The sequence below is a fragment of the Geotrypetes seraphini genome, chromosome 4, assembly GCF_902459505.1.
Source record: "Geotrypetes seraphini chromosome 4, aGeoSer1.1, whole genome shotgun sequence".
NCBI classification, from domain to species: Eukaryota; Metazoa; Chordata; class Amphibia; order Gymnophiona; family Dermophiidae; genus Geotrypetes; species Geotrypetes seraphini.
Genome location: NC_047087.1, coordinates 214,305,791 through 214,449,969, shown reverse-complemented (window position 1 = coordinate 214,449,969; position 144,179 = coordinate 214,305,791).

Genomic DNA, 144,179 nt, shown 5'->3' with positions numbered 1-144,179 from the left:
GGGGGAGTTTGATTATTATTATTATTATTTTTAGTAGTGCTGAAACCTTGCAGGGAGGAGGGAGTTCTTTGATGAATTTATGGGCTGAAGGGATAGTAATTATGGGGGATTGTGTAGTGAAAGTTCAGTTCTCATTGTTATTGGGGTGCATTGTGTTCTGTTGGATCTTTTGATTATGATGAGTAAATTAATTATAAATAAAATACAAAAATGGCAGCTGTGGAATAAAGCTGCAACGTACCTAAAAATGTGTCACTTCAAGGTCATTTGCAAGAAAGACCCAGAAAAAAAATACCCTTATCTGTGACATGAGGTATATCCAATTCAAGTTAACTTATAAAAAAATGAACAGGAACAGGGAAGACCTGATCATAGATTTAAATGGATATAAACATTTTAGGTAGAGATTGATGAAACAAGATTATAGTTCCCTCATTCCTAATACAGCACTGCAGTACCTATCTAGTCTTAGGCTTTACTTTCACAACTAAATATCCTTTTTGAATTATATTCAAACATAAAAAATATATAGCATTTGTTCCGACATGAAAATAAACTTGATTTTATAAATCTAATTTCTACAAAAAATAGTTTGATATATATACAATACTGTATATATATATATATATATATATATATATATATATATATATATATATATATTAAAGGAAACACAGACTAAGGTAATTACTAATTACTAACATATGGAAAGTGAAAAAGGGAGGCCTGTCTCCATAGATGAATAACAAACCAAGAGCTCCTTTTAGTGACCAGAATGGAAACCAAATCTCTGAAGTCCAACATGGTAGAAAAGGCTCTATTAGAATCTCTCAGTGATTAAAATGTAATAGTATCAACTTGACACAGCCACTTTTCAGCAAATCATGCCTACATCAGTGGTCTGTGTGGATGCCAAAGTATTTGCCAGTTTCATCTATGTGATCCTTCGCAGTGTACGTACAGTAGCAGAATCCAAGGTTGACAGACTGGATTAACAAAAAAAATATGAAGTTGGATGACTAGGTATAACTGTTGTATGAAGGCCAAGATCTGTCCTCTGCAGTGTTCCCCAGCACTAGTTTACACAATGAGCAAAAATCAAGCTCAGAAATTGTGCTGAAAGCAAAACAGGAATAAATTATATGTAAAACATGGTCTAAGTCACAAAATCCCACCTAAAGTCACCAGATGAATACTGCAAACACATAAAACAGACCCCCCCACACACTACCCTAGTGATCACTGACCCCCCAACCCCATAAAAATCATAATCACACCTTTAAAATTCATCCTCCAGACCATCAGCCTATGAAAGCCTAGTCATTCAGCACAGAGGCGGCTTAAGCTGTCTTGGGGTGGGTTAGGGACCCGTAAGCCCCTGTAATCACTGCATTGATACTTAAACATGTGCACTCCTCTATACACCCCCAAAACCCTTTTTTACTGGCATATAAGTGACTCCTGCAGCCATAAGGGCTATTAGGGTGGTAGATAAGTGGGTCTAGGGGATTCTGGAGGTGGTTTGGGGGGCTCACTATGACCTATAAGGGAGCTGTAGTGAGGAGAAGACATGGCACCCTTTTTGTGAAGTTCACAGCAGTGCCCTGTAAGGTATCCCACTATTTAGGTGCCATGTCTGGGTGTTCAGTCCATCACTTTGCAGACCCCTCCCACATCCAACAGTGCTTGTTCTAGGCTTTTTTGACTTGGATGGAAAGTTGGACGAAAATGTGGTATAAAGATGGACGATTTAGCGACTTAGATGATCAGATCGGCAGGACGTATAGTTAGACGATTATCGAAACAAAAAAAATTTTGGACGTATTTTTCGAAAATGTGTCCTAGGCTGTTTTTTATTTTGAATGACTTGCGACTTAGATGAAAACGGACCTAGATGTTCCTTTCGATATGTCCAAAATAAGACAGTTGTAACTTCATCATTTGGGCTTCGAGTGACATAACCAGTTTGATCTCTTCCAGAATTGATTTGTTAGTTCTTCAGACGGTCCACAGAATGCATAAAATCCAGCAACAAAACTTCAATCTTCTTTCTGTCTTGTTTCCATCGTGTTCAGCTTTTGCATCCATAATTGACCACTGAGGAAATGACAAGTCTGATCTTCGTTTGAAATGTTATCTCCTTGCCTTTGAATACTTTGTCAAGAGTCTTCATTGCAGAGTGACTCAGGGCTATTCTGCAGAGTATTTATTCTCTGCTAGTTGTTTCTTTGTTTACAAAAGAGCCCAAGTGATTAAAATCATTTACAACTTCTATTCTATTCTATCGCCTTTAAACTCAAAATCTTCATCATTTTCCGTGCTCATGATCTTTATTTTTTTTATGTTCAGTTCTAATCCCATGTTACTCGTCCATATTTTTCTGGATAAAGATCCATATATATAGTTTTGCAAAAACTATGAATAGAACAGTAACAATCTAATTTATGATTGGAGATTATTCCAAATTCTAGCACCAAGAAAAATAAATGATTTTTCCACTTTTAAAATTTTATAAATATTTTTCACTGAAGGAAAACCCAGCTTTAGCTTTTGACCAAATGACCAAATGTGGAAGTCCACATTTGATAATAAGATGCATTCACTAAGACTTTCTGGAATAACACCAGAAAAAAACTTTAAATTTCATATAAACAATTTTAAATTACATTCTCTTATGAACTGGGAACAAAGGCATCTTCAATAGCAATGGAGAAGTTTCTGGAATCCAGTGGTTTACAGGACCTAAATTAACATGATTTAACTAGAGACAGGTCTTGTCAGACAAATCTGATCAATGTCTTTGATTGAGTGGCCAAATAGGTTAACTAAATGTGATGTATTTAGATTTTAGCATTGCCTTTGACACTGTTCCACATAGGTATCTAATAAATAAACAGAATAGCTTGTTATGGGTCCCAAAGTGACAGACTGGGTTAGTAATAAATGAAACTCACTCTGAGGTCAAGGATGTTACCAGTGGTGTGCCATAAGGTTCAGTTCCTGGGCCTCTTCTTTTTAACATTTTTGTAAGTGATATCATTCAAAGGCTATCAAGTAAGTTTTGCCTCTTTGCAAATGATACCAAAATCTGCAATAGGGTAATGTTATGGTTCTCATGAGGAAAGACCTGACAAAGCTTGAAGAATGTTCTGGAATTTGGCAGCTAAAGTTTTATATTAAAAAAATGCAAGATAATGCATATGGGCTGCAAAGTCCCAAAGGAATGGTTCAATTTAGGGGATAAGGAACCTTTGCGCATGAAAGAGGAGTGTAACTTGAGTGTAATAGTATGTGATGATCTTAAGGTAGCCAAACATGTAGAAGAGGGTGATGGCAAAAGCTAGAAGGATGCTTGTGTACATAGGGAGAGGAATAGCCAGAAGGAAAAAGGAGGTAATGATTCTGGTGAGACCACATTTAGAATATTGTGTATAATTCTGGAGACTGCACCTTCAAAAAGATATAAACAGGATGGGGTCAGTCCAGAGGAAGACTACTAAAATGATTGGTGATCTTCATCATAAAGCATATGGACAGACATAAAGATCTTAATATGTATACTTTGGAGGAAAGGCAGGAGAGGGAATATATGATAAAATATTTAAATACCTACAAGTCATAAATGTGCATGAGGCAAGTCTCTTTCATTTGAAAGGAAACTCTGGAATGAGGGGGCATTGGATGAAGATAAAATGGGACAGACTGAGAAGTAACCTTAGAAAATACTTTTTCCTGGAAAGGATGCTGAATGTTTGGAATGGCCTACCCCTGAAGGTGGTGGAGGTGGAAATGTATCTGAATTCAAAAAGTTTGGGATAAATACTGTACAATGGATCTCTGAGAGAGAAGAAAGGATTGTAGATGTCATGGATAGGATGACTAGATAGGCCACATGGTTGTTATCTGCCTTCATTTTTCTCTGTTTCTATGTTTGGGTGAACTTCAGAGGATGGATAATGGCCTCCACTCAACAATGACAGCTAGTTATTTGACTTCATGTTGTTTATATAACTCCCTCTGATACCTGGACCTGTGCCTCTAGATGCAAATAGCTGAGCCACCCAGAACTGTGAAGAAGGTTAAAGACAGGAAATATCACAACATTGTACTTATGAAGGATCATGCACCATAATTTCAGACTGAGCAGAAAACTCACCAAAGGCACAGAAGAGAATTGCCAGCTACACCCTAGCAATTCCAAAAAAGAGAATTAAGAAGCACCTGCACCTATTGTATGTGAAATTAGGATTGCTTAAATGTAGATTAAGCTACAGCAAAACAAACAAACAAAAAAAATGACTGAATAGGATTTAAAAACTACTTATTTTGTTAATTTGAGGTTATGCAAAAACAAATTAAGTACTTATGGTATTTAAAAACATCTGCTAAACAACGACAAAATTGATGATAAACAAAAGTATTCCCTCTGTAGTTAATTTCCAGCCAGAGGCATTTAAGTGTAACAGAGCTATCAAACACAATTATTCTTTTGCTGTCAATCCAGGAAGCCTTCAGAAAGCCAAATCGTGGCAGGAAATGATATCTTTCTACCAACCTGCTAATCTGTTCTTGTTTCTTGGTAAAAGCTGCATTAATCCAGTCTGTCATCCTTGGATTCTGCTACTGTAACTCAAAGAGCTGTACATTGCCAAGCATCACACAGATGAAACTGGCTTTAAAAACGCATCCCAAGAGAAATTTTATGAGATAAATATAATCCATTGTGGAGATGTACTGCATTCATGATCTTTTTACAGAGTAGATGTTAGAGATGGATCAGCAAGAAATTTATATTTCAGAAGTGTCCAAGGGAAAGTACACCATTATAAACAGGCAGTGCATACAGATGGCACTTCTCTTTAGCAAAATGCAAGATAACAGATGTTTAGCTCTTAAACATGAGTTCAGTTGATAGCTAGGAATGAGCATACATATTGAGGTAGATATCAACAGGACGTAGGGGCATGGGGAGATTCTGTATAGGTTGCTTAATTTTGCACATGTATAATAATCAATTGATATTAAACACTTAGGGCTCCTTTTATGAAGCCGCGTTAGCGGTTTAACGCACGTGATAGCATGCAATAATTTGCCGGCTGCGCCAGCCGCTACCGCCTCCTCTTGAGCAGGCGGTAGTTTTTCGGCTAGCGTGGGGGTTAGCGTGTGCTAAAAATATGCGTGCGATAAAGCCGCTAACGCGGCTTCGTAAAAGGAGCCCTTAGGCCCCATTTTATCAAGCTGCTTTAGGATTTTTTTAAAAAAAATCGCAGGCTGCTGTGGTAACAACTCCATCACTCATCAAATTCCTTTGAGTGTTGGAGCGTTTACCGCAGTGACCAACAATTTAAAAAAAAACCCTAACACAGCTTGATGAAAAGGGGCCTTAACTGGCAGTCATTAGGAGATTACATGTGGATTTGCCTTTTGCCCTAATCTATAATATGTGCACCTAATTTTCATAGCGTGCAACTCCAAAGGGGGCACACTAGAATTTGCATGCACCACTTTATAGAATACGCTTAGAAAATCATGTGCACAAATTTTTAGTGCCAATTCTTACTTGTTAATTGCCAATTATCAGCACTAATTAGCTTGTTAAACAATGAAGTTGCACTTGCAAATCAGCAATGCATTCAGATTTACGTGTGCAACTTTAGTTGCACTATACAGAATCAGGTCCATAATTTTAAACATAAGGTCAGTTAAATTCGCAATGTAATATAATAATTGGCTGTTAATTGGCACCAATTAGCAGTTGCAATGACTTCACTAGCTAATCTAGAGGTTCTGCATGCTAATTCTGTCGTGTGGGAGGGGCATGAGCATGGCTAGTAGTGAGGCTATAAAATTCTAGAAGTTACGTGCCTAACTACCATAAGTTGGACATAAGCACTTACAACATTTTTTAACATGAAGCAAGTGCCCGTGTCTAAAGTTGGGCAGGATACTGCAGACATACACTTGTATTCTAACCCTCAAATATTCAGACTGCAGAAGATTGACAGCAATCTCCCACACTCCATAGCGACAATGGAAATTTAATCCGGCAATGAGTATTACATTTCCGGTCTATCTACTGTATGGGAGTCTATCCCAACAGTGGTGTAATGAGGATGGGAGGTGCCCAGGGCAAAGGCACCCCCTGTGCCCTTCTCTTCACCCCTACTACTTTTGCACCAACCCCCACACCCTCCTCTCTACCCCTTGCTCCTTCCATGCCCCCATGCCATACCCACGACCTCCCTTCTCACCCTTGTTCCTCTTTATATCTTCACCAGCACTAGCAGCTTCTTAGGCCTGCTGATAATGCTGGCATTGGCTTTCCCTCTGATGTCACTTCCTGGTCCTGCGACCTGAAAGTGATTTCAGAGGGAGCCAGGCTGGCGCAAGTAGGGCCAGATAGATAAAGGCATAAAGGGCCAGATGGATGTTTTTCTTGCCAAACCTTTCCAATTTGCTCATTTCAAAACCTATATTAAGTTAGTTGCTTGCTATGGTGAAGATATTGAAGAGGTACATGGGCAGGGAAGGGAGGGCATGAGCATGGCATGGGGCAGAGAGGTGCCACTTGGGGCGGTCCGCTCCCTTACTACACCACTGTACCCCAACTAGAGCTACTATTGAACAGTGAGCTATATCCAATTAAGTTTGCAATCATTAATATTATGATTTATTTCCATGTCTATTAATAAATACTATTCACTACTGAATAGTACAGAGTACTGTGAAATGAGGCAAATAAATAATGAAAATTCTAGAAAATGAAGATATAAAACAGAGCAACAACTGAAATTAAGAAAGAAGAGAGAAAAAAGAGTTAGCAAATGAAATATGTTTATGTTTATTAGTATTAATATACCGTTCTTTATTGCAACATCAGTGCGGTATACATCAATTAAAAAGGAAAAGAACGCCAATAATTATAATACAAGTATAAAGACCAAAAAAAATAGGTTACTCTATGATCCAATGCCCAACTAAAGGTTAAAAACCCTATCATAAAAGAAAATTAAAAAGGAAATGCCAGTCCAAATATATATGTTTTTAAAGAAGCTCTACATTTAGTATAGGTAGACTCAAAGCGAAGTTCATTAGGAAGAGAATTCCATAAATATGGCACCGATGCAAAGAAGGTAGAGTTTTGAGTCAATTTTAATCTAACCAAATGGGTAGATGGTAGTGTTAATCTATTTAGAGTCGATGATCACAGTGATCAGGGAGGTTTGTAAAGAACCAGTAATTCTGTGAGATAATCAGGCTGCCTAGGTCTGGCTTTTTGGGGTGCAACATAAGCTATTTTTTAACCCCTTATGCTACAGGGGCACACAAGCTTCCCTCAAGTGAAAGGAAATATAGCTAGGCCAAAATTCAGTGGCTGTCTGGCTAAGTCTTAATGGCCAAAGATAGAACACCCTTTTTAGGTGGCTTTATCTGGCTGCTGAAGTTAGATGGAGAGCCGCTGAATATTGGCGGTGACTGGCTTTGCTACGTGGCATAGCCAGTTACTAGCCAATCTGCTGAACCAGATATTCAGTGGGAGATAGCTATCTATCTCCCACTGAATATCATGGGATAGTCAGCAAGGTGAGGAGAAGAGTCAGGAACATCGCCCGTTCTCACCCACTGGCCAGATCCTTGCAGCGGGAAACCCCACCCACATGCAGCTCCTGGCAGCATGGCCTCCTCTCCAGTCCTTTAAAGGGTTGCTGAAGAGGTAGGCCTCTTCCGCCAGTGGTGCCCAATTGAAGGACCCCCACCAAAGGTCCCTTTGTGTGGACCAAGTGGACCAAGCAGACAGTGAGTAAAACTTTCCAAGATTTTAATATTACCACAGTAGTGTCGGCTAGGAAAAATTTCATGTAGTACAGGCCGAGAGCTGTTATTTTCATAAGTATACACTGGAATAGATAACATGTAGATCACATACTCAAAAGTTATGAGCATCTGCGTATGTAAGGATACAACCAGCCAGACAAGCCGCATTCTTTGATGTGACTGGTCCTTGAAAACTAATAGCAAGTAATTTTATTTTTATTTTGTATGCAGTAGTTAACCTAACTTGAGCAATAAAGCAATCAAGGCTTTGTTACCGTTTATATCTATTTTTTCTTTGCAAACTTGGATTTTCATCTCTGACAGAAATTAAATTGGAAAAAAAATGAGAAGGACTTTAGATGGTGGATGATGAAATGCGTGTTTATTTGTTGACTGTTGAGTCGCGTTTTGAGTTAATTTGCACTCAAAAAGAAGCACATCCTTCGCATTGATTAGCAATTCTATTCTATCTACTTTACCCCTTCCTTTACAAAGCCGCACTAGCGTTTTTAGTGCCGCCACCGCGGTAACAGCTCCGACGCTCATAAAATTCCTATGAGTGTCCAAGCTGTGATCGGTGCTAAAAACACTAGCATGGCTTTGTAAAGGAGGTGGTTTGTTTCACCATTGTTACAATTACCTATACATAGCTCTCAAATTTAATTTTTTGTTGGTTTTGTAGTCTTATAATTTCAATTATAATGTGCCATGAAAACATTTGCTCCGTTTAGTGTGCCAGAGCTAAAAAAGTTTGAGAGACACTGATCTAGATGGACCCAACTTGGAAGGAAAAACTTCCTTCAACTGAAACAAGCAGCAATTTCTAATGAAGTTACCCATCAGCTGAGATTTTCTTGTGAATGTGTCATTTCTTATTAGAATGTTTGTTATATATATACTTTTTATGATGTATCTCAACTTAGATTTTTCTTGGAAGGCAAGGGGTGTACACATTGGCTAGTATTGTCCTGGATTCCCAGTTATTTTTGGTCAAGTTAAAGAGAGAAATATTATGCTCCTATTTCTAATCTTGTGATAATGCCAGCTTCCTATAGTGTTTATTTGATTCTTCCTCTCCATGTTTCTCTTGTGGACTATATTAAGTGATTATGGGACTCATTTCTTAAAAAGAAAAACATCCAAAAAAATAGCATAAAGGGCCAGATGGATGTTTTTCTTGCCAAACCTTTCCAATTTGCTCATTTCAAAACCTATTTTCTAGACAAATGTCTATGCTGTTTATCCAGAGTTTAAATCTCAAGGGGGCATGTTAGAGATGTAGTTTTGGCAAGACTAGGGCAGGCTTATGACCTGGACATTTTTCTGCCATAATTGAATATTTAAGAAAATGCCTAGGGCACAATTTGGACGTTTGGGGCTAGAAATGTTCTAAGCACAAATAAGTGCCCAAACTGACCAGATGACTACTGGAAGGATGTAGACATGACTCCCCCAGTGGTCACTGACCTTTTGCCACCCCCTAAAGATGTAAATAAGACAGTACATACCTGCCTGTATGATAGCTTCAGATGTTATGGGTAGTTCTATTAGAGCAGCAAGCAGGTTCCTGGAGTAGCCTAGTGGTCAGTGCAGTGAACTGCAGAGAAGGAGGTCCTTATCTCACTCTAACTAGTACACTTGTGGTGGAAGTGGAAATGCAACAAAACTCACAAAAAACCTATTGTACTAACATATAGGTGATACTTGCAGGTATAAGGGCTATTGATGTGGTGTACAGTTAGGTCCAGTAGGTTATATGTGGATTTTTGAGGGATCATTACACAATATAAGGGGGTTATGGTGAGAAGTGTACCTGGGACCTTTTATGTGAAGTTGTCCCCAGTGCCCCCTGAGGTACCCCCACTGCTCTGCTGCAATGTTTTGTGACTACTAAAAATACTGGCCCCTCCTATAACCCAATGGATTGTGCACATTTTTCTGAAAATGGTTCAAAAAGATAAATGAACGTCTGAAAAATTACATTTTCTAAAAAATAAGATAGACATTTTGAAGTTTTTAAAAAAATAGTCATGTTTGCTACTGGATTTTTGTGCGTCTTCCACAAAATATACATACTCAAATTTGCATGTCATATTGAGAATGCCCCTCTATTTCTCTCCAATTGAAGTATTTGTTATTTGTCCTTTTTGAAAATTTCCTTTTACAAAGTTATATGCTGGGATTAAGCACTATTGTGCCTAACTTTAGATCCTATTTATAGAATAGCCCTTAGGTGAGTTTTATAAGTGTAATATATAGAATTCAGTCCTCTATTACAAGCTAAATGACCTTAGTATATATATGTGAATAACAGTTCTATAAGATGCACCTATAGCAAGGCATCAATTGAGTACCAATGTTTAGAGAATGCTAGCATTTTCATGCAGGATTGGAGCCTTTAATGGGCAATACAGTATGTGCAACAGTGCTAGGTGCTGTTCTATAAAAATGGTGTGCATAGTCACAATGAGGGTGAGAAGCACCTAGAGTGGAGGCACTCCTTCCCCACCCTCTTCTCTGCCCCCTATCCTTCCCTGACCTCCCCCACCACGTGCTCACACCTTCCCTTCCCCCGTACCTCTAACTTTCCCTGCACCAGCAGCATCACAAACTTGCTGCCCACATTGGTGTCGGCTCTCCCTCTGATGTCACTTCCTAGACACGGGACAAGGAAGTGATGTCAGAGGGAGAGCCGAGGCTGGCATGAGGAGCAGGTTGGCATTAATGCTTGTGCTGGTTAAGTATGACTTAATGCCATTATTGAATTGACGTTAACTGAGCCTCTTTGTGGTACCTATATTTTGACGTGACTTTATAGAATTACCACCTAAGCTTTACAGTTTGTAATCCCTATGTGGCGTTCAATTTAATTTTATGCAACTAATGTGTGCACTAATAACATTTTTCAGTCTACTAAAATGATTAACATTATTCTCAGTGCTAAATTTCTATCTATCAATTGAGAGCAGCCAAGTTAATAGACCCCCCCCCCCCCCTTTTACTAAATAGCAAAAGCGGTTATTAGCACAGGGAGCTGTGCTGAATGCTCTGCACTGCTCTGGACACTCATAGGAATTCTATGAGCATCGGGAGCAGCACGGAGCATTCAGTGCGGCTTCCTGCATTAATAACTGCTATCCCGGTTTAGTAAAAGGGGGGAGGAGGAAGTTAACCTTGCTGTTAATATCTGAGTTTGAAAACAAGTTATTTAAAAGTTTCCACTTAAAGACAATGATAGTTTCTATTAAAACTAAACAAGAGTTCATGCTCCAAAGGTCAGAAATTAAATGGCATGCATGCAGAGAATTCTGAGATTCTCATCAGCACTTCTAGAGATGAAATAGAAACAGGAAAATGGAAGGCAGACATCTCAGAAAGAATTCAAGATTGAGATTTTGTTCTCTTGCCAAGAAAAAAAAAGTGAAGGTCAGGGTATGTATTGGATCCTTCCTTAACTTATGGAGCATCTTACAGACCGGCTAATATTAGAATGTCAATTCATATCCCCATTACAATTGTGTCATATTTTGATATTTTGAGTATCAAGTTTCCTAGAATTTATAAGGACAATAGAATTTTATTTTCCACCTATTGGTTTTAAAAGTACTTCCATGTAACTTCATTGAGTGTCCCCTAGTCTTTGTAATTTTTGACGGAGTGAAAAATTGATCCACTTGTACCTGTTCTACTCCATTCAGGATTTTGTTGACTTCAATCATATTTCCCTTCAGCTGTCTCTTTTCCAAGCTGAAGAGCCCCAACCTTTTTAGTTTTTCCTCATATGAGAGGAACAAGTCGATGTGTAGAAGAATTACTTATCTGTCACTTTGACACAATCAGCTTTTCCTATTTTGAAATGAAGAACAAATTGTATGCAGGATAACTTAATAGTAGTCATAGAAAAGAACATCAAATTAGACCCTCAGCCCCCTCAAAATGCCTTTTGGCTACACTATAATCTTGATTTTGTTCTTGTCTTTTTCTCTGTCATCACTTGGTATATAATATTTGATTATCCAATATTTTTGATGTATGAACCTAAAAATATGATCCTCAAGCAGTGCATGAAAGTTGTAGCTGGGCTAATGTGAATAAAATAATTTATGTAAAGCATACTTCTGTTTTTCTAACCTGCTGGTTTTTAGCAAAGTATTTGTCATAGACATTCAGCCCTTTTCAGTTTCAGTTCTAAGGGTCTTCTAAGAGCTTATTCAAACCACAGAATTAACCGCACAAGTAATTCACTTCAAAATAATTTTGATTCCTATTTTAAAAGCTAAAAATGTCATTCTTGCACCCAAAGGATACACAGCTAGTGTTTTGCTTTTTTTTTTTAAGTTGTTTCAGGGTAGCCTCATGGATAGCCCAGTAAACTGGGGAACTGGGTTCAATTCTCACTGTAGCGCTGTGAGGGGGTGCTGAAAAGTTCTCAACCCAACCCAAGTCCAATTGGCACTTAACAAAATAAGATAACACTCTTTTCAGCTACAGGGGCAAAATGACACTCAGAATTTAGAAAGTTGGTTGGGCTGAGAACTTTTCAGCCCCCCTTCATAACTCATCAATCTTTTTTCAATACCATCATATTTCTCTGATTTATCGATTGTGCCACCTTGTCTCTTCAGCTGTACTGGACGCACACATCCATTACCTCTCATTCTCCTTTCAAATGCCACTAACTTCCCTTAACTGCACTTCCTCCCTTTTAGCAACAGGGCATTTTATTCCCAACACCAGTTCCTCCTCCCTTCAGTCATGGAACTGCTGCAGCAATGGTTAGCCTAGTGGTTAGAAGAACATCAGTTTCATAATTAGCATAACCAGGTCAAAGTCAAACTACTGCCCCTTTTGATCTTGTTCAGGTCATTTAACCCTTAATTGCCTCAGGTACTTAATCACACTATAAGCTTTCTAGCTACTTACCCCCTCTTTAGTAAGGTGCACTATGCTTTTTAGCGTGCACTAAATATTAGCACGCTCTAAACGCTAATGTGTGCCTGTTATCCTATGGACACGTTAGTGTTTAGCATGCGCGTTGATTTAGCATGTGATAAACGCACGCTAAAACACTTAGCACACCTTAATAAAAAAGGGCCTTAGTGTTTCTCAGCTTGTGCAACTGAAATGGTGTGAACTTAATTGAAATAAATTTATGACCATGAATGCAGTATGCCTGTGAAAAGTTGTACACATACCATGAGCTAAGCGGAGGTACCAAACGGCATTATCTGAAAGGTAGACATGGTTATGGGCAGAGAACAGGCATTGCTAGGTATGTGAGACAGGCACTGGTATATTAAGCTTAATGAAGCAGTGCCTACCCCTTTGGTACCTAGTGACATCTAAGCCAGTGGTTCCCAACCCTGTCCTGGAGGACCAACAGGGCAATCGGGTTTTCAAACTAGCCCTAATAAATATGCATGAAAGAGATTTGCATATAATGGAAGTGACAGGCATGCAAATCTGCTCCATGCATATTCATTAGGGCTATCCTGAAAACCCGATTGGCCTGGTGGTCCACCAGAACAGGGTTGGGATCCACTGATCTAAGCAATGTCTAGTGCGGAGCGGTGCCTACAATGTAGGCATGCTTCGATGCTGTTTATAGAAGCTGACCCTTAGGCTTGGATTCTCTATAGCAGTGTTCTTCAACCTTTTTACACCCGTGGACTGGCAGAAAAAAAAGAATTATTTTGTGGACCGGCAAACTACTAGGACTAAAATTAAAAAACCCCGTTTCCGCCCCATCTCCACGAGCTTTGTCCCCACAAATCATCTGATCCCATCCACACAAGCCTCAGTTATGATTTTATATTGAATGTATTTTATTAAAGTATAAAAAGAAACAATATTCTGTACAATTGTCATTTTATAAATACAAATAATTCAGAGCAAGGACCAACAAAACCCCTGTCTCCCCTCCCCTCTACTATCAAGAAAACTGAACAAGCCAAATTATTGCAGAATGCTACACAGAAATATCATGCTAACAGAATACTGCAGTCTCACATGACAGGAATAGTTTTAGGGGAGTGCAACTAGGGCAACTGCCCCCTGGTCAGAGAGCGCCCTAAGCCAGCTGGAAGCTAAAGAAGCACTTCCTGGGTTTTGCAGTCCCCAGTTATGTCTAACACCAGCTCTAGCAGGATATATATTTCAAATCTGATATATTCTAATCACAAAATAGAAATAAAATTATTTTTTTCTACCTTTTGTTGTCTATGGTTTCTGCTTTCAATCTTCTTTTCACTCTCTTCCTTCCAGCGTCTGCCCTCTCTGTCTCTTCAATCTAGCATCTTCCCCTTCGATCCACTGTCTGTCCTCTCCCCCTTCCATATGGTATCTGTCTTCTTTCTATGCCCCTCTCCCCTTTCCATCCAGCTTGTACCCCTCTCTCCTTTTTACATGATTCATTCCAGCTTCATTGCTCTCTTCATTTTTATCTCTCCTACACCAGATCTATCATCGTTGTCCCTCTCTGCTTATTTTTCTGCTGACCCCTTCCTATCATCAATATCTCTACTTTCTCATGCCTGTGTCTCCCCTTCCCCTCCTCTAATCTCTCTGCCAGCTGTTTCCTTCCTTTTTTCATTTTCCCTTCCCTCCTCCTCCTGTCCAGCAGTAACTCTCTTCTCTTCCTCCCATCCCAGCAGCATCTCTCCTTCTCCTTCCCTCCAGGTCCAGTAGCAGCTGTCCTTTTTTTTCCCTTGCCCAGCAGCTTCCCAGATTCATTTCCCTCCTCCCCTCCCAGAAGCATCTCTCTTTCTCCCTCTCCAGTAGCAGCTGTCCCTTTTTTTCCCTTGCCCAGCAGCTTCCCAGATTCCTTTCCCTCCTCCCCTCCCAGAAGCATCTCTCCTTCTCCCTCTCCAGTAGCAGCTGTCCCTTTTTTACCTTGCCCAGCAGCATCCCAGATTCCTTTCCCTCCTCCCCTCCCAGAAGCATCTCTCCTTCTCCCTCTCCAGTAGCAACCCTTTTTTTCCCTTGCCCAGCAGCTTCTGATAGTGGCTTTCTCCCCTCCCAGCAGCTCTTCTTACTTCCCAGCGCAGCGATTCAGGAAGGCAGCCTCAGGTCCTTTGTTGGATCGCACCACCTCTGAGGAAAGAGGAAGTTGTGCTGTGCTGCAACTGGGGCGGACCGCCCCCCTTCGTTGGTACGCCACTCGAGCCGCGAGACTACACTTCTTCTCCTTTCCTGCCCTGTCAGCAGCACAGAGCCGAACGGAAATCTTCCCGACATCAGCGCTGACGTCGGAGGGAGGGAGGGAGGGCTTTGTTTAAGCCCTCCCTCCCCTCCGACGTTAGCGCTGACGTGGGAAGACTTCCGTTCGACTCTGTGTTGCAAGTAGAGTAGGTAGGGAGAAGAGCCACGCGACTGAGTACATCCAGCCCCGCAGGAACCACGCGACCCTCGGAGGTGTCCCCACGGGATTTCCGTCGTCCTCGTGCAGCTCTCTAGCGCAGACTTCAGATGTTGATCTTGCCGGCCCTGCACGGACCAGCAGGAAGTTGAAGTAAGTTAATCTTGCCGGCCCTGCGCGGACCGGCAAAAATTTCCTGCGGACCGGCGGTTGAAGAACTGTGCTCTATAGGTCACCGATATTAGCAGTTTAAATGCGCATGCATAATCTTCAAGCTTCTCTATGAAATATTTGAACCTTTTGTCCCCTTATGTTGGAATACCCTTAGACTTTGCCATTTGAGAAACACACAAAGATATAAGTTAGCCTTCCCTTCCTTTAAGGGAATTAAATCTGCTGGGAAGCTCAGTCGATCTTTTGTTTTCAAGTTTGTAGAGACCTGGAATGAACTTCCTGACTCCATTAGGCTTTTAGGCAAGCTGCAATTATTTCGTAAATTCCTGAAAACTTTGTTGTTCTCGCAATTTTTAAATGGTTTAACTATAGCCTCAACAAAATAATAATATTATAGTTATTTTTCTTATGCTTTTCTTATGTACTTTAGTTTTTAATTAGTTCTTCCTTCTCTCATGTTTTTTGCTATGTACTCTAGTCTTAATTATATGTGAACCGAGTCAAGCTCCACTGGGAGATGACCCGGTATATAAACCAAAGATTAGATTAGCCACCCAAGAAAGCGGTTGTCGATTGCATGTCAATCACACAATGGCACCCTATAGAGAACCGTGCCTCCACAAAATATAGGCACTGGAAATGTAGGCTAGGGTTTTATGGGCTTACATTTCCAGCACCTATCTTTTGTTCAATTGTGTATTATACTCCCAATAAACTATTTTGTTTTCCCTTTCCCTTTGTATATTACCCTTAAATGTTCTTCCTTTCCTATCATAAAATGTATTTCGTTCCCTTCTATCCTAGTGTTTCCTGTTGTAATTTGTCTATTTTTAAAAGATTTTTATATATTCTTGTTATTGTTTACCTTATATTTATAGTTTATGTACATCGCTTAGTAACTGTGATAGGCGATCAATCAAATAACGAATAAACTTGAAACTTGAAACTTTGTTGTGAATGACACCTACATAGGTGCTTCAAGGCACCTAACACCACTTCCGACGTTAGCCACATCTATTGTGGCGTTAAGCGCTATAAAGTGCCTATGTAGGTGTGAATCCGGCGTTTTTTATTTAGGCACCGGTAGGCACTTTAATTTTACCGTTTTTCAATTAACTTACCCCCCCCCCCTTCACAAAACCATAAAAGTGGTTTTTAGCGCCAGCTGGTGCGCTGAATACTCTACACTGCTTTCAACATTCATAGAGTTCCTATGAGTGTTGGTAGCAGCGCAGATCATTCACTAAAAACCACTTCAGCAGTTTTGTAAAGGGGGAGGGGTTAGGCACCTAAGTTTTGGTGCTGTTTATAGAATATCCCACTAACTGCCTACAAAATAAGTGGTAGTAGAGGATCACACACTAATGGACACATGCAAATGGAAAAATTAGTGTGTGGGCATTAATAGAAAAACTCAAAAATTCAGTCATTTTACCCTTGTGGTAAATATGGCCTTAGCACACAAGAAAGACCCACATAAGCACACCCTAAGGCAGGGGTGGGCAACTCCAATCCTCAAGGGCCAGAATCCAGTTGGGTTTTCAGGATTTCCCCAATGAATATTCATGAGATCTATTTGTATGCACTGCTTTCAATGTATATTCATTGGAGAAATCCTGAAAACCTGACTGGATTCTCGCCCTCGAGGACCGGAGTTGCCCACCCCTGTCCTAAGGCCTCTTCTTACCATAGCTTTATAAAAGAGTCCTTAAAAGATTTGTCTTCTGGAGTTATATACTTTAAAAATTGACCCACCAAGATCAAATCTTCAGATCCATAAGCAGCCATTATGATGTCATATCCTTGGATTAATAGGCAATATTAGAAATTAAAAAAATAAAATAAAATTGGAGAGTATAGAAAGGTAATAACAACAACTACATAAAGTAGTTTTACTTAAGCTTCTTAAACAAATTTGGGGGGTGTATTTTTAGTGTAAGTCATGTGCTTTATAAGGGATACAATCTATGAATGAATAAGTAAATAACCCTCCTTTTACTAAGCTGCGGTAGAGGTTTCTACTATGGCCTGGAGCACTAAATACTCAGACGCTGCTCCGACACTCATAGAATTCCTATGAGCGTCGGAGCAGTGTCAGATCATTTAGCGCCCCTTGCTGCGGTAGAAACCTCTACCTTGGCTTAGTAAAAGAGGGCCTAAACAACAGAGAAAAACTACTTAATGAGATTTATATGAGTCTTTGTTGCAACATTGAGACATGGTGAAAAATATCTGCACTTAAGTATTTAGCTCTTGTTATCTCAACCACAATAATTATTTCCCACAGAACAATATTTACATGAGTCTCAAGTCCGCCAAGTTATATTGCCACCTCAAGAGTTAGTGGATCATTTCATTAAAAAAAAACCGAGTACTTTTTCTTTGAAAAAAAAGTAAATGTCAAGAAAAGAGAAAGGTGGGGTCCATTTTGACAGTGGAGGAATCAACTTCATTGTTTAATTTTATTTGAAGTTAGGGATGTTTGCAAGTTTCCAAGACGTACACGTTATTTTTAAAAATTTGGGACCCTTATATTCAAAATCTTTCCTCTAGAGCACAAAGTATGATTGTTAATATTTTACACTGAAGCTTTGGAAACATTTATAACTTTGTAGTACTTGGTAATATGTGTCATCTTCCATTCAGAAGAAAGGGGGGGGGGGGAATTGAGTGGTATAGGGGTAGGATGAAATAGGTCATATTGAAATGTATATTGAATGAATGATAAATTTCATTTTATATTATAGCTTTATTAAATACTTCAATACAATGTGAATTGAAGGAGGAAAAAGAAGGGGGTAGGCGAGGAGGAAAGTGGGTGGAAGGGAGGTGGCAGGTAGTAGGAGGTTGTTTTGGGTCATATGGAAATATATTTTGAAGGGATGATAGAAATTTGTATGTAAATATCATAATTGTGAATCTATTTGAAATGAAATCTATTTGTATTATATTATATTATTTCCTTCAATAAAATGTTATAAATTAAAAATATTTTAAATTTTAGGTGATAAGGAGTACATAGGGTCCCAGGGTAGTGAGTCCTGGCACAGAAAATGTGACAGAGCCAATAGAAATTGAATGGGCTGCATCACATTTACTGCATGGGAATTGCTACTGTGGCTTTTTAAAAGGGATCCATAGTTTGTTAATTGTTGTAATGTCTAAGAGCTCCTTTTACAAAGCTGATGTTGCTGTGGTAATTGTTCGCTCCAACGCCTTTATTTAATGGTCATTGGAGTTTTTGCTGTGCAACAGCCACCATCACAGTTTAGTGAAAGGGGATAAGTAATTTGGGGCTGATTCTATAAATGGGCGTCCTGATTGTAGGCAGCAGTAGGTGTCCTAGCACTATCTAGCAGCCAACTGGGATGCACATTTTTGGAAAAAATAAACTACCCGAGGCAGGTGGCCTTCACTGTAGACATTTTCATGGGTCTAAGGAGATGCGTAGGGACACCTAAACTTGTTTAAGGTTGGTCATGGGTGTGGTTTCACATAGAAGTGGCCTTTGGCAAGTTTAAGCAGCCCTAGGTGTCTCCCTAGAGATGCGACAGACATTTGAAACGTAGGCCAGCAGAAGGGATGCCCACTCCCTCCCACTTGAAACCCTGAACCCCCACCTGTGAAATAAAATGGGCAGGAGGGATGCCCACTCCTTCATGCACCGGACCCCCTCCAGCGCCCCCCAAAGCAAGCCAGAGAGGAGGGATGCACACTCCCTCCTGCTCCGGAAATCCCCAGAACCAATCCCCAGAGCTTCTGCCCACCCCCAAGGGATATCCACTTCCTCATGCTGCTGCCCACCACCCACCACCATGCACTCCTAACTCTATCCCCAACCCCCACCTTTCAGTACAATGTCAATTTTCATGTGGAGGGATTCTGGATGCCGCAGTCATCGGGGTCATTGGAGAAGGCCATCATCAACGGTGAGAGACCTTTTTACATTTTTTTAAAAATGGGATAGATATTTTGCGTGTGTAACACACATGCAAAATATCTGTGCCATTGGAAAAAAAATGAAAAAATAAACAGGCAGACCTGTCAGTTTTTTCCGATAACTAAAACCCCTGAGTTTTTCTTTTTTTTTTTTTTTTTGCATAGCCAAGCGATGTTAGTTCATCAATTGCGTGGCTTCTTTGCATGGGTTTTAGCTAATTTCCATGGCTGGATCAGAAAATGGGCGATCGAGGTAAAAAACATGCGATGAGCAGTTTTGTGCATCGAGTTGGTAAAAGCGATTGTCGCTAAAGCTGTGAAAACAGGTTTAGCGATGATCGCTGATTTTAGTGCATCTAGCTCATAGTCTCCATCGAGGGCTATACACTTAGGGCTCCTTTTACTAAGGTGCATTATGCTTTTTAGCGCACGCTAACCACATGCTAAACGCTAATGCGTGCATGTCAGTCTATGGATGCGTTAGCAGTTAGTGCGTATACTAAACACGTGCTAAAACGCTTAGCGCACCTTAGTAAAACAGAGGTATAGTCCAGCAAATTTCCAGGGTTTTTTTTTTTGTTAAGCTGTTTTTCTATAGTACAAAAAACTGGAAACTCGCTGGACTAAGTGGAAACTACATTGTTTAACTTGTTCATTTACCAAACGTTTCAAACCACCCTCGTAATTCCAGCTGGTTAAACTGGCTGTTTCATTTGTGTCATTATATAATAGCCTTTTTTTTTTTCTATGTTACAATAAATTATATAAGATCCAAGAACTGACTTATTTCAGATATCATTTTCTTCTGATTGGATGGATCAGATGCTAAAAAGTAGAATGAACTAATGGCATTTCCAAAGAAAAGGTCAGAATTCAAGTATTACATCTCTAAGATATAATACTGGAGCTTTGATATGCACATGCAGAAGCAGCGACAACTCTTATTTATAATACAAGATGGAAAGCTTTCAGGCAATAGAGATTATATTTTCAAATTAGATTGCTCCAGAGTTTCAAAACAAGTTAATACCTTACATATTATATGTGAACAAATGTGACCTAAATATTCAAGATGCACTTGCAGTCTTTCTGCTATAGCTCTGTAATTATTTACAAAGTTCTACTGCTGGAAATAAGAAAAAATATTAAAATAAAATTTAATGTAGTAGAGCTGGGTTCCTCTTCACTTCTTCAAAGGTATTTTCACTTATAGGAGGGCCCTTTTGCTGAGCACTCTAGATGCTGGGATTTAGGTTTTGATACTAGGATCAACTATGGCCGAGAGCTATTGATTAGTGGATACACTTGTCCAATGGCTCCTTTTATATACTTATCGAGTAAATGTACTTTGGCCAATCTGATAACCTGGGTCTCTTGGTTATGGTGATTATTTTAGAAGTGCCATTCTTGTTTTGGACTTCTGAAAAATGACATTTTGACAATCATATTGCATGGACATCTAAATCACAAATTTTCAAAAGCAGCAAATGGATTTTTACTATTGCAGTGGTGTATATTTTGGGGAGGACTAGGGAGGTCCCAAAAATAAGGGCATCCGACTCCAATCATAGAAGAAGAAGGGACGTCCAGGTCTAAAATGATGGGCATTGCTATTGAGTCCTGATATTTGTTATACAGGTAATAGAAAAGTGTTCTGAATGAGCATCTGTCCACTGGAGGGATGAAAGTATGTTGTCTTCTTAATCCCCCAGTGTTTGCTGTCTCCCTCCCCCTCCCCTGAATATGAACACAGCATGAGATATGTTTATGTTTATTAAAATGCTTAATAATAATAATAATAACTTTATTTTTGTATACCGCAGTACCAGAATAGTTCAGAGCGGTTTACATGACAAGAGACTGTACATCTACAGCGAAATTTACAAATAAGTCAATCAATCAATATAACTTAGCGAGTCGGGAGCAGGCAAGAAGGAGATAGAGAGGTTATAAACAAGTCAATCGGCGTGGCTTAGGAAGTCGGGTGCAGGTAGGTGGGAGGTGCAGGTAGGGAGAAGGCAGGTAGGTGGGAGAGGCAGGAAGGTGGGAGGTACAAGGCATAGTTAAAAGTAGAGTTACAAGGAGGGCGGGAGTCAGAGATATTTGTCAAAGAGATAAGTTTTGATTGACTTCCTGAAAGTTTGGTAGGAGGGAGAATTAGAGATGAGAGTGGATAGGCATTTGTTCCATTTGCATGCCTGGAACGCCAGGGATCTGTCGAGGAATCTCTTGTAGATGCAGCACTTTAGGGCTTAGGCTACAAATGGAATCAAAGCGGTTTACAATATAATCATAAAGTAATGAAAATAACTCTATTAGAAAAAAAAAACAAAAAAAAAGAAGTAAAAGGAGAAAAGCAAAGATTAAAATGCACATTTACATTCAATATAAATACTGATACAAATTATAACAAAGGAACAAGGGAAGGCTAATCAAAAGTAATGGGCCTTTAGCAGGGCAGGATTAATTCATCGAGGGCCCCTAGGCACACAAGTACACTGGGCCCCCTGCCCCACTCCACCCCACCCCACCATGTGCCCAGACGGAAACAGGAAACTGCGTCAGAGGGAAGCCTTGGGCAAGCAGTACCACTTGCACAATTACAGGTTCCTATTGCCTTTCTTACCCACGTTGTTTGTTTGTCTTACTTTCCGTCGATGGGGGGGGGGGGGGCACATTGCCAATCGACGCTGGAGGGGCCCATCGCCGTTTGGAAAAAACTATGTTGAGGGCCTCCTTCATCGGGCCCCCCCTGACCATTTTGGACCCTAGGCACATGCCTACTTGGCCTATTGGTTAATCCTGCCCTGGCCTTTAGATGTCTTTTAAAGTTTATTAAGGATTCTTTTTCCTCAGCTCTAATGGCAAACTGTTCCATAAAACAGGAACCAAATTTTTTTTTTTTTTTTTTAATTCCATTCAGAGTTGATACCAAATGGGCCTTAGAAATATGAGGTAGGGCTACTCTATTGCCATCTAATGATCCTAATAATTGACAGGGAACATAAAATAATACCAAAGTCGAAAGATATGGAGGTTGCAGTTCAAATACTGGCCTGTTTGACAACTTTAAGTATTATGGGCATTCTTAACAAATTAATCTGCAGCTCTGAAGATAGCCTAATCATTAATGCAGTGGATTAAGCATCAAGAGACCCAGTTTCAAATCCCACTTCAGTTGTTTTTTTTTTTTTTTTAAATTGGGACTTATTGAAGTGGTATATATTCAGATGCAATAGGCATTTTTTCTATTTCTGGAGGGCTCACAATTTAAAAAAAATATAAACCATAAGCAGCTGAAGCACAATTTGAACCCGGATCCCTTGAGTCATAATCATCTGCTCTAACATTAGGCTACTCCTCTACTTTGCATTAATATCTGTGTGGCCACTTTGTAAAGGCGAGATTCCTATACTGCCACATTGATGTCCATATCCCTTGCTTTCTGGTTCATAATTTGAATGTTTCATTTTGTAAAATGGATGTTCATGCTGGACGTTTCCAGCAGATGGACATCTGTCGTTAATGATTTTTAGAATAGACTATATCCTTTTTTGAGAAAAACAAATGCAAAATGGACGTCTATTTGTTACATTCATATTCTGAATTGAATATCCTTTCTTAAATGCTGCTTCACACCACCAGTCACAGCTCTCTGTAGACACAATTTACCCACAAAGATAAACATTACTGAACTGCTATTTCTTAAATGTTATAAACGTTGGTAGTAAAATGATGTACTTAAAAAGGAAATTATATTACAAAAAGCAAATTCATTGCAAACTCTGGTCATTTTTATTAGCAATTTTTTTTAGCTTTTCTGCCTGGTTTCTTAAGAAAAAAAGGGGTGATTTTTAAATTGTTGTAATGTTATATTGTTGGGATTGTTTTGGGCTGGTTTTTTTTTTTTTTTAAGGAGCTTATTTTCTTGCTGTAGGGCTGTCTTTATTTTACTTCCAAGTCAGAGGGAAAGTCAAGTAAATAATGCTCTTTGATGTCTTAGGATTTCTGAGTTATTAGCTGTACTTTCAAGTGTCACATTTTCAGAGTTTTATAATGCTGTATAGACTTCTTAAATCTGTGCCATTAAGGTGGTCCATTGACGAATGCAAAAAAAAAAAAAAAAAATCAAAATTGTCAGATCTTGTCTCCACAAGGCTTATTTTGGTCCTCTTGGTATGTCTTACTCATGTGTCACATTTCAAATGAATTAGACCAGTGTTCTTCAACCACCGGTCCATGGACCAGTGCCGGTCCACAGAAATTTCTTGCCGGTCCACAGGGCCAGCACGTACATCAGGCTCAAAACAGTGTTCTTCAACCGCCAGTCCACAGTGCAATCGATGCGGCATTATCTTCGAGCTAGCTCCCTCTTCCTAACTGATTCAGTGCACAAAGCCACGGGCAGTGGATCCTACGGGCATCCTGTGCCTGAACCGGAAGCCTTCTCTCTGACGTTGCAACATCAGAGGGAAGGCTTCCAGATGAGGCACGGGATGTACAAGGTGCAATTAGTACTATTATGGGGGCGGGGTCTGGGGTGGACATTGTGTAGAGATGGGCGGGGTCTGGCCCACGACTTAGCCCCGTGTTCTTCAACCGCCGGTCCACGGACCGATGCCGGTCCACAGAATAATTATTTTATGTCTGCCGGTCCATAGGTGTAAAAAGGTTGAAAAACACTGAATTAGACAATATTTAGAGGTCACCCTGGCATGCACAGTTTGCTTGTATGTTGTCTATGTAGGTGATTGTGCATAATTCGTTTTTATGTTGTCATCTAGTTTGCGATCTGCACCATCCTGGGATGCCCTGGGGAGGGGCTTAAGTCCCTGATTGACCCAGATGTCTAAGGCCCCCTCCCATAATCATCCACATTTAACAAACCATATATTAATGGAATTTTATTTCTAACTTACCTAGCATAAATATACCCACACTTCCAGCCAACACTATAAATATTATCCATATTCACAGTGTGTATCTGTAGCAAACAATTGCTTGCTCCCAGTATTTCCCATCTACAGATTTTCACTGTATCAAGTCTACTATAACTCCCATTTCCCAAAACTACCTCTATATTTGAGCTTATAACTTATCCCACTAAAATACACATTCAAAGTGCCAGGTTTTGAAAAGCCATCCAGACGCCCAGACATGTCCTCTAAAAAAAGGACATGCAGGTACAGTAAATCCGGACATCTGGTAGCCCTAACTATCCTCATTCTCCTTTCCTCCACCCTCAGTGTAATTTGCAGGTCCGTGGGTACTTTGTAAGTAACCTCCTTTAGTCAGAGAAATAAGTGACTTCCTCTTGAAAAGGAGTTGAAATTCAACCTAGCAAATCAATAGAAGTCACTGCATGCTAGTAAGCATAGCAGCTGTTCTCAGAACAGTGAGGCAAAAGTGAAAGCAACTGTCTGCCTGCTGTCTTTTTTTACAAGCAAGTTGCACTTGAAATGTTTTCAGTGCTGGATATTCTGATTTGCATGTTAGAATTCAGAGCCTGGATATATACTTATTGCAGCCATGGCACATATGGACGCAGGCCCATATGTGAGCACAATTGGATGCAGGCCCACCCAACAGTGGCACACCCTTGCTGTGGCTAGCTGGTATGCCCAACTCCTGGCATCTCTCCCGCCCCTCCTCTGCTGGTAATCTGGCTTCTCTCCCAGTCTTTTAATTTTATAACCCCTCCCATTTTTTTTTTTTAAGTGTTGCTTCAGGATGCTTCAGGAGGTCTCTGGCAGTTAGCAGTGACTCACACACTGTTCACACTAGCTTCAAATAACTCTCTCTGATGTGGTACCATTTATGTGTAAATAGGAGGCTGAGACAGAGGATGGAGCAAACCTTTGTGTGTAAGTTGCTACTTGCCTCTGGCAACATCCAAAAATGAAGTTTTTAAAAGGTTCATTGGGATGTGAGGTTGAGACGAGTCTGATACAGATGCCAAAGTGTGTGTGTGTGTGTGTGTGTCCCATTCAGAATTGACTTTATGGATATGCCACTGTATTACAGACTGAACATTAAGAATTTCTAGATCTACAGAGATAAGAGTGAAGACAACTGTCTCAACCATAAAAATTCCGTTAGTACCTCTAAAAATATCCAACTAAAGATATCAGATATTTTATTTTTATTTTTTTATAAATCTTTATTCATTTTTTAAACTCACAATAAGTATAACACAAATACAATCATTTTATACTTTAACATTACTTATTATATCATCAAATTGTAGCTTTCATCAAATATCCCTCCTCCCTTATATCCAACAATTAATCATAAGCTGAAGAAATCATAAAATATTCCCACCCCCCACCCCACCCTATACGTATATGAACAAAAGGGAATTAATATTTATTCTATGCAATAATTTCAATCTTTACAGTATCTTGTTAATGGCTCCCATATAACCTAATTTTTTTTTAAAATTTCCTTGCTGCACGGCAATTATCCTTTCCATTTTGAAAATGTGACACAAAGAGTTCCACCAAAAGCCATAATTCAGCCTATCCCAATTTTTCCAATTATTTGTAATCTATTGTATGGCAACCTCTGTCATAATGAGTAGAAGGTTATTGTTAATAGAGGATATTTGGCTTTTTGCCCTCATTGACATGCCAAACAATACGGTATCATAGGATAATGCCACCGGATTATCTAACAAATTATTTACAGTGGTACCTCGGTTTACGAGTGCACTGGTTTGCGAGTGTTTTGCAAGACGAACAAAACATTTGCAAACTTGGTGCCTCGTAAACCGAGCTTGCCTCGCTGTACGAGCCCCCCCCCCCCCCGCGATCCAACAGCCCCCCCCGCGATCCGGCATCCCACCCACTCGCATCTGCCCCCCCCCCCGGCGCGATCCTACATCCCCCCCGAGCATGGCAATGATATCCCTTACCCCGACTGGGCACCAGTGCCGGTGCCCGAAGATCTTCCCTCTTCTGGCGCGGCCTGGGCTGGGCGGTGCGTCGGAGATCCTCCCTCTTCTGGTCTGGGCTTGGCAGGACTGGCTTTGAGCATTTGCACATGCTCAAAGCCTTCTGGTCTTGCTTTCTCCGAGATTCTCAGATTCAGAATCTCGGAGAGAGTGAGACCAGAAGGCTTTGAGCATGCGCAAATGCTCAAAGCCAGTCCAGCCCAGCCCAGACCAGAAGAGGGAGGATCTCCAACGCACCGCCCAGCCCAGGCTGCTGCCAGAAGAGGAAGGATCTTCGGGCACCGGCACTGGTGCCCAGTTGGGGTAAGGGATGACAATGCTGTGCTTGGAAGGGGGGGATGTAGGATCGCGGTGGAGGGGGGCAACGCGAGCGGGGGGAGGATGCTGGTTCGCAGGGGGGATGGCGGATCGCGGAGAGTGGTATGGAGCAGCGTCGGTGGCCTCAAGGGGGGGGGGGAATTGAGCAGTGCCGGTAGCCTCGGAGGGGGGGGGAAGGAGGTGGAACCAATCAAAGCGAATTTCCCTTACTTCCTATGGGGAAACTTGCTTTGATATACGAGCAATTTGGTTTACGAGTATGCTTCTGGAACAAATTATGCTCGTAAACCAATGTTCCACTGTATTTGACTCCATATTGATTTCCAAAAAGCAAGTATTAATGGACAATAGAATAACAAATGATCCAAGGTCCCAGCTTCAAGATGACAGTTCCAACATTTAAAGCTATCTAACTTCTGTAAACAAACCGGGGTCCAAATGCTCTATGTCAGTGTTCTTTAACCTTTTTACACCCGTGGACCGGCAGAAATAAAAGAATTATTTTGTGGACCGGCAAACTATTAAGACCGAAATAAAAAAACAACACATTTTCGCCCCGTCTCCGCAAGCTCGGTCCCCACAAACCATCTGATCCCATCTGCACAAGCCTCAGTTATGATTTTATATTGAACGTATTTTATTAAAGTATAAAAAGAAACAATATTCTGTACAATTGTCATTTTATAAATATAAATATTCAGAGCAAGGACCAACACAACCCCTGTCTCCCCTCCCCTCTACTATCAAGAAAACTGAACAAGCCAAATTATTACAGAATGCTACACAGAAATATCATGCTAACAGAATACTGCAGTCACACATGATAGGAATAGTGTTAGGCTTTGCAGTCCCCAGTTATGTCTCTAGCAGGATATATATATTTCAAATCTGATATATTGTAATGATAAAATAGAAATAAAATGATTTTTTTCTACCTTTTGTGGTCTCTGCTTTCATCTTCTTTCCACTCTTCCTTCCAGCGTCTGCCCTTTCCATCCACTGTCTGGCCTCTCCCCCTTCCATATGTATCTGACTTCTTTCTATGCCCCTCTCCCCTTTCCATCCAGCCTGTGCCTCCTCTCTCCTTTTTACATCATTCATTCCAGCTTCACTGCTTTCTTCATTTTTATCTCTCCTACACCAGATCTAGCATCTTTATCCCTCTCTCATTTCTCTGCTGACCCCCTTTCCAGCATCAATCTCTCTCTACTTTCTCATTCCTGTCTCTCCCCTTCCCTCCTCTAATCTCCCTGCCAGCTGTTTCCTTCCTTTTTTCCTTCTCCCTTCCCCCTATCCAACAGTAGCTCTCTTCCCATCCCTTTCCCTCTTCCCCTCCCAGCAGCATCTCTCTTTCTACCTCCCTCCAGGTGCAGTAGCAGCTCTCCCTTTATCCAGCAGCTTCCCAGCCTCCAACAGTAGCTTCCTCTCCTTCCAGTAGCTCTCAGTACTTGCATGCAGCAGTGATTTCCTTAGGCAGCCTTGGTCCGTTGCAGCCTCTGAGGAAAGGGGAAGTTGCCAAAGTGAATCACTGCCCTGGTAAGTACAGAGCTGCTAGGAAAGGAGACAGCCACTGTTGAAGGCTCCCTATGATCTTACTCCTGCTGTGCCCTGCACATTCGCGACCCCCCCCCCAAGCTGGCAAAAACAGCTTTGCACTGCAGGCCCTGCCGCCCAAGACGAGCCGGAGGCATTCTACCCGCCGCATCATGCACGTGGGCAGACTCTCAGCACAGACGGTGCTGATGGCCCCAATCCACACGCTGACCCCCTCCCTTCTACCTGCACCTTCCCCGGGGCCCTCTTCGGCGACTCGGCAGGGGCAGCAATCAAGACAGGCTGCCGACGTCGGGCATTCCCTCTCTGAGTCCCGCCTATTTTGTTTCAACTTCCTGTTTCCGCATAGGCGAGACTCACAGAGGGAATGCCCGACGTCAGGAGCCTGTCTTGATCGCCCGAGGCTGGAAGGAACAGAAGATTTCCGCCAACACCACCGGGGCAGGAAATTTAACAGCGTCCATCTTGCTGGCCCTGCGCGGACCGGCAGGAATTTTCTGTGGACTGGCGGTTGAAGAACTGTGCTCTATGTAACAGAAAAAAACAAGTTTGTCTCATAGATGCAGACACTGTACATCTCAATCTCCAAGCCCACATGTGTGGCCATTGAGATGCAGTAATTTGATGCTTGATCTCAATGCTCCAAATGTTCCCTTTTAAGACAAAAACGTTCAGAAAAATTCCAAAGTCAATATTCAGCTGAAAGATTTCCAGATACAGATATCCAGATACAGTTGTCTAGATATCTTTAATACAAGTTAGTACCTCTAAAAATATCCAATTAAAGATATCAGATATTTTAGACATGCTATACTGTGGCTGACAGTAGAGAAAATGTCCATTTTTGAAACTGCAAGTTGTTTATCTTTTTTTAAAAAAAATAACTTATCTAGACGTTTTGGCCCTTAGTGCATCACTTTTGACCATTTTTTAATATAAAAATGACCAAATAAAAAATATATACAAACAAGCCATTGGGACCTAAAAGCAGCTAGCATTCTTAGCAAATTAGCCACAGACATCTGAGCAGAACAGAGGGACATTCTAGGGCAGGGGTAGAGAACTCTGGTCCTCGAGAGCCGTATTCCAGTCGGGTTTTCAGGATTTCCCCAATTAATATGCATTGAAAGCAGTGCATGCAAATAGATCTCATGCATATTCATTGGGGAAATCCTGAAAACCCGACTGGAATACGGCTCTCGAGGACCGGAGTTCCCTACCCCTGTTCTAGGGGGTACTGCAGTGAACATCACAGTAAAAAGTTCCAGGTATGCATTTCACTATAACCTGCTTATACTGTACATGAGCCCTCCAAAACCCACCCAAATCTTACTGTACCCTCCTGTACCACAACAATACTCCTTATGTCTGTAGGTGTTATCTTTATATAGGTACAGTAGGTTATGGGTACGTTTTGGAGGGCTCATCATATAAGCAGATTATGGTGAAATGTGTGCCAGGATATTCACTGCAGTGGCCCCTAGAATGCCTGCCTGCTCTGCTGAGCTGTGTCTGTGTGACCATCTGAAGCTGCAATGCAAATGCACTGTTTCTTTCACATCTTTGGGTGGTAGGAAGGGGTTGGTGAACACTGGGGGAGTAGGAAAGGGGGTCATGCCTTAATCCCAATAGCGGCCATCTGCTCTGTGCACCTTTTTGACCCTTATTCAATTTTATAACAAGCATAGCCCCAGTCGTCTAAATGAAGCTCTGGACATTTTGTTAAATATTTGATTATCACTGCAAACCATTGAAGTCCTCAGCCTGTCCAAAACATAATAATGTTATAATGCCTATGTATTGCTCAATGATGCGACCTCACCTGGAGTATTGCATTCAATTCTGGCCTCCTTATCTTTATAGCAGCACTAGAAAAGGTTCAAAGAAGAACGACCAAGATGGTAAAGGGGATGGAACTCCTCTCATATGAGGAAAGACTAAAAAGTTTAGGGCTCCTCAGCTTGGAAAAGAGACGGCTAAGGGGAGACACGATTGAAGTCTACAACATCCTGAGTGGAGTAGAACGGGTACAAGTGGATCGATTTTTCACTCCATCAAAAATTACAAAAACTAGGGGACAATCAATGAAGCTACAGGGAAATACTTTTAAAACCAATAGGAGGAAATATTTATTCACTCAGAGAATAGTTAATTGCCAGAGGTTGTGGTAAGAGCGGACAGTGTAGCTGGTTTTAAGAAGGGTTTGGACAATTTCCTGGAGGAAAAGTCAATAGTCTGTTTTTGAGAAAAACATGGAGCAAGCTATTGCTTGCCCTGGATTGGTAGCATGTAACGTTGCTACTCCTTGGGTTTTGGCCAGGTACTAGTGGCTTGGATTTGAGAATGGGCTACTAGGCTTGATGGACCTTTGGTCTGACCCAGTAAGGCTATTCATATGTTCTTATGTTCTTACACCTTCAACACATCGCCTTGGAATTTAGATGAACAATAGTCAACCAGCCTAGAAAAACATCTAAAATATGGGTTTTGAAAATACTGTAGTGATCTGGATATTTTAGCAAGAAAAATATCCAAATGCCACTTTATGCCATTTTTAAAAATGTTTTTCTCTATTTTAAAAATGAGCTCCATTATCTTTAACACTGCATCTAGAGTGCATACTAAATTGAGTGATAGTATTCAATTGTACAATAGAGCACTCCAGTGCCATCAAAGGGGGAAAATAAAAGCAAGCACAATCTTGTCAAATCGGGCGCTCAGCACTTGTTGCTCTAGCCCCACCTCACCCGCTGTCAATCACATCACACCACTCAAGTGTTCGTCAACAAATGTGGAATTTATTTTGGCTGCAGCCATAACTGCACAATACAACAGATCATGTACACCAATCAGTGTAACATCAATACTGAACATTTGAACAGAACATACTACTTCATGTACATATCACTTACTACTATGCAACATAACACCCCCTTGATCAGGTATGCCTCTCAATCAGCTCACATTGTGGGGTGCTGTATAAGCTTCCCACTTCTTGCCCATTCAAGGATGGGTCCTTTCCATGTGCTGTACTTTGCAAGGCCTGGCCTCCCTACCGTCCAAGGAAAGAGACATGCCCTTTTCCCTAACATATGTGAAGGTGTTTGTTATTCATATGCTGTGCCTGTGACCCCTATCTGGTACCCTCTAACTCAGTACCTGCGACAGACATTATCGCTGCGACAGTAACCGCGGGTGGATGGGAAGGAAGTCGCTGCTGCCGCTTGCGTGTGCCGGAGCTAAAAGGTTGATTTTCCTCACTTCTTCACTCCCTCCGCTATCCCTTTCTCCCTTCCCGTCCCTCTCTATTCTCTGATTGGTCTTCCCAAACCTAACCCACACCCATCCCTGCCTTGCCTACCCTACCCCTCTCCGCTGCTCCTCCTCCCCTTACTCTAGCCTTGCCTAGTCCTCCTTTCCCACCCATCCTAGCAATGGCTTTGACCCATTTGGCCGCACTCCCCCTAAGCTGGATGGGAGCTTGTTTTTTTCACTCTGTCATTATGAGTTAAATTAAAACTAACCAAAACAACAATGCTGTTGCCATTTTCCATATTGTTTCAAATGAATTCATATCCCTAGCTGAATATCACCGGATTCTACATATACCTGTATATGGAGCCCAGAATTGCACCCTCAAATTTGTGCATGCACAAATTAATTAATGTAAGCCCGGTCTCTCTTTCAGTAGAAGTTCTCTGACACTTTCACAGTGTTGTGATAACACTGAGGGTTCTTCAGTGAGAATTAAGATTAACATCAAGGTTTACTTTACCCAAACAATTGCTTATGAGGGTGAAATAAAATTAAAGAGTCAGATCTCAGTCAGGTAAGTATCAGCAATTAGCACAGTTTTATTTGCACTGAAATAGTGAGCTTAGATGGCAACTTCAGCAGTTGGAACCCAGGACAATTTCAGGTGCCCAGAAATATCAAAGAAGAGACAAGTACATTTAATCATGTATTTTAATGAGAATAACTAATGGTCAGACTGGATGGACCATTCAGGTCTTTATCTGCTGTCGCTTGTTATGTTACTATGGGGTCCTTTTACTAAGGTATGCTAACCGTTTTAGCACGCGCTAAACGCTAACGCATCCATTATAGTCTATGGACTCGTTAGCATTTAGCGTGCGCTAAAGCGGCTAATGCGCCTTTGCAAAACGATCCCAAAGCTATGTACTTTTATAAGACAAATAAATTTTAATTTATTTTCCTAATAACGTGGTTTAACTTAAATTTGTTTCTCAATTTTTTATTTTTACAAAGACCATGGAGCCTATGAAAATTAACCAATTAACTATCCCCCTTCTTTACAAAGCTGCGCTTGCGTTTTTAGCGCCAGCCACGGTGGTAACAGCTCGGATGCTCAGGAATTCTATAAGTGTCGGAGCTGTTACTGCGCCAGCCGGCGTTAAAAATGCTAGTGCAGCTTTGTAAAGGAGGAAGTATGTTATTTTTTTTGTTCTTCTCAACAGAAATATTTTACTATCCCTCCACTTTTGCAAAACAATAAAAGTGTTTTGTTTTGTTTTCGCTGCTCTGACACTCATACAATTCCAATGAGTGTCAAGAGCAGCACAGAGCACTCAGCGCACCAGCAGGTGTTAAAAAAATGCTTTCACAGTTTTATAAAAGGAGGGATACATTTGGTTACCCCAGGAAGCCTTCTAGAGCAGTGCTCTTGAACCACCGGTCCATGGACCAGTGCCGGTCCACAGGGCCAGCACGTGCATCAGGCCCAAAACAGTGTTCTTCAACAGCTGGTCCACAATGCGATCGATGCAGCGTTATCTTCGAGACAGCTCCCTCTTCCACACTGATTCAGTGCACAAAACCACAGGCAGTGGCTCCTAAGGGTATCCTGAGCCTGAACTGGAAGCCTTATCTACGACATTGCAATGTCAGAGGAAAGGCTTCTAGATGAGGCACGGGAGTGCAAGGTGCAATTAGTACTATTATGGGATCGGGGTCTGGGGTGGAGATTGGGTAGAGATGGGCAGGGTACGGCCCACGACTTAGCCCAATGTTCTTCAACCGCCGGTCCACAGACTGATGCCGGTCCACAGAATAATTCTTTTATTTCTGTAAAAAGGTTGAAAAACACTGTCCTAGAGGACTTATCAAATTATTGCTTATATGGGTGAAATAAATCTTGATGTTAACCTGCCCCCTCTTTTACTAAGGTGTGCAAACCGATTAGCGCATGTTAATCGAATTAACGCACACTAAATGCTAACGTGTCCATAGACTAACATGCATGTGTTGGCGTTTAGCGCACGCTAATCGGTTAGCGTACCTTAGTATAAGTAGGCCCTGGTCTTCTCTTAAGGGGGAATTTTTACTGAAGAACCATTGGTGTTATCACAACTACCTAGAGAAAGTGTCAGAGAAGTTCTACTGAAAGAGAGACCTGATTTACATTAAGTAATGATCTGATTAATATCAGTAATTGGGTGCACTCATTAAATTTTGTGCACACATCTGTCATATTTTATAATGCACGGTGCCTAATTCAGCACATAACTTAAAAAGGGGGAGGCCCATGGGCAAGTCAGAGGTGTTTGGGGCATATACCCTTTATAGAACAGAGCATAGCATTTATTTTTTCTGGCGTTGAATTTTGAGCAGCATTTATTGAATATGGCTAAAATGTCAGCCTCTCCTTATGCCTCCCTGAAAAATGCTTTTTGGCTGGACATCAAAATATCAGCTTAGTCAACATCGTTGACTACTATATCTGGTAGTTTGAGGCATAATGTTCTAGCTTATAGGGAAAGATATGCAGCCAAGGAGCAAACATGGAATGGAAGGAAAAGGGAAAGCCTTTCTTCTACTGAAAGTAAGTCACGCTATAGTTTGAGTACATGTACTGGTAGGGACCTTTGATAGAGCAGTTTAGCTCTTCCAGCTATCATACTTTTGCTCGTCCATACTCTACATTACCTTCTACATTGCATCCAGACTAACAGAAAGATGCAAGGAATGAAAAGGAATCTAGAAGGATCCTTTTCTCAATGAGTGCTATTCTTAGGAACCAAAACAACAACAAAAAAATCTAACAAATTGGTCCACAGTGGTTAAGGAGAAGCCAGAAAACAAAAGCCACTGTGGAGACAATGATCTTGAAGTAAATGTAATGCAAACGAATATTGAATCTATATAACACACAGGAAAATATGTGGTGTGGACCTGATATGGTCCATGTTTCAGTTGTGAATAATCTTCTTCTGGGTTATATGTTACCACTAAGATATAGTATGCAAGAATGCATCCAACCCTATAGCCAAACATAGAACCGGACCCCAAAAGAAGGTTATTCACAACTGACACACAAACCGTGTCTGGTCCACATCACATATTTTCCTGTGTGTAATATGAATTCAATATTCAGCTGCATTGCTTTTATTTGTGAAGATTTTCAATAAACTTTTACATCTAGATCATTGTCTCCACAGTTGCGTTTGCTATTCTTAGGAGACAGGAAACCTAAGGTAGTAACCTGTGTATGCAATTCTATATAATAGGATCCTCTCTTTACATTACTCAAGACTCCTGGGTGTTCCAGGAAACGCCTAGCCTAGCCTTATGAAGTCTCAAGTGTCCCAGCTGTGCTGTCCTTTTATCAGGTGGTTTCAGCTGTACGAGTTCAATATAAAGTAACCCTGTTCTAAATAGAAAGCACATAATAACAATGTAGGTGAGCCATTGCGTAAGGGCATCTCAGCTTCTCTCCATTCTAACCCAGACTATTACTAAGCAAAAAGAATATGGATCATATAACCCCAGTTCTTGAAGACCTGCATTGGCTGCATATGAAAAAAATGGATCCAATTTTAGATTATTTATTTAGGGCCTCTTCTATCACACTGCTCTAGCAGCATTTAGCATAGAGAGCCACGCTGAATGGCCCATGAAGCTCCCAAGGTTCATAGGAACTCTATGAGCATCTGGAGTAGCGCGGGCCATTCCGCGCGGCTCTCTGCGCTAAAAACTGCTAGCGTAGTTTGATAGAAGAGGCCCTTTACGTTACGATTTATATATATATATATATATATATTATTATTATTTATTTAAATTTTTTGTATACTGCCTAAACTCTAAGCGGTTTCCAAGTATAAAACATTCATAATATTACATTATCAACATAAAATCCTAACCACTGTTTCAATCATGCTAAACAAAATATCTAAATATCACATATGTCTTTCTCTGCTGTCTAGATAAAGGCAATTACAGACAACTGGATTAGTAATAATTTCTTAAAATATTCTCTGCAGCATCTACAGGTAGACATCAACGAACAGCTAGGTTTTTAATAATTTCTTAAAATTAATGCAGTCAGTACATAATCTTAAATTTTCCGACAATGCATTCCACATGGACTCCCCAGCCACCGAAAACATTATGTATTTTGTAGCCACAGGAAGGACTCCCCTTTCCATGTTCACTATTAATTTCATGCCTCCCTCTGTAGAGGGGGGCACGTCATGGCCAAAGACAGGATGTCCTGTACTATGTAGCCATCGCATTCTGATTGGTGCATGGTAACTGGATAATGCAGACTTAATGCAGAAATACTTAGCATCTCGTGAATCTTGCGAGTCCTGCGAGATATGACACAGGCATTGAGGAAGCAGCGCGGTGACAGCTGGATGCTGAAAAGATTGCTCCTGCCCTGCACCGCTGGCCACGATGAGGCAGGAGGCAGCCGGCAAAGGTATTTACTGGGGGGGGGAGATTTATAGACCACCCCAGCCACACCATTGTATAGGCCATTTTAGGTTTTAAAACGCTTAGATAAGCCGCAGCTAGTAACATGGGGCGGCTTATCTAAGAGTTTTAAAACCTAAATCGGCATTTCCTGCAGCCTATACATAGAGAAATACAGTAATGTAGTATTAGCAAATGCTGTAGATTCTATTGCATAAAATGTGTCGTGCTTTAATGTGGTAGTACATACTAACCCCCTTTTACAAAAGTGTAGCGAGGTTTTTAACATTGGCCATGGCGGTAACAGCTTTGCCACTGATAGGAATTCTATGAGCATAGGAACTGTTAACACCACAGCAGACACTAAAAACTGTACTACGGTTTTATAAAACGGGGAGCAACACAGTAGCTTACTTTAATAAATGTCACCCTAAATGTCTTCATCATTCTAAATCTTAATACTTTAACCATAATCACTTCAAGTTTTACTGCTGATGTTTCCAGGACATCCTGAGACTGGCTACTAAAAGACAAATTTTTAGTTTTCTAAAAGCACATCAACTTGGCTTTTTCCCAAAACTTTTTTTTAAAAGTGATTAAAACCAGGATGGATTGAACCAGATTTCTTATTAATACCTGGGTGACAAATTCTAGGATTCTATTGATAAATATTTATTTATTGTATACTTCTTATTTTTATATTATTTTATTTGTTGATTTCCTTTATTTAAATTGTGTTTTGCTTATTTATTATGGTAACTCACTCTTGGCTTTCCTTTGAAAGAGGGAGTCCTGTTACTGATGGTCTCCAAGCCCTGTTGAGGGCTGGTAACTGGGACCCCAGCAGGGAGCTAGTCCAGAGACTCTTATCGAAGGTAGGGAAGTCTACCTGAGTGCGGATTGGCACTAATACCCAATATAGGTGCCAGGTCGCTGGGTTGCAATGAGCATCAGCGGTCCAACAAGGGAGAAAGCTCCCAGGAGACTACCAGTAGAGAAGGAGCTCTCTTGGGAGGTCCAGGGCTCTCAGAGCTAAGGGATAACCACCAGGAGACTGCCATAGGAGCAAGCATACCTGCTGGGAAGGACAGCACCCACCTATCCCTAAGAGATTCTATGAATTGGGTGAGAACATAAGAACATAAGAAGTGCCATCTCCGGAACAGACCCTAGGTCCATCAAGTCCGGCGATCCGCACACGCGGAGGCCCCGCCAGGTGTACCCTGGCATATTTTTAGTCCCCATATCACTCTAGCTTACCTTTACTTAAATCACCTTATGCCACTCATAAGGAGATGTACATCTAACTTATCCTTAAATCCTAGAACGGTGGATTCCGCAATTACCTCTTCTGGGAGAGCATTCTAGGTGTCCACCACTCTTTGCGTGAAGCAGAACTTCCTGATATTTGTCCTGAACTTGTTAGCTTCAGTCCATGTCCTCTCGTCCATGTCACGTGGGAACTGGGCGAAGGTGGATTGGAAGGGAAAGGATGGATCTAGGTACACAGCCATGCCCACCTAGTGACTAAACCTCTCTTTTACTAAGGTGCGCTAACCGATTAGCACGCACTAATCAAATTAGCGCGCACTAATCGGTTAGCGCACCTTAGTAAAAGAGGGCCTAAGCTAAGAAGCTTGGGAGGAGCCTATAACTACAGTGTTGGCAGTCAGACCTGAAAGGGTCTCAAAGGTTTTAGAAATGTTGGAATTGAACTGAGAGTTAAAGGTTCAAGAGACTATATACAAAGGGTTTGAATTTCTGACTAGTATACATATGCTGTTGAATTATCTGCACTAGTATTAGTTTAAGTGTTGATGTATTGGGCTTGTTAAAAGCTATTTCTGACAACTTTATTGACTAGGCCTGTGTACATAATTCAAATAAATCAGTTTAATTTATTAGCCAACCTCGTACACAGAGGCTTTTTTTTATTATAAGAATTATTCCTGGGGGGAGAAGAGGGTAAACCCACCTGCTAACATTTTTTTTCCACAGGTGGAGGCACCAAGCACTAACCAAGTGAGGGACAAATGGAGACAGCCTTCAGGGAACTTTAGCCAGGTCAGGCTAAGAACCCAGAGCCACCCTGAAGGGGGCATTACCCGGTGATGCTGCAGTAAATGCACAAAGGCTCATTCAATTCCCATAGGCTTCAGTGAATTTACTGCGACAGCGGCATTACCGTAACTTTGTAAAAGGGGTTCATAGTATCCAGCATGCAAAGCACATGAAAATGATCACAGATTTTATTATTATAAGAAGTATGGTACAAAAGTCCATCAAACTCTAGAGAGATAATAAAGACAAGCAAGAGATGTCAATTTGCTAATATTTATTTCCAGACATTCAAATACATGCCAAGAAAATGCAGCAACTAATGGATGTCAGACTGAACTGGCAACACAAATGAGTACAGTTCAAGTGGTAGCACAAATTAGTACAGTCAGTCTGGAAAACAGGCCAAATTGGTGTACATTTATAGAAATATAATTCATTAGGTCTAGATCAGTGAAACGGACATGCAAAACAACTTCTTTCAGGCAACAACAAACAAAAAATTCCAACAGAACTGCAGTGAAGTATCGAGTAGAAAAACAAAGACAAAAACTGCAGTGGTGATGTACAAGAACCAAGTCTTCAATTGAATGATCATAAAAAATATAGTCTCTAATAAACAGGCCAAATTAGAGTATATTTATAGAAATGTAATTCATTAGATCTAGATCAGCGATGCGGACATGGAAAACAACTTCTTTCTCCATGCAGGCTTTTCAGAACGTCATACTAGGCATACTCACAGCATCTCTCAGGTCATCTTGAAGCAGCATGACAAGGCAGCAGGCCCAACAAATTGAAGGTCATCAAGCCCAGGAATGTCAGCACTAATGTCTAAGCAAAAATACAACAAAGGTAACCAATGGTGTTCAGTCTCTTTTTATTGTGATTGACTCGACACAAGGCAGGAGCCTTGTAGTTAAGTCATGATAAACAGAATCACAATGCTCTTTTACTCATCATGGAAAGTACTACTCCGTATAAATCATGCATATGCGAATGAACTTTTGGCTTGAAGAACCAACAGCCATTGTAAGGGAATTAAAGCAAATCTAGTAAACAGATGTAGGTATTAGAGAGTGACATGGTAATTGCCACTGGCATGGAGGCAATGTTGGGGAAACCCCCAGTATTACCAAGGTACCAGTAGACTGTTCCATGGTAGTGGTCTCTTACCCTCCTTCTGCTGCCACAGCTCTTGCAGTCACATCTCTCCCATCTTCCTTCCCCACCTTCACCACCATCACTGTTTTCCCTCCTCTATCCACCCCCCACCCCCCCTCTGGACTGGCAGCTCATAGCTGCTTTTATTTCCCTGCTCAGCTGCCAGTTAAAGTAGTGATGCCTTCAGGCAGCCTCGAGGTCTTTGCTAAGCCAGGCCCTCCTCTAGAAGAAGTTGCATGATGCTGGACTGGGAGCAGAGGAAGGAGGAGAGGTGCTGCAGGATCTGGGTTGTAAGGGAGTTGAGAGGGAGAGATGCTACTGGACTGAGAGGGGAGGAGGAAGAAGGCGAGGTGCTGCTGGGCATAGGTAGTGGGGGAAGGTGAGGGGGAGATGTACTACTGGACTGGGGACAGAGGAGGGAGAAGGATAGGCACTGATGAACCTGGGTAGTAAGGGAGGTGAAAGGGAGAGGGTCTGCTGGACTGGGAGACAGGAAGAAGAAGGAGAGCTGCTGCTGGACTTAAAGTAGAAGGTGAAGAGGTGCTACTGGACTGGGGAGGGTAGTGGAGAAGGGTTGAGAAAATGAAAGACTGGATCGAGGGAAGATGGGAAAACACTGGATTCAGTGAAGTAGAGATGCGGACCACAGGGGGAGAGGAAGAATAGAGAGGGAGATGTAGGCCACAGGGTTGGGGTGTGGGTAGAATAAAATAGAGAAGAGATGCTAGACATGGAGGGAAGATAGGGACAGTGACACAGAGGGGGAATGCTGGATGGAGAGGGGATGAGGCCATAGAAGGACAATAGTGATACAGGGGCACAAATGGACAAGAATATAGATGGTAGATGCTTGACAGGATAGATAGGAATGCAGAGGTAAGATGGAAGTTGGACATAGAAACATAAAAACATGATGGCAGATAAAGGCCAAATTGCCCATCCAATTTTCTCATCCACTATCTCCTCCTCTCCGTAAGAGAGAAAAGTTAGGTCAAATGGACAGAACACCCTGCAAAGATAGAAGAAAAAATAGAGAAAGACCAAAGAGATGTGGAGGGATATTTTCAATATAATGTCTAAGTACCAATTAGGATGCATCTACCAACACATATAAAATATAGAACCCATAATTGAAAAACATATAAGGATAAGTGAGAATTTTGATTATGGTGAATATATAAGACTAAAATATGCCCATTCACAGCATGCTCTGCTGTATGTGTAAGGTCTGTTGATTATAAGATCCTCAATGCATCTTTTATACTATTCTTAATGCATCTACATTAATAGATTAGACGTAGTACATGCAAAGTAAGTTTTGATTTTATGACTTGCTAGATGTATAGGATAGGTGATCCATTAGCTGTCCTAGCAAACATCCCCACGTGTATATATAGGCCTACATATGGAATAAATACCCTTTGTGGGTGTAGTTAGGAGTGGTGGAAGGACAGAAGAGTGGTGGTTTTGTTGTATAACAGCTTTGCAAAACCAAGGCCCTCTTCTATCAAACTGCAATAACAGTTTTTAGCACGGGGAACCACACTGAATGGCACGCGCTGCACCCGATGCTTATTGAGTTCCTATGAGTGTCGGGAGCAGCACGGGCCATTCAGTGCAGCTCCCCACGCTAACAACTGCTAGCGCAGTTTGATAGAAGAGGGCCCAGGTCTGATAGAGAGTGACAGAGAGAGGAGAGAAGTTTCACTTTAAAATAAGCATAGTAAAAAATTTTTTAAAAAACCCCACTCTCCAACATTGTGTGTGCTTATCTGATTTCTGTTTTTAGCAAGTTTTTATTAAGTAAAATGAAGGGAAGGGCTAACATTAAACAAAGGGGTTTGCTTTGAAAGGCACAGGAATTAAACCCTTGTTAAATCACAGCTTTGTGTGAAAAAAATGATACTGAAATGTCAGTAGCTCAGCTGGAAGCCCTGGGGAGGCAGGATTTATAATCTTGACCTCAATGAATGTGACTCCACAAATCCTATGTTGTCAGTGTATAAAGCAGTTTGGTATCAGTGTGGGCTCAACAATAAAGATGCAAACACAAGCACTATGCATTTGAACTACCTATAAAAAAAGAAGGAGAGTGTAACCAGAAACAATCAAATATCCCATTCCACAAAGTAATCAATGCACTTAGAACAGAGCAAGATTTTCTTCCTTAAGGGTCTTAATATTGATATCAGTTTTAATCCAATTTTGTGTATTTAATATAAGATGTGTATAAATTAAAATATTTTTTTTTCTAAGCTTAATTGTGCTTACTTTACATGTTCTGTGCTAAAATTTAAGTAAGTCATCAAGGTTAATATAATGCTTTTATAAAATGGAAGAGCGTCACCAGTGGGGTGCCGCAGGGCTCGGTGCTTGGACCTGTACTCTTCAACATCTTTATAAATGATCTGGGCAGAGTCACGTGATGTGCTGAGCCGAGCAGGACATGTGCTGCTCGAACTCCGGGTCCCTCTGCGCCTACCCTGCCCTTGCATCTACCATCTTTTTTGACTTATTTGCCTACCCGTTGCATGCAGCGCTATTTTCAGCCTGGCAGCCCGGTCATGAGTGGAAAAGGGAGCCTGCACTGCTAAAGAACGGGAGTTGCGGGCATCGCAGGCTGATTCAAAGATGGCGTCGTCGGCTGCAGAATTAGGTTCCGCGCTCCCATTGTCGGCGGCTCACATCGAGGCGTTGTCTACCTCGGTGGTGAAGGCTCTGGACGCTCGTTTTGACCAACTCACCTCAATGGAGTCCCTCTTGACTGACACCACCCGCCGTACAGGGGAGCTTGAGACCCGCGTCGCCCACGTGGAGGAGGCCCAGTCTGCTTCCACAGTGGACCTTACCTCTTTGAGGGCGCAGATTCAGTGACATGAAGACAAAATGGAGGATCTGGAGAACCGTTCGAGGCGTGACAATCTGCGCCTGATCAGTATACCTGAAGAGGTTTCTGACTCTCCGCTTTAGAGTCCTGGCTCCAGGCTGCGCTGCCACTTCCTGCTGGCATGGGGCCTCTCCGGCTGGAGCGTGTTCACCGGCTAGGCAGGCAGGCAGAGGATCGAACCCGGGCATGGGTCACTATTCTTAAAGTACTCAACTCTGCCCATAAAGCAGAACTGATGCGCTCCTATCGGAAGAACCGTAACACCCTCATGTTCGAGGGGTCTCCGGTCCGCTTGTTTCAAGACTATTCCCCTGCCTTGCAGGAGCGGCGACTTCGGTTCTCTAGAGTCTGCTTGGCCTTATTTGAGCGCAAACAGCGCTTTCAGCTTAATTATCCTGCCCTGCTACAGATCTGGACGGCCACCGGATGGCGGAGTTTCACCTCGGCGGAGGACACGCAGGTATACCTGGATGCTCTTCTGGGGGAGGCTGGCCCCTCATCGACTCCATGAGGACCTTGCCTATTTGCTACTCCTTCATGTACATCGTGGTTCCTTCATCAGGCCTTTTTCATACGGAGCCGACAGTTCCGGCTCCTCTACCCGGCACTACTATTGATTTGGACCCCCTGCAGAGGGGGGGGGGGAGTGTTTGTTTATCTGTTTGCTTGGGTCCCCTTGGATTATTGGAGTTTGATTTTTTCATCGGGATTTGTGCTTGGGTGAATGGCCGAGTGTGTCTGAGTGGGTTGGGTGCTCCCCAGCATAGCCTGTTGGTGATCCCTTGTGAGATGTGGCAGTGGGGCTGTGGTGCTCTCCAGGACCTGGGGAGCTGCTGTAGCTTGGCTCCGTTTTACTTTGTCTTTGCTGGGTGGCTCTGTCTGTGTGATGGGAGGGTTTCCTGGGGCAATCTGGGAGAGTGTGGTGTGGGTGGGGTAGGGGGATTTGGGGCCCTGACTACGTCTTTTCGTGACTCTCTCACTGTTCCGTGCTTGTGGGACTGGGTTTTTGATACTGGGTGGGGCTATGGTGAGATTGGTTTTGGGAATGGGAGGGTGGGGGATGGGGTGGGGAGGGTTTGTGGGGTTGGGGGTGGTTTGCTCTCACTGATGCTTGGGTTTTGTTTTTTGGGTATATGGTATTTGTTCCATCATTTGCTCCCTGGTGGGAGATGGGGGTTGTGTGTTTCCTTTTCTTTTTCTGCCTTTCTTTCTTCCCTTCTGTGTGGGGCGCCTACCTTTGAGCTTTTCCTCATTCTGGGGTTTCCTGTCCTGATGCACTGTGGTCCTGACGGCCCTGGGGGAGGCTGGGCTCCTGGGGTCTTCCATTTACGGCATTACTTTTCTATGAGTCTTCTCCTATATCTTTTCTGGCTGCTGTAAGTTTATCTTTTCGGCTTACTTCCTGGAATGTAGGGGGCATTACGTCCCCGATTAAGAGGTCTAAAATCTTGGCTGCGCTCCAGCGTCATCAAGCTGATATTGCATGTCTCCAGGAAACTCGGCTCACAGATGAGGAACATCTTAAGTTACGGCGCTCTTGGGTGGGGGAGGTTTATTTTGCATCTTCATCTGGGCGTCATAAATGTGTGGCGGTGTTGCTTCGAAAATCTTCCCCTATCGGAGTGCAAGTCCTTGATAAATCTCCGGAGGGGTGTCATATACTTTTGCGTATTTCGTTAGGGGACCGGAGTTATCTATTATTGGTGGTTTATGGTCCTAACTCGTCGGAATCGGCATTTCTGCGTGAATTGGTTGCTCTTCATTCCCGGTATTCTGGCGATCCTCTGCTCTTGGTGGGTGACTTTAATTTGGTTAGTGATCCTGAACTGGATAAATCGGGGCCTTCCCCCTCTACTATTGGGACGCGGGGACGCCTTCTTGCTGATCTTTGCGACACTCTCTCCATGGTGGATCCCTGGCGCCTCTTGTACTCTGAGGTCCAGGACTATACTCATCTTTCTAGAGCTCATAATACCTGGTCTCGCATTGATTACATTTTTGTATCGGTGGGTCTGTTCTCCTCCGTTTCGTCTGCGGAGATTGGCCCTTTGGCAGTCTCCGATCATGCTCCCATTTGGATCGATATCGATCGTGATCCGACCTATGTTCATTCTCCTTCTTGGAGATTTCCCTTCTATTTGGCCGATGATGTGGAGTTTCAAACCTTTTTAGAGACTCAATGGGATGATTATCTCCACCATAATTCACAACATCAAGTTGATCCCATTTTGTTTTGGGAAGCAGCTAAGACAATGCTTCGCGGTCACATTATTTCCTTCCTCTGTGCCAGACACAAACGTATTCACTGTAGTATTATAGCCCTTCAACGTGATCTTGGCGCAGCTAAGCGTGCCTTTCAGGCTGCTCCCTCTCCCGCTACTCGGGAACACTATCTCTATGCTCAGGCATCTCTTAACTCGTTGCTCCACTCCCGTTGTATGAAATGGGCGGCCTTCCACAGACATCGATTTCATAGATTTGGTAATAAACCGGGGTGGCTTCTGGCCCATCTCGTGGATACTCGGCTAGGCCGGAGGCCGATCCTGACATTCAGGACGCCTGGGGGGGGGGGGGTCGGGTTACCAAAACGTCACTGGTGGCGGAGACGCTTTTTGATTTATTTTCTCAGCTTTATGCTGCACCTGATGAGATCTCGGGGACCTCATTTCTGACTATTTGCACTCATCCGGCATGCCGCGCTTGGCTCCGAACGTAGTGACTCGTCTTAATGAGCCTCTTCAAGCATTGGAATTGCAGGTTGCCATCAAATCCCTTCGGTCGGGTCGGGCTCCTGGCCCGGACGGGTTTTCTGGCGAGTTTTATCGTATCCCCCGCACCGTGTTTGTGGGCCCTTACTTGACTATTACACCACGGCTATTGATCGGGGCTCCTTTCCTCGTTACGCCAATGAGGCCTTGGTTAGGCGGCAGATGACCCGGGATCTTATTGCCCGATCTCTTTACTTAATGTTGATTTAAAATTGTTTTCTCGCATCTTGGCCAACCGTCTTGCTCCTTTTCTCCCTTCTGTTATCCATGAGGACCAGGTTGGATTTGTTTGGGGTAGGCACTCGGTTCGCAATGTGCGCAAAGTTCCTTTTGCTCTGGCTTATTGCCAGGAAATGAAACTCGACTCGCTGTTTGTTAGCCTGGACGCCTCTAAAGCATTCGATAGTGTTAACTGGTCCTTCTTGTTTCCTACACTTGAACACGTGGGGTTGGGGGGGGTTTACCTTAGTGCAATTTGTTCCTTATATTCTAATCCGGGAGCGTCTCTCTTGGTTAATGGTATTCGTACGGATTCCTTTCCTATCTTCCGAGGTACTCGACAGGGCTGCCCCCTATCTCCTCTACTTTTTCTGCTGTTTTTGGAGCCCTTGCTGTGTACTTTACGTCACACCGATGAGGTGTGGGGCTTTCGGGTCGCGGGTGAGTCCCTGAAAACGCTGGCCTTTGCGGATGATATGTTTTTAATCCTGACCAGTCCTGAGGTTTCTCTGCCCCTCTCATTGGACCTTATTTCTGAATTCGGTTTTCATTCTGGACTTTCCCTGAATCTGGACAAATCTCTGGCTTTGCCTTCTTGTCCGGCAGTTCGTATTTCTTGGCTGGGTACCTTCCCTTTGTGGTGGGCAGAGTCTGAGCTCCAGTATTTGGGAGTCCATATTCCTATGGATCTCGCCTGCCTTTACTCCTTAAATATTGGTTCTTTGTTTTCTACCTTTGGGTCGCGATTGCAGTTGTGGCGGGGTCTTCCCCTTTCTTTGTCCAGCCAGGTAAGTCTTTATAATATGCTTGTAGTACCACAGTGGCTATATGTCTTCCAAGTTCTTCCCCTCTATCTGTCCCCACATGATGAAAAGCGTATTGAGCGCCTGGTGCAACGGTTCCTCTGGATGGGAAAGTGTGCTCGCCTTCCCTATTGGAGGGCGGTCTCCCCTTGGTATAAGGGTGGTTTGGGGTTGTTGAATATTCGTTTCTTAATGATTGCTTGTGGCATGCGCCACATCAATGATCTTTTTAGTGGCACCTCCATGTTTACTAACACATCCTTGGAACTTTCTTGCTTTACCTCTACCCACTTTAGTGCATTTCTTCACTCTTCTTTGCTTTCCAAATGGGACTATACACCTAGTGCGTTGTTACTTTGTCCCCTTTGCCGGGCCTGGCACTGGGTTTGTAGGTTTCATTCCCTCAGTCCTACTGTCTCTCCCTTTTTACCGTTACGCTATAATGCCCGTTTTCCTCCTGGGGTGGACAATGCTAGCTTTGTGCGTTGGGAAGCAAAGGGGATTCATTTCTTGTTTCACCTGGTTTATGATGAGGGTCAGATAAAACCCTTTGACCTGCTCTGTGAGGAATTTGTTCTTCCTCGTATAGATGTCTATGCATACCTTCAGATTCGCCATTACATTTCCTCCTTGTCGAGCACGCATCTTTCGGCCTCCTGGCGGGAATTGCTGCTGGAGGCCTTTACCTTTGGTTCCCAACAGCCTGTCCCTTTGAAATTCCACCATAGACATCAGAAGGACGAATCCCCTATGCTTGATTATCTCAGATTGCAGGATGCCTGGGTGGGGGATTTGAACATGGACTTCTCTGATGATGTAATTTTGAATGCCATCAAAAAGTTACCTTTGTATAGTAAATATGCACTTTTGTGGGAACAGCACTACAAATTGACTCTCCGCCTGTATGTCTTTCCTCAGCGAGCTTTCCTGGCGGGGCTCTGCTTGACTGCGGACTGTTGGCGCTGTGGTGCTCCAGATGCAGGTCTCAGCCACATGTTTTGGTCTTGTCCGTCCATACAGGCATTTTGGGACGTTGTTTTTCTTTTTGTAGACACCACCTGGAACATTACTATTCAAAGATCTGCCTTGGTGTTATTTGGTGCCTCTTTGCATTTTCACCCCGGTCGGCCCGGGGCCTCTGCATTTCTTCGCTGGACTGCAGTGATTGCTATCAAATGCATTTTGCTTAAGTGGATGGAAGCGGATGCACCGGACTACTCCCTCTGGCGTAGCCACATGATAACGTTACTTTCTTGGGAACAGAGGGGAGTCCGGGACATTTCTTCCTTGCTTGGACGAGCCTTCCAGCGCATATGGGAGCCTTTTTGGACAACCTTGTCTCCAGTGGCCCGTAGTCGCATTTTTAACTGTTAGCCCCTGGCAACTGCTCTTTCTCCTGTTTCCTATGCTTTGCTTGGCATCAGTGAGAGTGGGGTGGGGGGGATGGGTTGTGAGTTGGGCTGGTGGGGTGGGTTCCCTGGGTATTCTGTGAAATATAGAGCTGTATTATTGCTTTTTGTACTTGTTTCTGATTGTTGTTTCTCTTGCTGCTCAATAAAATATATTTGACGATAAATGATCTGGGCATAGGCATGACGAGCGAGGTGATTAAATTTGCGGATGACACAAAGTTATTCAGAGTAGTGAAGATGCAGGGGGATTGCGAAGATCTACAACGTGACATAATCAGGCTTGAGGAATGGGCATCGACATGGCAGATGAGGTTCAACGTGGAAAAGTGTAAAGTGATGCATGTCGGTATCAAAAATCTCAAGCACAAGTACAGGATGTCTGGGGCGGTACTTGGAGAGACCTCCCAGGAAAGTGACTTGGGAGTTCTGATAGACAAGTCGATGAAACCATCTACACAATGTGCGGCGGCGGCGAAAAGGGCAAACAGAATGCTAGGAATGATAAAGAAGGGGATCACGAACAGATCGGAGAAGGTTATCATGCCGCTGTACCGGGCCGTGGTGCATCCTCACCTGGAGTACTGTGTACAGCAATGGTCGCCGTACATGAAGAAAGACACGGTACTACTCGAGAGGATCCAGAGAAGAGTGACTAAGATGGTTAAGGGGTTGGAGGAGCTGCCGTACAGTGAAAGGTTAGAGAAACTGGGTGGGCCTGGGGGTGGGGCTAGTGTTCATGGCAACCCTACTCGCAAATCAGGATAACATAGTTCACTTTATTTAATGACCCGATACGGGCCGTGTTTTGACAAAACTGCCTGCATCAGTGGTCCATACAACTTTTGTCAGATGATCAGCAAAGTATTAGCTAGTTTGCACATGGTTTTGCTCTCGACACATTTGTGAGGATTGTTTTGAGATGTCATACAATCTGTCTGACAAAAGTTGTATGGACCCTGATGCAGGCAGTTATGCTGAAACATGGGCCATGTTGGGTCATTCGGCAAAGCCTCCCTGATTTGGGAGGACCTTGGTACTCTTTCTAGACTATTGTTTGGTGTGTACTTTGATTCCCTCTTCTCGCTGTTTCGTTCCAGTGTTCCTAACCCCCCCCCCCAATATTCAGCAATATTTAACCATCTAGGAATGACTAGCTAATCACTAATATGCAATGGGAGATAGCTGGTTATCACCACTGAATATGACCACTAAAGGTTTCAAAAGCCATTTGGGAAACTAGAGCTGTAAAACGCAGAAGCAAGTAAGCATCACTCCTGCTTTTTGGAACTAGACCATCATAAGCCCAGGGTCGTGTGTGTGTATGGGGGGGGGGGGGTATATCTTATCATACCTATTTCTTTTCTTTGAGGAAATTGGAGGGATTGGTACATACCCAATTGATGGAATATCTGAATCAGTTCTCTCTCCTACATGAAACTCAATCCGGTTTTAGACCTTTATTCAGTACGGAGACAGTAATTGCAGCTATCTTAGATAATCTGTGTCTACTATTTAGCAAGGGCCTCAATGCCCTGATCAAGCAATTTGATATGAGCTCCGCCTTTAATTTAGTAGACCATGCAAAAATACTACAATGCCTAGACTCTATTGGCACCAGGGGTGAGGTGTTGAACTGGTTTCATGGCTTCCTTATGTCCCGTAACTATCAAGTACGTTTCAATTATGATCTCTCCGATACCTGGAGCAATCCATCCGGTGTGCCACAAGAGTCACCGCTATCCCCATTGTTTTTCAATGTCTACATGTCCTCACTGGGCATGCAATTAACCCAGCTGGGGATAAAATTATTCAGTTACGCAGATGACTTTACTATTATCATCCCATTTGCTAACTCTATCTCAGAAACTATTCCCAAGGCATCAGAAGCTATAAATTTGATGGAGCATTGGATGAAAGACTAGAAGCTCAAACTTAATTCAGAGAAGACAAAATTTTTCGTTGCTTTGCCACATCCGCTTGACACCAAAACACCACTATGCATCAATAAACTTAGTTACCCTATTCAGTCCACCATGAAGATACTGGATCAATGCTTAACCATGAAAGACCAGGTGGACTCCTTAATCAGAAAGGGTTTTTTCACTCTCTGGAAACTTAAATCCATTAAATCATATTTTGATACCCCAGCATTCAGAATCCTGGTACATTCCCTTGTACTGAGTCAACTTGATTACTGTAACATCGCCTATTTAGCAATCTCCCAAAAGAATATGCAACTTTTACAATTAATGCAAAATGCAGTGGTCAGACTAATCTTCGGGCTAAAGAAATTTGATCACGTGACACCTTACTACTGGCAGTTACACTGGCTACCGATGGAAGCATGCGTAAAGTTTAAGTTCGCCTGCCTCTGCTTTAAAGTACTATACGGACTAGCCCCTAAACACATATCTGACCTTTTCTCCTTTTCAGCCAACAGTCACAAGAGAAGCTCATATTTGAACTTCTTTTCCCCTCCAGTTAAAGGATGTAAACTAAAAAAAACACCATGAACACCTTCTCTCACATCAGGCAGCATTATGGGGAAAAGATCTAGAACAATTGCTTTCGCTCACTACTTATGAGGAATTCAGGAAGAGCCTAAAAATACATCTATTCCTGAAGTATCTAGACAGCTGACCCATACATCTCTTTCCTCATTAACGGTTCTCTTGACTTATCAACCACTTGCTTTCACCTCTTTTAAGTTCAATCAATTTGTACCTTCTTTTATTCTTTTGTAAACCGCATAGAACTTCACGGTACTGCGGTATATAAACTGTTATTATTATTATTGTTAAGAGAGGAAGGGATCTGAATCAGGTAATGTCTATTGTTCTATGGGAGAGACAGGATGGAGTAGGACTAGAAAACCCTTCAGGATGCTTTCTATAAGTTAACTAGACACCAGCTAGTTAACTAGACACTAGACTAGTTTTTGCTGTCCTAACCTTTTCTACTTAGCTGGTTAGCAGACTGAATATCACCACTAACTAGTTAACTCCTGGCTGTGACCAGGCTCTTAACCTGGACTGCTTCAATGATAACTAAAAAGTACTTGGGTAATATTCAGCTGCACTACCCACTTAAGTACTCCTAAGTATTGCAGAATGGTCAAATTCAAATCCTTGTATGACATGGTGCCGGCCTACGTGATGACTAAGCTTCCCCCGTATGTGCTGTAGTGGTCCCTCCTCTCCCAGACAAAATACGCCTCAAAATGCCCCCTGGTTGTGCTCTTTAAATGCAAACTGCAAAGCGATGGACCTACTCCCACTTCATATTGAGTCACTGGAATCAACTGCCCCTACAGAACAGATCCCTTGAAGGACTCCTCAGCTTTAGAAAAGAAATAAAAGCTAACCTCTTCCCCTAAACCCCTACCCTTGTCCAATAGACCAGTGTTCTTCAACCACCGGTCCGTGGACCGGTGCCGGTCCGCAGAAATTTCCTGCCGATCCACAGGGCTGGCATGTGCATCGGGCCCAATCTTCAATCGCCAGTCGGCGGTGTGATCGATGAGGCAGTCATCTTCAGTCGGCTCCCTCTTCTTCACTATCGCAGTACACAAAGCCGCTGGCAGCGGCTGAACCGGAAGCCTTCTCTCTGATGTCAAACTTCAAAGGGAAAGCTTCCAGATGAGGTGCGGGATGCGCGAGGAGCCGCTGCCCGCGAGCATGCCTACAATTTTGCCAGCGGCATCATCCTCACACTTGGGAACTATATGAGGGAGCTCCTAAAATGCGCTCAGCCCTATGTGAGAATCTCAGTAATACAACTGGGGAGCATGTGAAGACCGTAGCACTGGAGGTAAAAATCTTTGCAGCTGGCTACATCAGGGGCCTGGAGGAGCACAGGGACAGGCTCCTGAAGCACTTGGAATAGCTGAAATTCCAGAAAGAGACTGCACTGCACTTGCAAAAGTTGCAGCTGTAGCACTGCGGCAGTGAGGAAGGAGCCGTCCCGAAGATAATATCAGGGATAGCATAAAATGGCCAAGGGGGAGCAGACCTGAAGGAGGGAGGGAAACAACAAAGGTAGGGGGAATGATTTTATTTTTGAATTTAGTGGTCTAATTGTGTCTGAGAATTTACATCTGCTGTCTATATTTTGTACTTTTCAGGAAGAAATGCATTTGTTTCTTTTCCTCTGGGGTTGTACTGCATGCAGAGTCTTGCATCTTAGGGTTTGTTTGTATATATTAGTACTTTTAGTTTTTGGTCCCATATTTGCATAGGGGTTATCGGTGTTCTGGTAGGAATGAATGTTTGGAAGCATACAGTGTGCTTTGTGTAGTTTAATTTTATGGTTAACCATTATGTGTTGTTAATAAGATTATATTGTGTGTGTATATATGAAAAATGAATGGAAAAAATAGTGTTTCAATTAGTACTATTAAGGGGGCAGGGTTTGGGGCGGAGATTGGGTGGACATGGGTGGCGTCTGGCCTACAGCTTAGCCCAGTGTTCTTCAACTGCCAGTCCGCGGACTGGTACTGGTCCACAAAATAATTCTTTTTATTTCTGCTGGTCCATAGGTGTCAAAAGGTTGAAGAACACTGCATAGACTACAAAGAGATGTACTATATATTGCTACCAGAACCAGTATGCATCACATAAGGATAACTTGTATCATACACTGTAACTTTCTGTATGTCAAATTAGGCATTACTTGTACTCGAAACCTTGCATCGTAAGGATAACCATAGCAAATTGTAACCAGTAAACTGTATATTATCATTAGCTCCTAGCATGTATCAAGTTAGGAGCAGAGTTGATCTGAGCAGGAGAAAAGCAGCTACAGAGAGAAACAGAGAGAGAGAGAAGCCAAAGGGTGAAAAAAGCAGATAAAAGAGCAGGAGAGAGAAGCAGAGGCAGGAGACCAAGAGGGGAATCGGTGAGAGTTAGCTCCGCCCACCCCTGACATCGACCACTGAAGCTCCGCCTTAAAAGTGGAGGGGCCAACGGCGCTCAGCCATTCGGCACGAGTTGAAGGCGAGCATTAAAGGCGCTCGCCTTAGCAAGAGTGCCTTTGCGAAGGGCCTTAAGATGGGACGAGCCACCACTAAAGCAGAGCCGAAAGAGACCACAACAGGCGCAGAGGGCACACAACCAGGCAGACACAGCAGGTACAGAGGACACACAACCACACACCGCTAAAGGAGAAGATAGCAGACGCAGAGGACACACAGCCAGGCAGACATAGAGGACAGCAGGCGCTGAGGATAGCCGCAGTCAGGCAGGAACAGGGGACAAAGCAGGCGCAGAGGACAACCACAGCAGACACAGAACGAATCCACTGCAGACCGGCAGACAGGCAGCAATGGAAGCAGCAGATGGAAGCAAGATGTTGAGTTACCCAGTTTTCTGCACCATCTGCCATATGTATGACTACCTCCCCTCTGGGAGGCGGACTTACGTATGCGCTCGATGCAGAGAACTGGAGAGCCTGAAGAGACAAGTCAGACTCCTGGAGAGTAGAATACTGGAACTGGAGGCACTTCAAGTAGTGGAGGAGGGAGACAGAGATGCAGAGAATGTCAAGACAGGGGAAGCAGAGAACACAACGGAGGACACCATAGAGGAAGAAGTCCGAGAGCTGGAGAAGTTCATAGAGGAGGCATACAGGGAGGCCATGGAAAATCACTAGCAACAGTGGAACTGCTGAAAAACACCTACAGAGAGTGTGGACCACCCGATGGACAACCACCATGAAGAAATGGGTGACAGAGGTGATCCATGTGGGGACGAACAACATGAGCAACAAGAACTACAACAGGGAAGTACTGAAGGACCAGTTCCGGATGCTGGGAAGGAAGCTGAAGACTAGAATGGAGAGGATAGCATTCTCGGAGATCCTGCCGGTACCCAGGGCTGATGAGCAGAGGCAGATGGAGCTGCAAGTAGTCAACGTGTGGCTGTGGCGCTGGTGTGAGGAAGAAGGATTCCACTTCCTGCGCAACTGGACGATGTTCTGGGGGAAGAGCAAGCTATACAGGAAGGAAGGACTTCACCTCAGCAGAGACAGAATGAGGCTACTTGCAAGCAACATCAAGAGAGAAGTTGAGAAGTTTTTAAACTAGGAAGAAGGGGAAAGCTGACAGTCGACCAAGAGAGAGAGACGATGGTTCGGGAACCGGTATACCCGGAGGATACTGTGCAAGAAGATAGAGGGAAAGACTCACCGGATCACAGGCAAGACAGATTGAAAAGGACACAAGAGGGAAGGAAATACAAGAAAGGAACAGGCCGCAAACTCAAGTGTGTGTACATGAACGCAAGAAGCCTTAGAAATAAAATAGGTGAATTAGAAGCTATGGCACAGAGAGATAATGTTGACATCATAGGTATCACAGAAACATGATGGACTGAGGAAAACGTCTGAGACACTGTGCCACTGGGATACAAACTATACCGTAGAGAAAGAGTGGCTCAAAAAGGTGGGGGCATTGCCATATACGTCAAAGAGGGAATTGAATCTACTGGAGAGAACACGCCACAACTGATGGATAAGTTAGAGTCTCTATGGGGTCAAAATTCCAGGAACAAATGGCCTGGAAACGAAGATCGGCATCTACTACCTATCCCCAGGGCAGTCCGAAGAAATTGACGGAGAAATAACAGACAAGATTAAACGCAACTGCAAGGGAGGCAATGCAGTTATCATGGTTAACTTCAACTATCTGGGAATAGGCTGGAACCTAGGCACCTCCGGCTGCATTAGAGAGACCAAGTTCTTGGATGCTGAAGGCGATTGCTTCCTGGAACAACTTGTCAAGGAAAACACTAGAGGAAATGCAATTCTGGACTTAATTCTAAGTGGTCTACGAGGATCGGCACAAGATGTAGAAGTAGAAGGGATGCTGGGAAACAACGATCACAATATGATCCGCTTCGATCTGGATGCAGGGGAGAAACATCAGTCCAAAATGACAGTCATGGCACCGAACTTCTGAAAAGGGAATTACGAAGGGATGAGACTCATGGTAGGGAAGAAGATTAAGAAGAGGATAAGCACTGTAAAAATGCTAGAGCAAGCTTGGTCCCTTTTTAAGGACACGGTCACTAAGATGCAAAATCTATATATACCGCATATCAACAAGTGATCAAAGAGGAAAAAGAACAAAGAACCAGTGTGGCTCACTGTAGAGGTGAAGGAAGTGATGAGACAAGAAAACTTCATTTAAGGAATGGAAAAATGTCAAAAACGGATGAAAACTGGAACAAGCACAAATAACATCAATGCAGGTGCCACAAGGCAGTAAAAGGGGCCAAAAGAGACTATGAGGAAAAAATAGCCAAGGAGGTGAAGAACTTCAAGCCGTTCTTTCGATATATTAAGGGGAAACGACCCGCAAAGGAAGCAGTGAGACCGTTGAATGAATAAAGGGAGTGCTAAAGGAGGACAAAGCAATCGCTGACAAACTGAACACATTTTTTGCGTCTGTATTTACCGAAGAAGATGTACACAGCATACCGGAACCCATCAGGCTATATGCTGGAAATGAAGATAAAAAGCTGACAGGAATGATGGTCAGTCTAGAGGAGGTATGTAGGCAGATAGATAGGCTTAAGAGCAATAAATCCCCAGGACCGGATGGCATCCATCGAAGGTCATCAAGGAACTGAATGGGACCATAGCTGAACTGCTTCAACTAATAGCCAATCTGTCGATCAAATCGGGAAAGATTCCGGAAGACTGGAAGGTGGCGAATGTTACGCCGATCTTCAAGAAAGGTTCGAGGGGAGATCCGGGAAACTACAGACTGGTAAGTCTGACCTCGGTACCAGGAAAGATGGTAGAGTTGCTGATAAAGGACTGCATCATTGATCACCTTGATGGACACAGCTGATGAGGACCAGTCAGCACGGTTTTAGCAAAGGCAGATCATGTTTGATGAACTTGCTGCACTTCTTTGAGGGAGTAAACAGACAGATAGACAAGGGCGACCTGGTCGACATTGTATATCTGGATTTTCGGAAGGCATTTGACAAGGTTCCACATGAATGACTACTTCAGAAAATTGTGAGCCATGGAATCGAGGGTGAAATAATGGATTAAAAACTGGCTGGATCATAGGAAACAAGAGAGTGGGGGTAAATGGACAATACTCGGACTGGAAGAGCGTCACCAGTGGAGTGCCGCAGGGCTCGGTGCATGGACCCGTATTCTTCAACATCTTTATAAATGATCTAGACATTGGTACGACGAGTGAGGTGATTAAATTTGCGGACGATACAAAGTTATTCAGAATAGTAAAGACACAGGGGGGATTGCGAAGATCTGCAACGTGACATAATCAGGCTTGAGGAATGGGCAGATGAGGTTTAACATGGATAAGTGTAAAGTGATGCATATAGGTACCAAAAATCTCATGCACGAATACAGGATGTCTGGGGCGGTACTTGGAGAGACCTCCCAGGAAAGAGACTTTAGAGTTCTGATCGACAAGTCAATGAAGCAGTCCACGCAATGTGCGGAGGTGGCAAAAATGGCGAACAGAATACTAGAAATGATAAAGAAGGGCATCACAAACGGATTGGAGAAGGTTATCATGCCGCTGTACAGGGCCGTGGTGTCCCCTCACCTGGAGTACTGCATCCAGCACTGGTCTCTGTACATGAAGAAGGACATGATGCTACTTGAAAGGGTCCAGAGAAGGGCGACTAAGATGGTTAAGGGGTTGGAGGAGTTGCCGTATAGTGAAAGATTAGAGAAGATTAGAGAAACTGGGCCTTTGCTCCCTCGAACAGAGAAGATTGAGAGGGGATATGATCGAAACATTCAAGGTACTGAAGGGAATAGACTTAGTAGATAAGGACAGGTTTTTCACCCTCTCCAAGGTAGGGAGAATGAGAGGGCACTCTCTAAAATTGAAAGGGGATAGATTCCTACAAATGTAAGAAAGTTCTTCTTCACTCAGAGAGTTGTAGAAAATTGGAACGCTCTTCCGGAGTCTGTTGTAGGGGAAAACACCCTCCAGGGATTCAGGACAAAGTTAGATAAGTTCATGCTGAACCAGAACGTATGCAGATAGGGCTAGTCTCAGTTAGGCCGCTGGTCTTTGACCAAGGGTCATTGCGTGAGCGAACAGCTGGGCACGATGGACCACCGGTCTGACCCAACAGCGGCAATTCTTCTGTACTTCGGATAAAAACTTGTAATAAACTTGTACAGAAATTATGTATGTTAAACCTGTAACATGTTTTGAGCTCTTTGGGGTCAACGGGCTAGAAATCAAATTAAATAAATAAATAAATTATTGGTGTTTAATTGGGAAGAAGCTTCTCCTACCTGTAGAAACCCTTTTGAATATCAGTCCTATAATAAATGGCACAGAAAGATCAAGTTCCTGCAAATAATAAATGTAAAATGATTTGGTTGTACCACAGAAAGGCATTATATCAAATCTATGACCCTCTTTACTAATATGCCCTGTTAATTCTTCTTAGGAAGGTTGTTAGGATCCAATGCTGGGTATTGTTATCCATTTTTCACTTACATTTAAGGACCAACTAAACTCGCTTATTAAAAAGATTTTTTTTCAGCCTCCGTGCTCTGAGAAGAGTGAGAACACTTTTTCACCAGCAACACTTCTCTGTATTGGTTCATTTTGCCAAGGTTGGATTACTGCAATTTTTTTATATTTGGGTCTTTCAAAGGTCAGTCTGCAGAGACTTCAATTAATACAAAACACTGCAGCTAAACTTATTTTCGGTAAGAGTAAATTCAAACACATAACCCCCCTGCTCAAGGAATTACATTGGCTTCCAGTGTATCTCAGAATTCAATTTAAGTGCATTTGTATTGAATTTAAGATCCTATTTGGCATTTTTGTCACTTTGATTCCTTTAGATTGGAAAGTTCATAGATCTTAACTTGCCAGAAGTTTTCAAAAATTAAAACTTACATTTTGCTTTCTCAGTTGTAAAAAAATAATCTTTAAGAGATTTAGTCATTCTTTTGCTTTTAAATGAACCAAATTCTGGAATGCTTTACTGCTTACAGGTTAGGTTCTTTTGCTTTATTCCGGAAAGTTCAAAAAACATTTTTGTTTGCTAAACATTTTGGAAATTAACTATTTCAGTCTACTTTTCCTTGTCAAGTTTATGTATTAAGAAGAATACCAGATTCATCTGGTGTGATATAACATTAGCTGAGCTGATGTCACCTGCTGGTAATATTTATTGAATGATGGTATGGGTAAAATGGGGGGGGGGGGTGGCAGAGGGTGAGGGGAATATATGAGGTGTTATCAAGGGTTTGTAGCATAAGGATTGACAAGTTTATAAGAGGAGGTAAGAAAGAGTTAATAGACAGAGCTTGTAAGAAAGAAAAATGATTAGGGAGGTTTCTAAGGTGATGGGGTGGAGCAGTCACATGATTGGTTGGATGTTGTGGCAGGCTGGAATGAATTCTGTGAGGAAAGGGGTACAGTAGAGTAGTCTCTTCAGGAAAAGATTATCCCTCCCTCCCTCCCATTTGTGCTGGTGTTATGTTTGTGTCAGTGTTGTGGGGTGGGGAGCTTATGGGGTTGGGGGGAGGTGGTCGCAACTTTGGGTAGGGTGGAAAATGGGGTTTGGCCCAGTTGTATCTGGGAGATGAGCAGTTAAATAAATAAATAAATGTAACACTCGTATGTGATACCCCTGTGAGGGGAAGCATGGCCTTGCGTCACCGTGGGTCATGTTTGGGGGAATGTTATAAGTTTAAAGACTTAATGGAAGCTAGTTTCAAAACTGAATAGCTCCCTGGGGGTATGTGAAATATGTATTGTTGGTTTTTGGACACGGATTGTATTGTAAGTGGAGATGATATTTAGATAGATAATAATGCTGCGGCCAAATATTTATTCCAATAAAATTGAGTTGTATGATTATTAATTGATGGTGATTAGCTTGTAGTTGCAGGTGACGGTAATGTGAATGCTAATGTTGTGTATTACATTATTGTTAACCGAGTCGAACTCTTCTTGGTTGATGACTCGGGCTATAAAACTAATTTTTAATTTAGTTTACCTGCCATGCAGTGCAGATTACTTACTCCATACCTGTGTTTTTGAGGTTGTGTCTGTTGCACAGTAGAGTTTATATTCCCCATGATTGCTTAGAAGTGCAAAAATCATAACATAGCTGAAATACTCTATGCTTGGTTTATATACTCCTGCCTTTTAGGAATCTACTATATTGTTGGTTGGTTGTTTTTTAAATTAATTCCAGCATCACTTTTATTTCTACCTTCTTTTAGGAGGGCATACCACTCTTTCCATGAAAAAAAAGTTTAAAGCAGCAGTGAATATATTTTTTTATACCAGGGCCTTTGAAGACTGTGAAGACTCCAAGGTTTCAGGATCTCAAGCGTAGAGGTATGAATCAGAGTAATATTGCCTGCTCTTCCTACTTTTTCTTTGTCCCTTCTTAGCTATGCTGGATCTTAAGGCTTCTATTCTGATATAACATTAGCATTCGCATTCCCGTCACCTGCAACTGAAAGCTAATCACCATCAATCAATAATCACACAACTCAGTTTTATTGGAATAAATATTTGGCCGCAGCTTTATTATCTATCTGAATATTATCTTCACTTACAATGCAATCTGTGTCCAAAAACCAACAAACCCCCAATGCATATTTCACACACCCCAAGGGAGCTATTCGGTGTCGAAACTAGCTCCAGTTAAGTCTTTAAATTTATAACATTCCCCCAAACGGCCCACGGTGACACAAGGCCATGCTTCCCCTCCCCTCCCCCCAAACATGACCCACGGTGACGCAAGGTCATGCTTCCCCTCCCCCCAAACATGATCCACGGTGACGCAAGGTCATGCTTCCCCTCGCAGCGGTATCGCATACGAGTGTCACATTTATTTCTTTATTAACTGCTCATCTCCCAGATCCAACTGGGCCAAACCCCATTTTCCGCCCCACCCAAAGCTGCGACCACCTCCCCCCAACCCCATAAGCTCCACCAAACCCACTCAAGTCGACATATAACATGTAAACCCCCCACCCCACCCCACAACACTGACACAAAACATAACATCAGCACAAATGGGAGGGAGGGAGGGATAATCTTTTCCTGAAGAGACTACTCTACTGTTCCCCTTTCCTCACAGAATTCACTCCAGAGTGCCACAACATCCAACCAATCACATGACTGCTCCACCCCATCACCTTAGCAACCTCCCTAATCATTTTTCTTTCTTACAAGCTCTATCTATTAACCCTTTCTTACCTCCTCTTATAAAATTGTCAATCCTTATTCTACAGACCCTTGATAACACCTCATATATTCCCCTCACTATCTGTCCTCCCTCCCATTTTACCCACACCATCATTCAAGAAATATTACCAGCCGGTGACATCAGCTCAGCTAATGTTATATCACACCAGATGAATCTGGTGTTCTTCTTAACATTAGCATTCGCATTCCCGTCACCTGCAACTGAAAGCTAATCACCATCAATCAATAATCACACAACTCAGTTTTATTGGAATAAATATTTGGCCGCAGCTTTATTATCTATCTGAATATTATCTTCACTTACAATGCAATCTGTGTCCAAAAACCAACAAACCCCCAATGCATATTTCACACACCCCAAGGGAGCTATTCGGTGTCGAAACTAGCTCCAGTTAAGTCTTTAAATTTATAACATTCCCCCAAACGGCCCACGGTGACGCAAGGCCATGCTTCCCCTCCCCTCCCCCCAAACATGACCCACGGTGACGCAAGGTCATGCTTCCCCTCCCCCCAAACATGATCCACGGTGACGCAAGGTCATGCTTCCCCTCGCAGCGGTATCGCATACGAGTGTCACATTTATTTCTTTATTAACTGCTCATCTCCCAGATCCAACTGGGCCAAACCCCATTTTCCGCCACAAGCGGTGACAGCCTCGAGCTTGTCACCGCTCCCCCCACCACATAAGCTGCGGCCAACAGCTTTAAAACAAGTCTCCAATAAAATAGGCCAAACCTATGCCTGAAAGGTTGACAGCATCAGGACAATAATGTCCATGGAAAATAGCTGCAACAAACTCATGAGAAACCACTCTAAACCCCCACATGCTATCCATAACTCCAAAAGCTTAGTATTAAACCCACTCAATAGCAACCATGTCCCAATCCTCCTTACACACTCAATAGAGGACCAAACAAAACAAAAAGGGGTGGGGGCATTAGGGAAAACACAGACAGCAGACAACAGATCCTGCCTCAGGGGCAGTATGAAATCCTCTCCCTTTGCTGAACAAATGTCACAACCCATCAAAAGAATCATAAGGGAAGCAGAATAGAAGATTAGGAAACTGTCTTTGCTGGAAAAGGATTAGCAAGGGTCACTCCCAACAAATGCTCCATATACCTAACCATAAAATCTATAGTCCATGCCCCACTGGACTCAGAAACAGCTAAGAAAATCCTCACCAGCCCAATAGAATGGTAAACAAGATATTGCACATTCCCGTTACTCCACACACACACGTATAAAATAATCCAAATTCCTGATCCTTCCAAGAAGGTGACCGGGGAATAGGCAATTGCATTTAACCTGCAGTCAACCCAACATCTCCAGACAGCTACCCCATGAACACAATAGCAGGTCGAGAAGGTGCCAGTTTACCCACTCGATAATCTGCCCAGTGCTGCAAAAAGGCTAATCGCCAGAGCACCACTACAAATCATGAAGTGCACACATTAGGCAATACTGCAAACAAATGTCACTAAACCCTCATACAAAAAACAAACAAACAAGTAAACCCTGCACATGGACACCAGATCACACGCACCCACAACCAATTTCATAACTTCCATAAAATCCCCACACCAGCAAATGTCAAGTGAACCATCTTCTAAAATCATCCTACAAACAAACAATACAGTACTAATAGAACATGCGGCTGTTCCATATGAGAAAGGAGCAATGCACCTCTGGCACCCAAAATTACAGAAAATGAGTCAAACAAAGCAGTTTGGCTCCCAGCACCTATCCAGCGCCTTGCAGTTCCTCCAGTCTGAGGACACAAACAAAGCCACTTAGAAAAAACATAAGGACAGATAAAGACCAAAATGCCCAGCCAGTATACCCCTCCACAGTAACAATTAACTCCTCTCTCCCAGAGAGTCCATGTGCCTATCCAAAGCCGTCCTGAATTCAGAAACTATTTCATGCATCTACTACTCCTACACCTACTGGAATTCCAAAACTATTTCATGCATCTACCTCACCTTCTGTAACAATGTAGCGCCATACCGTACTGCAGAGCCCAGCACTGCTGCACTGCATCCCCTGCCCTCTTACTTTGGATTTGCTGTCAAATAAAAGGGGAGTCATCTCATGTATAGTTAGGCCACATAGGTATTTAAACATCACTATTATCTCCCTTCTCATGCTCCTCCTCAAAGTATACAGATGGAGATCATGAACTCAGTTCCCATATGCCTATAGGACATAGACCATCAACCCTTGTAGTAGCCTTCCTTTGAACTGAACTTAAATGTACACAAAATTCACAAGGAGGTCTCACCAAAATTTGTAGAGGGGCAGCAAACTTCCATTGTCCTGCTGGCCATACTGATTCCCATGCATCCAAACATCTGTCTAGCTTTTGCTAGCACTGTTACAACCTGGTTGCCTCCTGAAGCTCATCACATACAATCACACCAAACCCGCACTCCTCATTCGTACACCAAGGTCTTCACCCTTTAATCGCACCATTCCCTTGTGGTTTAGCAATGCAAATGCATGACCTGGCATTTCTAAACATGAAATCTGAGCTGCACAATATGAAGCCATTCTACAACTTAAGCCCATCCTCGTTAGGCACACCATCAGTACTGTCTGGTCCATTACTGCTTTGGCCTCCTACAACAATCCCACTTACATAATTGTGAAAAGAACAAGCCCAATAACAAACCTTCAAACACACTACCGATAAGATCCTCCCTTGGCATAACCATCTCCTGGGACCACAACCCACTGACACCTTACTGACCAACTAGTTCCTGCCCCAGACCACCAGTGGAGCCCTCCATACCGAAAACACTGAATACGATATGCCTATGAAAATGGTAAAATGACTAAAATCAAAATACACCATATTCACCACACTCCCATTATCTAATGCCAAGATCACCCAAAGAAAGTAAGCAGATTTGTCGATCCAAATCTGTCTCTAGTGAATCCCCAAGCTCTGTTGTAAAAGTGTTTCTATTGAGATACTCACCAATAAGTCAAACTTACCGGTCTGTATATCCCTAGTGCTGCCTTTTCTCCATTTGTTGTGGAGGGAAACCATATTCTCCCTGCTCTATTCATGCATTACCCACTCCCTACTCTACAGAAGCAGTGAGAAGGTAGTCAGCAGAGTCACCAGAACTACCCCCAAATTCTTGCAGTACCCTTGGATGTACCAGCCATTCCCCTCGTGGTATCCACCCGTAGTTCTAACGAACCCTCACAAACCCAAGCCACTGAAAATCAATCAGGGTTTTTTACACCTCCTGCCCCAGTCACATGAGGTGTTTGTACCCCCCCCCCCCCAAACACTTCAGCTGTGAACCCAGAACAGAAAATATTAGTGAAGAAGTCATCTATCTCTTTACCATCTGCTACTTATTGGCCTCTTGTACCCTTGGGTTCCACAATGCCACTTTTGCATGTCTTCCTATCCCTAATAAATCCAAAAATGTCTTGTCCCCCATCATTATCGTGGCAGCTATTTATCCTTCCATCTCTATCTTTACTTTCCAGACTACTCGACCAACCCCCTCCCCCCCTTAACTCTATCCAATAGTGCTTCTGATGCCTTGCACCTTATAAGAACAGAAGAACAGAAGAATTGTGATACTGGGACAGACCAAAAGTCCATCAAGAACAGTATCCTGTTTCCAACAGTGGCCAACCCAGGACCCAAGAACCTAGTGAGATCCTATAATCCAAATTCTATGCCCTAGTAATAAAACAGAAATTATGCTGCCTATCATAGGAATAAGCAGAGGATTTCCCCAAGCCATCTCAATAAGGCCTTCTCGGTTAGGAAAATACCCAAACCTTTTTTAAACCCCGCTAAGCTAAGTGATTTCACCTCATTCTCCAGCAATGAATTCCATAGATTAATCACATGTTGTGTGAAGACATATTTATCTGGTTTGTTATAAATCTACTACTTAATAGATTCATTGCACACCCCCTAGTCCTAGTATTTTTGGAAAGAGTGAACCAGCGATTCACATCAGCCCTTTTCACTGCACTCCACTCAGTATTTCCTATACATGACATACACAATAGGTTGTTACCCTTACAATAACTTTGTTTAGGTTTGCTCACCACTTACCTAGATGATTCCCCACTAACACCATAAAAACTTTTACCCTTTAATTTCTCCAGCACAAATAAACCAAACCCTCAACTTTACTACAATGAACCCTCTCCCTTTCCACAGAGACAGACACCAAGAAATCTATTTCCCCCTAACACACACACCACACACCCAGAAAAACACCACAAGTACATAATATGAATGTACCTTAAACACCAAGAACAGGTCATCTCCAGCTGAGCTAACAAATCAGGACAGCTGACACCATGCTGAATCACCACAGAAAGAATGGCAGACACAGGAAGATCCAAGAGACCCAGAAAGGCCATAGCACAAAAGGAAAATTAGGAAGATGGCCCCTATTGACACTCCAAACAAAATTTTTAAATCACAATACTGTGAATGCTGATGCCATACAGTCATGCAGCCGCTGAGCACATAACTATTGCAATGGCAGCTGCCAGTGCTCCTAAGCTCCCAGACATGGGAACACCAAATCCGCGAAGGCCGCAAATCCACAACTCTGCCTAGCTGTAAAAACAAACACCTGAATGCAGCATTGGCACTTCCCAACTCCCTCCTTCTAACACCAGAATTTAGAGTCAAAGCCTCAAACCTATCTAGAAGTGCCCTACCATGTGGCACACAGACCAGCCAGTCACTACCCTCGTGAACTAAAGACCAACCACCTGCCAGTTCCTCCAAACTAGCCTACTAAGAAACAACCTGGCAAAATTACACCTCAACAGAAAGACCTCTCTGTGTCACACGAAATAACCCCAAAAGGTAAGTCCCTCTCTGACACACTGTACATTAGCGAGCAAACACCTTATACATCCCATCTCCCTCACAGCCAACCCACTCTGCCCACGGTCGTGCAGACAACTCACCAAATGGCAGCCCAGCGCTAACTACTGCTCCACACAGGGGACTGTTGTGCTGCCAGGCTGTTAAACCTCCACAGAAGAGCCCAAACTGCTCCTCTCCATTGCAGTCTCTGCTTAATCAGGCAACAAATCCAGCACCTGACAGACAAATAGCCTGCCCTGACTAAAACACAGACACAGAGAAGGTTAACAAGGCAAAAAATTATCTTACTCAAAATAAACCAAACTTCCTAACATTAAAATCACAATGAAAAAGAATATTTTTAGTAAGAATTAATATACTCTGAAGAGAATAATCTTTTCCTGAAGAGACTACTCTACTGTTCCCCTTTCCTCACAGAATTCACTCCAGAGTGCCACAACATCCAACCAATCACATGACTGCTCCACCCCATCACCTTAGCAACCTCCCTAATCATTTTTCTTTCTTACAAGCTCTATCTATTAACCCTTTCTTACCTCCTCTTATAAAATTGTCAATCCTTATTCTACAGACCCTTGATAACACCTCATATATTCCCCTCACTATCTGTCCTCCCTCCCATTTTACCCACACCATCATTCAAGAAATATTACCAGCCGGTGACATCAGCTCAGCTAATGTTATATCACACCAGATGAATCTGGTGTTCTTCTTTATACATAAAATACCTTTCTTTTCCAAATTACTGATTATGTTATAAACTGTGTTGGTGCTCTGTGAAGGACAGTATAGAAAGTATCTAATAAGCATCTGTTCTGCCCCTCCTTTAGGGTACATAATTAGGATCTCCAGTCTCTTTTCATATATGTTCTAATGGAGACCCTTTATCATTCTGGTCACTTCCTTCTGTACTGACTTCAGTTCCTTTATGCCATTGGTGAGATAGCCTCCACAACTGAACACAATTTTCTAAGTGAGGCCTCAGCAATATTCTGCATAAGAATATTATAACCTCCTCCTATTTTCTTGTTATGTTCCTCACTATATAACATAGTATCCTTCCAGCTTTAGCAACTGTCTTGTTGAATTGTTTTGCTGTCTTGAAATATTCAGATGTTATCATCTCAGAAGAAATGAAGAGATGTCAAGTGACTAGAGAATGCCTGAATGGGTAAAAGAGAGATAGAGATGGAAGCCAAGAGAATTCTGCTAATCAGGTAAGTCTCTCTTATCTGTACCCTTCTCCTCTATGGCCAACTCCAGACTTTGCCCCTTCTACTTTGCTGTACCATATGTATGGAACAAACTGCCTGACTCAGTATATCAAGCACCGTCTCTGGTAGTATTTAAATTCATACTCAAAGGTAAGGTTTGCTTCTTTGTAAATGATACCAAAATCTACAATAGAGCAGACACCCTGGATGGTGTGAATAACATGAAGAAAGACCTAGCGAAGCTTGAAGAATGGTCTGAAATTTTTCAGCTAAAATTTAATGCTAAGAAATGTGAGGTCATGTATTTGGGCTGTAAAAACCTGAAGGAATGGTACAGTTTAGGGGGTGAAGAACTTAAGTGCATGACAGAAGAGCAAAACTTTGGTGTGATTATATGTGATGATCTTAAGGTAGCCAAACAGGTTGAAAAGTTGATGAGAAAAGGTATAAGGGTGCATAGGAAGAGATATGGTTAGTATGAAAAAAGAGGTATTGATGCTCCTATATAAGACTCTGGTGAGACCTCATTTAGAATATTGTGTACCATTCTGGAGACCACACCTTCAAAAAGATATAAAAAGGATGGAGTAGGTCCAGGGGAAGGCTACTAAAATGTGGCACGGTCTTCATCATAAGGCATATGGGGACAGACTTAAAGAGCTCAATATGTATACTTTAGAGGAAAGGGGAGGGAGGGGAGATATGATAGAGATATTTAAATTCAAAACTCATAAACAAATGTTATTAGCCAAGTGGTGGGGGTACCCCCTGAAAAATCATTTAAATTCAGTGGAGAAAAAGCCTCAACTAATAATAATATGCATACGGCAACCCACTGAGTTTTAATGAGACATTTAAATATCTACATGGCATAAATGCGCATGAGTCGAGTCTCTTTCATTTGAAAGGAATCTCTGGAATGAGAGGGCATAGGATGAAGTTAAAAGGCTCAGGAATAATCTAAGGAAATACTTTTTTTACAGAAAGGGTGGTAGATGTGTGGAACAGTCTCCTGGAAGAGGTGGTGGAGACAGAGACTGTGTCTGAATTCAAGAAAGCATGGGATATGCATGTGGGATCTCTTAGAGAGAGGAAGGGATAATGGTTACTGCAGATGGGCAGACTGGATGGGCCATTTGGCATTTATCTGCCATAATGTTTCTATATTTCTATGTTCTATGATTCTTGGAAGCTGCTTCCAATTCCTAACTCCAACACATCTGCTGATATCCATCTGTCTTTCATTCCCTCTGTAATTTCCCATCTGAGCACTGTAAATAGATGCACCTTTTTTGTCCAGTTTGTCTGTCATAACTAGATTGTAAGCTTTATCAAGCAGGGTCTATTCCATGTTTGGTGTACAGAGTATAGAAATGATAACTATTAGTAGTACTAGGAGTCAGTGTCTGAATGTTGGGTTACATCAAATGTTTTGTGGGTTTCTCCTAGTCTTAAATATTGCTCTATTGTTGTATCCTGACATTTTACACTTGTGATCTTCCCTTCACTTTCAATTCTACACTCGTTATGAACTGCACTTTGCACCTTTTTTCTCTATGGCTTTTTTTTCTGCCCTCCCTGAACTTTTAAAGCAATTTGTTACCTGTATTTGGTGTCCTTTATATTTTCCTATCTGGTCCAGAACTCATTTATTAAACTGCTTTATTAACAGTCATTCTGTTTTCACTTCTCTTATGGACTCCCTTTATTGGCTTTCTGTCAGCTGTCATAACGTAGTAAGCATTTTCCCTATAGTCTAATGGGCCTGACTCATCAAAGTCTTTTTTATCAGGCTGCAAGAAATGCCTTAAAGCCAATATTTAAAGAGTTGTCCAACTAACTTTTAGAGCTGTCGAGAGAGAGCCCGGTGTTGAACATTCTCTCCATGCCTCTATTAAATTTTATCTGACCGAATTGCTTTTGAACTTACCTGGATAAATGAGGCAGCACTCAGGTCATTCCCAGGACCTGTTTTCACTTTCTATAACTAGCACTGATATTCAGTACTGTCTAGACAAAGTTGCCCTGTAGGCTCTTGCTAGTCAGCCAAATAGCAGATAAAAAGTTCCCTGGACGACACTCCTCAATTCCAAACTAAATATAAAGGCCATAGTGATCAGTGGATGCTGTCCAGAGCCAGGGTAGACCATTAGGTTTATTCTATTAAAATATAAAGCACTGCAGTGGAAATACCTCTCCTCCCTCCTTTTTTAAAGTGCTGTAGCTGAAGCCTTTCTCAAGAACACTCAAGAAATAAAAAGAAGTCCTGCAACCAGAAAACACGATCTTGCTTTTCAACTGAATGCTAAGTGCTAATACCTTTAACTGCCCTGCACACTGTTCAGAATTCAGCTCTGAATAAGACTTGCCCCTTACATGGACTATAACATAAGGGTTACCATTTGGCTTCAGAAAAAGGAGGACAGATTGAGACATCCAGGATTTACTTTCATTGAAATCAGTGGAAGTAAGGACAGGCTGAGGCAGTGGTGTACCTAGCATATGTGATACCCGGGACCCATCATTTTTTGACACCCCCCCATCTATATGAAAAATATGATTTTTAGTAACAATCCACATATCGTACAACAAGAGTGTACCTACGAAAAGGCAGCATCTTAAACACTGCGGTGAGCATTAGAACACTAACACATACATTGTAAAACTAAACAAGCCAGATCCCGCACAGTCAATTGATCCTGCAGTCAATGCCAACTGAAAACTATGTTCTTTTCATACACACAGAACAGAGATAAACCCTCGCCCAATATGGAATGATCACAAACTAAAAATAAAAATAAGTAGACAAAAGTTAAACTGAACTGCCAAGAAACCAGACTGCATACAATGCAACACCACAACACCACAAAACAGTAACAAATGTCCTCTAATACTGTGCAAAATATAAAGACAGTAGATGTAAATTTGAAAAAACTGATACATAACAATCACCACTTTACAAATTAACAAATAAAAATAAAACAAATAATGAGAAATAAGAAAATACCATTTTATTGGACTAATCCCCGTAAGTTCGGTCCCCATCCCCGCAAACCACCCGATTCCATCCACACAAGCCTTGAATTGTTTTATATTGAACTTATTATATTAAAGTATAAAAAGAAACATTATTCTGTACAATTGTCAATTTATAAATCAGCGTCTTCTCCCCACTCTCTCTTCCCCATTTCCCTTCAGCGTCCTTAGCCCACTCTCTCTCCACTTTACTTCAGCGCACGCACATAAAAACAAGCAAGTAATTTTATATCATTTTCATTCTATTCATTCATAGAAATTAAAGTCTAAATAATGCCAGTCACAAAACAAAACATGATTTTACAAAAATAATTCCCTGCACAGTCAAGGCTGCAAGGATTACTAGATGTCTTTCAGCAGCTCCCCTCCCTCCCTCCCCCTTACCTTTGTGGCCAAGTCAAAATGATCTACCAACAATAAAATTTTAAAAACACAAAGCACACTGTACGCAGAGAAAATGTTAATTATCATTTATATTCCGCGGGTTTTCAAAGAGGTCAAGGCAGATGACTTTATGAAATGTCACCTCAGTAACAACTATACAAAAATAGACAAATATACCCCCTCCCTTTTTACTAAACCGTGATAGTGGTTTTTAGCGCAGGGAGCTGCACTGAATGCCCCACACTGCTCTCGACACTCATAGGCTCCCTGCGCTAAAAAACGCTATTGCGGTTTAGTAAAAGGGGGCCATAGTGCAAAATATAGACAGCATATATAAATTCTCAAAACGGACACATTTTGATCACTAAATCAAAAGGTTGCACTTTATTCTTCTTTATGCATCCAACATTTTTCTTTATGCACCCAATATTTCTTCCCTTCTTTCAGCCTCCTGTATGCTTCCTCTCCTCCAGACCTCATTCCCTCCCCCAACTTTTTCTTTGTTTCATCCTGCCCCCTTTTTTTTTCTCTCTCCATGCCCTCTTTCTTTCTGTATGTCTATCTTTCTCTCTCTCTCTACGTGCCCCATTTCTTTCTCTCTCCATGCCCCCTTTCTTTCTCTGTCTGTCTTTCTCTTTCTTTCTTTCTTTCTTTCACCCTGCCCCCTTTCTTTCTTTCTCTCTCCATGCCCCCTTTCTTTCTCAATGTCTATTTTTCTCTCTCTCTCTGCCCCATTTTTTCTTTCTTTCTTTGTTTCACCCTACCCCCTTCTTTCTTTCTTTCTCTCCCTTCCCCCTTTTTTTCTCTATGTCTGTTTTTCTCTCTCTCTGTGCCCCATTTTTTTCTTTCTTTTTTTGTTTCACCATGGCACCTTTATTTCTTTCTCCCTGCCCTCCCCATGCCACCATTGGGAAACATGCTGCTGACACCTCCACCGGGGAAAGGCTGCCACTGCCGCTTTCGGGAACAGGCCGGTGCCGCCCGACGTCAATTCTAACGTCAGAGAGGACATTCCGGACCAGCCAGGCAGCAATTGGCTAGCCCAGAACATCCTTTCCGACGTCAGAATTGACGTCAGGTGGTGAGAGTTGGTCAGCCCCGCGGGGAAGAAAAGCAGGGAGGGAGAACTCGGCGCTGGCCTGTTCCTGATTGTGGCAGTGGCAGCCTTTCCCCGGCAGCAGCCTATTCCCCAGTGGGTGGCCAATTGTGCACCCCCTAGGGGCGTGCACCTGGGGCGGACCGCTCCCCATACCCCCACTTGGTACACCACTGGGCTGAGGTATCTGGGCTTTACTTCCATTGAAAGCAATGGAAGTAAAACCCGGATGTTTCAATTTGTCCTCCTTTTTCTGGAGCCATATAGTAACCCTACTATAACAGGGATGGGGAATAGAGAGCTGCATGGGAACGGGGACGACGGGAATCCCGCGGGACCCGCGGGCATCCTGCGGGTTCCCCCTTCGGGTCACGGGGATCCTGTGGGGACGCCCCTAGGGTCGCGGGGATCCCGTGGGGACGCCCCCTAGGGTCGCGGGGATCCCGTGGGGACGCCTCCGAGGGTCGCGGGGTTCCTGCGGGGCTGGATGTACTCAGTCGCGCGGCTCTTCTTCTCCCTACCTTCTCTGCTTGCAGCACAGAGCCGAACGGAAGTCTTCCCGATGTCAGCGCTGACGTCGGAGGGGAGGGAGGGCTTAAACAAAGCCTTCCCTCCCTCCGACGTCAGCGCTGACGTCGGGAAGACTTTCGTTTGGCTCTGTGCTGCAGGCAGTGCAGGTAAGGAGGAGAGTAGCCTCGCGGTTCGAGTGGCTACCAAGGGAGGGGGCGGTCCGTCCCACCCCGCCCTGCCACACCACACCCCACCCCGGTTGCAGCACAGCCGGCCAGGTCCCCTTACTTTTGTGGCACTTCCCCGACCAACCGACAACAGCCCCGGTCCGACAATCCTCCCTGTCCTGTAGCCGCGAATCTAAATTATCTTCTTACAGCAGCTGTAATAAGGTAATTTAGATTCGCGGTTAAGGGCAGGGAGGTTTGTCGGACCGGGGCTGTTGTCGGTCGGTCGGGGAAGTGCCACAAAAGTAAGGGGACCTGGCCGGCTGTGCTGCACCCGGGGCGGTAGAGAAGGAGGGGGGAGAAGGACGCTGAAAGGCCATGGGGAAGACGGAAGGGGGGGGGAAGGACTCTGAAAGCACTTGAAGACAGAGGAGGGAGAAGGACGCTGAAAGCACATGGGGAATACAAAGGGGTGGAGAAGGACGCTGAAAGGCCATGGGAAGGGCGGGGGGGAAGGACTCTGAAAGCACTTGTGGAAGACAGAGGGGGGAGAAGGATGCTGAAAGCACATGGGGAAGACAAAGGGGTGGAGAAGGACGCTTAAAGGACATGGGGAAGACGGGGGGGGGGTGGAGAAGGACGCTGAAAGACCATGGGGAAGACAGAGAGGGAGAAGGACGCTGACAGGACATGGGGAAGATGGGGGGAGAAGGACGCTGAAAGGAAATGGGGAAGAGAGAGTAGGGAGAAGACGCTGGCAGGGAAGAAGACAGATGCCAGACTATGGGGGGAGCGGAGAGAAGAAGATGGGTGCCAGACCAATTTGGAAGGGGGAAGAAAGGGAGAGGCACAGTAACAGAGCAAATGGAAGATGCAGAAGGAAGAGAGAACAGTGGATGGAAGGAATTGAATAAGAACATGAGGAAAGCAGAAACCAGGCAACAAAGGTAGGAAAAGAATTATATTTCTTTTTTTTTATTTTGCTTCAGGATAAAATAGTATATTAGTTGTGTTGATAAAAATTTATAAACATTAGAGGCTCTGGTAGAAACCCGTTTGCAAAGTATGTATTCTTCCCAATTAATATTTTCAAATTAATAAAGTCTTTTTGCTTATTTGTAAATGGGTTTCTACCAGAGCCTTTAATTCAGTAGCATAATTAAATGAAATAACTATTTCTGAAGTTTATAGGGACGGGCGGGGACGGAGGGTATTCCTCACGGGGATGGGTGGGGACGGAGGGGATTCCTCGCGGGGACGGGTGGGGATGGAGGGATTCCTCACGGGGACGGGTGGGGACGGGTGGGATTCCTCACGGGGACGGGTGGGGACGGGTGGGACTTTGGCGGGGACGGGTGGGGACGGGTGGGATTTCTGTCCCCGCGCAACTCTCTAATGGGGAATGAAGGCCGGAATCCAATTGGGTTTTCAGGATTCCCCCAACAAACATGCATGAGACCTCTGTGCATGCATTGTCTCCATTATATGCAAAGAGATCTCATGCATATTCATAGGGAAAACCTGAAAAGCTGACTGGATTGCGGTCTTTGTTTCCCCCACCCTTGGACTATAAGAACATAAGGAATGTCTGAATGGCAATTGGTCAATGTAAATGATAAATTCCAATTCAGAATTTAGGCCCTCTTTTACTAAGGTGCACTAAGCGTTTTAACGTACGCTAAAAAGCTTAGCGCACCTTAGTAAAAGAGGGGGTTAGTTCTGTAAGGGAATTCATCCTTTCTCCAAGAGTGCAGCAAATGAATGAATAGTGTGAGGTCCTTTTACTAAAATGTGGTAAGTGTCAGCTCACGCTTACTGCATGTTAGAAAGGCTTACTGCAGAATGTGTGCTGGAGTACCACAGTAAATTTGTCAATTTGCACATGCGCACTAAAAATATTTTTTATTTTCTGACTGTTCCTTCTTTCAGGCAGCTATTTATTGCTATCCATAGAAACTCCTCTTTTTCAGTCATGGCCCTCGTTCTTTGGAACTCTCTTCTACTTCACACAGGAAGCTCATTTCTAACATTTAAGGCTCATTGAAAGCATTATTTTTCATAGAAATTTGGTTCAAAGCCTTATCTTCACTCATTTACAATGAATAGTTTTATCACCGAATAAGATTATTTTACCCTAACATGGTTCCTTCCTCGCTCTTTTCTTGTGCTTTTCACTATGGATTAGATATTGGAAGGGGGAAGGGATTAGGGAAATTAGTTTTAGGTGCACTTTTCTTGGATGAGTAGCTGCACTTGGATGGGTAGCTGAGTAGTTGCATGAGTAGCTTGTAGCTTGGATGAGTAGCTGAGTAGCTTGGATGAGTAGCTGCACTTGGATGAGCAGCTGAGTAGCTGCATGAGTAGCTTGTAGCTTGGATGAGTAGCTGAGTAGCTTGGATGAGTAGGAGCACTTGGATGAGTAGCTGCACTTTTTTTGGATGAGTGTAGGAAGGAGGATGATCCCCCCCCCCCAACTATACTATCTTTTCAGGACAACAGAGAATGAGGGGGAAATTCCTCTTTTGAGTCACATTGAATGTATATTGTTCTGCCACCATTTTATTTGGGCATTTACTCAGTTTCTTGTATAAGAACAAGTTTAGGGCCCCCTTTTATTAAATTGAACTAGCAGTTTTTAGCACCGGGAGCCGCACTGAATGCCTTGCGCTGCTCCCGATGCTCATAGGAACTCTATGAGCGTTGGGAGCAACATGGGGCATTCAGCGCGGCTCCCTGCGCTAAAAACTGCTAGCGCAGTTTAATAAAAAGGGGATATAAGTGTTTATGCTAAGATATATAAATAAAATGTTCTAAGGACTTAAATCCTCAGAAAGCTTTGTTTCTCCCATTAAGCTAGGCTGCAACCACAGAATTTAAGCCTGCCTTTCTTCTTCAGTCTGAGAGAGAACAGGTGCCATATTTGTAGACTGCATGGCTGTATGAGAAACTGAGTCTAGCATTATTCTCCTACCAGGTTTTCATCCTTTATTCAGATGTCAGTCATTTAACAAACTCAAGTTTCTATTACTATTCATTCAGTTGTGTCCTACCCTTGGATACTCTGTAGGCCAGTACTCGCCATGCTTCCCTGTTTTCCATGACTTCTCTCAATTGCTTGATGTTCATTCTTGATGGTATCCATTTTCAATTATAGATTATATATTTATTTCAAATGCATTAGTTCAGCAAGTAACACAAGCCTCCATTGATCCAATTATTTTATCTGATCATGGTGGGGTGTGGATTAAAATTAAAATAAGTGATCAGGAGGTTAGAAGATCTGTGTGGAGATTTGATAATGCTTTGCTTGTAGAACCTAATTTTGTTGAAAAAACTCAGTTAAAAATAAATGACTATTTTCAAATAAATAATACGGAAGATATCTCAGTGGAGACGTTATGGGATGCTTTTAAGGCAACCATAAGAGGCCAAATTATTTATTTTTCGGCATATACTAAAAAACAAATTAAATATCAATTTTCTAGGTTAGAACAAGAAATTAAGATATTGGAATCAAAATTAAAGGATAAATGGGAATATTCTATTTTACAAGATCTTTTGAAAGCTAAAGGGAAATATAATGAGATTTTTTCTAAAATGATAAGGAAAGATTTATTTTCTCAACAAGCATTGTATTATGGAAATTCAAATAAGGCAGGAAGATTACTGGCAAATTATTTAAAAGCAAAAAATGAAAAACAAATCTAGTGGCGATAAAAGATGAAAAAGGAAATTCTTGTACACAAATTGATTCTATTTTAAAACAATTTTTACAATTTTATAAAGATCTGTATTCTTCTGAGCCTTATTTAGATAAAGAAAAAGATGGATTAGAATTTTTCAATTTAATTAAGGGGCCGAAAGTTCCTGAGCTTATAAAAGAAAGTTTAGAAAAGCCAATATCAATTAAGGAATTGCAAGCAGCATTGAAGTCCCTTAGAGTTGGACCGCTCCAGATGGAGATGGTTTTACAGTAGAGTTTTATAAATCATTCCAAATTACTCTATTACCATATTTACAAAATTTATATCAGAATCAACTAACTAATGGTTGTATTACAGGTACCATGGCGGAATCATTAACTATAGTCTTGCCAAATTCAAATAAAGATCCCACTCCGGTTTCAAATTACAGGCCTATTTCTTTAATTAATGTTGATGGAAAACTTTTAGCTAAACTTTTAGCAACACTTTTAGCAACACTTTTGAGTAAAGCTCTCCCTTTTATTATTGGAATGCACCAAACTGGATTCGTTACTCAAAGACATTCTTCTAATAACACTAGGCTTGCCTTGCATATGTTGAATTTATCAAAAGCCTTAAATAATCCGGCTTTTTCTGTATCCCTTGATGCAGAGAAGGCCTTTGATTGGGTTGAATGGACCTTCATGGATCAAGCGTTGGAATGGTTTGGTATTGGTTCAGGATTTATACAAATGGTTCAAACATTGTATAGCTCCCCTGTTGCTAAATTATATATTAATAATAATTTCTCAGATGGCTTTAGGTTGCAGAGGGGGGTTAGATAAGGCTGTCCTTTATCTCCTCTGCTTTTTGATATTGTATTGGAACCCCTGTTACTAGCTATTCAGCAAGCAGATGAGATTCAGGGAATAAGCAGTTATTAATCAATATATCATCTGACACAATATGTCACTTGACACAATACCTCATTAATCTCATTACCATCCATCAGGACATTTTCACGTTAACAAAAACATTACCATACAGGACAAAACCCCAAAACATTAGGCACTATAACTTAGATGTGATCAGATGTGATGACGTTATATAAAAGCCACCACTAGTACATTACCTAATAAAGCATTTACAGTACTCTGCATCTAAAGGCCATGTCCTTTTTTAATTCTCTATATCTAACCCCCTCGTTTACAAAGGTGTGCTAAGCTTTTTAGCGCGCTCTAAATATTAGCGCACGCTAAACATGTGCTAAATGCTAACGCATGCATGTTATCCTATGGACACGTTAGCAGTTAGCGTACGTGTTGATTTAGCATGCACTAAATCCGCGCTAAAACGCTTAGCGCACCTTTGTAAAAGAGGGCCTAAATTTCTAAAGGCCTCTGCTCCTAAAGGCAAGTTTTAATTCTCTGCCTTATCCTACACGGCTTAATAACCTTTGTTCACATTAGCTTCAAGGTTTTCTGCAAATATCCAGGTAGTATTTTCACATACAAACAGCTCTATTTTCTTCTTTTTTTCCCAATACTTTATTCATTTTAAAATCCATCACAAAGTGCAACAGATTTACTAACAATTGGTACAAAAAAACAGCACTCATTACAATCAAATAATAAGATAAGTACATACCCCCACCCACCCTTCCTGGATGTGTACATCACTCATTCAGAAATCAAAGGGTATTATTAATGATCAATTCGTACAAATTTTTTTTAATGGATCCCAAGTCTCTTTGAATTTATTATAATGTCTCAATTGTAATGAGTTCATATAGGTGGATAGGGACAGATTCTTCAGGCTGAAGGGGACAACAGGTACGAGGGGGCATTCGGAGAAACTGAAGGGAGATAGGTTCAAAACGAATGCAAGAAAGTTTTTTTTCACCCAGAGGGTCGTGGACACTTGGAATGCGCTACCGGAGGAAGTGATTAGGCAGAGTACGGTACAGGGATTCAAACAGAGACTGGACGGATTCCTGAAGGATAAAAGGATCGTGGGATACTGAGAAAGCTAACCAGAAAATAAATATAGAATCCCAACCAGGTCGTGCATGTGCAAGACCGGAGGGCTAGGACTTTGATGGGAAGATAGGACTCAATAGGAAACCAAGGTGGCATGGGGGCCCCTTCTGGTGATTTAGACAGGTCATGACCTGTTTGGGCCGCCGCGGGAGCAGACTGCTGGGCAGGATGGACCTGTGGTCTGACCCGGCGGAGGCACTGCTTATGTTCTTATGTTCTTATGTTCAAACTTATAAAACTGGCATAAAGTTTCCCACCAAAAATTAAAATTTATTCTATCCCAAATTTTCCAGTTTTTCGTGATTAGCTGCTTAGCAACTCCTGTCATGATAAGTAGTAATCTATTCTTATTTGAATTGATTGGACTCTTGGGCATTAATAATGTTCCAAACAACACTACATCATATGACAATGACAGTGAGACTTCCAATATCATATTAATTTGACCCTAAATAGACCTCCAAAATTTAAGTATCAAGGGACAATAGAATAATAGATGATCCAGTGTCCCTATATTGTGATGACAATGCCAGCATCTATTAGACTTAGAACTATCTAACTTTTGCAAATGAACAGGGGTCCATAAAATTCTATATAACAGAAAAAAACAAGTTTGTCTCATAGATGCTGATGCCGCACATCTCATCCTCCAAGTCCAAATCCATGGCTATTGAGTAGCAAAAATCTACTGTTTTATCTCAGTGCTCCAAATATCTTTTAGACTAGTTTTAGGTTTCTTGTTCATATATTCAGATATTAATTTATACCACTTGGCAGCCTGATGCCCTAGCAAATCTGTCTGGAAGCATAGGCCCGGCAAGCTATACAGATTTTTTAAATTTAGCCAATCAGGGAATCCTTTCTGAATGGCCTGCTTCAACTGCAACCACTTATATGCTTGAGACTTTGCAATGCCGAATGATTGTTGCAGTTGTGAAAAATAATTTTCCCATCTGATAACCCATCATCTAATGTACTTATACCTGCCTGCAGCCAAAGCTTCCAGAGGATCTTAGATTCACCAATTTGAATCTTGGAGTTCAACCATAAGGACTGACATGTGGATTGATGCATTGGAATAGGTATTAGGTTAGTAATAAATTTTAATGTATGCCATATGGGGAATAAAATACTATTGTCCTTATAAATATTAGGTAACTTGATACTTAAAACATGACACAATCGCAATGGGGACAGGAGTTGATATTCTAATATTAGCCAGTCCGGAAGCAGCTCTATTTTCTTTCTTTTTTTAAAATTCTTTATTCATTTTCATAACTTACATCAAGTGCATCATAAAGTATCAGCCATTTTAACTTAAATACATCACTTGAAATTCTACAATTATTCATATTAAATAGAAATATCCCTTTCCCTCCCATATGTTCAACATCTCATAACACTTATATCATATAATAAAGTCCTCCCTCCCCCAACCCCATTCTTTCATTTGTAGAAATCAGGAAAAATAATACTTATTCATTGCAATAATTTATTAATGGCCCCCACACATCTTGAAATTTATTAAAATTTCCTTTCTGAATAGTTAATGTTCTTTCCATTTTATAAGTATGACACACTGAATTCCACCAACAACCATAGTTGTATGGCAACCCCTGTTAAAATAAGTAAGAGCTTGTTATTTTTTGAAGATATTTGGCTCTTAGCCCTCATGGACATGTCAAATAATACTGTATCATATAATAATGCCACATGATTTTCTAACAAGCTATTAATTTGGCCCCAAATTGATTTCCAGAAAGCCATAATAAATGGACAATAGAACAATAAATGATCTAAAGTCCCTACTTCAAGATGGCAATGCCATCATCTATCAGATTTAGAGCAATCTAATTTTTGTAAACGAACAGGGGTCCAGAATGCTCTATGCAACAGGAAAAACCATGTTTGTCTCATAGATGCAGGCATCGTACATCTCATCCTCCAAGACTAAATTCGTGGCCATTGAGACGCAGTAATTTGATGTTTAATCTCAACACTCCAAATGTCTTGAAGACCAGTCTTTGGTTTTTTATTCATAAATCCTGATATTAATTTGTACCACCGAGCGGCCTGATGTCCCAGGAAATCCACCTGAAAGCACAAGAATTCCAAACTATATTGATTATTAAGATTTTTCCATTCAGGGAACCCCACCTGAATGACCTGCTTCAGTTGCATCAGTTGTTTGTGATTTGTTAAGGCCATATTTATGTTGCAACTGTGAAAACTCAAGCAGTTTACCATTAGAAATAACATCATCTAATACACGTATTCCTGCAATCATCCAATGCTTCCAGATGACTTTAAATCCGCCAATTTGAATCTTGGAGTTCAGCCATATAGTTTGATTTGTTGATTTGTGAATTGGAAAAGGTGTTAAATTATTCACATATCTTATTGTTTTCCATGTGTCAGAGCAAAGAGCACTGAAACTATTAACATGCCTTTTCTTTCTTCAAGGATTTGATTTCATAGCAAAACTCTGCTCCAAACTAACATTTTTCAGTGTATGCAAAACCCTGCTCTCACAAATATTTCATAGTACGTATATATTTTCTGTAGGGGGGGCTCTATCCTTACCACTTGAAGAGCTCTAAGTTGATTTTTATGAATCCTCATCAGTAGACAATTGCAATAATCAAAACAAGGCAATATAATACTTTGGATCAGGGCTTCCCAAGTCCGGTCCTCAAGATCTACTGGCAGGCCAGGTTTTCTGGATATCCGCAATGAATATGCATGAGAGAGATTTGTCTGCACTGCCTTCTTGGTATGCAAATCTCTCTCATGCATGTTCATTGCGGATATCCAGAAAACTTGGCCTGCCCGTAGATCTCGAGGACCGGACTTGGGCAGCCCTGCTTTGGATTATTTGGAATAATTTTGCTCTGTCAACAAATATTTTAGGGCTCCTTTTACGAAGGTGCGTTAGGGCCTTAATGCGCGGAATAGCGTGCGCGCTAGCCGCTACCGCCTCTTCTTGAGCAGTGCACCTTTGTAAAAGGAACCATTAGTCTCCTAATCATTCATAATTTAAAGAATATATTTTAATAATCTTTTGAATATAAAATTTCATATTGAGTGATGAATCCATGATAACCCCTCAATTTCAAGTTCTATCTACAATAGGAATTAAATCAGCTACAAACATAAAATAATCTGGTATATCTAGGCAAGGATATTCAGATAGAATCAAAATTTGTGTTTTAGCAATATTCAATTTTAGATGGTTAGTCTTTATCCATTGTTGAATTGTCTACAAATATAGGCCCCTTTTTTTATCAAGCCGCGTTAGGGCTTTTCATCGCTGGCCATGATGGTAAAAGTGCCGACGCTCATAAATTCCTATGAGCATCAGAATTTTTACTGCCACAGCTGACATTAAGGGCTCCTTTTACGAAGGCGCGTTAGCGTTTTACTGCGCATAATAGTGCACGCTAAACCACCGGACACGCTAGCCACTACCGCATCCTCTTGAGCAGGCGGTAGTTTTTTGGCCAGCGCAGGGGTTTGCGTGTGATTAAAAGTCGTGCGTGTTAACCCCGCTAGCGCACCTTCGTAAAAGGAGCCCTAAATATCCCTAACATGGCTTGATAAAAGGGGATAGTATATCTTCTATAATACCTTAAATATCCCTGTCACAGACCTCAGCAGTGTTACTGTTGTAATATAGTTTTTAACACACACATAGCACAAACACCAACTTCGTCATTGGTCCAATTTTTAAATATATATATATATATATATATATATATATATGCTTATAAAGTGCTTATTAGTGCTTTAAATTCAATAAATATCTCTTAAACAAATATTCATGTCTTTTTTGCAAATGTGGCTAGATATGCCAACATAGGACTGTGTTTCGCCAAAGGCTGTTTCAAGGAATTCCTCCTATGAGGCAAAAGAATGCAATAAGCAGTATATACTAATACTTTTTCTGTTAGGTTTGTAGCAAAAAGCCTTTCAGAGTTCTCTAACTTAATGGCAACAATAGTTTGGAGAAACATTACCTTTAATTGCCGGTTTCATGTTATCCGTGTTGTAAATTTCTATGAGGAAACATGGCCACGGCTTTTTTTTTATATATATATATACAATAGTTCAAAAGAACAAAAGTCATGATATCAAATTACTACAAAACTAATAGAAAAGGTATTAGTATATGCTGCTTATTGCATTCTTTTGCCTCATAGAGAGAATTCCTTGAAACAGCCTGTGGCAAAACATAGTCCTATGTCGTAAAATGCACCCCTAGCCGCGTTTGCAAAAGAGCTGAGAGATGAGTATTTGTTTAAGAGATATTTATTGAATATAAAGTACTAATAAGCACTTTATAAGCATATCTATCTATATATCAAATGGACCAATGATGAAGTTGGTGTTTGTGCTCTGTGTATGTGTTAAAAACTATATTACACACAGTAACACCGCTGAGGTCTGTGACAGGGATATTTAAGGTACTATAGAAGATATACTGTTTCAAGTATTGACCTTAAATCGGGTATTTATAAAGTTTAAAGAATTTTGCCTATTTGCATTTGATAAAGGGGGCCATAATCTTAATTTATCCAAAATTACTTTTAACTGACCCATTGATTGAGATTAGAAACTGAATGTTATCTACATAGATTCTGAACTGTATATTGAAATAGTTCAGCAATATACACAGTGGTAAAAGGACTAGAGAAGGCTTTTGTTCTGAGGTTTCTCACAATATTTGATCATCCATTCGTACTGTATGAACCCTACATTTTTTTGCAATCTATGTGCTGATACATCATAAGATTTGACTCCTACTACAGGCCTGTGGGTTGAAACACGACTTGTGTTGCAACATTTGAACTACTGAATCATTTGAATTACTGTTTCATTTCCACTAAAACCTGGTTGTCATTCCAATAAAACCAGTGGTCATTTTTCTCTCCAGTGTTGTTGCTGTACTGCTGGCTTATCCATAGAGGAGCATAAGAATAGTCATACTGGGTCAGGCCAGTGAATAATTTAGCCCAGTATTCCATCTCCACAGTGACCAATCCAGGTCACTAGTACCTGGCAATAACCCAAATAGTAGCAACTTTCCATGATACTAATTCAGGGCAAGCAGTGGTTTCCCCCGTGTCTGTCTCAATATTAGACTATGGACTTTTCTTCCAATTTACACCACTCAGGATTTTGTAGATTTCATTCATATCTCCCGCTTTTCAAAGCTGAAGAGCCCTAACCTCTTTAGTCTTTCCCTATAAGAGATGAGTTCCATTTCCTTTATTATCTAGGTTCTTCTTTGAATCTTTTCTAGTTCCGCTATATCTTTTTTGAGATACGGTGACCGGAACGCAATACTCAAGGTGAAGTTGCACCATGGAGTGATACAAAGGCATTATAACATCCCTGTCCCTCCTTTTACTAAACCTCGATAGCAGTTATTAGTGCAGGGAGCCACGCTGAATGTTCTACGCTGCTCCTGATGCTCATAGAGTTCCTACGAGCAGCAGGAACAGCACGGAATATTCAGCGCAGCTCCCTAGGCTAATAACCACTATCACGGTTTAGTAAAAGGGGGGGGGGGTGTTAGTCTTATTTACCATCCCTTTTCTAATAACTCCTAGCATGTCATTTGTTCTTTTGGCTGTCAATATGCATTGGGCAGGAAGGTTTTAGCATATTGTCTACAATGACACCCAGATTTATTTCTTGAGCGCTGACCCTCAAGGCGGACCCTAGCATCTGATAAATATGATTTGGGCTATTCTTCCCAATGTGCCTCACTTTGCATTTGTTCACATTAAATGTCATCTGCCATTTCGATACCCAGTCTTCCAATTTTCTAAGATCTGCCAGCAATTTTTCACAGTCCGCATGCATTTTAACAGCTTTGAACAGTTTAGTGTCATCTGCAAATTTAATTGCCTCACTCATCATTTCAATTTCCAGATCATTTATAAATAAGTTAAATAGCACCGGTCCCAGTACAGATGATCCCTGCAGCATTCCATTATTTACCCTCCTTCACTGAGAAAAATAGCCATTTAATCCTACCCTCTGTTTAGTGTTCGATAATCAGTACCTAATCCACAACTGAACATTGCCTCCTAACCCATTTATACAGAAGGTAGGATTTATTTTCTTCTATAATGTAACTCTTCTCTTATATAGCATTCTGATAATTGAAAAAAACACCAAAATCTCCCCATAACACTGTACTACACATGAGCTCCTGTTCCCAGTGAAAAGAAGAAGAGTTAATTACTGAAATGATAAAGGCAACTGAAAAACTCAGACCACTCTGCCAAGAGTGTGTTGCCATTGTGTTTACTTCAAAAATATATATCGATATGGGCTCCTTTTACAAAGCCGTGGTAGAGGTTTCTACGGTGAGCCAGTGAAGTAAATACTCTGACGCTCAAAGGAATTCTATGAGCATTGGAGCATTTACCTCACTGGCCTGCGGTAAAAAACCTCTATCTCAGCTTTGTAAAAGCTGGCAAACATTAGAAATTCAAAAATATATATGATGGTCTAAAAAAAACATATAAATACTTCACAAAAACTCCCATACAAAATAACTAGTGGTAACAATTGATACAGAGGGTAGGATTTGTTTTTTTTCTTTTTTTTATATAACTCTTCTCTTATATAGTACTTAGATAATGAAAAAGAAAAATCTTCCCATAACACTCTACTACTCATGGACTCAGAGTTAAGCACTGAAGTGATAAAATCAGATGGAAAAACTCAGACTACTCTGCCAAGTGTCTGTCACTATTGTGTTTACTTCAAATATATATATTAATATATGCCCCTTTTATCAAGCTGCACTGCCAGGCAGCAGAAGCTAAATGCCAAGCTGCCCATTATATTCTGATGAGAGGCTCGGTATGTATTCGTATTGCAAGACTTTGCTTGTATATCAAGTTAAAATTTAATAAAATGTTTTGCTTGTCTTGCAAAACACTTGCAAACCAAGTTACTTGCAATCCAAGGTTTGACTGTATTTAGTTGGTGTTTAGTTGATATATTAAGAGTCTCTATACTGCTGTCCACCAGCAGATTATCACTTTCTCATATGATGATTAGCAAAGGATTCAAAAATATTTTCAGAAGGCACACTTATCTTTAATGACAGGTTTTGACGTGGCCCGTTTCGATCCTGTGTCAGGGAACCAAAAATCTGAATTTGAAATGTTGCTCCCAGGGTGAGAGATGTCTCAGTTAGCTAAGTTCCATAAAATCTCTCTTCTAATTCCATCCGGATACACAGAACTGAGAGCATATATTAATATACCCCTTTTAACAAAACCTCAGAAGCGGTTTTTAGTTCAGCGTTCCTATGAGCTTCGCATAGAGTTCCTATGAGCCTCTGGAGCAGCGCTGAGAAATTCAGCACACCGCTTCTGCGTTTTTTTTAAAGGGAGGGGGAATATATTTTTGAAGTAGACAAAATGGCAACACACTCTTAATAGAGTGGTCTGAGTTTTGGGGCTGAGTATTTTTTATCAGTTCAATGCTTAACTTTTCTTCTTTTTATTCACTGGGAACAGGAGTTCATAAGTAGTACAGTGTTATGGGAAGATTTTTTTTTATATTATCTAAACACTATCGCTGGCTTTTTCAAAGCTGCAATAGAGGTTTCTACCACGATCCAGTGAGATAAATGCTCCTTTGCTCATAGAATTCCTATAAGCATCAGAGCATTTATATATTTATTCAGTTTTCTATACCGTTCTCCCAGGAGAGCTCAGAATGGTTTACATGAATTTATTCAGGTACTCAACCATTTTTCCCTGAGGGCTCACAATCTATCTAACGTACCTGGGGCAATGGGGGATTAAGGCCCAAATTCTGTAACCACCGCCTAAAGTTAGGCACCTATTTCGGAGGCACCCATCTAGATAGGCGCCTATCTAAATTGAAGAACAAACTCAATTAAGCTTTCTAATCAGCACTGATTGAAATATAGGCCCTATCAAGAAAGCGCGATTCTGTAACAAGGTGCCTCTAAAAATTTAGGCGGCCTTCAAAAAAATAGGCGTTAGGCATGGGCGTGGCTACGTGTTAGGTACCTTCTTACAGAATCACTGCTCTCAAGTGTGCTTAAGCGCTCGGATGGGCGCCTAACTTTTCGTCGTGCCTACAGCTGACCTATTTGATGGGCGCCACCAAAATAGGTGCTGCGCAGCGTGATTCACTAAACAGCGCCAAATTTTACTTGAATTGCGCTTAACAGTGCCTATATAGGCACCTGACTTTTGGGTGCTTCTTATAGAATTTGCCCTTAAGTGACTTGCCCAGGCTCACAAGTAGCAGTGTGGGTTTGAACCCACAACCCCCAGGGTGCTGAGGATAAAGCTTTAACCACTGCGCCGCACTCTCCGCTTGCTGGTGAGCAATAGAACCCTCTACTACAGCTTTGTAAAAGGAGCCCTATATAAGAGCAGAGTTACATAAAAGAAGGAAAAATTATATCTTCTGTATAAATTGTTACCACTAATCATTTAGGATAAGAGTTTTTGTAAAGTATTTATTCCCTCCCCCCTTTTTTTTTTTTTTTTACTAAGCCACAGTAGAGGTTTCTACCACGGCCCAGAGTGCTAAATGCTGCAAAGCTCCTCCAGCGCTCATAGAATACCTATGAGCGTCGGAGCATTTAACCATCTGGGCTGCGGTAGAAACCTCTACTGCAGTTTAGTAAAAGAGGGCCTATATGTTTTATAGACTATCATTTATATTTTTTAATTTCTAGTGTTTGTTCACAAATTAATATATATTTTTGAAGTGAACGCAATGGTGATACACCCTTGGCAGAGTGTGTTGAGTTTTTTTGGCTAATTTTATTCGTTTTGTGTTTAACTCTTCTTCTTTTCACTGGGAACAGGAGTCCATGAGTAGTGTTATAGGAAGCTTTTTTTTTTTTTTCCAATTACTTATTAAAACAAACACATTTTGCTAGCTGAGTAGCTTCTTGATAACCAGCAATTTGTAAATTATAGTTGTCCTGAGAAATTTGAAAATGATATTTCCTCCATTCTTCTTAAAGCCTGCTTCGGAACACGAAGCTCATCTGTAAACCAGGGCACCTTATTAGAACAGTAATGCCTTTTTTTCATTCAAAGGCACAAATTCATTTAGGGCATCAAGTAACAATCCATTCCAGCTTTCAGCAGTAACCTCTATGTCCTCAATTTCCGAAGAATCTAAACCTGACAGGTTAATCTATTAACTTTTTTTTTTTTTTTTTTTTTTGACAAATACTGAAAGTATAGGGCCAGGGCAATGAGGAGGATCACATCTTGCTATTTTTAAATTGAATGGTATTTAAGAATTGTAATACTGGGACAGACCGAAGGTCCATCAAGCCCAGTATCCTGTTTCCAATAGTGGTCAACACAGGTCCTAATTACCTAGCTAGATCCTAAGTAGTAAAACAGATCCAATGCTGCTTATTCTAGGAATAAGCAGTGGATTTTCCCAAGCCATCTCAATAATGGCCTAGCAACTTCTCTTTTAGAAAATTATCCAGACTTATTTTGACCTTGCTGATTTCACCAAAGTTTAATTACATGTTGTGTGAAAAAATATTTTCTCCAGTTTGTTTTAAATCTACTACTTAGTAGATTATCATATGCCCCCTAGTCCTGGTATTTTTGGAAAGAGTGAACTAGCGATTCACATCTAGCCTTTTCGCGCCACTCAGTATTTTATAGGTCTCTATCATATCACCCCTGAGCCATCTTGTCACCAAGCTGAAGAGCCCTAGACTCTTTAGCCTTTCCTCATAGACAAGTTGTCCCATCCCTTTTATCATTTTCGTCACCCTTCTCTATACCTTTTCTGTTTCTGAGATACAGCAGTGCTTCTCAACCCAGTCCTTGAAGCACATCTAGTCCCATTAGGATTTCAGGATATCCACAATGAATATGCATGAGATAGATTTACATTCCAAGGAGGCAGTGCATGCAGATTTATCTCATGCATATTCACTGTAGATATCCTGAAAACCTGATAGGATTCACTGTGTCTCAAGGACTGAATTGAGAAGGTCTGGGTTAGAGGGAGGAAGGAAAAAAAGGAGTTTGCATGAACAAATTTTCTATTTTCAATTTTTTAAAAATTTGGATGGCCGTATGATGGTTCATTTATGATTTTTGTTCAGTTTGCTGATATTCTTATTTCTCTCATTTGTTTTTTTTTTTTTTTTAATTCTTTATTCATTTTCAAAATTACATTAAGTGTTATATATATTCAATCACATTAACAATAAATACATCACTTACAAGCTATCATTGGTACATTACATAAACTCTTATCCCTCCCCCCTTCCCACCCCTCCCTACTATATATTCCATTATCATATAGAATATGTAATAATTAAAATATCCCCCTCCCTACATAATTAAACTGATAAATTTAAGGGAAACAATTTCAACTAATCCGCACAATATTTTGTTAATGGTTTCCACACATCCTGAAATTTCTTGAAATATCCCCGTTGTAATGCAATAAATCTTTCCATTTTATAGATATGGCATAAAGAGTTCCACCAAAAGTTATTATAATTATTATTCTCCTCCAATCCTTCCAATTATATGTAATTTGCTGAATGGCAACACCAGTCATTTGTTTTAATAAAAAATTGTTTTAGTACACATTAGCTCCCCCTTTTATTAAGCTGTGGTAGAGGTGTCTACCACAGCCCGTAGCACTAAATGCTCCAACGCTGCTCAGACGCTCATAGGAATTGTATCAGCATTGGAGTAGCATTGGAGCATTTAGCGCTCCGGGAAGCAATATAAACTTCTACCATGGCTTAGTAAAAGTGTGCCTAATTTTTTTTTTTTAACATATATTAATTGACCACACACATTCATTTGTAGGTTAATGCATGTTAACTGAATTCAGCAACACTAGGGGGAAATTCTATAATCAGTGTAAGTTGTGTTAATTGATCTTTAATGTGACTTTCTCTTTTCTTTCACTTAAACAGCCCTAACTCTGCTGTTTCAAAAATTGCATGGTGATATCTAAGTCGCTACACATTAGAGAGTAATGAGACGCAAAATATGCAAATGTCCTAACACGACTTGTTGTAATACAGGGCCAGTTGCATTAGGAGCCAAAAGCTTTTTGCAGTGGTTATTTTACGGTCCAGGAGCATCAGTCTGTACAAAGCCAGGGCCTGATGCTCCTGGACTGCAGTGCTAAGTTCACTCCAGAGCCCCCAGCCCCCTTCTGTCCTGTCCACTCCTTAGTGACTACCTGATATTTCACTGTTGGTTCAGTGGGGTCTGGGGGATCCAGAAGGGGTCCTCTGGGGTTCAGAGTACCCTGGGGGGGGGGGTCCACAGGGGTGGCATGGGGCAAGGGGCTCTACTACCATGAGTGATGCCCCCCACTATAGAAGACCCCCCAGGCTACTACAGATAGCCATGAAAGGGGTGGGCAAGCACCTTGATGAATTCCCCCTCCCCCCACCCCAAGGTGCTTATTTTAGAAGTACTATTTAGATTTTAGATATGTATAGCCCAACATTTAAATATTGCATAAAAATCCTAATTTTTCCCTGCTATTTATTTATCTTTACTATCAAATTATAGGGTTTGTCTTTTCTATTTAATAATTAAGTGATTTGTAAACTGCTCTACTATGTTATCACAAAGTTGTGGTATATTAAACCAAATAACTGTAAGTTATAAGAAGTGTGTCTTACCTTTAAGGCTGGTTATTTTACCACAATGCAATGAAGCCTAGTTATTAATAACAGAGGTTAACATTAAACATTCCATCTTAATGCTAGCCCATGTTGATATCTTCCCCCTAAATCTCAGTTTTATACAACTGGAATGTACATGTCTAAAACTGAAAAAAAATAAACAAAAACAAACATGTCTCTGACAGTGGAGGGTTGTCTAGGTATGACTAAGGTGGGCCTAAAAAATAAACATGTTTCCTGAACTCTCACACCATTGGTGACAATTAGTTCTACAGTATTATAAATATGAATTGACCCTTGCAACAAAATTTGCAAACACGGTTTCCTTCAATAAATATTAGTCTCCTTTACAAATGTATCTGCAACCACTTCCAAGTAGTGTTTAAAGATATATATATATAACTTTAGTAATTCTTTCAGTCTCCTTTGTAGCAAAGGTAAGCATGCAAATAGATATTGTACTTATATGCTCTATACTGATACCTGTACTGATGTACTGTGAAGCTCATTGATGTTCTGTTATAGTTCTTAGTTCTCATATAACTCTTTGAAAACTCAAAATTTCATGGGGAAAAAAACATGTTTCCTGAACTCAACTTGGGAAAGTGCAATTGGGAAGGGATTTTGGGCTGCATGACAGCTTTGGGAAAAATAAAGCTTTATGGTCAAACACATAAACATTTAACATAAATATTTATCTGATGGCATATAAATGCTTACGTGTCCATTTTGACCTGTTGATATTTTAGATGTTATGTTTATAAAATGAATTTCTCTATGTATTCCACAGGAGGCTCTATGTTGGCAGTAGAGGTCTGCACGGGAACGGGGATTGTGGGAATCCCGCGGGTCCTGTGGGGGTCCCACGGGAATCCTCCCTAACCCACGGGACTCCCACGAGGACCCCCCTCTGGCCCACAGGACTCCCACGGGGACCCCCCTCTAGCCAACGGGACTCCCACGGGGATGGAAGGCTTTGGAAGCAGGGTTCGTCCATATAATATAATGGACATGTCAGCCTTAGTAAAAGAGGGGGTTTATAAGTTAATTACCTGAACAGAAAACAAAAATAGGGTTCCACCAAAGAGATTCCACAAGGAAAACATCAGCACAAACACAAAAGAAACTGTGGAATGGATGATCCTGTCAGAAGTAATTGCTGCTTTTTATGGGGATGGGTGGGGATGGAGGTAATTCCTTGCGGGGATGGGTGGGGACAGAGAGGATCCTGACAGGGATGGGTGGGGACGGAGAGCATCCTGGCGGGGATGGGTGGGGATGGAGAGGATCCTGATGGGGACAGGCGGGATTTCTGTCCCCGCGCAACTCTCTAATACACAGTCTTAAAACACAAACATAATAAAATACAACAATTTTATCTTTAGCGTGTGATAAATCCATTAGTGCACCTTAGTAAAAGGACCTCTAAAATTAGCCAGGTCTTACACAATCAGAAGGCTTTAAATATTGCTCTCCAAGTGATTCTTGCCTCAAACATTTTTTTCTATTTTGTTTAACATATCCTACAAATTGAAAAAGTCCATTTGTCCAATGTGGGCTACAACCAATATGCATGACACAGGTGTCACATATTGATAGATATCAATAGAAAATAAGTGAGAAAAGCTTGATTTAATATTTTTATGAAATGGCAGCAGATCATGATCTAACCATTTATATAGCAAACATATTTTTACATAGATGAGCCTCCTAATGAGAGAGCACAATTTTGAGTTCTGACAACTAGGCTTGGCAAAGCAAGATTGGGAGGTTGTTTGGGGTTACATGAAGGCCTGCAAATAAGAAGAAGTCAACCCATGTACTGTAATTCACAAAGAAATCAATACAGAATGGAAAAAGAGTTTTTCAGTACATCAGACCCAGTATACTTTCAATTTAATATTTGAAAGTTTGACAGTCCACTAGCTCTTTGGTAGTGTTTAGTGATACAATTCATCTCAAAAACTTTGTGCCGAGTTAAATCTTCCTATCCATACACTTTGTCCAAGAAAGGTTGTTTTATAGTTGCTTACCTACTTCAGTAATGATTATCAAAAACTAAACAAGAAAATGAACAAGGTTGGGGATAACAGAGACTTCCATTCCAGCTAGAATGAGGAAAGAAAAGCATGTTCATAATAATCCCAAGTCAGTGATAACATTTTCTGGGTCAGCGTCTTAACCAGATCTGACAGAAAATCAATACTGGCTTTTCCTCTCCTTGCAACCCATCTCTGGAGTAAGATCCTACTAATTATATAAGCAGTTTCTACCTTAAGCTTATTCAAGTGACTTTTAACCCTTTCACTGCTAAGAACATGATGCGTCTGTAAAATATGTGGTAATATGAAAATTATGCAGTGGGTGTTGAAAAAAATGTCTCAAGGGTATAGTTATCAATGTTGCTACCACAACATTAGCATTCGGACTCCGTCACCTGCAAATGAAAGCTAAACACCATCAATCAATAATCACACAACTCAATTTTATTGGAATAAATATTTGGCCACAGCTTTATTGTCTATCTTAATATTATCTCCACTTAAAATACAATCCGTTTCCAAAACCAACAAACCCCAATGCATATTTCATCCCCTTCCCCCCAGGGAGATATTCGGTGTTGAAACTAGCTCCCGTTCAGTTTTTAAACTTATAACATTCCCCCAAATATTCCCCATGGTGATGATAGGCCATGCTTTCTCTCCCCTCAAACATGACCCACAGTGACATCAGGCAATGCTTCCTCTTGCAGTGGTATCGCCTTCGAGTGTTACATTTATTTATTTATTTATTAACTACTCATCTCCCAGAACTGGACCAAACTTTATTTTCTGTCCTGCCCAAAGCTGTGACCGCCTCCCCCAACCCCATAAGCTCAACAAACCCACCCAAGTCCACATAAAACCTATAAACTCTCCAACACTGACACAAAACATACCACCAGCACACATGGGAGGGAGGGAGGGAGGGATTTTTTTTTCCCGAGAGGCTACTCTACTCTTACCCTTTCCTCACAGAACTCCCTCCAACCTGCTACAACATCCAACCAATCACGTGACTGCTCTACCCCTATCTCTCTATTAACCCTTTCTTATATCCTCTTATAAACTTGTTAATCCTTGTTCTATAGACCCTTGACATCACCTCAAATATTCCCTTTACCGTCTGCCCCCCCCCCCCATTTCACCCACACCACCACCCAATAAATATTACCAGCAGGTGACATCAGTTCAGCTAATGTTACATCACATCAGATGAATCTGGTGTTCTTCTTTAGGGCATGTTATGTTACCACTAAATCATAATATTTTAGCACAGGTCCCTTTTCATGCAGTGAGACCCTAGTTACTAACAACTGGGGCTTACCGTAAAACAACATGTCTTAACAGTACGACCACATTGATAACTTTCCTCAATATATTAAGGCCCTCTTTTACTAAGATGCCCTAACCGATTAGCGTGTGCTAAACGTTAACACGCGCATGTTAGTCTATGGATGCGTTAGCATTTAGCGTGCGTGAATCGGTTAGCGCACCTTAATAAAAGAGGGGATAAATAACCTTTGCTTAGTCAAACACTATATACAATCTTTAGATTTTAAATTGTTTATGATATATATATAACTCTGCATGATATTGTGTGGTAACCATCACAAATAAAACACAATAATAACCATCAAAAAGAGAGATAAATGCTAAGGTTGAAGCTAAGTTCTAAAGATGAGAAAAAAAAAATAACCCCATACATGATTAAGAATAAAAGGAAACAAGATTTTACATTTTAAGACCAAAGTCCATTGAGCTAAGCATCCTGTCTCCAAAGACTGAATTAAAATTCTCACAGTTCATGTAAAGAGATGTGAAACTTTCCTACGTCTACCTGCTATTTTTTTTTTTTATCATTTATGGTTTACTTCACATTTGAATATTGCCAATTCAGAACAGGTCAAGGTGAATTTTGTGAACCTTTCCTCCAGGAGCTTGCTCAAACTTCTAAGTTCTGTTTGCTTTTCTTTGTTAATGGGTCAAGGGGTTTGTTTTCAAAATAAATAAAAAAAATATCCATAAAAAGACAAAAAAATGGCAGATGGTCTTTTCGTAAGTGAAAACATCCAAATCATTATGTTCAAAACTGATTTTTAAGAAGAATGATTCATCTACTTAATAGCTTCATCACATGCCCCCTAGTCCTAGTATTTTTGGAAAGAGCTAACAAGTGATTCACATCTACCTGTTCCACTCCACTCAGTATTTTAGAAGCCTCTATCATATCTCTCATGAGCCATCTCTTCTACAGGCTGAAGAGCCTTAGTCATTTTAGCCTTTCATAATAGGGACTTTATCCCATCCCTTTATCATTTTTTGCTACTCTTCTCTGTACCTTTTATAATTCCGCGATATCCTTTTTTAGATGCAGCAACCAGAATTGCACATGTTATTTGAGGTGCGGCTACAGCATGGAATGATACAAATGCATTATAAGAACATAAGAATTGCCGCTGCTGTGTCAGACCAGTGGTTCATCGTGCCCAGTAGTCTGCTCACATGTTGGCCCTTAGGTCAAAGACCAGTGCCCTGATTGAGTCTAGCCTTACCTGTGTACGTTCCGGTTCATCAGGAACTTGTCTAACCTTGTCTTGAATCCCTGGAGGGTGCTTTCCTCTATAATAGCCTCCAGAAGAGCGTTCCAGATTTCTACCACTCTCTGGGTGAAGAAGAACTTCCTTAAGTTTGTACGGAATCTATCCCCTTTTAACTTTAGAGAGTGCCCTCGCATTCTCTCTACCTTAGAGAGGGTGAACAACCTATCTTTATCTACTAAATCTATTCCTTTCATTATCTGGAATGTTTCGATCATGTCCCCTCTCAGTCTCCTCTTTTCAAGGGAGAAGAGGCCCAGTTTCTCTAATCTTTCACTGTATGGCAATTCTTCCAGCCCCTCAACCATTTTAGTTGCTCTTCTTTGGACCCTTTTGAGTAGTACTGTGTCCTTCTTCATGTACAGCAACCAGTGCTGGATGCAGTATTCCAGGTGGGGGCATATCATGGCCAGGTACAGCAGCATGATAACCTTCTCTGATCTCTTTGTGATCCCCTTCTTAATCATTCCTAGCATTCTGTTTGCCCTTTTTTCCGCCACTGCGCATTGCACAGATGGCTTCATTGACCTGTCTACCAGTACTCCCAAGTCTCTTTCCTGGAGGATCTCTCTGAGTACTGTGCCGGACATCCTGTTTTCGTGCATAAGATTTTTGTTACCGACATGCATCACCTTGCACTTATTCATGTTAAACCTCATTTGCCACGTCGCAGCCCATTCCTTGAGCATATTTATGTCATGTTGCAGGTCTTCGCAAGCCTTCTGTGTCTTCACTAGTCTGAATAACTTTGTATCGTCCGCAAATTTAATCACCTCGCTCGTCATACCAATTTCCAGGTCTTTTATACATATGTTGAAGAGCACGGGTCCAAGCACCGAACCCTGCAGCACTCCACTCATAATGCTTCTCCAGTCCGAGTATTGTCCATTTACCCCCAATCTCTGTTTCTTATCCGCTAACCATTCTCATTTTTGTTTCCCACTGCTTTCCTTATAATTCCTTGCTTTGTATTTGATTTCTTAGTTGCCACTGCACACTGAGCTAAGGGTTTCAATATACCCTCAATAATAATACCTAGATCCTTTTGCTGGGTGGTAACTTCTAATGTGGAACCCTGCATCACGTAGCAATAGTTTGAGTACCTCTTTCCCACATGCATCACTTTGCACTTGCTTACATTAAATATTTGCCATTTTGATGCCCAATATCGCAAAATCCTCTTGCAATTTTTCACAATCCTCTTAAGGTTTAACAATTTTGAAAAACTTTTGTGTCGTCGGCTAATTGAATTATCCACTAGTTATTCACGACTCTAGATCATTGATAAATATGTTTTTAAAAAACCCAGCAGTTCCAGCATAGGCCTCTTGGAAAACCCCATTATTTAACACTCAAAACACAAAATAGTTGTAAAAATAACTCTGGAAAAGAGCAAAATGACACAAATATATTCAGAGGAAAAGCCTCAGAACCCCGTCAGGGAGGACACCATCATCTACCTAGAGAGGGCATATCATTTCATCGACATAAAAACCTCCGGTAGTAATTTTATATAAAAATATCTCAATTTAGCATGCTAGAGATTCTGCATTAAAGGCTAAGGGGGTAATAATAATAATTAAAAAAACGTCTAAAAAGTGTCCTAAAAGGCTACTTGGACAATCAAAAAGCCTGATCGTCCAAGTACCCATAACCAAAGCTGGTTTTTAGACGTATCTAAAAATAGCTTAGGCCTTTCCCCTGCCACTAAACGCATAAAGAGAAGAGGTGTGTTTAGAGGAGGGGAAATGGCAGGCAGTGGGCAGGAGGTGGGCCGACCTACACCTAGACGTACAACAGGTATAACCAAAACATTTACAAGTTGCCTAGTCGGCACTTAGACCTTTTTGACTTAGACGTAGTCAAACCAGGTCTAAGTGTCGAAAAAGGGGCCGCTGAGCTAATGGCCGCTGGCACCATCATTTCAGCGGCCCGACAACCTACCCACCGCAAGCATTGTGGCAGGAGAGATGCCTCATTGGGACAGGAGAGAGCCCAAGCGACCCCCCCCCCCCCCGCCGCTACTTGAATGGGTCAGGAGGGAGCATAGGCCCTCCTGGCCCTGGCGACCCCTCCACCGCTACTTGTTCAGGCCAGGAGGGAGCCCAAACCAATCCAGGTTTGGCCCATGTGCCTCAGGCTCCACCCCCAGGAAGGGCCTAAAGCTCCCGGGCCTACTCTGATTGGCCCAGGTGCCTTAGGCCCCACCTGTGGGCGGGGCTTTGGGACGGCTTGGCCAATCCAGCCCCATTTTTTCCATTGGCTACCTGCCGGACAGGCGGGTTTGGCACCCGTCTGTCTGGCCACCTGAAACAAGGTACGGGGAAGGGGGTGGGGGGGGTTGGGGGTTCAGCCGGGGGGTCACGGGTCGGCTGGGGGATGATCGGGGGTTCTGGGGGGGCAGTCGTTGGGGAGAGGGGGGTTGCATCGAGGGCAGGAGGGCCTGGGATCCTCCTGCCCGCAATGTAGTGCGGGGTGGGGGTAGGGGATCACCGGGGCCAGGAGGGTTTGGGCTCCCTCCTGGCCTGAATGAGTAGCGGCGGGGGGGTCGCCAGGGCCAGGAGGGCTTGCGCTCCCTCCTGGCCCAAACGAGTAGCGGCAGGGGGGGTCACGGGGGCCAGGAGGGTTTAGGCTCCCTCCTGGCTCATTCAAGTAGCTGCGGGGGTGGGTGTCGCCGGGACCAGGAGAGCTTGGACTCTCTCCTGGCCCGATGTTAATCGGCGGGGCAAGAGGGCTTGGGCTCCCTCTTGCCCCGATATGTCGGGGGTGCCGCGGTTGGCCGGGGCAAGAGGGCTTGAGCTGTTGAGGAGGGGGGGTCGTGGTTCGGCATGGTAGGAGGGCTTGGGCACCCTCCTGCCTGGATTGTTGTGTGTGTGTGTGTATGGGGGGGGGGTTCTGTAACCGGTGTTGTTTTTGACAGACACCAGTTACAGAATCCAGCTTTTAGGCGAAGGACTGGCTCCTCATTCGCCTAAAAGCCCTTCTATTGGACGTTTGTGGCTTAGACGTTTTTTTGTTTCATTATGGCTGAAAAGTGTAGACGTGGTGTTGGTATACTTTTAGACGTAGTGGTGATTGGACGTTTAGGCAGAGGAAGGCCATAATCAAAACAAGGATGTTTTGTTTGGTTATGGACTCTTTCCCTGCTTCTGCGTTGAACGTTTAAGGACTTAGGCCAAAAGGGGACTTAGACGTTTTTTTTGATTATGCCCCTCTAAGTAATAATATAACATTTGCTAGTATTGGTGTATATTTTTTTGAATTCAAATCAAATACAACAGCATATATATTAACGAACAGATTTAATTATCTGTCATTAGCGATTGGAAGTTTTCAATGACATTTATCTTCTTACAATCAATTCCCTAGAAGTGAAGTGTATTTTCACTGTGGATACACATACATTCGTGCTCAGGATCCTTTGGATTTCTGCTCCCCAAGTGCATTACCCTACACTTCTTTGCAATGGATTTTAATTGCCCAACATTAGACCATTCTTCTAACTTTTGAAGATCCTTTTTTTTTTTTAAATTAATTTTCACATCAAAGAACAAAAACACTTTGATAAAAGAAATTAAATACACATTTAAGAAATTATTATCAAAACATAAGAAGAGGAGTAAAACACTCCTATTACTAATACCATGATCATAGTCCACATTTGGGAGAGGTGAAGCCATACCCAGTCAAGGGGAACTGACTTTAAGAAATCATTCACGGTCATATTAACACATGTCCTTCATAAGTACAGGGTTCTTTTGGTTATTTACATTTAGGCCTGAGTAGCAGAAATTATGGTGAGGTCTGGAGTGTTAATGGCAGCCTTTCCTTCCCCAAAAAATTGCAATTGTTCTGGTTCATAGAAGATATAATTGTTCACCTGATAAGTAATACAACATTTACAAGGAAATCTAAGCTAATAGGTTGCTCCCAAACCCAAAACTGATTGACGAAACATCAGAAATTTCTTGCGTCTAGCCTGCGTCCACTTTGAAACATCAGGAAAAATAGCAATCTTGTGATCATAAAATTCAACATTCTTAGTTCTGTAGAAGAGACGAAGAACAGCTTCTTTGTCTTGCAAAAAAACAAAGGTCACAAGCAGAGTAGCTCTCGCTGAAATTTCAACAACTTTTGCAGATCCTTTTTATGTTTTCACCCCCTCTAGGGTGTCCTCTCTGTTACAAATTTTGATAGCATCTGCAAGAAGGTAAACCATACCTTCTAACCCAGGGGTGTCCAATGTCGGTCCTCGAGGGCCGCAATCCAGTCGGGTTTTCAGGATTTCCCCAATGAATATGCATGAGATCTATTAGCATACAATGAAAGCAGTGCATGCAAATAGATCTCATGAATATTCATTGGGGAAATCTTGAAAACACGACTGGACTGCGGCCCTCGAGGACCGACATTGGACACCCCTGTTCTAACCCTTTGGCAATGTTGGTCACAAATATATTGAACAGAATCTGCCCCAGTCCTGATCCTTGAGGCACTCCACTCCTCACCTTTCCTTCCTCCAAGGAATTTCATTAACCACTACCTACTTTGCTACTTTGGGTCCTAATTTCAGCTTGTCAAGTTTATTCAAGAGCCTCTTATGAGGAAACATGTCAAAGGCTTTGATGAAATCTAAATAAATTACATCCAGCATACGTCATCAACCCAGTTCTATGTCATCCAGTCAAAGAATTCAATCAGATTTGTTTGAGATGATTTACCTTGGGTAAAACCATGTTGCCTCGGAAAAGGGTTAGGCACAAAAATGACTCCAGCTAACACCTTTGCTATCTTGGCATATTTTTTTGACTCCCAGTTATCTATTGCACCTCAGATCTCAGCACTAAACAAATCCTGTTTTTTTTTACCCTCAACACAATGAGGCAAACCAAGTCACATCAGGGTTTGTTCGGAGGACGCTCAGGGACTTAAACTTTATTCACAACTCACAATCAAAATCAAGTGATTATAACGTATGTGAAGGGTGCTCTCAGTGTGAACCATCAGCGATAGGAGTCCAGCTCCGACACTTCACTTCTGGGTCAAGGCGGTAAGCCTCCACCCCCACATCATCATCGAGCACCCTGTGTGTACTGAAAATTAAAGCAACCTTAAACCAATAAATCAATGAATCAAAACCAGTGAGTAAATCAAAAACTCAACACAATAGTACCTGAGCGACCCCCAGACAAACCCTGCCAGCCAGACCCCCCGGACCACACTACAAAATCAAAAATCACCATACAAAAAATGAAAAATAAATAAAATACTTATCTGAAAAACTTCACACGAACTAACAAGCAAAAACCGCGCCAGGAGAAAAGGTTCAACCACGCTGGTTTCGGGGAGGAGCCCTTCTTCAGGAACCTGTCCCCCGACGAAAGCAAAAACGAAGAGGTCGGCTGGAGGGCGGGGTTGCCTGGGCAGAGCCACACAGACGCCTAAAACGTATCAGGGAACGACATCATGCACAAACCAACCAATCATACAACACACACCAACCAATCACACGCAGGGGCAGGAAAACGCCCACATTCACACAACCACAAGATTGGAAAAGAAGGGAAAAAACAGCCAAAACCCGTGCTGAAATTGAACCTGACCCAGACTACGAAGCCCACACTAGAATATGAAACCCAAAACCGAGGCCAGTTAAATGATGGTGTTCCATTCCACACTTTCGTTAAGACCATTGGGATAGACAGATTGAAATTGGAAAATCCAATATTGTTCCCTAAGATTTAGATGGAACTGTCTATCCCCCCTGAAATCACAAGGGACTTGCTCAAGCACGAACCAGGATAGGTCCGTAAACCGATGCCCAAGTTCCACACAATGCGGCACAAGGGGAGCAGAATGGGATTTAGTACGAATACGACTCCTATGTTCTTGCAGTCTGGTTCTAATCTTTCTGCTGGTCCGCCCCACATAACACAGCGCACAAGGGCAGATGATGACATAAACTACCCATTCAGAGTCACAAGAAGTTTGAGATCAAAGTTGGTAAATGAGTTGGGTCCGGGGATGTTGCTTTAATTTTCAGCACACATAGGGTGCTCGATGATGGTGTGGGGGTGGAGGCTTACCGCCTTGACCCAGAAGTGAAGTGTCGGAGCTGGACTCCTATCGCTGATGGTTCACACTGAAAGCACCCTTCACATACATTATAATCACTTGATTTTGATTGTGAGTTGTGAATAAAGTTTAAGTCCCTGAGCGTCCTCCGAACAAACCCTGATGTGACTTGGTTTGCCTCATTGTATTGTTACTACTATAGTAGGATTTTTGGCAAAATTTGAGTGTATTGTGTTTTTTTACCCTCAGACAACTACGTACAGCCAGAAATCTATTTGATGCTACAACATTTTCCATACTTATTCTCACTTTTCTTAGGACAAAACTGGATTACCGCAATATTGTTTACTCTGGAATCAACCAAGTACTTTTGTGCAAACTCCAAACACTTCAAAACTATGCCACAAGCTACCAGTTCATTCTAGAATTAAATTTAAAAACCTCTTTTTGGCCTTTAAAACTCTAAACTATGGGCTACCCAACTACCTTCACTGCATGACCATCACATAAACACACTTTTGTATCCTCCATTCACAAATAACCATCGGCTAGCTCTTCCCCTAGCCCAAATGCTCATTTGGAATCCATAAGACAGTCTAAGAACATAAGAACAGCCTTACTGGATTAGACCAATAGTCCATCAAGCCCAGTAGCCCATTCTCAGGGTGGCCAATCCAGGTCACTTGTACCTAGCCAAAACCCAAGGAGTAGCAATATTCCATGCTACCGATCTAGAGCAAGCAGTGGCTTCCCCCATGCGTTTCTCAAAAACAGACTATGGACTTTTCCTCCAGGAACTTGTCCAAACCTTTCTTAAAACCAGCTACGCTATCTGCTCTTACCACAACCTCTGGCAATGTGTTCTAGAATCTGCATTTTTCTGTTCTGTTCCAGCTCTTTGGAACTCCTTGCCTCCTAATATTCGTAGAGAACCCAATCTCCAGAACTTCAAAATTTTAGTTAAAACTCTTTAAACAAGCATTCTCTGAGTGAACTTGAGTTCTCGGAGACTTCATTCAGGGCTCCTTTTACTAAGGTGCGTTAAGGCCTTAACGCGCGGAATAGCGCGCGCTAAATTGCCACGCGCACTAGACCTTAACGGCAGCATTGAGCTGGCATTATTCTAGAAGCGTACCGTGCAGTTTAACACATGGTAATTTTGTGCATGCGCTAAAAACGCTAGCGCAGCTTAGTAAAAGAAACCCTCAGTGTCTGTATCCCTCTTACCCTCTCCTGATAACATTTTTTGTCTCTGTGTCAGGACTGATTTGAAAATGACATTGTTATGAATGATTCTTTCCTATCCAAACTATTGTAGTTCCTTGATCTCTTTCCAATTTATTAGATTGTACACCGCCTTGCTCTGTTCAATTCAATTAAAGGTTGTAAAAAACAAGTTTCAAATAAATAAATGAAAATCCAAAAGGCTAAAATACCAAGAGCCACACATTGCCTAATTGTCTAACTTGTAAAAAAAACTATTGCTACTTATAAGCCAATAGGTCTCAAAACAAAAAGAAATGTTTTCTGCACTCTGCCCATTCTCATGGAGACAAAATTCACCAGCTATTTAAGCTGGTGTCCAGGCTAACACACACTGAAACTAATGAGACAATTCTAGTTCAGTCAGAGTAAGTCAACATGCTGCTTTTTTTTATAAGCAAGATTAAGGACTGACACAAACAATACCTTCTGACATAACTAAAGATGCCTGTACTGCTGAAGTGCTAGAAAGTTGCACATTTTGTACTCCAATCAATTATATCTAAAGTGTGCTCTCTAACTTTAATCCAGTGCCCCCAGTGAGATATCAGCAGGAGTCTAATATTGCTGCTAGGATGACAGACATAGTTCCTCATTATCAATCCAAAATACCTCAGAAAATCATATTTAATGTAACTCTGGTTCATAGAGATGTATTGTGACAAAAGCATCACAATGTCATATTTAAAAAGTCATGTTAAAGAAGCTATTAGAACCAAAAGAACTTCCTTAAAGGAATGGAAAAAAGGATCCAAATAAAGAAAATAAGAAGCAACATAAGCACTGGGAAATTAGATGAAAAGCATTGGTAAAGAAGGCTAAAAGAGAATATGAAGATAAACTTGTAGCAGAGGCAAAACTTTTTCATGTATATCAAAAACAGAAAGCCTGTGAGGAAATCTATAGGATTGTCAGATCATCTAATCTAATCTTCTATTTCTGTGTCACTCATACCTAGGCAGGATCAAGGCGACTTATAGAGAGGGGCGAGGATGGAGAAGGGGGGAAGAGGGGAGGGAGAAGAGAAGAGGTAGGTAGAAGGGAGGAGGGGTAGGGATAAGGGTGGAGGGGGAAGGGGAGGATACAGATGATTAAGTGTCAAATAGATGAGTTTTCAGCTTCTTCTGGAATATGGCATGGTTAAGTTTCGTTCTGGCCGTTAATGTAAGGTCATGCCAAGTTTTTCATCATGGAGCAAAAGGGGCCCTGAGAAAGGAAAAGGCCAAAGCAGAGAGGCTGAATACAATTTTTATTTTCTTTTTTATGGAAGAAATTGTAAGAGATCAACCTGAACCATTTTTTCAAGGTTGATGTCACAGGGAAACTGGGAAAAAATCTTGCTGAACATAGAAGACAAGAAAAAAGACTGACTATGATGGTAATAATAATGTATGTCAGTGAGAAGAGAGTAGAGCTACTGGTATTCAAAAAAATGCTCAGAGAAGTGAAACCCTGAAGAGGGGTTGAAAACCACCTCTTGAGAGGAAGAGTTTACCATCCAATCATTGCATTCACATGTAGAAAATCACTCTCTGGTCACTGAAAAAATATAATTTTGTAACACTTATGTGGTATGATTCAAAAAGCTATATCAGAGACTCTCTATATGGACAAAATATGATTGCACTTAGCTTGCAGAAAACTTAGAAAGGTTAACAGTCTCAGGGGTCCCAACGTGGCCCCGTTTCGAGATCTTCTGCTTCAGGTCTGTTTGGGTCTCCTGAAGCAGAAGATCTCGAAACGGGGCCACGTTGGGACCCCTGAGACTGTTAACCTTTCTAAGTTTTCTGCAAGCTAAGTGCAATCATATTTTGTCCATATAGAGAGTCTCTGATATAGCTTTTTGAATCATACCACATAAGTGTTACAAAATTATATTTTTTCAGTGACCAGAGAGTGATTTTCTACATGTGAATGCAATGATTGGATGGTAAACTCTTCCTCTCAAGAGGTGGTTTTCAACCCCTCTTCAGGGTTTCACTTCTCTGAGCATTTTTTTGAATACCAGTAGCTCTACTCTCTTCTCACTGACATACATTATTATTACCATCATAGTCAGTCTGATCTTTTTTCTATTCAGCGATTTTCTGACTACATTAATATATCTCCCTGTACCTTCCGAACATAGAAGACATGCATAATCAAGAGGGGCATAATAAAAAAAAAACACATCTAAGTCCCTTTTTTGCCTAAGGCCTTAAACGTTGAAAGTAGAAGCAGGGAAAATGTCCATAACCAAAAAAAAACCGTCCTTTTTTTGATAATGGCCTGCCTCTACATTCAGCTGTTTAAACGCCCAGACCACCACTACGTCTACACTTGTACCCCCATGACGTCTACACGTATACCCCATAATGAACCAAAAAAACGCCTAAGCCCCAAACGTCCAAAACAAGGGCTTTTAGGTGAAGGAGGAGCAAGTCCTTTGCCTAAAAGCTGGATTCTGTAACCGGTGTCTGTCACAAACAACACCGGTTACAGAATCCCCCCCACCTTAAAACGATCCGGGCAGGCGGGAGCCCAAGTCCTCCTGGCCCGCGGCACTCCAAACCCCCGACTATGTTCAGGGCAAGAGGGAGCCTAAGCCCTCTTGCCCCAACGACTCCCCGACAGCATCGGGGCAAGAGGGAGCCCAAGCCCTCTTACCCCGCCGACTCCCCGACAATATCGGGGCAAGAGGGAGCCCCTAATCCCCCTACACGATTGGGCAGGAGGGAGCCCAACCCCTCCTGCCCAGGTGGACCCCCTACCCCCCACCCCCCACTACAATATGGGCAGGAGGGATCCCAGGCCCTCTTGCCCTCGACACAACTCCCCCCCCAACGACCGCCCCCGAACCCCTGATCGGCCCCCCCCCGCCGACCCGCAACCCCCTACCGACTCCACAACCCCCCCCCACACCCAATCCCACCCCACATACCTTTGAAATGTTGGCCGGACAGACAGGTGCCAAGCCCGCCTATCCGGCAGGCCAGCCAGCTCCAGAATGGGGCCGGATTGGCCCAGGTGGCTGAAACCCCACCCACCCGGCCCATGTGCCTAAAGCCCTGCCCACAGGAGGGGCCTAAGACTCCCGAGCCTATTCTGTGGGTAGGGCCTTAGGCACATGGGCCCAACCCAGCCTATTCTGATTGGCCCAGGTGCCTTAGGTCCCAGCTGTGGGCAGGGTTTCAGCTGCTTGGGCCAATTCGGCTCCATTCTGGAGCTGGCTGGCCTGCCAGATGGGCGGGCTTAGCACTCGTCCGTCCGGCCAACATTTTAAAGGTATGGGGGGTGGGATGGGGGTGAGGGTGGTCTTGGGGTCTGCAGGGGGGTCACGGGTCAGTGGGGGGAGCTGATCGGGGGGTTCAGGAGGGCGGTCGTTGAGGAGGGGAGTTGTGTCGAGGGCAGGAGTGCCTGGGATCCCTCCTGCCCATATTGTAGTGGGGGGTGGGGGTAGGGAGTCCACCTGGGCAGTTAGAGGTTGGTCTCCCTCCTGCCCAATCGTGTAGGGGGGTGGGGGCGAGAGGCCAGGAGGGCTTGGGCTCCCTCCTGGCCTGATCATAATCGGGGGTGCCGCAGGTGCCTCAGGGCAAGAGGGCTTGGGCTCCCTCTTGCCCCGATGCTGTCGGGGAGTCAGTGGGACAAGAGGGCTTGGGCTCCCTCTTGCCTCAAATGTAGTCGGGCAGTCGGGGTGCCACTGGTCAAGAGGGCTTGGGCTCCCTCTTGACCCGATATTGTCGGTGGGGGTGATGTATTGCGGCAGGAGAGATTGGCCATCTCCCCTGCCGCGATGCGATCACTTCTCTACCCGAACTGCCACAACCCGCAGCAGGAGAGATTGGGCATCATACAGACATGCCAACAGAACATTGGGGCACATTAGAAGATACTGCTATGAACTTCACATAAACTTTACCATTACCCCCTCCAACTTCACATAAACTTCACCATAACCCCCTCCAAAACTCACCCCAGTTTTGGTGAACCCTTCAAACCCTTCTATACCCACTTGTCCACCACTCTAATATCTCTTATGGCTGCAGGTATCACCTATGCGGCAGTATAGTAGGGTTTTGGTGGGCTCACACTTTCCACCATGAATTTAGTGGTTAGAATGGCTACTCCACTCACATATATTCTCCTGCAACTCCACGCAAATAGAATGGTGTATCCATTCTTTTTAGTGATAAATTATCACCAATCATCCATTCCTTCAAAACAGACACTGAGGGTAGATGGTGTTTGGTACATGCTACATTGCACTCAGTAGACTTCGTATTCCTCAATATCTATGCCCCTGTTCTGGACCACCCAGAATTTTTCAGATATCTTCAACTTACTTTATTAGACTATGGATCTTGTTCTTTAATCTTGGGTGGGGACTTTAATCAACTTCAAGATATTTATATTGACAGATCGTCGTCTTGTAAGCCCTCCAAATCCAAATCTTTTTCAGCTTTGCATGCTCTTAAGGAAGCTTTCTCCCTTGTTGATCCCTGGCGCCTGTTACACCCGAAGGGCAGGGAGTACTCTCATTTCTCACCGCCACATAACACTCCAGAATCGATTTTTCCTTCTGTCTTCTTCTCTCACTCAAACCCTATTGGACACTATCATACACCCAATTTCCCTCACTGATCATGCGGCAATCTCTCTACACATGACTACTTCTGCTTCTCGTAAAGACTCTTCTTCCTGGCGCTTAAATAACTCTCTTCTCCTGGATGATGATATCGTTGATAAGATTAAACTCTTTACTGTGGAATTTTTTGACCTTAACTCTAAAGATCCTGAGGTCTGCCCCTCCATTGTCTGGGAGGCTTATAAAGCTTCTCTCAGAGGGGAATTGATCAAACTCACTTCCTGTAAAAAGAAACTGTCTCTGCAAAAAGAGGAAGAATTGGAATCCTCCATCAAGGCCTTGGAATTGCAACACATGTCAGCTCACATATATGATCCGTCTATATTCCAACGTATCCAAAATCTTAAATATGAATATAATACTCTTCTTTCTTGTAAAGCCAGATGGGATTTATTTATATCTGCTTCAGATCACTATATGGGGGACAATCTTATGGGACGTCCTCTGGCTCGATATCTTAAGACCAAATCTAAAAGATTACATATCACAGCTGTTCAAACTCCATCCGGACAGACTGTTACGACCCGATCTTTGATTTCCTCTCAATTTGAGAACTTTTATTCTAACCTCTATGAATCGGACTTCTCCTCTGAATCGGCTATAGACTCTTTTTTGCCCTCCATTGACCATCCGATTTTACCAGACTCTCTCAAACTGGATTTAGATACTCCCATTGCAATATCCGAGATTGAGGCTGTGATAGCTTCATTAGCTAATGGCAAGGCTCCTGGCCCTGATGGATTCACTAATGAATTCTTTAAAAAGTTTCACATTCTCTTAGCTCCGTATCTTCTCGCATATTATAATTTCCTTCATTCCACACCGGACAAACAATTTAACTTCACTGAAGCCACTATTGTAGTTATCCCTAAGCCGGACAGAGACCCTACTTTGGTTAAAAATTTCAGACCCATCTCTCTTCTAAATCTTGATTATAAGATTCTGGCCAAACTCGTCTCTATGAGACTTAATAGAGCGATCTCTACTCTAATCCACAAAGATCAAGTGGGTTTTATTAAGAATAGGTTTATAGGGGATAACATACGACTCTTTCATCATATCAATGCACACGCTAAAACTCTTCCTGACCCAGTGATTGGCCTAGCCATTGATGCTGAGAAGGCTTTTGACCGTTTGGAATGGCCTTTTCTATTCCGGGTCTTGAATTAGTATAACTTTGGCCCATTTTTCACGGAGTGGATTAAAACCTTATACCGGCAACCCACGGCACGCATTCTGATTAATAACTCCCTCTCTAATAAATTTTCCCTCCACAGGGGGACCCGTCAGGGCTGCCCCCTTTCACCTCTACTGTTTAACTTGGCTTTGGAGCCTTTCCTTTCTGCCTTAATTAAAGGCATTACTTCTACTCATCGACAGATCAAGTTGGCGGCCTATGCAAGCGATGTCCTCCTTTTCATACGAGACCTCCTTGATTCTCTTCCTCCTTTTATTAGCATTGTTTCTCAGTACTCCCTGCTCTCTGGGTATCTAGTTAACTGGGAGAAATCAGAGATTTTTCCCTTCAATGACCGCATTTTATCCTCGGATCTCTCACATTTCCCTTTCCATTGGTCACAGGGGGCTGTGAAATATCTGGGAATTCTAATTCACAAAGATCCACTTCATGCTCAAGACCTTAACATATCTAAACTTAAGAGCCAGTTTCTAACTACTACTTCTCGCTGGTCCCCGCTCTTTTTATCCTGGTGGGGCAGAATAGCTTCAATTAAGATGACCCTAGCCCCACAAATCAACTATACCCTTTCCATGCTTCCATCTTTATGCAAGAAGTCATTATTTCAATGGCTTAACATCAAAATTTCGGATTTTATCTGGAATAAGAAAAAGCCCTGCATAGCTCTCACTAAGTTGAAGGCCTCTAAAGTTCATGGTGGCTTGAATTTGCCTGATTTCCATCTATATTATACCGCCTCTTTGGCCAAATATGGTGCCCATTGGCTATATGATCCATACCCTAAAGATCCTCCCTCCTGGCTTGAAATGGAGCATTTTATTTGTGCAACCTTTCATATTTCCTGCTTGAAAACTATGCCAGTACCCAGATCACTGAGGAAGTATTCCCTATTGAGTGCAACGCAGCATGCCCTTCATCTTTTAGATGCAGTGGCAGAGATCTCCATCAAAGATAGCCCTGATGTGTCCCTCTGGAATAACCCTAAGGTCCCATGCCATGGTAAACCTGTTTCATGGAAAAAATGGCAACAGGCAGGTCTTTGGTTTCTTCATCAGCTGACTACTCCTACCTCTGTTGTTCCATTTTCCACATTATGTTCTCTATATCAGCTACCTTTGTCTGCTTACTCAAAATGGCTTCTTCTTTCCCAGGCCATTTCTTCCCTCGCTGTTCGCTATGATTTTAAGGACTCCATTCATACAGTGGCACTGATGGCAGGAAAGACGATCTCCCTTTTCTATAATATTTTAAGGGATCATTCCTTCACCTTTTCTCCTCAATCTATGCAACACTGGGATTCTATGTTAACAACCTCGCTCTCTGATGTTGATTGGGAACTTTTTTGGACTTTGACAAATAGACTTCTCATGTCCTCCAGAGTTTCACAGTCAATGTTCTTTGTTATGTGGAATGCAGTTTGGACCCCGTTTCGCATGTGGAAAGCAAAGTTAAAACCGGATCCCCTATGTTGGAACTGTCTGAAGGAACCTGGCACTCTTGATCACATGCTTTATACATGCACTGAGGTTCGCTCTTTTTGGTCTCGTATTTGGGTCACCGTTCAATCTATTACATCCTGCTCAGCTGATATCTCCATGGATATAATAATTCTTCGATCTCAACACCCCTGTTTTGCTCTTTCATAATGTCCAGGCAAACTTATCGACGCCATGTTTGTGACTGCTCTTATGCACATTTTGAAAAACTGGAAGTCACCTACTTTACTGGACCACACCTTTTGGTGGAACTCCCTAAGCATGTATCATAAATATGAATCATATGCATATGAAAAGAAATGCCTATTTAAGCTCTCTTCACAGTTGGTATGTCCTAAGTCACCCTGGTCATTTCTTGACATGTATGTTCACTCTGCTGGATAGACACTCCTGTCTTCTTCTCTTCTCCTTTTTTTCCTTCCTTCTTTCTTCCTTTCTTCTTTCCCTTTCCTTTCCCTTTTCTCTTCTTCTTCCTTTCTTTTCTGCGCTTCATAGCAGTTTTATTGTTCTGGTTCATTCATAATACCTACAGTTCTTGGTACTTTATTGAACTGAATGTATATGTTTAATGGCTTGTTTTTGTTGACTATTATTTATTTATTCAGTTGGATTAAGGCATTTGTTTACTGTTTCTTATACTTATGCTGCCTTTTGTACCTTTAAAATATTCAATAAAGAAATTGAACTAAAAAAAAAAAAAAGAATGGCTTATGGGCCTGGCTTCTCCTCTCTATGATTCACTAGCCTGCCCACCTGACTACTTAAGACACTTGCGTGATACTCTACTAGTCTTTCCCATACCAAGGTATGTACTATATATTTGTGAGTTGTTTTCTGAAGATCTCACTGCTCCATCTTTAATTGATTTTTGTAATGATCTTTATATATGCCTTATGCTGAATATCACTGATCATTTTAGTAGCCTTTCTCTGGACTGACTCCATCCTGTTTATATCTTTTTGAAGATGCAGTCTCCAGAATTGTACACAATATTCTAAATGAGGTCTCACCAAAGTCTTACAGGGGTATCAATACCTCAGAGTTTGAAATGTAGTCCCCTGGTTCCTGGGTTAATTAATTACTCTAGCCACAAGGTCATTCCCTCTCTAGAGTTGAATACGATCTTCAACATATATTGTGTCATACTGCTTTTCAATTTCTTTAATTTGCAGTAATGTAAATATGAATTACACATTGGATCAAACTGTTTCAACAGAGGTAGCCTATATTTAATTCAAACTTCCAACAGTGCTTGGAATTGATTCATACAATTAAATTGCTTTAATGTAATGCCTCTTTTAACAGTCACTCGGGTGACTGTTTATTCTGGCTTCAATGCAACAAGCCATTTTGTTGAAAACTCTTTGCATTCCATAGGTTACAAATTCCTTCAGAACAGAATATAAATGATTCCCAAAGTGAGATGAGTTTGACTGAAAATAAAGTACAAATTTATTGACCAATAGAAAAAAAACATTGTTTGTAAATTACTGTTTTCTATTTTCCCTTGAAAATTTGGACTTACAGGGCCAAATTCTGTAAAGGACGTCTAACTTTAGGCATCCACAATGTGGATGTCCATCGACTTACCCCCTCTTTTATAAAGGTGCACTAAGCTTTTTAGTGCACGCTAAATGCTAACGCATGCATATTATCCTATGGACGTGTTAATGGTTAGCACATACGTTGATTTAGCGTATGCTAAATCTGCACTAAAACGCTTAGCGCGCCTTTGTTAAAGAGGGCCTTAGGCATCTAAATAAAGTGGATAATAAGTCCAATTAATGACTTTAAGAAGCATTAAATGGAACCTAGATGTCTACATGCTGGACGCCATTCTATAAATAGACGTCCACAATTTTGTGGATACCCATCGGAAAAAGCTGCACCTAAAAAATAGGCATGGGCTTGGCAAGGCATGGCATGGAAGTGACTTTGATTTGGAAGTAGATTAAGAGAATTGCATGCCGCTCTGCACCCAAACACATCTGCCTAAAATGTAGGCGTTGCAAAACCAGGTCTATTTTTGAGCATGAGGTGGGTGCTAGGTAGGCATGAGTTAGGTGGGCATGAATTACCCCCTCTTTTACAAAGGCGCACTATGATTTTTAGCGCATTCTAAGTATTAGCGCATGCTAAACAAGCGCTAAATGCTAATGCATACATGTTATCCTATGGACATGTTAGCGGTTAGCACATGTGTTGATTTAGCACACGCTAAATTTGCGCTAAAATGCTTAGTGCGCCTTTGTAAAAGAGGACCTTAGGTGTCACTTAGGTGTGCCATAAACATCTGTTTATAGGTGAACGGGGCTTTTATTTGGGGGGTGCAGATGACTCCAGGTTGATATTAAGCTCATAATATGTTTAATAATGCATTACTCAAGCAAAGTACATGATATATATATATATATATATATAGCATACTAAACCTTATTTCCAAAAGGTTAAGAGCATAAAAGGAAATACACTACTCACACAATGCTTGCGGTAGTTCAGAGCAAGTGGACATGTCTGATGTACAATCTTTTTTATGACAAACAACAAAATAAAGAGGACCTGAAGAAAAATATACCAAATCAATCAATTATTATACCTCCAGTAGTAAATTTGCGCTGGTAGCAGAAGTGCTCAATGGCTTAATCCCTTATCAACACTGGACATAAATTCCCAAAATGTATCTAAACAGGGGAAAAATTGCCTCAAAAGCTGCAGGGCAAAAGTTGCTCTGGAGCTATGAAGGGGAGCTTAAATTGCTCTTTAATTCCCCTCCAGTATTCTATCATAGGCGAAACAACCACTTATTTATATTTTAAAAGATAGTTCAAAATCAAAAGCAAGCAGCACTTATCTTTGATATATAAGCCGAAGATGGCCAACGTTTCATAATCTGCCAATCATTTCCTCAGGGCTCTATGGAGGAAAGCAAACAAACTTAAGAAAATAGTATCTTTACTTGTTAACTATCTTTTAAAATACAAAATCTTGCCACGCCTTAAGTGTTAGTAACACTTAGGGCTCCTTCTACTAAGGTAGGCTAGCGTTTTTTGCGCACGCATGAAATTACCGTGTGCTAAACTGCGCGGTACAGTTCTAGAATAATGCCAGCTCAATGCTGGCGTTAAGGTCTAGCACACGCAGAAATTTAGCACGCACTATTCCGTGCGTTAAGGCCCTAACGCACCTTAGTAAAAGGAGCCCTTAGAGTCTGCGGGGTAAGGCAAAAAATGGCACCCCAGCATCTTTTAAAATAATGTAGTGACACGGATCTAATTACTACTGGAGGTATAATAATTGATGCACAATCTTGACATCATTGTGACATCATCAGAATGCACCTAGATCAGGGGTAGGCAATTCCAGTCCCCGAGAGCCAGAGCCAGGTCAGGTTTTCAGGATATCCACAATGAATATGTATGAGATGGATTTGCATGCACTGCCTCCTTGAGATACAAATCTATCTCATGCATATTTATTGTGGATATCCTGAAAACCTGACCTGGCTCTGGCTCTCGTGGACCGGAATTTCCTACCCCTGACCTAGATGGTAGAATTTTATTACAAAATAATATGAACCTCAAACTAAACAAAAGGTCCTGTAGCTCAATGGTTAAAGGCATTATTTCCATCTTCCAAAGGTCATGAGCTCAAATCCACACAAATGCATCTCTCTAGTGTTTTTACAGCTTCTTATTTGCTCTCATCAGAGAGTATGAATTGTGGACTTTGCCATTTGCAGGGTCCATAGGGAAACTTATTTTTATCCTGATGATGTCCTAAGATATCATCTCATATGGCAGAAATCCATGCCGGCCCATGGTAGAAACATCTGCTGTGGCTTTTTAAAAGGAGCCCATAATGTTTAAGGGTCTCTTCTGCTTCAGTCCAAATTGAGAAGATATCATCCATGTACAAGTAAAATTTGAAAAGTTTGTTATGATAAATATTTAAGAACATCTCCAGTTCCGATATAAAATGGTGCCAATCTGGTGTTCATAGCAGTTTCCAATATTTCTAAGTAAATGTCATTATTGAAGCATAAGGATGAACTCAATTGCTTTTGCAATAGATCTTCTGAGTATTTATGGTGTAGGAATGTTGGTTTTAAGAGTTTGCAACATGCTGTTATGCCATCTGCATGGTAGATGTGGCTGTACAGTGATTTCAGATCCATTGTGACAAAGAGTGTCAGGCAATAGCTGCTCAGTGTTCTTTTTTTTTTTTCAATATTTTTATTGAAATTTTTCAATGAACAAGACATACATAACATAATGTAAGATTGAAACAATTATACAGCATGGTAGAACGGTCATATACAGAGCACAATGGATCCATCGTAAAAGAAGAAGCAAAATAAACATGACATTTCGTATGGTTAACAATTGCAGATAAGGTCTAAAGATGTAGATCAAAGATAGTATCTGTGTGGTAAATTTATACAAATTTACTAAGTGTCACAGTATTTAGCTAAAGGCGCCCAAATAGTCCTAAAGCTAGCTGGGGAACCAGATCTTTCAGCTATTAATTTCTCATATTTACTTATTATACATAATGAGTTCCACCAAGCATGGAACTCTACTTGTGACAAATCTTTCCAACAATGGAGCACCGTTTGGATTGCTATTGATAGCATAATAGTTAGTAATCTGCCACCTGAAATGTCTAAGGAGCTATTTAAACCTTTGTCCATGAGTATAAGAATCTGGAATGAAAAGGGATCAGGGATATGTAATATTTCACCTATTACGTCCCATACTCTATTCCAATATGTAGTAAGGTGGGAACAAGAGTATAGCATATGTTCAAGCGTACCTGAGTGAAGCCCACATGACCAACAGGAGGAAGAGGCAGATGGATCAATTTTATGTGATAGTATGGGAGTCCAAACAGCCCTATACATGAGAAAAAACATGGATTGTAACAAGGAAGCAGAGCGAATGGATTTGAATAGCAGAACCCAGACTGCAGGCCAGTCAATGGCATCCGATGGGAGGTTCAGTTCCACGTTCCATTTGTTTTCAGTTGTAACAGCAGGTCTACAATCAGAATATAAAACTGATTTATACCAAGTAGAAGCTCTGTTATTCCGTGTGATCACTTTTTGAATTAACATATACAGACTAGGTAAAGGCGAGGAAACAAGAACATTAGGCAGAGCTGACTTCACACAATGTAGTAGTTGCATCCATTGGTATCTTTGCGTGTTTGGAAGATTCCATTTTAGCATCAGGTTATCAAAAAACAGCTAGTCCTCGCCCTCCATCAGATCTTGGACAGAGCGTATACCACATCTCTGCCAGCTGCTCCATGATATGGTGGAGTCTTGAATTTTGAGCATAGGGTTATTCCACAATGGGATCAGACTAGAATCAATCCATCTAATCGACAAGGATGATTCAGCCAGAGAAAGCGCTTTCATGTATGACGAGATAATTGGGTCAGACTTTTCTTTCTTGGACAAGAGGGACCCTGGTAAGAACGACAAGCGGGATTCACCATTGCGGGATTCACCATATAGAGTACGCTCCAGGTGAAGCCAGGCTGGTATGTCTGCATTCCTGTTTATGTTGCATGTTTGAAACCATTGACGCAATAGGAAAGCATTATGATATCGCAGGAAATCTGGAAATCCAGCTCCACCGTCTTCCCTGGAGGCTTTCAATTTCAATAAATTCCATAGGAATTTAGATAGGATAACATCAATAGCCTTGTAGAATGTGGGTGGTAAATGAAATGGAAGCATGCTTAAAACATAGGTGATCTTTGGTTGGATCATCATTCTGATCGTTTCCAGTCGACCCCACCAAGACAGATTTAGCGGGGACCAGGTACTCGTGACATTTTTAGTTAGTTCCAGCAGGTAAGTTACATTAAGCTGTGCTGTTTCCTCAATCGTGGGCCCAAACATCACTCCCAAATATTTCATACTAGATCTCGACCATTTGCTGCTCAGTGTTCTTTAACAGTAAGACGCTATTTCTTTTTTTCACTAATGGCTTAAAGTTTTCTCCTATTAGTTGGTACTTTCTTTGTGAATGTGCCAGGGTTTCCAAGTTTATATATTTTAGCTAAATTATAAAGATAGCTGGTATTAGGTTTTCCAATTGAGACTATGTAGCTGTTTTTGAGAAGTTGATAAATATTTCAGTTATTTTGCATATTCATATGTTGGATCTTTGTCAGATTTCTAATAATAGTACCTGAATAAATGCATGTAAACTGTTCTGAGCTCCCCTGGAGAACGGTATAGAAAATTGAATAAATAAATAAATTAAATAAATGTTTGATCAGAGAGTTGTTTATACCATTCGTCTATGCAGTTTTATGGGTCTGAAATCACTATAACCCCTCCTTTGTCTAGTGGTTTGATGTTGATGCTACCATTGTTCTGCAGATTTTGAACTGTTTTTATTAGAGAACTCTGTTTTGTATTACATCTAAATATTTTTATATTATTATATAAGAACATAATAATAAGAATAGCCTTATTGGGCCAGACCAAATAGTCCATCAAGCCCAGTAGCCCATTCTCATGGTGGCCAATCCAGGTCACTAGTACCTGGCCAAGACCCAAAGAGTAACAACATTCCATGCTTCTGATCCAGGGCAAGCAGAGGCTTCCCCCATGTCTTACGGCCTCTTTTGCAAAGCCGCGCTAGTGGCTGGCTGCGCTAATGGCCCCCAAGCCCATAGAGATTTAAAGGGCTTCGGGGCTGTTGCCGCACAGCAGCCGCTAGTGCAGCTTTGTAAAAGAGGCCATTAATAACAGACTATGGACTTTTCCTCCAGGAATTTGTCCAAACCTTTCTTAAAACCAGCTATGCTATCGGCTTTTACCACAACATCTGGCAATGAGTTCCAGAGCTTAACTATTCTCCGAGTGAAAAAATATTTCCTCCTATTGGTTTTAAAAGTATTTCCCTGAAGTTTCATTGTGTGTCCCCTAGATTTTGTAATTTTTGACAGAGTGAAAAATCAATCCACTTGTACCCGTCCTACTTCACTCAGGATTCTGTAGACTTCAATCATATCTCCCCTCAGCTGTCTCTTTTCCAAACTGAAGAGCCCTGTTTTAGTCTTTCCTCATACGAGAGGAGTTCCATCCCCTTTATCATCTTTGTCATTCTTCTTTGAACCTTTTCTAGTGCTGCTATATATGTTTTTATGATTATGTTTATTTGATGGGTATAGTAAATATTCTTTCTCTTGATTTTGTAATCTAGTCTATTTATTCATTTATTTCAAACTTTTTTTTATACCGTTTACAATTAAACTAAATGGTTTACATAAAAAAATACATATAATAAGAGACAAACTAACATCTGCATAATTAAACAATTTCTTCCTCTTATGGGTTTTCAAGTATTTGGAATACTTCTTATTGTCAGGGAAATCAAGATAATTTACAAGGAGAGAAAATAAATCAGAATCAGGTTTAGAAAGAGAAAAAAAATCATCAACTACTTAAACTGACTGGCTCCCATCATGTCACTGAGACAGGAAAGGTTTGGAAAAAGAGATTAACTTTTAACTGGATTCTGAACCTATGCTAAAAGGATTCAGTATGAAGGGAAATGGGGAAGGCATTCCTTAGTGTTGGAGCAGTACAATATAAGGCACTGTGTCTTATAAATTGAGGGCCATGAACAGATGGGATCAAGAGATGATATTCATGTGCAGAACGGAGATTACATGGAACTGAGACAGGAGGGAGAGTCATGGTGAAATATTTTATGGGATAAAAATGTTTTGCTAGATGTGACAAGGAACTGGGAGACAGTCATGTTTATAAAAGAGGGTAGAGACATAGTCAAACCCAGTTGCATGGGATAGACGATGGACAGCAGTATTCTGAACTGTTTGAAGTCTTTTCAGGAAAGGAGAGACTCTGTCTTGATGAAGTTTTATGAGATTTACAGATGTGGCTATAGGCAATAGCATAGATAAACATGCTACAGATAGAGATCAGTGCTGTATAATTTAAGGTGGAAAACATGAGCGGCATAGACAAAGAAACACAGTAAAAAATGCAGTATAAGGATGACACAGGTAAAAACAATAAACATATAAGTTGTTTATTGATAATATACATATATATATATATATTCTGGAGAGTATATATTGTCACACCCCCGGTAGCGAGTAGTCAGAATGGCTACCGGGCGGTGCGCAAAAACACAGTCCCTGGCGTGCCTTCACGGGTTGAAGGCCCTACTAGTGTTAATATGAGGAGCAAAAATAAAGTTCAGGACAGCTTTGTTCTCCTCAAAATAATAAGTCTTTAATGCACAACCTAGCTTCATTCAGCCATGTGCTTAACACTCAAAAGTTTAAGGCAAAAACACAAGAAACAAATATAAATAGAGCTTGGTCTTGCCTGAGACTGCACTCGGCCTTCCCTCAGGTAAGTACAACAGTCCTCAATCAGCTTTTCACAAAAGAAAAGAAAAACTGCAAAAACAGGAGCTGATTCACTAGCACAGTCCTTATAACAGTCAATCCTAAAAGTTCATTGCTCTCAAAGCACACTGTAATTGCCTAGCTGCAATCAGGCCTCTCCACCCAGCTTCAGTAAACAGGTGGAGACGGAGAATTGTTGAATCCACAATTAATGCTGCCAATACTGGCCCCACAATCCCAGCCCAAGGATCTTCTGTGGATTCTCCCCACAATTCCCACTAACATTCAGTGGCACAGTTCTCCAAACAGAGGAAAGAAAAATAAAACATACTTCCTCTGAAAGCTTGCACAGTCCCTCAATAGTGAGCTTGGTAATGCTCACTCTCCCAGCACAAGTCTCAGCATTCAAAAACAAAACACAGTCAGCAATCCAAAAAGCCAAAATCAAACTTAGCTTAGTTCCATAGGCACTTCCTCAGGTTCCAGGTAAGTGTCCATAGGTTCCTCAGACTGAGAGCAGACCGGCTGGTTCACCAAGGGGACAGCTTCCAAGTCTTCCATCTCGATCTCATTTGGTGGCCAAGAGTCTCCTTCCACTGCTGGATCCAGACTGACTCTTCCCCACTTGCTCTGCTGGCTTTTACCAGACCTGAGAAAGCCAAGCCCTAACATGAGTGGGGGATGGGCTGGCTTTTGCTGAGCCTTCTGTTGCTGCTCAATTAGCCTCAGCAGCTGCGTGCTAGCCTGATTAAGAGCCTGCCTACTAGGGTGCATTTTGCTAGGGGCTGCTTTAGACTTAGGGAAGTTACTAACCTCATCCTGCTTCCCCTCCCCCCCCCAGGGCTCCTGCTCTTGGGCACTCTCATAAGGGCTAGAGTCTTGCTGTCTGCTGCTGGAAGGGCTGCCACATTGATCAGCTCTCCTAAAGCTTAGGGGTTTTTGTCTTTTCCCTGGCACAAACCTAACTTCAGAGCCGGGTTTGTGACAATATATATATATTATATATACACTGGAGAGTATATATGTACTCCAGTGTATATATATATATATATATATATATATACACACTCTCCAGAATAAAAGCACGTCACAATGGGACTCAACATGGTCCATGTTTTGGCAGATATAGGGCTCCTTTTACAAAGGTGTGTTAGGGCCTTAACGTGAGGAATAGCGTGCATTAAAATGCCGCGCGCTAGCTGCAACCGTCTCCTCTTGAGCAGGCGGTAGTTTTTCAGGTAGCGCACGCTAAAGCGCACACTAATTCGGTGCGTGCACTAAAAACGCTAGCGCACCTTTGTAAAAGGAGCCCATAGCTTTTCCAAAGTCCTTAATAAAACAAGATAATGAAGATATGCAAAATGAACCAAGTTCAAAACCAGAAAAAAATATATAATAAGAGAAGTGTACAACACTAGATAAGCAAAAAATATGCTAAGAAGATGTGCAAGAAATAAGAGCAGGTGATAAGGATGCTTACCAATAATATATTAATAAAATTAGTGGGAGAGTGATAACAGTGCATGAATATAACAAATGTGATTACCAATAATAAAACAATAAAATTAATAAGACCAAATAATAATGAAAGTGTGAAGAGGAATGATATAATATTATACCCCCTCCCCTTTTAATAAACTGTGGTAGAGGTTTCTACTGAGGCCTGCAGCGCTAAAGGCCAGCTTCTGTAAAGGACATCGAAAAATTAGGTGTTGTTTAGACATCCAGCAGCAAAATGCTAAGCGCAAGTCTATAATGCTTAGATGTAGTATAGAGAATCACGCTCAGCGAGTCTAGACGCGCCTAAATAGTTAGACATCCTTTACAGAATCGTCTTTTAGGCGTCACATAGACGTCTTCACAACATCTATAATGTTATTGTGTCACATTTACAGAATTGAGTCCCCTGTGAAAACAAACACATTTAAAAAGGAGTCGCATTGTTCAGGTTTTTGTACGTGTGCAGTAAATTCCAGCATTTTCATATCTGAGCAACAGATTTTGCTCCCTATATGTGGCAGTTTCAGCTTCAGCTCTCTCTGAAAGCTCAAATTACAAGACTTCTACACTTCCCCCTCCCTATTTGCGGTTTCGATAGTTCAAGGTTTCAATTATCCATGGTTTTTTTCCCCCAGGCCCCTCCCTGAGAATCGCTCGTTGGCACTGAAAAAAAACCCGGCGATCAGAGGCGGTGGGGGAGCGATCAGAGGCAGAGGGAGACGATCAGAGACAGTGGGGGGGATTGGAGGCGGAGGGAGGTGATCAGAGGCGGTGGGAGGTGATCAGAGGTGGCGGGGGGGGGGCAATCAGAAGTGACGTCGGGGCAATCGGAGCATGGACCTTAACTGATGGTATAGCGGTGACGTGGGGCAGGAGCAATCTTCCTACACTCCTGCCCCATGCAGAGCCATGCTGTGAGTTCCCGTGGTCTCATGAGACTACAACAGGGAGGTCGGAACTGGCCAAAAGTTATTCGTGATTTTTCCCTATTCGTGGGCCGGCTCTGCCCCTAACCCCCGCGAATAGGGAGGGATAAGTGTACTTTCATACAAGGGGATGCTGAAAAGTTCTCAGCCTAACCAACCAATGTCAGAGAAAGGGCGGGACCGCGGCAGAGGAAGCAGCGCAGGGCTCAGAGAAGGGGCGGGACCACCGGCAGAGGAAGCAGTAGGGCTCACTGGCATCGCTAACCCACGGTAGGCTGCTTCTCCACCACAAAAGGTGCGGGGGGGCTGGGGGATGAATCGGACGTCAGGGGGAGTGCGAGCGGTCCTTCAGGGTGGGGGGCCAGCGGTCCTTCGGGGTGGGGCATCAGGCTTTCAGGGTGGGGACAGGACTTCAAGGGGGACAGGCAGACCTTTAAGGGGGGACAGGACTTCAAGGGGGGACAGGCAGCGAGAGGAGAGTCGGAACGGCAAGGCAGGAGCAGGGCGGCGATTCAGGGCAGAGCAGCAAGAGGAGAGTCGGGACGGCAAGGCAGGAGCAGGGCGGCGATTCAGGGCAGAGCGGCAAGAGGAGAGTCGGGACGGCAAGGCAGGAGGAGGTTTTAATTCAATGAGCAGCATGCGCAGATACGCGTGTGCGCGCTATCTGTTAATTTATTTACATAAATTTCAGTTTCCCGCATGCTATACTCATGTGCGCGTTCTACACGGGTGCACATTATATGCGTGAAAATACGGTACTAGTGTTTTAGCCCGTTACATTAACTGGTGCTAGTAAAGCCTCCTTCCCTCACATGTCCCCTATTTTCAGCCCCAGCTTTAAACCCATTTTTACCCCCCCAGTCCTCTTCTCCCATCTGTTCCCTTTCAGCCCGAGCCTCCTTTTCTCACCAGCAGCATTTCCCTCCCCACACCACTTCCCTGTCCAGCAGCACCTCTTCCCTGCTCCCCCTGTCCCTCTTCCCTGCTCTGCCAAAAAACAGAAATGTGCAGCCACCCCTGGATAAGACGATTAATATTCCTTTTGTAAAAGAGACTTCCACATTGCTGCTAATATTCAGATGCCTGAGCTCTTGAGAGGACAGAGCATGGCTTACTTGTGGTTTCTTCCCCCTCCCCTGTTGCCAAGTTGCTGCTAATATTCAGATCCCTGAGCTGCTAATATTCAGATGCCATCTCTCTGTCTCGCAGCGGGCTTGCCGGCTCCGGCCAGACAAAGTTCATTTTTTTAATTCAAAGCCGACGCTGCATCTCCTCTCTCGATCCTGCCAGAGTCGGAAGTCTTCTCCAACTCTGGTGAGGTTCGATAGAGGAGCCGCAGCAGCGGCTTTGAACTAAAAAATGAACTTTGTCTGGCTGGAGCTGGCAAACCCGCTGCGAGACAGAGAGATGCGTGGTAAGCGCGCATGCGCACTCTGCCGGCCATGAAACTACAGATCAGACACCACAGCAGTAAGAGTGCTCATGTGCACTTAGTGTTTTATTATAGTAGATTATAATTTTACAAAGTTAGTCAATGGGCTCCAAACTTTATTAAATACAGCACTAAATCCCCTACAGTATGCATTAATTTTTTCATATCTGTAAGTGGTGCACACGTTCACCCACTGAAAAGTATAACTTATTCTGTCATGGTTCTTCCAGTTACTCGTTATCAATTGAATGGCTATTCCTATCATGATCATAAATTGACGACTCATATTTATCTAGAGTGGGTTTCACATGTAAAATCGTTCCACAAATTATAACCTCATATGATAGTGGAGCATTTAAATCCAAAACTAAATTTTTTGTCCTCAAATTGACTTCCAAAATATAAATATAAATGGACAAAAATATAGCAGATGATCCAAAGTCCCTATATCAATATGACAATGCCAGCATCTATTAGACTTAAAACTATCTATTTTATTTAATCGAACCGGGGTCCAAAAAATCCTATGTAACAAAAATAACCATGTTTGCCTCATAGATGCTGATGCTGTACATTTCAATCTCCAAGTCCAAATTCATGGCCAACTGTATTTTATTTATGTCATACTGTAACCCATTCTGAGCTTGCTGGGGAGAATGGGATAGAAAACACATTAAATAAATAAATAAAGTTTAAAGGGGCAAAATAAACCAGGTATTCAATGTTGGTCACTAGAAATGACCCGGCATTCAATATACTCAGCACAATCTGCGGGAGTCAGCCTGGCTAACATCCATGGTCTGAATATTATCTCCACCATATTTAGCAAGGCTGAAGGTTAATGCACAAGAGGAAGACCAACAATGTGATGACTTCTCAAAACTCATTTATTCCACAGACAGAATCCCTAATCCCCCTTCTCCCACTCCTCCCACCCCTCCCACCAACAATCTGAATTCACCCTTTACTCCTTCTTATTGTCATATCCCTACCTAACCCCAATGTCTTGTACAACCCCTTCATGCTTACCTCAACGACTTCATTGACTGTAAATCTGAATAATTGTACTTCTTGTAAATCTATTTAATTGATGTGAACCGCCTAGAACTCCCTGGGAATGGCGGTATACAAAAATAAAGTTATTATTATATTATTATTAAAACAATACAAGCATCTATGGATGCCACTCTACCAACAACTGGACATCTTTACTGCAGACCAAACCCAGCTCAGGGCAATTTTCCACAGTGTTTTTATGAGTCAGCACCAAATCAAAGACATTTAGCTACATGTGTAAATACTGAATTTAGCAAAATTATACATTTAAAGGAAAAGTGTCAAACTTAAAAAAAAAATCATTCCAAATCACTGCTGTGAGACTGACATAGATTCTGCAAATTTCATCAACATGCACCACTATTTCAGCTTTTGCAGTGGCTTCCCGTGTATTTTTGAATTCCATTTAAGATACTATGGGCCTCATTTTCAATAGAGAAAAACATCCACATAATGGCATAAGTGGTATTTGGATGTTTTGTTGGCAAAAACATTCAAATTGTTGTTTTTGAACACATAATTTTTTAGATGTTTTTCTTTTTGTCTACAGTGTGTCTCAAAGGAACATGTTGGAGGCATGCTTTGGGCAAGATTAAGAAAAAATTATGATTTGGACATTTGTCTCCAATAATGGAATATCAGAGAAAACATTCAGGGCAAAATGTGGATGTTTGAGGTTAGATCTGTTTCATTAATAAATGCCAAAAAAAGTGTCCAAACTGACCAGATGACCACTGGACACATGAAGGGTGTCAGGTCAAAAGCGTGCCGGGACAAAGGCGCGCGCAGACAACTGAGCGCAATGTGAAGGCATGCGCCAACGAAAATGACTGTTTTAAAGGGCTCCGACGGGGGATGTGGGGGAGACCCCCCTCTTTACTTTATACAGATCGCGCCGCATTGTGGGGGTGTTGTGGGGGGTTTGGGGGGTTGTAACCCCCACATTTTACTGCTAACTTCACTTTTTCCCTAAAAAACAGGGAAACAGTTAAGTTTCCAGTATAATGAGGGCGGTTACAACCCCCCAAACTCCTCACAACGCTGCCGCGATCTGTATTAAGTAAAGTGGGGGGGGGGTTCCCCAACAAACCCCCCCGTTGGAGCCCCTAAAAACACTCTTTTTCTTCGGCGCGCGCTTCCGTCTTGCGCTCAGTTGTCGGCGCGTGCCTTTGTCTTCGGCGGTTTTGTCTATGAACCCCCATGAAGATATGCCCCCTCCCCCTCCCCAAAGATGTGAATGAAACATCATATTCTATTTTGTGTCACAGCTTCAGATGTTATAGCTAGTTTTCCTAGAGCAAAAACAGATCTCTGGAGTAGCCTAGTGCTCAGTACAGTGGACTGCAGAGAAGGGGACCCAAACCCATATCCCACACTTGTTAGGGAAAATCTGACACCTCCAAAACTGACTGTACTAACATATAGGTGACACCTGCAGGCTAAAGGGCTATTGTGGTTGTATACAGTTGAGTACAATAGATTTGTAGTAAGTTTTAGAGGGCTTTCCATTCAACATAAGGGAGTTATGATGCGAGGTATGCCTGGGGCCTTTTATGTGAAGTGCACTGCAATGCCTTCTAGAGTGCCCCATTGATCTGCTGGGATGTCTGTGTGGCCAGTCAACAAGTATGATGGCCCCTCCTGTGTCCCAATGGCCAGGATTTTTGCATTTTTCATTTGGACTTTTTTTTTTTTTCCAAAAGTGGTTCTAAATCATATACATACTGAGGACCAACAAAGCTAGGAAATGACCATCTTTGAAACAAAAATGTTGGCCATTTTCAAGTCAGAAAAACACATTTTTCTCACTGGATTTTTGGACATTTTCCCCACTACATTCAAAATCAGATTTAGACATTATGGGGTTCATAATCAAAAAAACCCCAAACGTCTAAAAAGTGTCCTAAATGGCTACTTGGACGATCAAAAAGCCTGATCATCCAAGTACCCGTAACCAAAGCTGGTTTTTAGACGTATCTAAAACCAGCTTAAGCCTTTCCCCTGCCTCTAGACGCACAGAGAGAAAAGAGGCGTATTTAGATGAGGGTAAAGGGCGGGCAGTGGGCGGGAGGTGGGCCGACCTACACCTAGGCATACAACACATATAACCAAAACAGTTGACAAGTTGCCTAGTCGGCACTTAGACCTTTTTGACTTAGACAAAGTCAAACCAGGTCTAAGTGCCGAAAAAGGGGCCGCTGAGCTGATGGCCGCTGGTGCGATCAGTTCAGCGGCCTGGCAACCTACCTACCGCAACCATCATGGCAGGAGAGATGCCTCATCTCCCCTACCACGATGTGATCACCCCTCTACCCGAACTGCCGCGAACTGCGGCAGAAGAGATGCCCAATCTCTCCTGCCACGGGTTGTGGCAGTTCAGGTACAGGAGTGATCGCATTGCGGCAGGGGAGATGGCCAATCTCTCCTGCCGCGATACATCACCCCCCCCCCCCGATGATATCGGCACCCCGACTGCCGCGATACATCACCCCCCCGACGATATTGGGGCAAGAGGGAGCCCAAGCCCTCTTTCCCCAGCGATCATGTCCCCCCCCTCGATTCGATATGGCCAGGAGGGAGCCCAAGCCCTCCTGGCCCCGGCAACCCCCCTCCGACACGAACAGGTCAGGAGAGAGCCCAAGCTTCCTGGCCCCGGCGTCCCCCACCTCCGACACAACGGGCCAGGAGAGAGCCCAAGCTCTCCTGGCCCTGGCGTCCCCCCCCCCCCGACTGGATTGGGCCAGAAGGGATCCCAAGCCCTCCTGGCCCTACGCCCCACCCCCCACTACAATACGGGCAGGAGGGATCCCACGCCCTCCTGCCCTCGACACAACCCCCCTCCCCCCAATGACCCACCCCTAGAACCCCCGATCGGACCCCCCCTGCCGATCTGCGACCCCCCTGGCTGACCCCATGACCCCCCACCCCCACCCCTTCCCCGTACCTTTAACGTTGGCCAGACGGACGGATGCCAAGCTCGTCCGGCAGGCCAGCCGGGTCCAGAATGGGGCCGGATTGGCCCAGGTGGCAGAAACCCCACCCACAGGTGGGGCCTGAGGCGCCTGGACCAATCAGAATAGGCCCGGAAGCCTTAGGCCCCTCCTGTGGGCGGGGCCTTAAGCACATGGGCCCAACCTGGGGGGGTTGCGGTTCGACGGAGCAAGAGGGCTTAGGCTTCTTCTTGCCCCGATGTTGTCGGGGGAGGGGGTTCGCGGTTCGACAGGGCAGGAGGGCTTGGGCACCCTCCTGCCTGGATCATTGGGGGGGGGATTCTGTAACCGATGTTGTTTTTGACAGACACAGGTTACAGAATCCAGCTTTTAGGTGAAGGACTGGCTCCTCCTTCACCTAAAAGCCCTTGTGTTGGACTTTTGGGGCTTAGGCGTTTTTTTGGTTCATTATGGGCAAAAAGTGTAGACGTCGTGGGGGTGTACTTGTAGACGTAGTGGTGATCTGGGCGTTTAGTAGAGGCAGGCCATAATCAAAACAAGGACGTTTGTTTTGGTTATGGACACTTTCCCTGCTTCTGCTTGAACGTTTAAGTACTTAGGCCAAAAGGGGACTTAGACGGTTTTTTTGATTATGCCCTTCCACGCACATATGGCATTTCATTGGAGAAAGCCAGCATATCTTTCTTCATTAGTTGTCTCCTAAACTCCTTCACAGACTCTTTGATTTTTGAATGCTAACAGATTGGTTCTAGCCAGACCCATGCAGGCTCATTATGAAACAACATATCATTTGGAGTTGAGGAGTGGCCTAGCGGTTAGAACCCCTGCCTCAGCACGCTGAGCTTTTGGGCTCAATCCCCACACCACTCCTTGTGACCTTGGACAAGTCACTTAACATTCCATTGCCCCAGGTACCATAATTAGATTGTGAGCCTGCTGGGACAGATAGGGAAAAATACTTAGAGTACCTGAATGTAAACCACTTCAAATAGAAGCGATATATAAGGGGGAAGGGAATGGAGACTTGTATACCACCTTTTTGTGGCTTTGCCATTTCTTTTTTTTTTTTATAAATCTTTATTCATTTTTAAAACTCACAATAAGTGTAACATAAAATACAATCATTATATACTTTAACATTACTTAATATATCATCAAATTTGAACTCTCGTCAAATATTTCCCCTCCCTTATAGCCAACAATTATTCATAAGCAAAAGAAATCACGAAATATTCACCCCCCCCCCCCCCCAACCCACCCTGGACATGTATGAACAAAAGGGAAATATTAATATTTGTTCTATGCAGTAATTTCAATCTTTACAATATCTTGTTAATGGCTCCCAAATAACCTGAAATTTTTTACAATTTCCTTGCTGCATAGCAATTATCCTTTCCATTTTGAATATGTGACATAAAGAGTTCCACCAAAAGGTATAATTATTTGTAATTTGTTGTATGGCAACCCCTGTCATAATGAGAGGGGAGACATGATCGAAACATTTAAGTACCTCACGGGACGTGTCGAAGTGGAAGATGATATTTTCTTTCTCAAGGGACCCTCGGCCACAAGAGGACACCCGCTCAAACTCAGGGGCGGAAAATTTCATGGCGACACCATGTATTTCTGTATTTCTTCACAGAGAGAGTGGTTGATCATTGGAACAAGCTTCCAGTGCAGGTGATCGAGGCAGACAGTGTGCCAGACTTTAAGAATAAATGGGATACCCATGTGGGATCCCTATGATGGTCAAGATAAGGAAATTGGGTCATTAGGGCATAGACAGGGGGTGGGTAAGCAGAGTGGGCAGACTTGATGGGCTGTAGCCCTTTTCTGCCATCATCTTCTATGTTTCTAAGCTTATTATTATTAGAGGATATTTTGCTTTTAGCCCTCATTGACATGCTAAACAATACGGTGTCATAGGATAATGCCACCGGATTATCTAACAAATTATTTATGTGACCCCATATTGATTTCCAGAAATCAAGTATCAATGGACAATAGATTAACAAATGATCTAATGTCCCAGCTTCAAGATGACAGTGCCAGCATCTATTAGATTTAGAGCTATCTAACTTCTGTAAACGAACCAGGGTCCAAAATGCTCTATGTAACAGAAAAAAAACAAGTTTGTCTCATAGATGCAAACACTGTACACCTCATCCTCCAAGCCCAAATACATGGCCATTGAGATGCAGTAATTTGATGCTTGGTCTCAATACTCCAAATGTCCCGAAGACCAGTCTTTGGTTTCTTATTTAAAAATCCAGATATTAATTTATACCACTGAGCGGCCTGATGTCCCAGGAAGTCTACCTGAAAGCATAAGAGAGGCAAACTATACTGATTACTGAGATTTTTGCCATTTCAAAGCTGACATTCAAAGTGGTAGGCATTGGAGGATTAACCCCCTCTTTTAAAAAGCTTTTAGCACCGGCTGCCGCAGTAACAGCTCCAATGCTCATGAAATTCCTATGAGCATTCGAGCTGTCATCACTGTGGCCAGCACTAAAAACACTAGTGTGGCTTTGTTAAGGAGGGGGGTAAGTGACTTGCCCAGGCTCACAAGGAGTAGCACTGGGGTTTGATCTCACAGCAGCTCTACCAGTGAGTTTTCTATTCCCCTAAGTTATGGAATGATCCCCCAGGACAAAATCGCTTTCTGAATCATCCCATTATAAGTTTAAAATATTACTTGAGATAGAGGATTTTTTTTTTAACTGCTTTTGGCACATGATTTGAATCAGGCAACTTGTTCTGGTTCTTGATGTTATCCAGTTTGCAATCTAATTTTTGCTTGGCATTTACGTTTCTCTCCTGTTAAAATGATTGGCGTTATTTTCATATTGATTGTTTTAGGGCCCGTCAGTATTAGTGGCATATCAAGATTGAAATAAATCTAAACATAAACTTTTTGCTTTGTTTGAGGCAGTTTTGACCAGTAGAGAAGTAAACAAATTTCTCCTGTCAGTCACTGCTCTAAACTCCAGATCCAAACTGGCAGTTAGGTAACTTTTATTCATACCTCAGAGCTGGTATAAATTCTAAGAGGAATTTTAAGTATGTTTACTTCTTTGATAAAATGTCTATGTCAACAACATCAAAATGGTGTACATAATTTAGAAAATACAGTACATTGAAAAAAATATATATGTCAGAAAAATACAAGAACACTACCATTATATACAATATTAAACTAATAAAAAGGGAAAAAAGAGGGATAATAAGAATACCAATGGCAATGACAGATTAGACACAAAGAAAATACACCATAATGCAAACAATCCAGAAATAGAAAGGTCCTTTCATTAAGCTTCACTATATCGTAGCCTTAGTATCAGTGGCTTACCTAGGGCAGTGTTCTTCAACCTTTTGACATCTATGGACCAGCAGAAATAAAATAATTATTTTGTGAACCGGAATTGGTCCGCAGACCGGCCGTTGAAGAACACTGGCTAAGTCGTGGGCCAGACCCTGCCCATTTCCATCCAATCTCCGCCCCAGACCCCGCCCCCATAATAGTACTAATTGTAACACCATTTTTTCCATTACTTTTTCATATATACACACATACAATATAATCATATTAACAACACATAATGGTTAACCACAAAATTAAACTACACAAAGCACAATGTATGCTTCTCAATATTCATTCCTACCAGAACACAGATAACCCCATGCAAATACGGGACCAAAAACTTAAAGTACTAATATATACAAACAAACCCTAAGGTGGAAGGCTCTGCATGCAATTCAACCCCAAAGGAAAAGAAACAAATGCATTTCTTCCTGAACAGACAGCAGATATAAATCAATCACCTCATCTGGAAGCCTTCCCTCTGACGTTGCAACGTCAGAGAGAAGGCTTCCGGTTCAGGCGCAGGATGCCCGTAGGAGCCACTGCCCATGGCTTTGTGCACTGAATCAGTTAGGAAGATGGAGCTGGCTCGAAGATAATGCCGCATCGATCGCATCGTGGACCGGCAGTTGAAGAACACTGTTTTGTGCCTGATGTACATGCTGGCCCTGTGGACCGGCAGGAAATTTCTGTGGCCCGGCACTGGTCCATGGACCGGTGGCTGAAGAACACTGCAATAAATCTTGCATTAGCTGTTTAATACTGTTTAGTAAAAGAGCCCTGCATCAGCATGAGCGAAACATGGCCATACAAAGGTTTAAATGTGTAACAAAACAATGTATTTTTGGACAGGAAACTAGGTAACCTCTTTCTTTCACTGGTCAGGAGACAATAAACATGCCAAAATATCAGTTTGCATGTTCATAAAGTTTTCTCCCGTGGTCTACTTCTGAAGGGCTACGGCTTTAAGTCTGTCTTACAAAAAAGCAGCACAAACAGATTGTTTCTGACCTAGAGTTCTAGAATTAAAGTTCTGTCTTTCAAAATTCAACACAAGTGGGGCAGGTTTGTCCTGAGTTCCAAAAGTTATAGTTTTATTAGGGTTCCAAGACAAGCTTGGACTACCTGAGTAGTTTCTGTAGCTTACGCTTCTGCAGGCTTCTTTTCTCTCCTGTGGGCCTCACTGACTGAGCTATACTGAGGGCTTTTATCCTGCCTTGACCACACACTCCCAGCTTTTCTCCTGATGAGTCATCTTAAGATAGCTCTGTAACTGTGAGGGAGTACTGTTAAGGAGGGGCACTAACTTCTAGTTATTGGGCTCCTTTTACTAAGCTGCGATAGCGTTTTTAGCGCGCGCAAAATTGCCGCGTGCGCTAAACCCGCGCTATACGGCTAGAACTAACGCCAGCTCAATGCTGGCATTAGCGTCTAGCGCATGCTGCAATTTAGCGCCCGTTAAGCGTGTGCTAAAACCGCTATCGCAGCTTAGGAAAAGGAGCCCATAGAATCCCTCACAGACCCCCCTTTGTGTCAAAAGCGCTTTGAAAAATGATTCCTAGATAATTTTCACTGTGTAGTATCCACACAGTACTGAAATTGTTTTCAATATATGCTAAAATAATTAGCGTTTCAAGGTCAATTCTATAACTTAGGTATTAATATTTATACACTGGAGGAGGATGGATTGAGACATCTGAAGTTTACTTCCATTGAAAGCAATGGAAATAAAACTTAAATGTCTTAATCCATCCTCTTTTTTCTAGAGCTATATGGTAGCCCTATGCACATATACAGTATGTAGGGCTCAAACTTCTATGCATGACTTTCAGATACTGCTATGTAGATATTAGCAGTTAGGTGGAAACACACCAACTCAGAAAGTGCTCAGTCCTAAACGAATAAGTGCATCCACACAAGACTAAGTTTTCTAAAGAAGTTTCATCGACTAGGCTCTCTGGTAGCTTAGTTGAGGGCACCATGTTAGAGAACTGCCCTTTTCATGTTTCAAGAATGTTTAAGCATTTATTTTATTTTTGCAAATGCAAAATAAAGCGCCTTTTGTGTAAGGTTTAATACATGGACCTCATTTTAATCATTCTCTCATATTTTTAGATCAGAAACGTGAATTGCAGGTCATGTGTTAGAAAACTAGATTACACGGATTTTTACATAGTTGTGATCCAATGTTTCAGCAAAATGAATAACATATTGGTCTGGGATGGCCAAGTTGTCGATCCCTCACAACCCCTCTAACCCATCACCAACCCCCTGATTACAAAAAACCCCTTGCTGTACTCACGCGCTTACATTCTCAGCAATAATGTCAACAATAAATAAAACACAGAAACTTTATTGATGGTAATAATCAGGCCGCAGCTTTGTTTGTTGGGACTACCAATAAGCAATGAACAATTGCTTCACCCCGAGCTACAAGACCTTGCAATTTACAAAACTCACAATTGTATTCCCCTGACCCTGCCATATCAGCAAGAGCCTAGGGGTGGCATGGATCTCCATGCCCCTATTCCATGCCAAGGGCTTCAAGACATATTTGCTCATTTGAGCTCCCTTCCCTTTAACCGCTCCTCCCCTGATGATCCTAAGGGTGTAGGCATGGACCGCCATGCCCCCCCCCCCCACCTTACAGGGTCACCTGACCTGCGGCATCACCACTCCGCTGAGCTGACTGCCAAATACCCGCTCATCTTCCGATAAACCAAAACCTTGTAGCTTGGGTTACCGCCGCTGCAACAACCCTAAATCCCGCAAATCACCGGAGCAAACCCTATATCCAAAGGGAAGGGTGGGCGGGAAAGTTGCCTCCGAGGGACAGGGATGCACGCTGTTCCCCGGAGGCAGGCATCCTCTAACCCCACCTCCCATCAGGCCCTGCTTCACCTTGCTCCACCTGGTGGGAGACCAAGTCCCTCCTTTCTTACCCTACTACCTTCCCCATGCCCTTGCAAACTGTCTCAGTATGGGCGACTACTTGGGCCATCCAGCCATTGTTATAGTCGCCCATCAAGACAAGCTCTTGGGCTCTTTTTAATCAGATTCTTAAGAAATGCCTACAGAAAGTGCATCTGTTTTCTTAATAGTAAAAAAAAATAAAGGGTGTCGCTAAAGTTCATGATGACCCAGGAGATCTCTAGTTCTTTTTCTAACATGAAGAAGCTTTCTACCAATATTAAAATTGCAGCTGCAGTGTGAAATCTTCTGTTGTGCCTTGCAGCTGAAAAGTCAAGCTTAATACCATATTTGACCTTTATGAATATACAAACAGAATGTGGGGAAAGATGATTTTAATCAGATCAGGATGCAAATAAGATGACATTGTGCCATGGATTATGCAATTATGTTTTTTTTTAAAACTAATGTTTCAGCAGAAACGAACTCTGGAGACAGGAAAATCTCAAACAAAATTTGTACATAATACTTAAATCCTCATAAATATTATGTTGAATTAGATGCATATTATTAATAGATTAGGGTTATAAAAAATGTAGAATGTGCCATTCTTAATTCAGTTTAAACCTGTATGAACTTTTGTCCAATTGCCATGCAAGGAAAGAGGAATATATGGTACATAATATATATCTTCTTTCTAAAACTTGAATTTGTGTAGGTGATCTAGTAATGAAAAGGACATTTAAGTAGAAATATTCACAATATATTTTTACAAAAGTTTGTTAATAATATGTGTATCTTTACCTCTCAAAATAATATATGGACTATGAAGGGGTGCTGGTATGCAATATACCAGTAATTTAGGGTTTTCCAGAAAACTCTAAAAAACTGTGCAAATTGTTCCTGTGAATTTGATTGTGCTCAATCAGAAAATAATTTTTTGAATATTTTTTAAAGCCCATCCTGGGGTCTCTCAAAGCAACTAATTACATAAAGCTCAGTTTTTCTTAACATTTGCTATTATATTTGCTTAATGGAGCAAATTTCTTGGTATTATAGATATACCTTTTGGCCCAGATTCTATATAGGAAGCCCGGTCTCAGGGCATATGGGTGTCCTATACAGAATCGCACCTAAGCCCGCCTAAAAAAGAACCCGATTCTCTAACCCCACCCCACCCCTGTCCTGGAGGACCACCAGACCAATTGGGTTTTCAGGATAGCCCTAATGAATATGCTCTCCCAGAGGAAGTAATTGCAGAATCCACCATTCTAGGAGGGTAAACTAGATGCACATCTCCTTAAGAGTGGTATAGAGTGATACAGATAAGGGTAAATTAGATGCACATCTCCCTTGAGAAGCATACAGTGATATGGGGACTAAAACTATGCCAGGGTACACCTGGCGGGGCCTCCGTGTGTGCGGATCACCGGACTTGATGGACCCATGGTCTGATCCGGAGATGGCAATTCTTAAGTTCTTATATGCATGGAGGAGATTTGCATGCCTGTCACTTCCATTATATGCAAATCTCTCTCATGCATATTCATTAGGGCTAGCCTGAAAACCTGATTGGCCTGGTGGTCCTCCAGGACAGAGTTGGGAACCACTGCTCTAACTGATGTCCATGTTACAGATGGTTGGAGAATCAGGTTGTCACTGAGCTTATCGCGGCAAGGGATATCCCTGCCGCAATAAGTTTAATAGCAACCCATCTCCACTCCCCGCAAAGACTACTGGTAGGAGGGACACCCAATCCCTCCTTTCGGAACCCCCCACCCCACCCCTTGTAGATCGCTGGCAGGAGGGATGCCCAATCCCTCCTGCTGGGCACCCCCACCCTCTTGCCAGACTTCCCAGCCCACCCCCACCTGGACTCCCCACCCCACCAGAACCCCCTTAACTACTCCAACCACCCCCAGACCCCCCTCTAACCTGTGTTTGATGGACAGACGGTTCCTCTCTCTGTCCAACCGGCAGGCCCACCTTCATCTGATGGTGGGCCTGCCTCTTCCCGGTGCATTGTGGGATGCACCGGGGAGGGCCCAAGGCCTGATTAGCCAAGAGGGGCTAGGGTGTCCTGGTGGGGGTGGGGCAAACTTTTTTGGGGTAGGGGTGTCAGCAGGAAGTGCTGGGCATCCCTCCCACAAGGGAACATTGAGGGGAGGGTTGCGGGGTGTCAGCAGGAGAGATTGCTGATAAGAAGTTTCTTCCTACACTGAAGAGTATACTGGGAGATCTCAAAAAATATATTAACAATAACCTCAATGTTTAATAAATTTTGTGATAGGCCCACAGTTTGCAAAACTCAGTTTTCAGGACTAGCCTGTATTGTCGAGTTGAGAGCTGTGTGAACTCAAAGGGCAGTAGTATTTAAGCGTGAAACATCCCTGAACCTTATGTGCAAGAAACATGTTCAAAACAAAGAGCAAAATTACACTAAAAATAATGAATAAATGTGATCTCTCAAGAATACTATGTGCAATAATAAATTGCCGAAGCACCATTTTCTACTTGAGATACAGCTCGATTTTATGTCTCCACACTCCTCTCTACAATTCTGTGAAGTTTCAGTGCCACCGCTCCCGAGGAAGGAGGTTTTGATCCTCCCAAATGGAGCTCTGCAGAGCCTTTCAAACTGCAGCACGAATGATGGACTATCCATTAAAACATCTACGCTGTTGTGAGATAAGTATCTCTCTTTATATTGCTCAAGAATTTTCTCAAATCTTGAATTTTTGGGATGTAAAGGGGAGAACATTTTGGGAAGTTGAACCTCAAAATTGAACAAGGAATATTGTAGCAATTTATTATTGCACAAAGAATATACTTGAGAGATCGCATTTATTCATTATTTTTTGTGTGATTTTGCACTTTGTTTTGAACACGTTTCTTGCACATAAGGTCCAAGGATGTTTCACGCTTAAATAACCCCTTTAGGTTCACACAGCTTTCAACTCGACAATACACGCTAGTCCTGATAATTGAGTTGTGCAAACTGAGGACCTTTCACAAAATTTATTAAACCTTAAGATCATTGTTAATATATTTGTTGAAATCTCCCAATATACTCTTCAGTGTAGGAAGAATCTTCTTATCAGCTATACATTCAGACATTCTTCCCTATTGGGTTTTTTAGCCTTACAGGCAAGAGGGATTGGGCGCCCCTCCTGCCGGGGAACATTGGTGGGGTGGATTGGGCATCTCACCTGCCAGGGAACATTGTGGGAGGGTTCAGGGGATTATGTAAGAAGAGATTGGGCATTTCTTCTGCCTGCAATCATTCAGGGGTTGTGGCAACTTCGGGCAGGGACTGGGCATTCCTACTGCCGCAATTGTTATTGGGGGGGGGAGGGGGGAGAGAGTTCTACGATTCTCTAACTAGTGCTTATGACAGACACCGATTAGAGAATCATGCTTTTAGGTGAAGAATTGGTCCCACGCCTAAAAGGTCTTGTTTTGGGCATTTGGGACTTGGGAAATTTTGGGGGAGAATAGGGCTTAAAGGTAGATGTAGTGGCAGTCGGGCAAATAAACTCCTGAACGTACAGGTAGGCCTTCTCGAAAAAAAAACACATTTTGGATGTTCTTTTGAGAATGGACATTTCCCTGCTGCCTAATTTGTGCACCTAGGGCCTTTGGCCAAAAGGGGACTTATACATTGTTTTTTATTATGCCCCTCCACTTGTTAAATATCAATGCATAGCTTTAATATAAGCTTACTGCATCAGCCCCAGAAGATGGATATGACAAAAATTTACAAAATCAGGAGCATGCTAGAATGATTAAATAGTAGATTTAAAACAAACCAGGGAAATAGTTCTTTGCTCAACATGCAATTGAACTCTGGAATTTGTTGATGGAGAATGTGGTGAAAGCAGTTAGCTTAGCAGGGTTTAAAACAGGTTTGGAAACTTTCCTAAAACAAAAGTCCATAAAGAATTATTAAAATTAACTTGGGGAAATCCACTGCTTATTTCTAGGATAAGCAGCATAAAATCTGTTTTCCTTCTTGGGATCTTTCTAGGTACTTGTGACCTAGGTAGGCCACTGTTAGAAACAAGATACTGGGCTTGAGGGACCTTTGGTCTGTCCCAGTATGGCAACTCTTATGTTCTTATGACCATTGTATACATTTTCATAGTATACTAAAACAAGAGGATGTTCCATGTAACTAACAACCAGCAGATCGAAAATACACCATAGAAAGTATTTCTTTTCATATAGCTCACAGTTAAGCTGTCAAATTTGTGCTGGGAGAAGTAGTCAAGTCGTCTATCATAGTGAGGCTTAAAAGAAGATTGGAAAAGGTTCCTGAGTGAAAATCTATTTTAAAAATTATTAGCCAGGATTGTTCTAGAAATGAGTGATAAGAAATAGATATACAGTACTTTTTAAGATCTGAGTACATGTGGCCTTGATTGACTACTGCTTTAATTAATCACCCATCCACAATCTGTAAATCTAATCTAATCTAATCCTTAGGTTTGTATACCGCATCATCTCCACGTTCGTAGAGCTCGACGCGGTTTACAGTAGGAGAAATAGGAAGGAACTACAACAGAGGGTTAGAGGTAGAAGTGTGAAGAAAATTTAGAGGACTTGGGATGCCAAGATATAAGAGTTTCCTTGATTCCTAAATTGAAGGGAGACTTACATTTTTTGAGAAAAGCCAGGTTTTCAGATGTTTGCGGAAAACTTGGAGAGAGCTCAAGTTCCGAAGAGGGGAGGTAAGGTTGTTCCAGAGCTCAGTGAATTTGAAGTGGAGGGAGGTCCCTAGCTTTCCTGTGTGGGAAATGCCTTTTAGCGAGGGGAAGGATAGTTTTAATTTGTGGGAGGATCTGGTGGTATTAGGGTTTGAGGAATTCCAAGAAAGAGGGATAAAGGGAGGGAGGATACCATATAGAATTTTGAAAGTTAAACAGGTGCATTTATAAATCTCTTTATATATAAAAAATAATAACCCACGGTAAGATACATGCTTAATAGTGAACGCTCAGACCCACAACTATATCCCAGTGAAATATCATGGAGAAGCTGTGTAAAGAGACCATCGTTGCTTGTTCACAGTCTCTCCCACCATTACTAGATAACATTAGTTCTTAGAAACATCCACAGCTCCTAAAATAGGAACAAAAACTACTTATCTTAGTAAGGTGGTATTGTAGTCCTTACAGCTACTCTGGGTACATTCTTAATCACCTCAGCTGCACAAAATGCATATTCACCGACCCCCCCATCTAGGTTTCACCGGTTGGCTTCATCAGGAGGGGTACTACAAAACAAAATTACACCCAGTCACTCACTCATCTCATCACTCCAAGCAAAGTTCACCAAATGCACTAAATCATACAGTGTAATAAAGAACTCACTAAACTTCAAAATGTAATTCTGTCAGAGACAAGATGTTGAACTTAGAAGACCATGATCTGACTCAGCATGGATCATCTTATATTTTTACAGTATTACCGCTAAAATATAAACTGAAGAAAAAAAAATGTAACAGCTGAGAAGTGTAGTTAAGTGCTGCATTAAATTCAAATTTTAACATGTTTTTTTTTAAATTATGAATACTAACAGCACATTTAACACAGGAATCATTAATGCATAGTGCCTTTAAGTGAATTATACATTTAGGAGACAGTTCTATAAGTGGGCACCTCCATTTTGGACAGAGTTGGATGATTCATTGTGGCCGTTTGATCGCCGCTGCATGAAACGATCATGCTGAATCATCCTCTTGGGACTGGAGAAGGAAAGCTATGAGGTGGGGGGTGCCATATTGAAAGCTGGGGGAGAGAGGTACCAGAATTTGAAGGGGAGTGTGAGGAAAATTTAGAAAATTTTGGAAGGGGTGCAGGAGAAGGCTTCACCCAAGGGTATAATTCTTTTGGGGATGTGCTGGTATGGAAAAAGTGCCAGTTTAATTTTTTTATGGGGTGGGGGTAGCACAGAGGAATGGTCAGCTCAACAGCTGTGAAGTTATTGAACATGAATGTGTTCATCGCCCTGAAATGACCATTATGAACTGGAGAACAGATATGGCCCTGTACCCCATTTAGGATGTACTGTAGGAATCACTTCTATAAAGGAACCCAGGCACCTAGCTTCCATTATAATACAATAAACTAATTTTGATATGTTTAACATTTAGGCTCATGCCCCCACACAAGCCATAGAACTGCTGTAAGTGTGCACAACGGGGCTGATATTCAAAGAGATTAAAACGGGTAGGAAGCTCCTCCTCTCCTATTATTGTTTTTCTTTCATTTCATTATCCCAATGCAGTTTGACTTTTGTTTTTAAGTAGAGTGCTCAATACCCCCATACCTACTCCATTTATCCATTCTATACTTCTCTGCTCTCTACTTCTCCATTTATCTATTCTATACTTCTCTGACCTGACCTGCCTTGCCCCTACTAATTCCTCTCCCCATTAAGTTCTCTCACACTCAACCTTGGTCATTGGGACTCATCCATCCCTCATACCTACTAAACAGATTCATCTCACATTTTATTTTGTTGTTGGTTTTTTTGTGTTTTTTTTTTACTTTATCTTTTACAATTCCTGGCAAAGATCATATTCCTGTTCTCCCTTTCCCAGGGTTTAAGACATCATTCATTTCTAGAGCTTACAGTCTGAAATATATTAGCAATTCCACATCCAGAAAAGTCCTATGAGCTGCTTCACCACTTGCATGCACAAACCTTGGAAGTTCAGTAATCATTTGCTCCACAAACCTCAAGGCCACATTTGCATATGGTATTTCGTACCCTCAGACTGAAAACCCCAAAGTTCACATGCTGGAGTAGGACATCAGTGAACCCAAAGGCATGCCTTCATATTAACCCACCATATGCCAGTCCACCTACTAAACCTCCAGTGGTCATAGAGTAAGTGGTTAGCTTATGGACCTGAGTTAGCATCAACTCTAGTGCCTTCTGCAAAACCAGAAATTGTCACTTCATTTGGTGGTAACAGCTATGACACATTGTCCACTCAAAATTAATGCTGACTCCAATACGTCTCTTTCTCTCTCTCCTTTTACTAAAATCCTCCTTTTTTTCTCTCCATCCCTTCCTAACACACTTATCCCCTGCACTTCCCTCTTTCCCTGGCTCAAATGCAAGAGGTTTTTTTTAGCATGAACCGAAGCGTCGGAGCACTTACCTCACTAGCCTGCACTAAAAACCTCTAATGCAGCTTGATAAAAGGGGGCGTTTAGGCTGGCTTTTATCAAGCTGCACTAGAGGTGTTTAGCAGAGGCCAGTGTGGTAAATAATCCACAGTACTACTCGAAAGGGTCCAGAGAAGAGCGACTAAAATGGTTAGGGGGCTGGAAGAGTTGCCGTACAGTGAGAGATTAGAGAAACTGGGCCTCTTCTCCCTTGAAAAGATGAGACTGAGAGGGGACATGATCGAAACATTCAAGATAATGAAGGGAATAGACTTAGTAGATAAAGACAGGTTGTTCGCTCTCTCCAAGGTCAAGACAATGAGAGGGCACTCTCTAATGTTAAAAGGTGGTAGATTCCGTACGAATGTAAGGAAGTTCTTCTTCACCCAGAAAGTGGTAAAAAACTGGAACGCTCTTCCAGAGGCTATTATAGGGGAAAACAACCTCCAGGGATTCAAGACAAAGTTAGACAAGTTCCTGCTGAACCAGAACGTACGCAGGTAAGGCTAGTCTCAGTCAGGGCACTGGTCTTTGACCTAAGGGCCGCCGTGTGAGTGGACTGCTGGGCACGATGGACGCAATTCTTATATTCTTATGTTCTTAACGCTCATAGAATTCCTATGAGCATCAGAGCACTTACCTCACTGGCCTGCACTACAAATCTCTAACACGGCTTGATAAAAGGGGGCGATTAGGCTGGCTTTTATCAAGCTGCACTAGAGGTGTTTAGCAGAGGCCAGCGTGGTAAATAATCCAATGCTCATGGAATTCCTATGAGCATTGGAGCATTTATCTCACCTGCCCTCATTGAAAACCTCTAGTGTAGCTTAATAACAAGAGGGGGTGTAAGAATGAAAGAAAGAAAAGACAATTTTTTCTTATGGGAAAAGAAATTATAAAGTTATAAAACAGCTTTCTAGTAGAGACCATGTAACAACATGTGTTCTGTAATAAAATACCTTTAAATAAAATATAATAAGCAAAAATAAGTCAGATTAGAGTTTGAACTACTCAAGAGTAAAATCAAAAGCTAATCTTTTATGTAGCTTGTATTGTATGACCCTTACAAGAAAAAACACATTTCTTTAGTCAATAGCAGTTCTCTGCTACTTTAGAACTTTTGTAATGAGTAGTTTAAATGAGTGATCATTCACCAGGTAGATTTAAAAAACTGCTTTGCTTCCCTTAACCTGATAAAATAATTTCACAGAAATATACAGTATAAATATATATTTTTATTATTTATTTATTTATTTATTTTATACCTTTTAGATTATTTATAACAGGTGAGAGGCAATCGTGTTGAAGAAAATTGCTGCGGTCGGATTGAAATGAGAATTTACCATGGGCAGACACATTTGTTTAAAACTAATCATGTTATCAACTTCTCATATTTGACGATCAAAAAGTGATTGATGGAAAATTTTTGGTACTGGGTCTCAATTATTATGGAAACAAATTTAGACTTAATATATATGCTCCATGGAACATTTTAACTGTACAGTTAATCAAAAGAATTGGACAGGTAATAAATCTGAAGACGTTTGTCTGGACTGACAGCATGGAAGATGCAGAACATGCAAGAAGCCAGATAAATGAATAATTAGAGTGAACAAATCATTTTTCCTCTGAGATTAAGAACAAGGTTCCAGATTACATTTCTTTTAAATAGCATTGAACTAAAATCTTGTCATAAAACCCTAATGCACATTTTGTAAAAGGCAATTTAAGGATATCTTGATAAAAGAAGTAAGATTTTAAACTCATGGGCTTATTTATAAGTACTAACAGCACATGCTAATGCCATTAATATCTAATATTTAGCGGGGGGGGGGGTCCTACCTTTCTTATGCAATGTGCCCTGCATTAAAAAATTTCTATATCAATAATAGGTTCTGGATTTCTTAGGTATTAGTGCATCTCTTCAGAATTCAAAAGGACGCCTCAGCCCCACCACTCCTCCACTGTAATAAACTTTAAATTGTGGGAAGCAAATTGTGGTGCTTCATCATTGGCTGCCTATTTGATATCCTTTTTGTAGTCTTATCCTTAAATTTTTGTTGTTTAAACGTATTATTTCTGTGTTAAATAAGTGTAAAAGTATATTTGGTACTTATCTCAGCCAACCCGGGAGTCAGACCCGACATGTTTCGCACAAAGGTGCTTTATCAAGGGTCTCCCTATGTGATAACAGAAAAGAAGCTGTGACATACAGTTGTGCTTGCCCCCTTTCTAGAAATATAGTACATTCCCCGTAAGGTTAAAAAATATTTAGAACTCAAAACTTACTAAGGTCGCCACCGTCATCCGACTCCAACTTAATTGTAAGCTAAAGATGGCGGCGGCGGCCTTAGATTCGGATTTAAATCCTCCCTCGTAATTGCTTAAAAAGTCCCGCCCCCTGCAGCTCATTGGTCCATACCGATTACATCACTGTTCCCCATTCAATCTCATTGTTTAACCCACGCGGCTCGATCGTATCTAACATAAATATAAATCTTTGCTCGCTCTCATTTAGTTTCAATCTGTCACCCCCCACACCATCAAAACCCATAACTTTATTAATAACTCGCCATTTAAAATCCATAATAGAGTGTTTGTATTTAAGCCAGTGTTCCACCAAAGGTGCTTGCATCACTTCATTAACTATGCGCGATTTGTGTTCAGTCAGGCGCAGCTTTACTTTCCTGCTAGTACGACCAATGTACATAAGGTCGCAGGGACAGATTATCACATAGACCACCCCTTGAGTGTTGCAGTCAGTGTGGAACCTAGATTTCAGGGTCAATTCCCTGCCTGGGACCTCCCACGTGTCACCTACAATAGTGGAGGAGCACCACTGGCATTTCCCACATGCCCCATGATGCCCCCCCATCCACTTCTGCCTTATACCGTATTTCTGAAAGTTGCAACGTTGGCCTAACGTGATACCCTTAGAATAGGCTATCATGGGAAAATCAATAGAAAATGAACAACTGACTTGCGTTTTACCCTTTTCTAAGGCCACGAAAAGCATGGTGGGCATGCTAAGAAAACACTGGCATATAGTTCAAACCCATGAATCTTTTAAAGATTTTCCCATGATAGCCTATTCTAGGGGTATCACATTAGGCCAACGTTGCAACGATGCAGTGTTTTCCTCTGCTGCCCCTGGGTGTTTACTGTCTTGCCGGCTCCCTCCTCTGTCTTGCTGCAGCATTTGCGCGTTTGTGCAGCCCCAGAAAATTTTTTTTTCGGCCAATGCGGCCCAGGGAAGCCATAAGGTTGGACACCCCTGATCTAAACAATCCCTATTACAATGAAAGAGCAATTGCAAAAATGTTTGCTGGTCAATCTATATCTTCTTGGAGTCATAGTTTGTCTTCCCATGTTAAAAACCCTTTCAATTGAAGAACTATTATACATCAAAAACAGTGCCTTAATATGAGGAAATTGTGATACACTGATTATTTCACAAGAATTGTCATTTAAAAATAAGTCCAAACCAGCAGCATTATCACTTCTGTTATTGTCATCAACATTCCGAAAACAGAAAAAGTCATCTTAATCACTACAATAGCTACTTGATGAAGCTGATGCAGTTTGTTCTGATGAAATCTTTGAAAGGAAGGTCTTTGTATTTCATCTTCATTTGGTTGCTTTCAACCCAATGGCCTGGTGTTCTTCCATCTCATTTGGAGGTTGATCCTGCAAGAAAAACCATAGCTAATCTTTTAGGTAACTAAAAACATACCAGGATGGAAAGTCCATGGGTAGGCCTGAATGGAAAGGAACCATGAAAAAGAGAGATCAATCTGCTCCACAGTAGGGTTACCATATGGCTCCAGAAAAAGGAGGATGGATTGAGACATCCGGATTTTACTTCCATTGAAAGTAATGGAAGTAAAACCCGGATGTCTCAATTTGTCTTCCTTTTTCTGGAGCTATATGGTAACCCTAGCCACAAGGAACAAAAAAATAAAGAGAAAGGGACAGATTACCCAGATGAGATTTGACTACACTGCCTTCTTGGTATTCAAATCTCTCCCATGCATGTTGTGAGCCTGCCAGTGCCGGTTTTTGTAACAGACCACCGGACAATGCTCACCAACGCCGAACTCGCCGTGCCTTCAAAGGATGTTGAAGGTCCTGCTGGCTCTCATCCCAATAATAAGCAAAATAAATGTCAGGAACAATAAAGATTCAGAGTAACTTGTGTCTGACTTTATTCCTAAAGTAGCAATTGCTACAGTCATAGTCTTTGAATTAAATCAATACAAAAAAAAAAATCCAGGCTTGCAAAAACATAGCCTATACACCTTCTGGCAGGTAAGTTTAAACAAAAAAAATACTGTTGTAGCCTTGCCCTCACAGTCACATAGTCCACCAAGGGCACAGAGCAATATGGCTACTGGAACATCCAGTGTTTCTGCTGGTTGTTCCCAAATGTCTTGCACACTCAAATGAATGTATTGCCTAAGCCTGGCTTAACAGGCCTCCCCAGCCAACCTAACAAACAGTTGGTGGGGGAGGGGAGTAGCTGAATCCACTTTAGCTTAAAAGCTTGCCAACAAAATTGGCCCCACAATCCCTCCCTGAGGATATTCTGTGGATTCTCCCCACTACTTCCTTGTCCATACATTCATACCCCCAAAATTAGGGGAAGAAAAAAACAAAAGGAGAAAATGTACAAAAATAACTCCACACTTTTTCCTCTGGCCCCAGCCTAAGGTACAGCTGCAGCAGTTAGCTCAGCACTGCTCAGACTGTCAGCACTTGACTGGTGTTAACAAACAAACTCAGAGCCAACCAGATTCCAAAAGCCCACAATCAAAAAGGTGATTTAACTTAGCTCTGGTCCATCTGAGTTTCCTCGGGTTCTTGGATAGTATCCATAAATTCCATGGTTTCCTGGCAAGCTGGCTGGTTCACCCCAGGGACAGTGGAAACCTCTGCCATTTCAACATCCTCATTCATAGGAAAGTCAGGAGCCCAGTCCCTGGAGACTGCTTCCTGGGCTGACCCAGGGAAGACTGATTTGTCCTTCCTCAGCACAGCCTCTAATGCTCTGAGATGGCCACGCCCTGACCTGGAAGGGGGAGGGCTAACCTGCTGTTTCTGCTGGCCTCTCAGTTTAGCCTTAATTGGCCCCAGCAGAGGCTCCTTAGATGTTCTCTGACACTGACTCCTGGGCTGTCCTTCTGAATAAGTCTCCTCCCTCTGCAACAGGCTGTTCTCCCACTCCTCTTCTACTCCCTGGGATTCTGTAGACTGAGGTTTCAAAGGAAACAGAGACCCTGTTTGTCTATCAGAACTTAGCCTGCTGCAGTGATCAGCCCTTTTCAAGAGAAGGGAAGGATTTGGAGGAGATTTGACTGTCACAAGCCTAGCCCTAAGGCTAGGGTTGTGACATACCCTCACCTTTAAGGGTTGAACATCCCTAGCTTTTGGAGTAGATTTACCACTCTCTTGCATTCTGGAAAGGCTATCCACATTAGTGCTCATTTTGCCTGGGCGATGCAATACCCTAAACCGGAAAGTCTGCAGAGCCAAATACCACCTTGTCAACCTGGCATTGTTATTTCTCATTGTATTGAGCCATTTAAGTGCCGCATGGTCAGTGACAAGGGTAAATTCACGCTCCTGCAGATAATGTTCGAGGGTCTGCATCGCCCACTTGGCTGCCAAACATTTGAGTTCCACAGTGGCATAATTTCTTTCATTAGGGTGAAGTTTACGGCTAAGGAACAACACAGGATGCTCTATCCCCTGAGTTTCCTGGCTTAGTATTGCTCCTAGCCCCGTCCCTGATGCGTCCGTCTGAAGTACAAAAGGTTTTGTAAAATCGATGGACATGAGTACAGGATCTGTACACAAAGCCTCCTTCAGTTCTTCCACCGCCTGCCTACCCGTATCCTCCCACTGAAGAGTATCCGGTCTATCTTTCTTCAGCATGTCAGTAAGGACAGCAGCCTTTGTGGAAAATGCAGGTATAAAACGTCGGTAGTACCCCAGGAGTCCTAGGAATCCCCTCAACTGTTTCTTCGTGCTAGGCATGGGATAATCCTGGACGCACCGTACCTTGTCTACCAATGGTTTAACCTGTCCCCTTCCAACTATATACCCCAGGTATTTTACTTCTCTCTGGCCTAAATAGCATTTCTTAGGATTAATTGTGAACCCTGCCTCCCTCAGGGACTGCAAAACCACCCTCACGTGCTTCAGGTGCTGGTTCCACTCCGAGGAGTATATCACGATGTCATCAAGGTAGGCCTCTGCGTACTGGTGGTGCCCACGCAGGACCTCCGTGACACCCCTTTGGCAAGTAGACGCAGCACCATGAAGCCCGAAAGGCATACGCCTAAACTGGTACAGCCCGTGAGGTGTGCTAAACGCTGTCTTGGGCCTGGCACCTGGGGAAAGGGGAATTTGCCAATAGCCCTTTGTCAAATCTAGCGTAGAGAGATATCTGGCCTGTCCTAACCGATCTAACAGGTCATCGACCCTAGGCATAGGAAAGGCGTCAAATTGTGACACCTCATTGAGCTGTCTAAAATCTATACAGAACCTGGGGGTACCGTCAGCCTTAGGTACAATGACGATGGGACTGCACCATGGACTCTGAGAGGGCTCGATAACCCCCAGGGCCAGCATTTCCTTAACCAGGTCCTGCACTAGCTCCTTCTTCCCTTCAGACAAGCGATAAGGTTTCACCCTTACTATCTTTCCAGGAGTGGTGACAATATCGTGAGTCACCACTTCAGTGCGTCCGGGTATCGGGGAAAATACATCCTTAAACCCCTGTACCAATGTCCCAACCTGCACTGCCTGGTCGTCAGATAGTTCAGTCCCTATATTCACTTCTTCCTTTTGGGTCATATCCGCAATCTGTGGGCCTAGGTCATCGTCAGGTTTCTGCTCTGCTATCAAGGCCAAGATCTCCCTATCTTTCCAAGGCTTCAATAAGTTGATGTGATAAGTCTGTATCCTGTTTTTCTCATCCTTAACCCGGTAATCCACCGGATTAAGTTTTTCTACAATAGTAGCAGGTCCTTTCCATTCTGCTAAAAATTTATGGGGG